Genomic DNA, 119,264 nt, shown 5'->3' with positions numbered 1-119,264 from the left:
TCAGCTATCTATTATTGTCTCAGCATCACTCAGATTTAAGGGAGCTGAGAAAAAAAACCCATCTCTTGATGGGAGGAACCAGAGATAGCATTGTAAAAAGATGAAGACTGCAGTCACTTTTATAGTCCAACTACAAAAACTTCACATTAAACAATCTAATATTAATGCTGCTTTCCCTCCATCCATAATCTGGATTATGTAAACATTAACAACTCACTTTATCATTATAAAATATGATTTCAAGAATGCTGTTAAAGACAAGGTGTGTTGAAATTAGACAGCAAACTGAGATTTTTAAGAGCATGAGTTGAAAAATATTGATTTAGTGACCTTAGAAAAAAATGATATAAAAGCTATCCTACCAATGTGAATCTACATAATTAAGTGGAAACTATATAGCTTACGTGGTTTTTAAATCTTTTGCTTACTATCTATGTATTAAAAGCTTACTTTAGGGATCCCTGGGTGGCGCAGCGGTTTGGTGCCTGCCTTTGGCCCAGGGCGCGATCCTGGAGACCCGGGATCGAATCCCACATCAGGCTCCCGGTGCATGGAGCCTGCTTCTCCCTCTGCCTGTGTCTCTGCCTCTCTCTCTCTCTCTCTCTGTGACTATCATAAAAAAAAAAAAAAAAAAAAAAAAAAAAAATTAAAAAAAAAAAGCCTACTTTATATATATTTGATGAATTACCAGAAATAATTTATTCAAAGAGCAACACCTATGAACCTTTAAAATGAACCATTTATTAAATCAGACTGTTATTCTTAACAGTTAATGTAAGTTACATGTATGCTTATGTCAGAGTATTTCACATGGAAATTTTTTAAACTCTTATAGGCAAGCAAAATCGTACCACACAATATATAAGTGGGAAGGGGGGTACTGCTAAACATTCAAATAAGGCAAGTATTTAAAAACAGTAAAACAATAATTAAAAAAAATTCAAGCATTCCTTTAAGAGAATTCAATACTACTAGCTAAATGTACTTTCTGAGTGTATTCATATAATCAAGGCAGTGTTTCTTCTTTTAAAACATCAGGAAATGGAATAAGGCTCATTAATAGATACAGCTGCCCTCAAGATTTCAATCTCAGTTGCTTTCTTTAAATTAAAATTCACAAAGTGCACAATTAAGATATATCAAAAAACTGAATCTGCTACTCTAACAACGGCTGTCCATGCTTAATACTTAGTGGTTTATTTGACCAAATTATCTTTTCAGGGAAAAAATAAAAAAGATAAGCCACTGTAAAACATTTAGTTTGAAATGTATGCTAATATTTTCTTAGAAATCAAAAATTATGGAGGAAAAGGGTTATTTATCATAAGGAAAAGAAAGCAAAACACTGGAATGACCAAACATTTTCAAAGAACAAGCACCACAAAGGACGTCTGCATTCAGTTTTGTAATATTTATCAATGCATTTTTCTTACTCCAACCAATCTACTTCATCAAATTCTGAATCATCTTCTGAATCACTATATTCCACAGCAATACGGCGAGACAGGATGGTGGCAACATCATTTTCAATGCGTTCGTGTTTAGCTTCCTGTTCACGCTGCTCTTCTACTTTGCGTAGCTGAATACCTGGTACAGAAAAGCCAAAGCATTCGTTGTAAATTGAAATACTCAATACTACATACTATTAATCTTTCTGGAATAAAATCAAATACATGTGAATAAAATCAAATACTAACAGGAAAGTGAAAAGCAAGATCTATTAAAAAGAATTTGAAGGGATCATATTTAGAATCATATTAATTTGGTCAATAAATTCTTTCATTATCTGTAATACTAGCTGGTCAAACTTGCCAGCTATCCCAGTGGATATCTACAGTCTATGCAGCCATGATGGTCTACTGTGCCTCCCTACTCAGCACCTCCCCTAAAAAGTTAACCAGTGGTCAAATAAACGTTGTTGAGTATATTTTCTATGGCTTTATTCTCCCCAGTATTTGAGGAAAAGGTACTATTATTTATTCTATACTGCTAGTTCCTGACTTATAGTAGGTGCTTTGGAAATGCTGGCTGAATACATGAATGAATATGAGAGGTCTTTCCTTTGTTACTAAAGGAGGAACTTTAATTCTACAAAGGTTATCTGGTAGGGCAAGTGTCACTGATATACCAAATGGACAGCCTTAACACTGAAGAAAATACCATTTTTAAAGGAGTTAATATATATATATTAAACATAATATAAAGGGATTTAACTAAATTTTCTGTAACTTGTCTTTGCTTTAATTTCTAATTTATTCAATAAACATTTTAAGAATTTCTAACTGAAGTATGAAAAAATAATTGAATGTGATATTTTCTGGAAAATGATTTAAAGTGAGTTGAACATAGACTTCTTTTCTAAAAACCATTTATGCAAAAACAGGATCAAATAAAATTTTGTAAGTGAGGAAACTGTTGTGTCAAATACTTAGAAAGTTTCTAATCTACCATAGCAATGCTTTTAAGGGCCAGGAGGAAATTACCTTTTCGTATTGCTTCCAGAAGTACACTCCTGGCATCACTGATTACAGGTAGAGTTGATGGATGACGCTTTGGCTCAGAAGCAGGTATAACTTGTGATGGAGGAGATGGAGGCATTAATGGAACATGGGGACCTGGGGCAGTAGATGGAGCTGGATGTAGCCCAGAGGGAGGATGAGTAAGAGCTGCAACTGTGACAGGTGAGGATGGTCGAATGCCAGGTGGAGGCAGAGGAGGCGGTGGTGGGGGTGGAGGCAGCCCCTGGACTTCACCTTGTGGGAGTGGATGAACTGGTACAGTCTCGCATACTGGGGCAGCTCTAGCTACTGGTGGAGAGGGCTGTACTAGAGGAGGTGCAATTGGAGGAGGAGCTGGGTGAAGAACTCCAGGGGCAATCTGAAGAGGAGCTGGAGGTGGTGGTACTGCTGGAGCTTGCAAAGCAGTGGCCGGAGGTGGAGGTGGGGGAGGGACGGGTGGGGGAGGAGTTGAAGTCATTGAAGCTCTTAATGAAGAAGTTGACAAGGCAGATGGAAGAGGTGGTGGAGGAGGTGGGGGGGTGGGGCTCACAAATACAGGTGTCCTGCCTGTAGCTGGTGACTGAGGGCGATTTTCTATCAAACCTGTAGCAGAACTGAAATGATAAAGAAGTCCTAACAAGTTATTAAAAGAGAAAAAAACCACATGAAATATATGACTACCAGTAATTATAAAAGGGTAGATGCATTAACATGTTCTTATAAAAATTAAAAATTCTTCAGTGTTTAGGATGAAAGGAATACACCAACAAGAAAATTAATAGGTGGTGCTTTCGTTTGTCACATTCTAAATGGTCTCATCTTTCCATGCACCTGTCATATACACTCAAACATTTTATGCTTACTTTGATATATAAAATGCTAATTTTATGCTGTGATAGGAGTCTTTATAATGACTCAACATTTATCATATTACGATATTTGTAGCAATACCTGTGGCCATTACAATGCTGCATTGATATTGAAGCTATTAAGACTCCTCATATGTCGTTTTCAGTTAGATCAATAACCACTAATTACAAACCACAAAAGGAAATTTATGGCTCTCTTTCTTCCTGAGGATGGAACATCAAATTGACTCAATGATAGAAGGTTGATTTTTTAACTGAAAATTATAAAGCTGATCTCTATCTACCTATTAGAAATTTTATAATCTGGGTAACAATGGACAAAATTAAACTTCAAAATTGCTTTACTGAAAGATTATGAGCAATTGCTTATTCTCTCTCAAATTTTCAGAGTATTCCCCATTACACCAAATTAACACATAGAATCACATTTTTGGTTCCCATTTCTTAGTCCCTTGGCACATTCCAAAAATTCTTAATTTTTATTAATATACTGTACATCATGTGCTTGATAATAAAGCTATAATAAAATGAAGCATACTTTAACTTTTAAAGTAAATTCTCATTTGCTAAATTTTCCCAAGAGAATGGGTCAGCTCTTAAGAGGCTGGCGAATTACGTCCCACAGGCCAAATTTGACCTGCTCTCCACTTTTATATATAAGGCTTTGTTGAAACATAGTCATTTATTTATATATAGTCTATGGCTGTTTTCATGCAACAATGGCAGAGTTGAGTAGCTGTTACAGAAACCATATGCCCACGATGCCTAAAATATTTACTAACCGGTCCTTTAAAAAAATAAAAAGGTTACCAACCTCTGAGAACAAATATCATGTGTCAGTCCCGACATACCTGATACAAGTGGGTATGGGTTTGGCATCTCCTGCTCCATGCATTGGTGGAGGTGGAGGAGGTTCATGTGGTCTCACTAAGACCCTTTCCTCAGCTCTAGTCAGAAGCTCACTCATCTGACTAAATGGCAAGGCAGATAGTGAGTAAGATCCATCCATATGGTCCACATATGTCTGAGGTCTAGAAAAAAACAAAACAAAACAAAAACAAAAAAACAGTATCAGTGTACTTTTCTTGAATTACTGGTAAAGTGTTCTACAGGAGATATTTAACATGTATCTTTTGAATGCCAATATTTTAACCACTACTGAGAAACTTCGGAAATTACATTCCTCTTGCTTTCAAAATAAAGAACACTGCTCACAATGCAAACTTTCCTTGCAGTTATTTATTTTATAATACTAATTCAATTCACAAGGATAAAAAGTATTATATATAGAATAGTATAAACAAGAAAAGTAATTTTCAGCAAATTGTGTTCAAAGTTATCAGCCCCTATTTCATTTTTTTCTTTAAAACAAGATACCAATGATAAAAAGCTGGAATATGGAAACTACAATTTTCTACCATTGGGATATCTATCTCTTTAAGCCTAAACGACTTCTGAATGTTTTGTATCAGTGAGAAGGGCCTCCATGATAACTAGCACCACAGAGATGGCTAACTACATTGTTTTGTCTTTTCAGTGTTTTCAAAGATGGTAGGCAGGGTACTCAGAAAATAATGGAGTTACAAAGCAACATGTGACTTAAGATCAAATATAAGCAAAACTTTAGATGCCTTGAGCATGTGAAGATTTACAAATATTTACTGACTGCAATGCATGCTGGGGACAAATGTACAAAAAGAAATAATGGCTGTCTTTGAACACAGGTTTGAATTGAGCACGTCCACTTATATGAGGGTTTTTTTTACGGCACATCACTGTAAATGTATTTTTTAAATGATTTTCTTAACATTTTTTCTATGGGTTACTTTATTATAAGAATACACCATATAATATACATGACATACAAAATATGTTACATGACTATTTATGTTCTCAGGCTTCTGGTCAACAGTAGGCTATTGGTAGTTAAGTTTTGGGGGAGTCAAAAGTTACATGTGGATTTGCAACTACACAGGGTGGCCCTAATCCCTGCATTGTTCAAGGATCAACTGTATTGTATTTACACTGGGTCAGGTAATATCGTAATACTTAATACTAGTAGAAAAAAATATTTATCTATAGATTTTTAAAAAATAAATCCTTTCAGTCTTTATTTTTCAGTAATGCATATAAATAATATCTTATATATAATTACTCCTAAAATTGGCCAAGATATTAGCCTAATAATTTACATGTATTATTCCAAAGAAAACTTTAAGCTTCCTCCATTTAAAAATCAATATTATAATATATATAATAACTATGCTCATTCAACTATATACAAATTCCTTCACAGAGAGATGCTCATATAATGTTTAGTTAGGGTAGCATGTTATTTAGATGGGGCTTATGGTTACTAAGAAAGGAAAAAGACCTATTCTATAGTTCTGCAAAAGGAGATGAGTAATTTTGTTTAAAAGTCCTGATGTAACTGAGGTGGGACATGTGACACAGAAAGGGAGTCAGGAGAAAGAAAAAGGAATAAAATATTACCCTTTCTCAGCTCTGATTTTATATGTAGTATATCAGTAATATCTCAAAAAAATTCTAGACCCCATTCCTCTATTACGAAATTCTAGCAGACTCTGCCTGAAGAGAGAACAAGGGGACTTCATAGGAAAGCTAAAACAATGCTGAAGATCATCAATTCCAACCACCTCTTTCTATAGATGACAAAACTAAAATCCAGGTATGAAAATGGCCTGCCCAAAATCAGAGTTTAAAAGGCTCACACTGGTCAGGGTTTCAAAAGTATTTCTATAGCTTAAAGCAGGGTCTGCTGGTTCAGGACCTAAGACTTAGAGGCTTGGATATTAGAAATAAATCCAGTATTTTATCATTAATTTTGTTAAAACACAAACAAAAGAAACGAAACCTTGTTTCAAAATGGGAGGCTGGGCCATTAGCAACTTCAATATGCTTATGTAAGAGATTAGCATCATCTTCAGCCAGCTCTGGACCTTGGGCCAGCTTCTGCCATTCTCTCCGCCTGTCATGAGGTGCTCTTGGCACTTTTTCTGGCTCATGAGGACGATCTAGATTTTTCTGCTGTAACAGATGTATTGAAAAAAAGCCAAATGCTGAAGTGCTAAGTTTTAAAAGAAGTTATAACAATCAAAATAAAATTAGAATATTAATACTGAAAAAGACAATGCCCTCATAATATAGTTAAAGTAACACAAGGACAGTTCATTTGCACATTCAGAGTTAAATCTTAGCTAGTTGGCTTGCAATCCCAATTTCTTGTCATTTTTCTTTAGCTTCTAATTTGAATTGTATGCCTAAATAATAAAATTTGAGGTCAGAAAATCCTTTCAGATGAAAAAAGATTCACCAACTCTGCTCCCATATCTATTAGTTTTTGCAATGAGTGATATTTCTATCACTAATGGCACTATCTCTCACCAAAACCCGAAAATTTATTAAGGATACATAATCTGGAAAGTGACCCATTAGCTAGCCAATACAATTATGCAATTAACCCATAATAACTGTGTCACTCAACAGAAAACAGGATATTCAAAAAATAAAACACAAAATAATTCTAATTGTGGGAGAAAGCATAGAGAGGTCTAGAGTCGGTATAACAAAGTCAAACGCCTACAGGGGCCAGGCAGACGGCATACATGAATGAAGAAAGTCAAGTCTAAGATGGGGATTGCAATGAATAAACAGGTATGTCCATCTAAGGCTTTCCAGCTCAGCATTTTAAAACCACTGTGTTTGTCGAACAAAGCACTGACTGCAAGCATAATCTGAGCTGCCAGTCACTAGTTTGTGAACACTGGCTAGAATGCCAGGATACTGTCTAGTGCAGAAAATAATAACATGAAGGCATTATAGGGAAAGGGAAGGAGGAGCGAGAGAAGTACAGGAGAAACAGAGGGATGATGAAAACAGAATTTACTTCCTTCATAATTCTGCCTAAATCCCAATTTTGCTTCCTCCTTCTTTACTTCTATTATCATCAACATGGAATAAAGAAGATCCAAGTGAATTTTATTACAAAGTAGAAAATGGCAACACAGCAGATAGATAACAGGAGTTTAGTGAGAATATAAAATAATCTTTCCATAACACTTAGGATATGATCTGTGTAAGAAAATGTTAGCTTAATCTACTTTGCTAATATCCACACAATATTCCTTCATCCCTTCTTATCAGAGTGCCCTTTTCTTCCTTGGTCCATTTCACTACTATTTGTTCTGAAATATTTATTGTAAGCTTTGTTTCAAGTGTTTACCAACCCTGTCCTCTGGCTAAAGCAGATGCTGTTTTGTTCTACCTAAAGCCTCCACGCATACCTCTGTAATGGCACTTATCATACCATATTATAATAATCTGACTGCTCATCTGTTTCTCCATTAGACTGTGATCTTCCTGTATGGTTATAAAGATTTCAGTATAAAACTGTCAAAGCAGAAGCGTAATAAAGTTCCATGTATGCAACAAAACACAAATACACGAAAACTAACTTCAATTTTTTCAATCTCTTGTAATACCTTCTGTTTCCTCTTTTCCTTCCTTTTATCCTCTGTATCTTGCAACATTTTTTCTTTCCATAGATCAAAGAAATATGAAGGATTGGTATAAAACTTCAAACCTTCTTTGCCATCATCTCTGAAATATAAATTATCAAAACATATATCAGTAAGACTTAGGCAATCAGAATAATTTTACTAAAATGTTTTTTCTCTTATATCAATGAAATACAGCATATGTTAAAATATTGGCAAAGTAAATTAGAATGCTTCATCAATAAAATATTTGTCATGAATCAGACAAAAAAACTAAGGAAAATGGAAAACCAGGTTTTTTCAGAGTTACTAATCTGAAGAACAGCTGCGACAATTTTCATCCCTAACTTGTGCTGAACACCAACTTTTCTAGAAGTCATCTGGGAAATTCCAATAGTTAAAAAAGGTTCTGCCAAAGATAAAAGCCTGAAAAGACATCATCATTTAGAATAAAGAAATTATACAGAGTTTCTGCCCATACTCTAATTTACTTATTATTTCACCAAACCCCAAAAATATCCTTTAAAACTCATTCTAGTAGTAAGTTATTTTTATTCAATGACTTGCATACTGACAAAAGTTTCAAATAAATATCTGAATACCATTTCATTCCAGATATGTGTTATGTATCTTAAATTATCCACCTAACAAATCATGTGAAAGTATCCTGAAAGAAAGCCTGAGGAATTCCAGATTTTATTTTAAATGATAAAAAATATTTTAAAAATAGATACTGCACATTCATCTTGTAGAATCTTAATGCATATAGATCAAGAGTAGGCATGAGCAAGCAAAAATGGTATTTATTTTGTTAGTGGGGTGGAATTTTGAGCTCTTTTTTATTTTCATCTGACCAGCTATTACATTAAAAAGACAGTAACTCCTTGTCCCTTCATATTAATAAGTTTGCCACTGGCTTTGATTAATAATACTTCTCAAAACAACTCCCTTGAATAAGTCTTGTCTTTTGTATGCCAGAACCTTGGGAATGCACCTAGTGAATAAAGCAAGTTTTCTAAAGGTGATGAATAAGGAGGGTTCTCTGTGTTGGTAAAAAGCCCACTGACATAAAGAATGTTTGTGGATTTGGCATTTAAAGGTAGACTGCTACTTATTTGGACTGAAAGTCAACAGTAAATAGCCAGCCTTCATGTTTATTAGCCCACTGACCTATAAGGGGTGAGTATATTGAGAGGTGGAGGCTGTTCACAAACATCATATGTCTCCTGTAATGGAATAGGCAAAGTCTTGCGGTCAAAAAGCTGCTGATCTTGAATTGTAGAACTTCGGAAAGCTTTCCTCATTGTTATATCTTGCAAAGACACTAAAACAAAAATAAAAAATGTACTTTATTTATTTTACTAAGTGAATTTAATATAAAGGCAAATTCACATACTGTATTTAAGCATCAGCACAGCTCAGGAAGTTGTGACTATAGTGGCTTATGAATCAGGCACCACATTTTAAATGCTCTATTATTATATTCCAATATCATTCTAACCAGAAACGTTTGAAGGCATCTTTCATTTTTTAGGCTCAAAGGCTCTAATTGCATACCTAAAGCATATCTACATTTCTCATCAAATATCTTTTTCCTATTTGCCATCCCCAGCCCCCACCAACCCACATTTTCTTCTTCCTTTTTTTAATAATCTTTTTTTCCCATTTCCCTTTATTACTTTTATTTAGCTTATAACAATAACACTGAAGGAATTACTTAGTCCTCAGTGGCAGTCTGGACTAAACATACTGTTGGCCTCTATGATATATCTACACTATAAATATTATACATATGCTTCAAACTTAAAACAAACTTTAACCATAAAGAAAATATTATCAAGTACTAGGAAATCTATATCATCTTCTATTTCACTTACCTTTTATCTTAGACTGTAAGGATCTCTAGTTAGCTATAAGCTCTTGAAGATTGACACTGTCTTGTACATTAGTATCTCTAGCAACTAGCAGAGTTCCATCGCATACATGATAATCTACAATAACTTCATTTACTCATTTTCTCTTGGACTATGCAGCATGTTTAAGTAAGAAATGTACTAAATTAGTAAATTCTTAACTCTTAGAATGACTTTCTGATATTAAAAAAGTAGGTGATTTCTTACATATTTAATATGGCTTTCTATATGCAGATAAATGCTTTATACTATAGCAAGGCCAGTACTAATCACTTCTTAAATTATTCTTCTCCCTAAAATAGTATTTCTAGCATCTTCATAAGTAAAATTCACTCAGCATGAATATTTGGATCTATGGAATAGGTGGAGCAATGTGGCTCTGTAATGGCCACACCATGACTGTCTTCTCAGCAATTCTACTGCTGCATGATTTTCAACACGCTCAAAAACACCAAATAAAATTCAGAGAAGGAAAAAAAATTTTTTTTCATTATCACTAAAGAATAATAATAATAATAATATCACTAAATAATAATATTTAATGAGTACAGACTATATGTGCTAGATGTTTTCACTAATTTTTATTTTACTTAATCTTTGCTACAACTCAATGAGAATAAAAATTATTATTCCATTTTAAACATAAGAAAACCAAGGCTAGGAAACATTATATAATTGGCCCAAGCCAAAATAGTTAATAAGCTAAAGAGCCAGAACAGAAAACCCAGATCTGCCTGCCTCTGCCTCTGAGACTGATCCTTTAGCCATAACACCACACACTGTTCTCTGGCTCCTGTCAAATGGGTCTTCTGTTTTCTATAATCAAAATGGATCAATTTTTGCCACTCTCCCATCTCATTTATTTACCATAAGTATATAACCAAGATAGAACCTAGTGTTTAACCTCCCAAAACTTTCTTAGTTAAGGATGTAAAGAATATATAGAAGTAATAAGCACTTAAAAAAATATTTATTTGAGAGAGAGAGGGAGAGAGAGAGTTGAGGGGTGGGGGGACAGAGTGAGAAGGAGAGAGAAACTCTAAGCAGTCTGTGCACTGAGGGTGGAGCCAAAAGCTGAGCTCAATCTTACAACCCTGAGACCATGACCTGAGTGGAAACCAAGAGTCAGATGCTTAATGGACTGTGACAACCAGGTGCTCCATTAATAAGCACTTTTCCATCTTCAACTGCTCTCATTCATCATTTGTCTTATTAACATTTTCTAAATTATATTGGTATTTCTCACCATTACTTAAATTATTTAATTAGTAATTTAGAAAACATAGGGTACCTGGGTGGCTTTGGCTCAGGGCATGACCCCAGAGTATTGAGTCCTGCATAGGGCTCCCTGCGGGGAGCCTGCTTTTTCCCTCTGCCTGTGTCTCTGCCTCTCTCTCTCTCTCTCTTTGTCTCTCAGGAATAAATAAATAAAAATCTTTAATTAAAAAAATAGTAATTTAGAAAACAAAAATACTGATATTATACTTTGTAATTTAGTATTCTATTCATAATGTTATTTTACATGAACTCTGAGTTTAAAAATCTAGTTTAAATAATTTTGAAAATTTATTCAACATCCCCAAAATGATATCAAATTAAGCACTTCAGCTTTTATTTTATTTTTTTCACTTCAGCTTTTAGATTTTGAATTCTTCTCCAATGCTCCCCATAATTTTAAAGGAAACTATAAACAATTTTGATAGTTACTGGCACATTTTTTTAAAACACTTAAACATATTAAGTTATTTAACTGGTATGTGTATTTTTATTCCCAATTTTAACTGGAGTGCTAAGATATTTGTTAAAATTTAACAGCATTTTGGGGCAGCCCCGGTGGTGCAGCAGTTTAGTGCCGCCTGCAGCCCAGGGCGTAATCCTGGAGACCCAGGATTGAGTCCCATGTCAGGCTCCCTGCTTGGAGCCTGCTTCTCCCTCTGCCTGTATCTCTGCCTCTCTCTGTGTCTCTCATGAATAAATAAATAAAATCTTAAAAAAAAATTTAACAGCATTTTGAAACCGTTGATTTTTATTTGTTACATATAGGAACTACCTCTGTAGTTTTGTTATTAGATGGCATATATTTATAACTTAAGTGTTTAACTTTAAAAAGTTTGGAGGTAAATTATATATTTGAAAGTATGGTCATAAAATATTTTTCCACCAGTAGCAATTATTTCAAGAATTTCATGAAGTATGATTAATATACATGTACATTCTTCAAAAGATATCACTAAGAAAAACCACCCAGAGAATGGGAGAAAATATTTGTAAATCGTGTATTTGATAAGAGGCTTGGACCAAGCATATATACAGAATTCTTAAAACTCAAGAAAAAAAAATATTTCAATTTAAAAATGGTAAAACAACCACCAGAGAAGATACACATCTGATAAGTCACTTAAACAGCGATTTTATTTATTTATTTATTTATTTTTAATTTTTATTTTATTTATTTATGATAGGCACACAGTGAGAGAGAGAGAGAGGCAGAGACATAGGCAGAGGGAGAAGCAGGCTCCATACATCGGGAGCCTGACGTGGGATTCGATCCCGAGTCTCCAGGATTGCGCCCTGGGCCAAAGGCAGGCACAAACAGCGATTTTAAATTCTAGCTCTACCACTTCCTGCTGGATCACTTGTCTCTAAATGGTTACAAGCCGTGAGAAAATGCTCAACATCATTAGTCATGGGGGAAATGCAAATACATTCCACAACATGAACCAATAATGAAAACATTAGGCTAAATGAAATCAGTCAATCACTAATGGCCACATCTGCATGATTCCATTCATAAGAAATGTCTAGAATAGGTAAATCTATAGGGGCTGAAAGTAGATTAGTGATTGCTTGAGGCTGGGGGAAAGGGAAAATAGAGTGACTGCTAATAGATATATGGATGGTTTTTTTTGGGCGACGAAATGTTCTAAAATTGATTATGCTGATAGTTGTGTAACTCTGTGAATATACTAAAAACCACTGAGCTGTACACTAACTTTAGACAGGTTAAATGTAGGGCAATGAAATATATCTCATTAATGCTGTTCAAGAAGAAAAAGTATTGTTTTGAATTTTTCACATCCAGATCTGAGTTTATATCTTTGGAAGCATAGAAATTTAACACGGTACTTGTCTACTTATATTTAGGTTTTAAATTAGGTTACATCAAAAGAAGTTGGTTCAATCATGAAGCTATCTATTATTACACTCTATTTTTTGCTTTTTCCAGTGATAGCTTCTATTATTTTCATTCAAGTTTAGGTCTATCATATAACTTGCACTTATACTAAAAATGTTATTCAGCAAGAAAATATTCTGAAGAAAAGGTTATAAGAGACATACATTAAATAATTCTCTAGGGAAAATATAGAAATTATGTTCTGAATAGTTCCATTTCTTTTTTTGTAAGGGAAATAACCACCAAAAAAAAAAAAAAAAACCAAGAGGAATTTGAGACACAAGAGTTCTCAGTGAATTCTATCAAAGTATAAAATGTTGTTTTACAACTAAAGTTTTTACCATTATTTCAGACTGTAACATATTGTTTTACACCTGATATCCCTGGTTTAATACTCAGTATAGAATACTTTTGTCCTACATACAGGCAATTTGGTTTTTTTGAGAAATGGTTATTTAAAGTGAGGAATAACATTAAAATAATTAGAGTTTAGTAATTTAACAATATGTACACGCAAAAGAATATTAAAAGGAATTGTAACAGAATAAAACCTAAAAATTTCAAGTGATTTTCAAACAATTTTTATTTCTGGGACAAAACTATACAAATAAATTATAAAGAAGAAAAGAAAAAAGAATAGAGAAAAAGTCTAGCTAAAAATGTTTTTATGTCATAGGTACCTGAGTGGCTAGGTTGGTTAAGTGTCTAACTCTTGATTTCAGCTCAGGTCATGATTTCAGAGGCATGAGATTGAGCTCTGTATGAGCTCTCTACCCTCCACACTTTGTTGGTGGAGGGTGGAGTCTGCTTGAGATTCTCTCTCTCTCTCTCTCTCTGTCCCTCCCCCCCCTCCTGTGCTCTCATAAATAAATAAATAAATAAATAAAATCTTAAAATCTTTTTTATGTCAAAAAATTAAAAGCTATTTAAAAAGCTATTTAATAGACAAAAAGAAGCAAAAGGAAAGAGAATAGAAAAGCCAGGAGAGTCCTACTACTATTTATAGATAATTCACTGATTCATTACAACACAAAGATCAAAGGCCATGAGTAAAAAAACACCCCTAATAAAATCTGAGTTTAATACTGTTTTTCAATATATTGCTCATCTCACCAAACCTAAAATACATGTGAAAGAAAATATGAATAAAACTTACATTCTTCTTCTTTAGGGTCAAGTTGTGTAACACTAACAGATAAACGGTCCACACGTTCTTGTAATGAGTTAACTCTGAAGGAAAAACTATGTGCTTCATTAAACAATTCTCCAAATATATCTTCAGCATATTTACCTAGGCAAAAATGAAACATATACCATAAATTTAATGTAATCAGAGATAAATATCAAACAATTTAACATTTTAAAAGTGCTGCCCTGATGAATCTGGCATTTGTTTGGAACAAGTTTATGCTTTTTAAACACTGAAGTAACCAAATTGAGACAGGGAGGGAAAACAACATAAACCCTGGGAAATCTGGTTTTAAATACTACCACTTCCTGCTAGGTGACTTGTGCCTAAAATGAAAATACTACATCTGCCCGGTTGTTGAGGTTAGAGACCATTATGATGTAAAAATACATACAAATAATACCTCTTTTAAATTATCATTCATAAATGAGCCCTACTCTAGAACTGATTTTCAGGCAGAACCTAAGAGTCTTCACAAGCCCAAAAGAAGACCCAGTCTCAGATATGCCCAAAACGTGGACTCTGAAAATTTAGGAGATATTTTATATTTTCTTATTCTATTTTCTTAAAAAAAATCATAAATCTAAAATCACTGTATTTTCTCTAGTCATATAAATTTCTACTACTGAAAAGAATAAGTGAAAATAACCCTATCCTAAAAGGAGAAAAAAACAGAAATGTCTACCTAGTAAGTAAGCCAGGGAGAAATTTAGGCAACATACAACAAAAACGTCATTCAAGTGTATTTAGAACATATAAAATAAGACATACTTGCAATATAAAGGTGAGTCAATTACTATGTGTACCTTTGAGTAAAAAAGAAAAAAATTAATGGCCTTCCTAAATTGAGACATTTCAGACCCAAGAATACTGTGTATGTTAAATGTAGCTCAATAAGTTTAACCCTAAATGAACTCTATTGAGACAGTGCCTAAGTCAGAAATATGTTAAATGAATTCATTAATCTCACTAGTTTATATTTGAATAATATTGCATTTTTTCAAAATGTTTCAATATATTAACAGTTAAATCAAAAAGCATTGAATGAGGGCTTGCCCTGTGCCAAGCCAGTGTATGACCTTATGACAGCACCAAAAAGCAAAACATAAAATTACTTTCCTAGAAGATCCTATAATATTTAAGAAAAAAATCAGAACTTTAAAGTCTCTGTAATAAAGAACTTTAAGGCCCACAAAAATATAATAAAAATATTTTGTATATATTCACTTACTTACATGTATCTTTAAACCAAATTGACTGAAAATGTCTTATGTGTCAGACACTGTACCAGACCCTGGATATATAAAATGATGGAAGAAGGTCTCTGCCATTGATGAGTTTTGAACAGAGGGGAAACAGACATCTAAACAAATATGAAAAGCAATTTAATAAGTAAGTCCAAATCTTTATTCTATTCACTTTGAGGCCTTGATATCAATTTCCTCACCTGTAAAATAGGGACAAAAATGTCTGCTTCAAAAAGAATTTATAAGAAAAGGTGACACACTGAGCAAAGAACCTGGCCGCATACAGGGCAGGAGGTCAGCAACAGGCATCTCTTACTATAATACAAGGTAAGAGCCACAAAACACAGAGAAAAAACTTTTGGGTTTGGGATGGTGTCTGAGACACTTCCAGAGACACAGTTTCTCTGGCAGATAAAGAGAGCACCCTAAGTCCCAAGTGTAAGAAAAGGCAGGTAAAAGTTATTCATTTATCCAACAAATGTTAGGGATACAAATGCTAGGAATACAGAGATAGAAGAGACAATTTCATCCTTAAAAGAGCTTAGTTTAGTACCGGGATCCTTAATTTATAATCTGTAAACCAACAGAAATTATACACAGGGTTTTAAAAATGTGCTTTTACATTTTTCTGAAGAAAGGGCCCACAGTTTTTCAAAAGATTTTTTTTAAAAAAGAGTCTATGCTCCCCCCACTACAGGTTTAAGTACTAAAGTACTTCAGTGGATAAAATAAACATCCCATCTGTTCTCTTTGCATAGCCCTTCTTACTTTCCAAATCTACCTCCTCTTCCTCTTCGAGGTAAAAGACATAAAGTTTGCAATGTAGAATTGATTTGGCATGTATCTGAATTTGAACTAACCTTAGAAGTTATTACACTTCTTACCCTTCAAGAACCTACTTGGTCTCTTTACTATCTTATCATCTATGATGTTAAAAATCTAAATCAAAATCCTCTCAACTAACATCCTATGTCTTCCAAAATCATTGTCTGCCATATTTATCCAATATCATCTGTCCCTTTAATCCCCCTTATATATTTATTTTTGCCTCTATTCATTTGCCTATTCTTCATACAAGCTACAAATGCCTGCCTTCCCCTTTCCTCTCCATTTTCCAAATTCTTTTGTTTCTTAAAGGACTGATTCAATTCGCATTTCGTGCGGCAAGCCTCCTGGAATGACTTCACCTTATTTTTATCTCTTTTTTTCTCAGTTCCTGTAATCTAAAACTCAGGATTTTAATTATATACATGCTCACAATGGTCAGAATGATTTCAGTATTAATCATATTTGACTCTTTCAATTCAAATGGGGTATATGCTCTTTTCAAAAAAGAACCATGTAGCTTTATCACACAGCAAAGTATTCAGTGTTATCTGTCCACTGTCTATGTTTCTAATTAGTCTTATCAGGCCAATCTATTTATCCTCCTTCCTACCTTGCTATCTATCTGTCAAATTTAGGTGCTATCAGCTTATCTTGGTAGCATAAACTGACTGTTTAACAGAAGGATGGCCCTGGGAAGAGACAAAGGTAAAAGATCCCTCAGGTAATTAGAGTCTCAATGGTCGTTAAATAAGACAACAATAAAATGGATAAGAATTTTGGTAAAACAGAAGCAATTTATAGAAAGTGAATTCTATGTTTTCAGTTACTACTATAAGACAGAATTGTGCTCTACTAGGAAAAACATTCTTGTGAGGAAGAAGACAGGAGGATGTCATGCCAAGCCTTGCCAAGCCTTGCAATTTACCTTTATTTCTGTGTTCTCTTAACACTTTTGGTACTAGCAACAGTACCAAAGTCAACATCTCAATTACCTGAAACCATTTTGGATAGCCAAGTTTACAAAGTAATTCAGAGATTATTTAATACATTAATTATTTTAACTACTTTGGGTGAAAACTTAAGTAGAAATACAAAATTAAACAGAATTTAACCTTTTCTTGAGGACTCAGTGATGAGTTGATTATGAAATCAAAATGTTCTAAGCTAGAAAGCAGACCTGAAATGTGTAAGAATATCTGCTTTTACATGAAATGGCCTCTTTCTGGTTTTTATCTTGCTTCTTCCCTTACGTCACTTCTTCCTTTGCTGTAAACTACTTCTTTTGACTGGCTTAGGCAATACCTGCTTCTATTTTTATCTCCCCTATACCTCTCCTCTTTTAATGTTCTGAAGCATAAATGTTTGGAAATCAGATCATCAATCCTGTATGAAATATCAAAGTAAAAGTAAACAGACTCTGAGAGAGGATCAATTGGCTATTTTATGTACATAGTTTTTAAAAGTGCATGGGTTTGTTTATTTTGGCTAGCTAGGGGCCTTTTAAATTTAATTCCAGATTCCCAACTAGGTCAGTGGGAAAGCTGCCAGAGAGTTTAATTCCAGGGCAGTAAACTATTGTTACACCTTGCTACAATATTTTATGGGCTTTCTTTTGTTTTTGAATTTCTACAAACTGCTTAGAAAATACCTACAATAGTCTCAGATTCTAAATCTGAAGCATCTAAGATCGAATTTAGTTATATTTTTACAAGTTATTTCTATTTTCAGAGTTTGGCTATATAACAATGACCATGTGCTTGCTGACAGATGTTGCTTATATGGATTATATCAGACTTGAACATTACTTAAGTTTCCATCTTTAGGTTATATAAAAAATGGGTTAGTACAGCAAATTAACACTCTTAATCATTGTTATTAGTTCTAAATTCTACATTGAGAATATACCTAAAACAATATGCCTGTATCAGATCCAAAATTCACTTTAAGAAATCTTTTAACTAAGTTCATTGTCACATCTATGCTCTTAATACGTATTTTAATGTTAACCGATGTACTCATGTACATGTGGTAATACAAATCTGATATGAAGTCACATTAGATTTAATTAGGGCTAGGTCACAAAAAAGGTCAGCAATGTCTTTAAAAATATGGTTAAACATACATCAATATGATATCTAGGACTCTTCTTTTGACTTCTCTCAAAAGTATATTCTATATTGACTTTTCCAAGAGAGAAACAGGTAAATAATAAAATATATGTTAGTGATTCACTGCCAGTAATTAACCTGAAAAAATCTTTTATTTTTAAAACTATTTCAGAGGTAATGTAGAAATTTAGTGCTCTAACCAAGAGCATTCAAAAGTAATTTTTATATTTCTCTAGCTACATACGTGTATATGCCCAAATGCTCTCACTTGAAACAAATTTGATTAACAACCTCTCTTTATCTTGTGCTAAGTACTCAATCACAAAAAGAAAGAACAAAAGTTAAAAGGAAAAGCAAAGCGTTGGTCTTGCTTATCAGGACAATCTATGTGGGTAGGTATGGCTAAGAAATATCTAGGATCCCTCAGAGAATATGTCTAAGGCCAAGAACATCTTGTTTTTCCTTTAAAATGAAATATAAATATCTTATTAAAAAGCTAAGGCAAAAAAAAATAAAAAAAAAAAGCTAAGGCATCAATTCAAAAGACAGATTGGATATAATTTACTTAATGCCTTAACTTAGCAGTTCTGTTCTGCAATCTTATAATGGGAACACATTGCTTGTCTCCTTCCCTACCTGCTCATTACAACGGCCTCTATTATTTGGACTGCTTGCCTCTTGTCTGTGAGGCCAGGTTCACTGGCTACTTTCACAGCAGGCTGCATGTCAGACTCCTAATGTCCTTTAGACAACTACTTGACTAACCTAATCCTGAGTAGTGACTACTCCACACCTTTTCATTTTAGATATTTGATAATATATAAGTATTTCTTTAGGCTAATAAAATATATGTAAAGAGAGATACTAGTGAATAATTGAAGCCTCTAAAAAACTAACAGTGATAATAAGCAAGCAAAAGTTCTACCCTAGCACTATCCTTCATAGATCAAATCATATTTTAAAAACAATTTCAGTAATTCTTATCATGTGATCCTGTTCCTAAAATTGTCCTTATTTCTCTTTCCCAGAAGAAACATGCAGAGAAGAAATGACTCAAAAACTCATTAATTTTATTTAAAATAGCCACCCTTTTCAAGATATCTTTGTATTCTTCTCACCAAACGTCTCCCCAAATTAATCATAAGAACATCTTCTTAATACTCTAAAGCATAACATTCTGGTTTGCAAGAAATATTTTCATTGATATAAATAAAAATACTTACTTAGGCTACTTAGTTGTCTAATTATATTTGCCAAGGAAATATTGGTTACACATTCTAGTTCATTCTTAATGCCTCTAGGCAGTGCTGTGTGGCACAAGTGCCTAGGATCAATGTTTCTTTTCACTAATGGCATCTTGAGATCAACCTCTGTGCCAGTTCACCTGTAGGAAATCAAACAATAAATTAACATCATTCAACTGTACCCAGAATAGAGTAAGACCTCATCTTTCACATTTAACAATAAAATATTTGCTAGTATAAAGACAATGAAAATGGAGTTACTGACTAAATGAATCAAAACTTACTTACTAGCCACCTTTCATCTTCAATTATTAGAATAACTTATATAAAAATTGGAAAAAAACTTTTGAAAAAAAAACTTTCAAAGTCAGTTGCTTCATAATGAATTCATAAATCACAATTATTCTCCTAAAACCACAGTTTTTACTTACTACAACTAGGTTGTTTTTGTTTTAGAGAAACGGTGTGAAAGGTCTTCTCTAAGGAAGCACATAAGAGAATTAAAGAAGCTGGAAGAGCAGTATCAAATTTCCACTTCCACGTAAAATATATCAGGTGTTCAATGGCTCAGAGATCAAATAGTACAAATAGCCCTACATCTTTAATCTCATCAACATGGGCCCTATCTTTAATTGATCAAACAGTTCAACCTTCTTCCAATTACAGGCAGTCCTTACTTCCCAGGGCACAGATTTCAGCTATCATAGATTTAGTTCAATAACACCAGTCTCCAAAAACATGGTTGCAATTTCACCTACCATACTATATTAACTACAACTGCATAAATACAAACTTCCTTGCTAGCATGTCAGTCTACAAAGTACTATGTTTATAAGAGATGTATATCATAATCAGTGACTGATCACTTCCTTCCAAAGTTAGTTGGTGACTGGTCATTCAATTCACCTGTCTATAAAGATGTCAAAGCATGTAGCTGGGTTACCTTCTTGCCTCCTAAACCTACCTGAAATTTTACAAAACAAATAACTAAAAGGCGGCATTGGCTGACAAAGGTGAAAGTACAGCAAATAAATGAAAAATGATAAAGCTGGAAGTGAAAGTGAATTCAAATGTAAATGGAGTAATAGAAGAAATAGCTAATTGTGGAAATGTTGCATTATCACTGTTTGAGAGATTTTAGATCCATAGTCGAAAGAATTAAGTGAAGGTAAACTTAATGACATAAATGAGGAAAGTGGTTGTGACAAAAAGGAAGATGTCCCTGAGAAAGTGATGCCAGCAAAAACTTCACATTAAAGAAACTCTTGCAGATATTTCCTGACATTGAAAATGCAAAAATAAAATGTTGGCAGCTGATCCAAATGGACAATTTGCCAAGGCACAGAAAAGATGCTCACTCTGGCTAGATCTACTATTCTAATTTATACAAGGAGATAGCAAAGCACTGTTCAAGCTACTCTTGATAAGTTTTTTACAAAGAAATAAAACATTTTAATTCTAATTGTTTTTAATGTTTTATAATACATGGTATTAAATGTATTTTTATATAGTTTTACTATTTTTTTCATTTCCTTATATACATTCATAACCCACATAAAAGTTTTAATATCTTGACAAAATTTTTTAAAGACCATAGAACAATTGTGATTTTTCCCAATGATTAAAATCATTATGTAGGTTTTAGTTTGTATGACCATTTTTTTGGCCCCACACTACCATGAAAAGTGAGGACTACCTCTACTCAACCAATGCCAAATAATGGTTATGAAGGAAGTTGTTTCAAAACATTACCCTAATCTCAAAAAAGGATGGACAAATTTTGTTGTGATTAAAATAGTGCCAAAGTGTTTGGTAGAGAAAAGTTCTCTTCCTCATCCTTTTACTTCAATATTAGATTCTTTTTTGTACCTTTCTGTCTTACTCCTTGGCGATTTTAATGGTCATTTATCTAACTCAACTATCGAAATCTTGGTGGCAAAAGTAAAATAAAGCCTAACAACTTTGTTTCCTACATCCTGAGAAAACAGCCTAATTCCTGTTTTAGAGAGTTTACAATACTATTTTTAATGTAGGAACCTTTGTCATATTGGGAAAGGGTAAAAAAAAAAAAATCCTAAATGCTAAAAGATATAATTTAGCTAGCAAGCAAAACTAAAATCAAATTCACTTGAGGTTTTTTTAAATACTGCATATGATACATTTTTCTCTTTGAAAACAATAAAAAAATACTACATAGAATTGAACCAATAACATAAATTTTAACATCTTTTAATCCATCATTGACTAACTTGCCTATTTAAGGGTGAAAACCTTTTATTTAATAAAAAAGCTAAAGTATATTGTGCTAAAACATAAAATAATTCTAAAAATTGTTAATCTGTTTTCTTAGGTCATAACTAAACATCATAGCAAACAAAAATTTCCCAACTATTACATAATCCATGTGATTATAAAAGTAATTGTTTGGGATACCTGGGTGGCTCAGCAGTTGAGTGTCTGCCTTTGGCTCAGGGCGTGATCCCAGAGTCTTGGGATCGAGTCCCACATCACGTTTCCTGCATGGAGCCTGTTTCTGCCTATGTCTCCACCTCTCTCCCGCTCTCTCTCTCCCTCTGTGTCTCTCATGAACAAATAAAATCTTTTAAAAAAAGGGAAAAAAAGTAATTGTTTGCTAAAACCATTCCTACACTTCTTCATTTATTTTCCTGGGTTCCTAGCAAATAAACTGCCAATTATTGATGGGAACATCAAGAGATTGAGAGAATGAAAACTAAAGTCTACATCCTCTAAAGATTTTTAAATTATTTAAGATAAAATAATTCAGCTAAAATTTTAATAAACCTGTTCTTAATTCAAAGAACATTTTATGGGTTTAATTTTAAATACTGATATGAATATTAAAATTAAAATATAAAATTAGCTCCAATACTGCTAAAGGGATCATGGTTTTGTTTTTGTTTTTGTTTTTTTGTTTTTTTTTTTTTTTAAAGATTCCATTCAGCTATTTATTTGAGAAAGAGAGAATGTGTGAGCAGGGGAGGGGAGCAGAGAATGCGCGCAGGGGGAAGAGCAGAGGGAAAGGGGAGGAGCAGGGGGAGGAGCACTGAGTGCAGAGCCCAGTGTGGGGCTCAATCTCAGGACCCTGAGATCATGACCTGAGCCAAAATCAAGTCAGATCTTAACCACCTGAGCCAGCCAAGCACGCCAGGAATCATGTTTATTAAACTAGCCTATTAAAAACCCTCTTACAGAAGAATAAGGAAAATGAAACTAAAATCTGAGCATAGCAAGATGTTTGACAATTCTTTGTTAAAATTCTATTTTGGTGACTATTATTAATATCAATATGTTCTCTAAGTTATTTTAAGAATGCTTCTGTTGACCCAAATTGAGACTATATATCTGTCTAAAAGTATAAAGCAATGATGTAGGTATTAAAAATAACCCAAGATCAGGTATCACAGTGATCTCAGAGCACTGGAAATCAGAAAAATACATTATCTGAATTCTCATTTTCAGAACTCAAAAATGGTTTGCAAACTTTAAGATGTTTAAAGGATTCCTCCAATTATCAACTGCAAGAAAAATAAGAGTTGCTTTTAAAAAAAAAACCTCCATGAGATAATTATAGTTAATAATTGCCTTTGGATTATATAAAGAACGTAAGAATTAAGAGTATTCTATTATGTCACTGATGACAAGTGATTAATTCCTTATCCTCATACATCAATGAAACAACTAATCTATGATCATTTAAGGGTGTTTCTGTATTTATAAAATAATAATATTAAATAAGGCAAATTTTATGTTAAATTATAGAAATACAATTTTCAATTTTCCTAACACTATTTAAACTAAAGGATTATACTGGAATACCTAAGAGAACGGGTTAGAATAAAATAACTATTCTAATTAAAACAAATATCAGTATTTTGAATACTTTAAGAATTTTTAAGAAAGCCAGTGATTTTTAAGAAACATCCTACTTCTTAAGATTAGAAGCTACTTAATTATGTATAACCTAAGTAATTTGAGCACAGGAATGTTTAAATGGAGATATGTTCTTCATGGAAATAGTTTTCCCAATAAGCTTCTATGCAAGTGACAAAATGCTTTATAATTCTGACACAAGGGATTAAAATAATAAAAAGCATTTTTGAAATAAGAATGAACAAAATAAGAGCTCACATTAACAAATATATTGAATCTAATTAAAATATTTCAATTATGTAAAACCACAGGTCTTTAAATAAAGTGCTATAATTTAAAATATATAAAAAAAGGATGTTTAAAATGTATCAAGAACAGAATTTTTATAACTTACCTTCTCCCCAAATCTATAATGTATATATCCCAAACTGTTTTCATATTATAAGTAAACTGAAATAGAAAGTAATTGAACTTACTGGTGAAACAATATAAATTTATATTAAACAACAGTGGAAATATATAAAAACAATTCTCCTTTGGGTTATAAGGTAAACTTATTAATCTCATTAATCATAAATCTCTAAAATTCTACAAAGATATGGCAATTCCAAATTAGACACTCCTAGGATTAAAGAACTACCAGTCATGCTAAACATCTCTTTATTTGATTGCTTTGAGATGTTCTGGCCTTATTAAAGAATTTGCCCTAAAAACAGTGCTACCTTATACCAAAAATAAATAGGTAGATAATTATATCTTTCGTCTCGAGTCACAATAACAAAGTATTAAATTTTGATAGGCTAAGCTGAAAAGAAATGAAGAAATAAGCATGGCAAAAATACAAATCTACATTATGAAAAATTCAATTTCTCCAATGTTTAACTGTAAAACATTTTCATGTGTATTAAAACTCAAAGTGGATGGTGACCACTGACAAAGGCAACAGTCACACTATTCTATGGAACTGTACATTCATTATGGGGCCAATTTCTTTCTCTTTTTTTGAAATTTGCCACTCAAAAGAGCACTTAAAAGACCTCCTTAAGTATCTTAACAGTGAAGTGACATATAGTACAGGAAAAACTGTGTTTGTACATTAAAAATTTAATAACATTGCTTTTTGAAAGAGAAAAAATATTTCAGATCCCTGATACTTATTTTGAATATAATGTTACTTAGCAGTATACATATATAAAATCAGATGTAAAATCCTTATGCTTATAACTCCTTATACAACTATAAAGCCAGAATTAAAATTTTTTTATTTATTTATGTATTTTTTAAGGATGAGACAGAGAGAACATGAGTGGGGGGACAGAAGAGGGAGAGAGAATCCTCCAGCTGACTCCCTGATGAGCTTGGAGACAATTGTAAGGCTCAATCCCAGGACTCTGAGATCCTGACCCGAGATGAAATCCTGAGCTGGCCATTCAACTGCCTGAAGCACCCAGGCACCCCGAAAGCCAAAATAGAAAAGTCCATAAAATTCCAAATAACAGTAATAGATATGACGAAAATCACTTTGCTTTAACTCAATCATTGCTGGCTATATAAATCCTGTACTGACTGCTCCAAAAATCTGCTTTATTTTATTCATGACTATCCTGCTATATAAAGTCTTTCCTTTATTTGAACTGCTGTGAAATTTTATTTGTTACCTGACACCCTTAGGCTTTACTATGTTCAAATACAACATTTAGGTACAAATATGTCCCTGTAATACCATTAGACTGAAACAATTAAAGTTGTACTAGTTGGCACCAAAGTTATGCTAAACACAATCATAAACAGAGATACTAAAATTACTTCCCAGGACTCATTATAAGGTAGACATTTAAATGATTCAAAATATGCTTTCACTAAGTCCTTTTAAAGTAAAGAATTTTTAAAATAAAACAAATGAATAAACAAACAAAAAGATTCAGACCAAGATTGCCTAAGGGAAGAGGAATGGAGAGTAAAATGGGTAAAAGGGAGTGGGAGATACAAACTTTTAATTATGGAATGAATAAGTCATGGAAATAAAAGGTACAGCATTGGGAATATAGTCAATAATACTGTAATAGTGTTGTATAGTGACAGATGGTAACTACACTTTGTGGTGAGGTTAGCACAATGTATTGAGATACTGAATCACTATGTTGTACACCTGAAACTAACATAACTCTCTGTCAACTATACTCAAAACAGTTTTAAAAATTCACATAAGAAAACTCACAAACATTCAAAAATACGTCCAGGCTGAGACCCATTCTAGGCCAAGCTGAAGACATCATTCAAAGAGGTGCAATGAGTTGTTCAAGAGGCAGGGTTAGGAACAGAACCTATTTGTATACATGGATGTTGTATCAAACTCTATTTGCTTCTTTCACTTTAAGATGAATTTATACAATGTACACTTTCAAAAACCATTCGGGGACTGAGCAAAATTTCATGTAAGAGGAGAAACAAAATGATTCTTTCACAAACCGAAACAGATGAACACATATTTTTAAAAAGTAGAAAGTACATCACTTATATATATATCTTAGATGATAACAAGCCCACCAATGGACTCCTTCTGTACCTGACATGCCAAAATATGGGAAATTTTAACCCCTTCCCACTATCTTTCTTTCATGTTCTTTCTTCGTTTATCTCCACATACATATTTCCAAATATTGACTATCTCTTTCTGGATAGCCCCATGAATAAAACCTCAAAATAACAAGCCCCAAACTAAAGTCATTATTTTTCCCCAGCAAAAACCTAGCTCTTTCTTTTATTAGTTAATAGCTCCATCAAAGTATAACCTAGTTATTTTGACTCCTTTCAATCTTATCAAATCCAATCTGTATAAGAATATCTCTTCAATTCCTAGCAGATGATCTGCTGATATCAAACTGCTGACATTTTCCTTAAAATTTTTGAAAATCTTCCAGAATTTTTGTGTATATATTTATATTTCCACATACTCACAAACACATAGGCTTTCAAATACCCTTATTATACTCTGTAAGGTATATCATAATTTATCTGACATTCTCCTAATTGTGGACATTTTGGTTACTTCCAAATTTTCATTATAATAAATCATACTTGATAAACTTACATTATATAAATATTTATATAAGTTCCTGGTTATTTTCTTAGAGTATGAAAAATTGAAGATCCTTTTTTTTAGATTATTTCTTTGACAGAGAGAGTGAGCGCAAGTAGGGAGAGCAGCAGGCAGAGGGAGGGAGAGGGAGAGAAGTAAGCTCCCCTCAGAGCAAGGAGTAAGATGCAGGGCTCCATCCCAGGACCTTGGGAATAATGACCTGAGCTGAAGACAGAAGCTTAACTGACTGAGACATTCAGGTGCCCCAAAATTCAGGACTCTTAAATATTTATTTCCAAATTGCTTCCAATAAAATCATTCCATTTTCACTTTTACCACACATGAGAATACTTTAATACTTTCTCAGTTCTGTTATTTAGGGTGTATGAGACAAAAATGAAAACACAACATGCCAAAACTTAAGGGATGCAGCAAAAGCAGTTCTAAGAGAGAGCCTGATAGTGATAAATGACTACATTAAGAAAAAAGGGAAGATTTCAAATAACCTTAATTTATATTCCAAGGAGAGGAGGAGGAGGAGCAGCAGCAGCCCTGGAGCCCACCTGTTGTCCTGCATCCTCCGCAGGCTGGCTCCTGGCACATAGGCTCAGGCTCTGGGGCTCTTGGGGAATGGAGCTAGGGACACTTCCATGGGACTGAAGCCTGAGTGGCAGTGGCATTGATGAGCAGTCCCAGGGGGCCCAATGACATGCAACACAGACAACAGCCCAGCCGTCTTCACTGCCCGACGGCCTTGCCTGAGGATATACATAGCCATGACCAGACATTTCCTTGCAACTCAATCAAATTTCTTAAAGAACAAAAAAATGTACATTTTTTCCTTTTATTAAACAGGTGTGCTCTTTAAAAAAATAAAAGAAAGAAAATCTGAGATTAAAAAAAAAATTTATATTCCAAGGAATTAAAGAAAGAACAAGTTAAGCCCAAAGTTAGGAGAAGGAAGAAAATAATAAAGTTTAGAGCAGAAATAAATGAAATAGACAACAGAAAAAAAAAAAACAATGAAATTAGGAGCTGATTTTTGAAAAGATAAAGAAAACTGACAAACCTTTAGCTAGACTAACCATGAAAGAAAAGATGCAAATACACAAGAACATAACTGAAAGAGGAGACATCACAATTGACACCAGAAGTACAAAGGTTCACAGGCAGCTATTATGAACAATTATACAGCAACAAATTAGGTAACCTAGAAAAAAAATGGATAAATTCCTAGAAATATTACCTACAAATATTCCTATAAATTATCATGACATTATTATGAAGACACAGAAAATACAAACAAAACAATAACAAGTTAAGGGTATCAAATCAGTAATCAAAAAGCCCAGAACCAGATGGTTTCACTGGTGATTTCTACCAAATATTTAAAGAAGATTTAAAGCCAATCTTTCTCAAACTCTTCCTAAAATACTGAAGAGTAAAGAATATTCCCAAACTTATTTTATGAGGCCAGCATTAACCCTGACCAAATCCAGACAGAGACTACAAGAAAACTACAGGCTAAATCCTAATGAATACAGATGCAAAAATTCTCAGAAGACTCCAAACCACATTCAACAGCACTTTAAAAGGATCATACACTATTGATTAAACAGGATTTATCCTTGAGATGAATGGATGATTAAACATACGTAAATCAGTACATGTGATACACTACATCATAAAATGAAGGATAAACAACATCTCAATAACATCTCAATAGATGCAGAAAAACCATGTGACAAAATTCAACATGCTTCCACATCAAAAAATTAGATATAAAAGAAACATACCTCAACATATTAAAGGCTATATGTGACAAGATCACAGTAATTGTAACACTCAATAGTGAAAAGCTAAAAGCTTTCCTCTAAGATCAGGAACAACACAAGGGTGCCCACTCTTACCACTTTTCTTCAACGTAGTACTAGAAGTCCTAGCCAAAGCAATTAGGCAAAAAACAAAGAAAAGAAAAAGTATCTAAATTGGAAAGGAAGAAGTAAAACTATATCTATATAAAGATGATTACTGTAACTAGAAAACCCTAAAGACTACTCAATGTTAGAACTAATAAATTCAGTAAAGTTGGAGAATACAAAATATACAAAAAGATCAGCTGTGTTTCTATACAGAAACAACAAGCCATCTGAGAAAGAAATAAAGGGAACAACCTTATTTACAGCATCAAAAACAATAAAATTGTTAGGAATAAATTTAAGGAGGTGAAAGATCTGTACTATGAAAACCATAAGACACTGAAAAACTAAAGAAGACACAAATAAATGGAAACTACAGATTCAATGCAACCCATATCAAAATTCTAATGGTATTTTCACAGAAATACAAAAAGCAACCCCAAATTTGTATGAAGCCACAACGACCCCAGCAGAGCCAAAGAAATCTTGAGGAAGAACAAAGATGGAAACATCACACTTACTGATTTAAAAAATTTTTTTTTAAATTTTTATTTATTTATGATAGTCACACAGAGAGAGAGAGAGAGGCAGAGACACAGGCAGAGGGAGAAGCAGGCTCCATGCACCGGGAGCCCGATGTGGGATTCGATCCCGGGTCTCCAGGATCGCGCCCTGGGCCAAAGGGAGGCGCTAAACCGCTGCGCCACCCAGGGATCCCCACACTTACTGATTTTAAATACGAGAAAGCTGTAATAATTAAAACAGTACTGTATTGGCATAGAAATAAACACACAGGTCAATGGAACAGAAGTGAGAAACAAGAAATAAACTAATGGATACATGGTCAGTTAGTATTTGACAAGGGAGCCAAGAATCCTCAATAGGGAAAAAATAGTTCTTTCAATAAATTGTGCTGAGAAAATTGGATATTCACATGCAAAAGAATGAAAATGGACCCCTATTTTATACCACTCACAAAAATTAACTCAAAACCTATTAAAGATTTAAATGTAATAACCAAAGCCATAAAACTCTTACAAGAAAACAAAGTAAAAGAACTCCTTAACACTGGTCGTGGCAATGCTTTTATGAATATAACATCATATGCACAAACAAAAAAAAAGCAAAAACAAACAAATGTGACTACATCAAACTAAGATGCTTCTGCACAGAAAAAGAAAAAAATCAACAAAATGAAGAGACAACCTATGGAATGGAAAAAAATATTTGCAAATCACTTATCTGATAAGGGGTTACTATCCAAAATATATAAGGAATTTACACAACTCAATAGCAAAAGCCCCTAACAATCCAATTAAAAAACAGGCAGAGGAAAGAATAGACATTTTTCTATGGACAATGTACACATCGCCAACAGGTACATTAAAAGATGCTCAACATCACTAATCTTCAGCAAAATGCAGATCAAAACCATGCACACAACCTCATGCTTGTTTGAATGGCTATTATCAAAATACAAGAGATAAATACTAGTGAGGATGAGGAGAAAAGGGAAATCGTGTGCATTGTTGGTGAGATCATCAACTGGCAAAGTCACTATGAGAGCCAGTATGGAAGTTCCTCAAAAAAAAAAAAAAAAATTAAAAGTAGAATTACCATATGATCCAGCAATCTTACTTCTGGATATATACCCTCAAAAATGCAATCCCTATTTTGAAGAAATACCTACATCTCTATGTTAACTGCAGCATTATTCACAATAGTCAAGACATGGAAACAACCTAAGTGGTCATTGGGGGATGAATGGAAAAAGAAGTAGTGGTAAATATATATACGATGTAATTTTATTCAGCCATAAAAAAATGACATCTTGCCACTCACGACAACATAGATGAACTGAACTCTGAGGGAGTTAAGTAAAATAGTCAGAGAAAGACAAATACAGTATGGTCTCACTTATATGTGAAATCTAAAAAAGCTGAACTAAAAAAATTAAGGTGAGAAAACAAACAAACAAAAAAAACACTAAATCCACAGAAACCAGAGCACAATGGTGGTGGCTAGGGGCTGGGGGGGTTGGGAGAAATGGGGAAATATTTGTCAAAGGGTACAAACTTCCAGCTATAAGACAAATGATTTTGGGAATGTAATGGACAGTGTGGTGACTATAGTTGATAATATTGCTATACACTTAAAAATTGCTAAGAGAGTAGATCTTAAAATGTGCCCACAACAAAAAAGGTAATTATGTGTGTGACTGTGGTAATCACTTCACAATATACGTGTATCAAGTTATCAAGTTGTTATATGTTAATCACATCTCAAGAAAGTGTGTGTGGGGGGGTTCCTGTTACACAGTTAAGGGCACAATAAATATTACTACTATTATAATTTCTCACCAACTTAATTGTTAAGAGAATTGACAGTACTCTGATTCATTTTTAAAAAGATTTATTAGAGAGAGACAGAGTGAGTGTGGGGAGGGAGGGGCAAGGGAGAGGGAGAGAGAGAATCTCAAGCAGACTCTGCATTGAGTACAGAGCCCACACAGGGCTTGATCTCACAACCCTGAGATCATGACTTGAGTGGAAGCCAAGAATCAGAAGCTCAACTGACTAAGCCACCCAGGTGCCCCTGTTTGACTCCTTTTAAAGTGGGAAAAATGATACAAAAGCAAAATCAGAGAGTAAGAAGATACTGACCCACACCTTTCCCAAGTTTAATATATGTGGAATATATGAATATAGGTAGCACTCCCACACAAGAGGATACAGATGACACTAATTTTAGGGACTAGCCAGTTACCAGTTAAGGCAGGGAGACTGAAGGTTTAAATTTGGAAAAGAGAACAAAAATAATTATACACAGGGAAGTTTGCAAGTCACAGAAGCAGAAACTCTAGAAAACAGTGGAAGGATTTGGGGAAGATGGAGAAACGGTTAAATGAGGAACTGTTCAAAGCAGTATCAAGATGCTAGTTCAGAAGATAACAGAAAACAAAGGCAGCCTGTACTTCTGCCAGCTGACTCAGAAACAGTGAGATGAAACATAATGGAATTATTTCTAAGTCTTTCGAAAAGAATATGAGCATTCTCTTTGGTTTATGCTATGGTCCTAAAGGTGTCAAGAGATGATGCAGAAGTAAATACCCTTTCCAACTTTACCACATACTGTCCTACAGCTAATTACTGGAATCAGAAGAATAAATATCTCACTCTAACTTCCAGTTCAGTGGTTTCCTTCATTATAACATACTGACATTTTCTCCTACATTTCATTCCTGGATTTGCAACTAATTACCTGGAATAAATAATCACTTGAATATAGTTTTATTTTTCTTTGCTTGCATTTACTGTTTGATACAAAAAAAAGCTGATTTGCTATTTTCCTGCCTACTCACAGCCTCATGAGATCTTCACATAATTTTTTATCTTGGTATTTTCCTACACAGAAGAGTGTTTCGGCATTTTAAACCTGGGCATTTCAATGTGTACTTTGTCTTCCTGAACATTTTTAAAAATATAGGATAAAACTAGTACAACATTAGTTCTCAGTGTTAATAGTTTTTAATTCAGAAAACCCAGCTCTTTTTAAAGAATTTTATTATTAGAAGCCAAATAATTCATCTTCCATTTTGGTAGATGAGTAAATTTACCTGAAAAGTTAAGAAATTTGTCTAAGTTATTAACAAAATTAACAGCAGAGCTATGATCAGATTTTAGGTTTCCAGATTTTAAATCTACTGTCATGCTCTTAATCTGTTACTATTTTTTTTTAAGATTTTATTTATATATTCATGAGAGACACAGGGAGAAGGGCAGAGACTTAGGCAGAGGGAGAAGCAGGCTCCTTGTGAGGAGCTCTCTGCAGAACTTGATCCCAGGACGCTGGGGTCATGACCTGAGCAAAAGGCAGATGCTCAATCGCTGAGCCACCCAAGCATTTTTAAAATCCATTTTATATTCTTGAGAAATCAGTCTCCCAAATTTCACAATACCCTGAAAAATGTTCAGTGGTATTTTGAAGTTCCCTACTTCCCAGATGACTACCTCCCCTCCAACAAATACTTTTTATGTATGATGATCAAAATATAGGTGGTAGGGATCCCTGGGTGGCGCAGTGGTTTGGCGCCTGCCTTTGGCCCAGTGCGCGATCCTGGAGACCCAGGATCGAATCCCACGTCGGGCTCCCGGTGCATGGAGCCTGCTTCTCCCTCTGCCTGTGTCTCTGCCTCTCTCTCTCTCTGTGACTATCATAAATAAATAAAAATTTAAAAAAAAATATAGGTGGTAAAAGAGATATAAAAGTAGCAAAATACCTTACCACCCAAAAGCTTACAAGATAATGAAGAAGCAAAGACATGTGCCAAAAACTTAACTGAACATATGGATGGCTAAGGTTTAAAACTAGGATAAAACAAATTACTAGGTATGCAGAGAGAACGAAATCAAAACAAGCTAAAGAGGTTAAGGAAGACAATACTGGTAACAGACCTGTGCTATCTAATACACTGCTAGCCTCATGTAGCTAAATTAAAATTAAATAATTTAAAAATCAGTTCTTTAGTCACACTAGCCACATTTCAAGTACTCAAAAGCCACAATGTGGCTTGTGGTTGCCACATCTGACAATACAACTACAGAACATTATACCATTACTACAGAAAGTTCTAAGGGACAGCACTGATGCCCAAGATGAATAAAATCGCAAGAAGACATGTTAAATAGGCATACAGGAAGAAATATAAGAAAACTTGCTTAAAAGATACACAGAGGTAGAAAGGTAGAAATTAAAGATAAATGCAATCAAATTGAAGATTTTGAACTTTTTGATATTCAGCGAAGAGCAACGATTCTTCTTAGGAAGTAAAAGATCACAAACATTTGATTTTAGACAACTTTAAGGAAATTTTACTGTTTCCTCTGGACTAAAAGTGAAAGGATGAGGCAGTAAACTGCTGGATCATTCATATATGTGGTATATATTCACATACGTATGTAAAATTTTAGTAAGTATCACTGAACGGTTTTCCAAAGTACTTGAACCAATTTATACCCCCACCAGCAATTTATAATTCCAGCTGTTTGAATCCTTGCTAACACTTGGTATTATACACTAATGATTTAAGATTTTTTATTTTAGGAAAGGAGACAACACGTGCACACATGGGCAAGTTGGGGGAGAAAATCTTCAAGCAGACTCCCTGTTGAGTATGGAGCCTGACACCTAGCTCAACCCCACAACCCAAGAGATCATAACTTGAGCCAAAACCAAGAATCAGATGCTCAACCAAATGAGACACCCAGGCACCCCTATACATTAATAATTTGATGACCCAAGCAAGACTAATCACATTTTAAAGTTTCATTTAGTCTATCAAAAATTTTAATTTCTAATGTCTTTAGCCATTAAATAATTATAATAAAATATTAAATGTATTAATCTTGATTTCATCTTTTCTGGAAAGTAAATCGGTAGATAAAACCTCTTCCATGCTATAGAAACACTATAGATTTCTGTAATGTAAGATTTCTATAAACTCGAGAATTCTATAATTGGTCTAACAATAGGATTAACAAAATGCACAGCTACACTGAGTCATCTATTATATAAATTTAAGTAAAAAGTAGAGACTTTAAAATATTATATTTCTAAACATACATTAAGTTACAATATTGATCACCACTTTGAGTCAAGAACTTGTGAAACTTAAAAAATTATCTCTTTTCTATCATGTTCAATTCTTAGTTACATCCTCACTTTCCTGTTGTTTTCTTTCAGGACAGGTGAAAGAAAATACAAATATTATTAACATTTTAATTCATATATATATATATATATATATATATATATATATATATATATAGACACACACATATTTACTTCAAAGGAAAACGAAAAAAGGAAATCTTCAAAAACAGAGTGTGTTGCCCTGTTAAGAATGTCGAATGTGCATTCAAAGAATCGAAAAGCAGGCATTTTTACCAAAGGACAATGTCACTAGGACATCTGGGATTGTAATTATAAAACAAAGTTGGGAAACACAAAGGGGCTGGTGGAAGCCAGCAGGGAGAGGGGCCACTGGCAGGGACACAGAACAATGAGCAGGTGCTTTAGGAATAAGGCTCTGAGAAGTGAAGGACTCTGGCCCCAGGTCTGGGGTGGATGTCTGGCCAACCATTTGGGCTCCAAAGGGTAAGCACACACTCGGCAGGATTCAAGAAGAGGGCATCGCTCGGCCTCCAAACAAGTCTCTAGCTCACACTCCCAAAGGATATGCTTCCAACTTCCACAGCCTCCTCAGGATGATTTGCTTTCCGATGTGTAGTAATGGTGCAGGAAACCTAAGACAATGGTGCCTATGATGGGCAAAATCAGTACGACCAGCAACTTTTGCACGTGGCATCTCTCGAAGGGTCCTTGCTACCACTTTCAGGTTTAAGGTCATCCGGATGCACATCACCAAATATAGTACCGCTTTAGCATTTCTCTGGCATCAGAGGAGTGGCCTACATCTTCAAAGCTTTCACTCGCATCTGCACCAGCTTGTTCCAACAGGACCTCTTTCTCCTCCAGGATGCTCTTTAAGGAAATCGGTGACATCATGGACTCGCCCGTGGATCACCAGCTAGATCTCCTTCAGGGAATCGCACTTATCCACCTCCTCCAATCGGTAGTAGGTGATGGTGGTCTCAACCCCTTGCCTGTTCCCATCGCTGCTGCTGGCTGCCTCCGTTGCCATGGGGCTGGGGATTCCGCTCTTCGCTGCTGTTCTCCGCATTTCTGAGGGTAACTTCCTCCGGGGGGCCAACATTTTAATTCTATTCCCTGACATGGACATGGAAATGCTATGCTGAATCAAATCAGTGAGAATAATCAATCTACATTTTATTTTCAGGAGGAAATATATAAAGTTTACTGAGGCATGATATACTACATGTAATATAAGATGGCCCCCAAATTTCCTGCCCCTTGTGCTACTTCTATGATTATGCTACATTGCATGTTAAGAAAGATTTTAAAGATGTAATTAACTTAATATAGGGAGATTATATGTGTAGGTTTAATCTAATCACATGAGCCCTTTAAAAGCAGAGTATTTTCCAGCTGATAGCAGAAGAGGAAATCAGAGATACAAAGCATAAGAAATTCACCATGCCATGGCTGGCTTGAAGATGGAGGGGGCCACTTGAAAAGGACCTGAGTGTGGCCTCTAGGAGCTAAGAGTAACCTCTGGCTGACAACCAAGAATAGAACAGGAACCCAAATTCTGTAACTGCAGAAAATGGATTTTGACAACTTGAATGAGCTTATAAGCTGATTTTTCCCCAGAGCCTCCAGAAAGGAATGTAGCTCAGTTGACACCTTGATTTTGGCCTTGTGAGACCTTAAAGAGAAAAACAGACACGCCCATCCAGATTCCTGACCTACAAAACTGTTAGATAATTAATAGTTGTCTTAATCTGCTAAATTTGTGGCAATTCATTAAGCAGCAACAGAAAACACACTGCAAATACTTAAAGTGTACAGTCTGGTCAGTTTTAAAACCGTTTTAACACAGTTTAACACTGTGAATCACAAGTCACCCCTTAAATTTTCTGTGTCCTTTTGTGATCCCTCCCTCCACCCATACCCACAAACAACCAATGCCTTCCTTGCCTTCTGTCACTACAGATTTGTTTGCTTGTTGTAGAACTCTACAAAAATGGAATCATAAAGTATTTTTTTTACCTGTCTTTTTTTCTTTTGCCTGCCTTCTTTCTATTCAGCCTAACAATTTCGAGATTCATCAGTGTTGTTCCATGTATCAATAATTCATTTATTTTCTTGAATAGTATTTCATTGTATGGATACATCATATTCATCTGTTGGTGGACATTAGGATTATTTTCAGTTTAGAGTTATTACAAATAAACTTACTATAAGCATTTTGTACAAGTGGCAGTCTACAAACTGTTTGAATGATGATGAGTTGAGAGGCAGAGATTTAAGTCCCTTCTTTCTAAATTCTACTCCCCACCCCCAACATATTTTTCAATGTTTTGATTCTGTTGCCTATATGCCTAAAATAAAATACAGTATCATACAGATTACACTTAATACATTTTAATGCATTATTAGAAAGATGTCTGTGTTCCAGATTTCTCATTTACTATGATGAATGTTACTTTATGTTCTATGAACAGGCTATATAAGAGCAAGAACCATGGCACAGCCTTAACCTAACCGCAATGGAAGGATGCATTTTAGCAAGAACCTAGCCCATATGTGAAGTCCTCAATTAATATTTTTGCACTCATAAAGCAAATAAATAAAAGGGGTTCAAAACAAAACATGCAATGAGGGGGACTTGGTTACCTCCAACTGAACTTAATAAATCCAAAGTTTATTGTTAGGCAATTTTGAAAGAGTACAATTAAGTGATGAAATTCAGAATTCTGTCTGTCTCATAGACATCTCTGGTGATTATTGGGAACTTATGTCAGCATATTTAAGAAAACTAATTCAAAGTGTTTAAGAGAGTAAAAGTAATGTCAACATATCAAGAATGATTAGATATGAAGAAAAATATCTATTTTGGGGGACAGGTCCTAGAATATAGGGAGATAAATTCTACTTCACTTCCCCTATTCTTTCCATGATTATTCTTCTGTGTGAGTCCACTCTGACCTAATCATATTTTTGCTTTCCCACTGTACTGTATTCTTAAGACAAGCAAGAACTAACAAATTAAGATATGCCAGGTAGACAGCATATTTCTTCTTCAAAAGTCATAAAAGACAGAAGCACAGAAAATACTAACTCTGTGAAGCCAGCATTAATTACACTAAAACAAAAAGCAGAAAACAGCACTTCAAGAAAACTATAGACCAGTATCTCTCATGAACATAGATGCAAAAATCCTCAAGAAAATTAGCAAAGTGAATTCAACAATGTATAAAAAATTATACACCACAACCAAGAGGGATTCATTCCAGTTACAGAAGGCTGATTCAATATTAAAAATCAATTAATGAAACCCATCACCTCTATAGGCTAAAGAAGAAAAATCACAGGATTACATCAGTGGCTGCAGAGAAAATACTTGACAAAATCCAACATCCATTCATGATAAACTCAGCAAACTAAGAACAGAGGGTATCTTGCTCAACTTGACAAAGAACATCTACATAAAACCTAGAGCTCACATCACACCTAACGGTGAGAAACTAGAAGCTTTCCTGCCAAGATCAGGACAAAGGAAAAGATCTCCCCTCTGATCACACTTATTCTGAAAGTCTTAGCTAATGTAATTAAGAAAAGAAAAATTATACAAATTGAGAAGAAAGAAATAAAACTCTTTATTCAAGATGACATGACTGTCTATATAGAAAATACAGAAGAATCAACAAAAAACCTCCTGGAACTAGTAAGCAATTATAGCAAGGTTGCAGGATACAGGTTAATACATGAAACTCAAATTGTTTTTCTATGTACCAACAATAAGCAATTAAAATTTGAAATTAAAAGCATGCTGATATTAGCACCCCAAACCCCAAAATACTTAGGTACAAATCTAACAAAATACACACAAGATCTGTAGGAAGAAAACTACAAAATTCTGATAAGAAAAAAAAAAACTAAATAAACGGAGAGAATTTCATATTCATGGATAGGAAGACTCAATACTGTTATTTGCCAGTTCTTCCCAATTTCATCTATAGATTCAATGCAATCCTAATCAAAATCTTAGCACATTGGGCAGCCCGGGTGGCTTAGCGGTTCAGCGCCACCTTCAGCCCAGGACCTGATCCTGGAGACCTGGGATCAAGTCCCACGTCGGGCTCCTGCATGGAGCCTGCTTCTCTCTCTGCCTGTGTCTCTACCTCTCTCTCCTTCTGTGTATCTCATGAATAAATAAATAAATAATCCTTAAAAAAAAAAAAACTTAGCACATTATTTAATGGCTACTGACAAACTGATTATGAAGTTTACACAGAAAGGCAACAGAACCAGAATAGCCAATGCAATACTGAAGGAGAACAAAGGCAGAGGACCAATATATCTGACTTCAAAATTTACCATTTACCATAAAGCTACAGTAATCATGACAGTGTGGTATTGATGAAAGAACAAATAGATCAGTGGAACAGAGAACCCAGAAATAGACTCACATAAATATATGATCTTTGACAAAGAAGCAGAACCAATACAATAGAGCAAAGATAGTCTTTTCACTAAATGGTGCTGGAATAACTGAACATTCACATGCAAAAAAATAAATAAAATAAAAAGACTCTAGATATAGACCTTACACTCTTCACAAAAATTAACTCAAAACAGATCACAGACCTAAGCGTAAAATGCAAAACCATAAAACTCCTAGAAGTTAACAAAAATTTAGATGTCCATAAGTTTGGCAATAACTTTTTATATAGAACACCAGATTCATTAAGAAATAAGCTAGACTTTACAAAAATTAAAAACTGCTCTGTGAAAGATACTGTCAAGAGAATGAGAAGACAAGCCACAGACTGGGAGGAAATATTCACAAAAGACTGAAAAAGGACTGTTATCCAAAATATACAGAGAAGTCTTAAAATTCAACAGTAAGAAAAGTAACAATCTAGTTAAAAACTGGGCAAAAGACCTAAACAGTTTGCCAAAAAAAGATACGCAGATGGCAAATAAACATGTATAAAGATGCAAAACCTCCTAAGTCATTAGAGAACTACAAGTTAAAATGAGATATTACTCCATACCTATTAGAATGGCCAAAATCTGAAACAATGTCAAAATCCAAATGCTGACGAGAATGTGGAACAACAGGAAATCTCATTGTTGGGGAGGATGCACACTGGTACAGCTACTTTGGGTGACAGTCTGGCAGTTTCTCACAACACTAAACAAGCCCTTACCATATAATCTAGCCTCACAGCCAATGAGTTGAAACCTTATGTCCACCCAAAAACCTGCACATAAATGTTTATAGCAGCTTTATTCATAATTGCAAAACTTGGGAGCAACTAAGATGTCCTTCAGCAGGTGAGTGGGTTAACAGGGTATGGTATATCTAAACAATGAAATATTAGTGCTAAAAAGAAATGAGCTAACAAGCCAGGAAGATATGGAAAAATACTAAATTAATATTACTAAGAGAAAGAAGCCCATCAGAAAAGGCTACATACTGTACGATTCTAACTATATGATGTTCTGAAAAAGGAAAAACTATGGAGACGGTAAAAAAAATCAGTGGTTGTCAGGGCTTAGGGAAGAGGGAAAAGATGAATAGAGCACAGAGGATTGTTAGGGCATTCTGTAGGATACTGAAGTGGTGGATACATGCTATCATGCATTTGTCAAAATCTACAGAAATGTAACACCAAGAGTGAATCTTAAAGTAAATTATGGACTTTGAATGATAGTGTAGGTTCCCTGATTGTAACAAATGTACCACTGTGGTGCAGATGTTGAGATGTTGAGATGTTGGTAGTGGGAGAGGTTGTACATGTGTGTACTGAAGGTGAGTGTGGGAACTCTCTATACCTTGTCCTCAATTTTGCTATAAACCTAAAACAGCTCTAAAACATAAAGTCTATTTAAGTCATAAAAAATTTGAATGTATGTAATGCCAAGAACTGTTAAAAAAAGAACTTTCAAAATGGCCAAAATGGTAAATTTTGTTATGTATACTTTACCATCATTTTCAAAAAGTCTTAAGAGGGTTAGCAATATTAGGAACCAAGAAGATATTTTATTTAGATGTCTGTCTCATTTCCACCTCTTCTTACTCAGTTTTACCCAGTCTTAGCCCATCTGAGCTGCTGTAATACAAGACACTGGGTGGCTTATAAACAACAGAAATTTATTTCTCACAGTTCTGAAAGCTGGGAAGTCCAAGATTAAGGCAGATCAAAGCTGTCCAAGATCAAGATGTCTGATGAGAGCCCCCTTCCTACTCTATAGATGACTGTCTTCTTACCATGTCTTCACATGATGGAAGGAACTAGGGAGCTTTTATTTATTATTTTTTTTAATTAGCATTTAAGTCTCTCCTTTAAGGCATTTTTTTAAACTACTTCCTTCTGGCTTAGATCATCTATAGTATCGCTCATTCAAAGTGTGGTTCTAAAACCAGCATCAATAGCATTAGCATGACCTAGGAACTTGTAAGAACTACAGAATTTCAGTCCCACTCTGGAAGTTCTGATAGAATCTGCTTTTTAACAAGATCCTCAGGTAATTAGGATGCATGATAAAGTTTGCATAGAGTATTTTAGAAGACTTAGTACCCCTCTACTTCTTCTCATAGGTTTTTCACAGGGGGCATGTATTCTAGAAATAAAGAAATAAAGGGAGCAAGGTACAAAAGTCAAATGGATAGGCCAAGATCTTATCAAAGGAAAAGGAATAGAGATGCAGTAATGCAAAATTAGATTTAAGGGGCATATAGGTATGGCTGGAAAAAGAGAAACATTCCTGAGAGAAAATAGGTGGTCTACCAAGCCAAGCTGCTTATTTGGTCATTTTTGCAATCTACCACAGACCTCTACATACTGGGTATGGTGTTAAGATCTTTTAAGGAAATAAAACTCTTACTTTGTTTCAGGAACTTGTGCTAAATGCTATACATGTAGATATATATGTTTTTATGTATTTAGTCATTACATTAAGTCATTACAAAAAGTCCTTATGGGAGAGATAGACTATTCCTACTTTATATGAGTAAAGGGAATTTGAAGTTTAAGAAGCTAGTTACCAGCCCAAAATACTATTACTTATACACAGCTGAATCAAAATTGGAAATCAAGTTTTCTCGGTATTACCTAGTTCAATGTTTTTTTCCCACTATATCATCCTATGTTGTGTAGAAATTGATTACAAGATCCTAGGGGTCCTGTAACACACTCTTTGCTGGCACACCACTCTTTTCCACTGTAGGGTCTTTGTATGCACTGTTTCCCCTTAGCATTTCTGGCTCCTTTTCATTTTTCAAGCCTCAGAAAGGCCTTTCCTAATTCCTCTTAAATAGATCCCCTTGTTATCCCATTATAGTGTCCTATTTGTTTCCTTCATAGCATTTTTTTCAACTTATAAATATATATTTACTTGTTTTGTTATATCTTTCCTACTAGGCTATAAATTCCCTGAGAGTACAGACTATGTTTCATTCATTAGTGTCCCAATACTTAGGATACTGCTCCCTCCATAGTACGAGTTCAATAGGTATTTTAAAAATAAGAAAAGTTTACTTTCTGTATGGCATCATACTGGTTTATTGTCCAACAGCAGATAATAAAAGCAGAAGGGACAAAACTAAATTCACCACAGGGGATTAAAATGAAAAGGTCTCCAGGGTCAACACACAACTTGAAAATAAAATTTATTACCTAAAATAAGTAACTGTTACCACCACCTAAATTATTAATTGTCTGATAAATAAAACCTAGTTCCTATGTGACTGGAGTATCTAGGATTAGCATTTTGCTACTTAGAAACACAGGGATAATCATATCACTGCTAATGTGACTTCACAATAGGTTTTCCATTTTTTCCTATTTCACTATAAGAGCATCTACCAGGTTAAATACCAGGTAGCTGAAACACACAGAAATGAAATTTATATACTAATTCCCAAGCACAGCATAGTGTAGTTCCAAAAACAGGATTACACTGGTTTTTTTTTTTCAGAAAATATAATAAACTTTTTATTCAGAATGGCAATTAAATCTGAAAATATTTAGAAATGACTTTCTCAAGTGGGATTACACTGTTTTTGGCATAAAAGCAGTAACTGTGTTCAAACAGATTTTTAAATAATGGTTGTTTTCAGGTAGTTGAAAGGAGAGAATTTCTAAGATCAGTTAAAGAGAAATAACATGTCTGTATGGCATGTAAATTAGTTTAAGAACTAAATTTAAGTAGGTCACTAATTTTAAAAAACTATATCAAATAGTAGTTATCAAAGTATTCCAATTATATGCAGAAACAATAAATCTGTCTTTTTATTTTGTGAAATAACATTTACTGCTGGTTACATTATCAATGTTTCTTGAAGAAAATGTGGGAAATATTCACATACATAAAATCATCTCAAATCTCAGCAGCTAGAGAACAGTTAACATTTTATCCAACAAATTAACTATACTTCAGATTGACTACAGTATTATGTAGGTATACTTTTATTTTTTTTTATGTAGGTATACTCTTAAAGAGAATCTAATTCTCTATATATTCTGTCCCTATTCAATTATAGATTTTTGTTCATGCCATTGTCTCCTCAAAGAATGAACCCAATCTTAATCTACTCACTTTTAAGATTAAGAGCTATTTAGCATCTCTGAGCATCTGTTTTACCACAAAATTTCTGTGGGTTTTATAAGCTTCCAGTTATGGATGAATAAATCATGGGATTAGGAAATATAGTCAATGACATTGTAATAACATTGTATGATGACAGATGGTGGCTATGTTTGCAGTAAGCATAACATACAGAGTTGCTGAATCTCTATGTTGTTCATCTGAAACTAATGTAACATGGTGTGTCAATTCTACTTCAACTAAAATAATAATAATAATAATATTACACATTAACAGCATAGTACCTTAGGTGCTATCTAAATGATAGTCACTGTTACAGCTAAATGTCACCTCTTTGGTGAAACTTCCACAGATTATTTCATTCCTTATACTATTTGTATGTCACTTATATTATGGTACCGCGTCATGAGCCAATATATGTCTTACCTCCCTTACTAGGATCTGAGATGATCTGGGCAGTTCACAGGTACTTTTAGGGGGAGAGATATATAGTGTATATTTTTTTAGTGTACATAAAAACTTGAGTCAATTCATAATATTTTTTCAAGCTGTTACCTGTAAATCATTAAGCTGAGGACAAAGAGATGAGCAATAAATCTCAATTTCTACCCTCACATAGCTCATAATCTTGCAGTGGGGAAAGAGACATTAGTTAGTGTAAATGACTCTATATCTACAGACCCTTTTTTTTGAAACCCTTAGGGATGAATGTGTTTCAGAATTTAGAATTTCTCAAATTTTAGAAAGGTAATACAATATATATGCTCATATTAACCACTTAGCAAGGTCTAAGTCCCTACCGTATGATCAAACTTTATTATTTATATAGTAAAATGTATGCATATTTATATCAACTGGTATAAATGATGACTACAAATAGCCTCACATTAGTTCAAATAAGATTTTATCACAGTATGTTTCCAACTGCTGCTATAACAAATTACCACAAACTTAGTGGCTTACACAATACAAATTTATTATCTTACAATTCTGGAAATCAAACATCTCCCTAAGCCAAAGCCAAGATGTCTGCAGGGCTGGGTTCTTTCTAGAAAATCTGAGAGACTCTGTTCTTTGCCTTTTCCAATTTCTAAAGGCTGTCAGGGTTCCTTCGCTCCTGACCTTTCCTCTTCAGAATCAGTTATCACATTGACTTGTGCTTCTGCCATCCTATCTCCTTTCTCCTTCCCTGACTCTCTTTCCTTCATATAGACCCTTGTGATTATATTGAGCCTGTCTCAACAATCCAGGATCATCTCCCCATTTTAAGATCCTTAATTTAATCACCTCTGCAAAGTCTCTTTTGCCACGTAAGGCAACAAAGTCACAGGTTCCAGGGATTAGGACATGGACATCTTTGAGGGTCCAATATTCTGCACACCATAGCCACCAGAAGAGTTTTAAAAAAGTACTCTCAGCCTTCAGAGTCTTTTGGACTTCAGAATTACAGATAAGGAATTACTGATAATCCAAGGTAGCATAAGAGAAGTGATATAAGAAAACACAGGATAACTATAGAAACATAATGAATGGAGAGACCACAACCATTAAAAACTTCATGAAACAGATAGCATTTGATGAGAGCCTTCAAAGGTGCAAGGGACCATGACAGGTGAACACACGTAAACCTTACAAAAGGTAATTTTCAGACACAGTTGTTCCCAAAACTTTTCAGATATGCAAAGCAGCAACAACAAATTCAGCGACAGGAAACTTCCCTTGAAAAGTGCATGGTTTAGGGGTGCTGACTCCTGCACTGTTGAGAATCCACATGTAACTTTTGACTACCCCAAACTTACCGCTAATAGTCTATTACTGACCAGATAATATAGTCGATTAACATATATTATATATGTAATATATATTATATTTTTATAATAAAGTAAGCTAGAGAAAAATGTTTAAAAATTAGAAAATACATTTACAGTATTCTACTGTAAAAAAAATACATATGTAAGTGGACTTGTGCAGTTCAAACCTGTGTTGTCCAAGGGTCACTCATACAGTACATACTAGAAAGAGAATCGAAGTTTCACTGAATTATATTGACTAAAATTAAGAGTACTTAAAGAAAGTTGAAGGACAGATACAATGGGCTTTGTTGCTTGTCAGGATGAAGAGTTTGTCCTTAATCCTGGAGAAAGTGAGTAGTTGGGTAGAAATAGTTTGAACAGAGAAATGACATGATATGACTGGTGTTACACTAGAGAAAGATTAACATGGCAGGAGGATTGATTCAAATTGAAAAAGGAAGAGGAGCAGGCCAGTGACTAACGTAAAGAAGTCATAAGTATTTTAACTAAGGTGGCTGAGAAGTAGAATGATGTCAAGATGACAAAAGTTCTTAAGACATTTTCATCAACATGACTTTTAATAAAAGTAGCTATCAGTTATCGTGCTGCATGTGAGATACTATTTTAAATGTTTTCTATTGCACAGAAGAGTATGAGAAAGTTTAACTCCACTTTATAGACGAGAAGATTAAGGCATAAAAAGTGTAAGCAGTCCTACAGTGACTTAAGTAGCATGGCTAGGGTTTGAATCAGGTAGATTTGACCTCAAACTCTAAAGGAATATGAGCTCAAAATGACATACTGTTAATCTAAAAGCTTAAATTAATTTGTAAAAAGCTCACCATTCCACCTAAAAATAAACTATGACAAGTTAAAGATGAATACTATAAACTATAAAATAAACACTAAAATATCACAAGGAGTTATAACTATTATGCCAACAAAGGAGACAAAATGGGATTAGTACCAAAAAAAAATAATAATAATAACCCAAAACTACTCAATCTAAAAGATAACAGGGAGATAAATAGGATTGATGAATAGTCAAGACAGGAAGAAAACAAATAGCAAAATGGTAGATTTAAACCTTACCATATCAATAATCACATTAACCATAAATTATCTGAACATGCCAATAAAGAGGCAGGGACTGTGAGACTGGATTAAAAAAAGCAAGGCCCATCCATATGCTGCCTAAAAGAAATCTGTTTTTGTTTTTTGTTTTTTTTTTTTTAAAGAAATCTGCTTTAAATATGAAGATACATACAGGTTAAAAGTAAAACAATGGAAGAAGACATATCATGCTAACTCTAATGAATAAAAAAAGGGCAACTGTATTATTTTTCTTTTTAGGGCAACTGTATTAATATCAAACAAAAAGGCAAAGAATATTATTAGAGATAAAGAGTATCATTCATAATAATAAAAATTAATTCACCAAAAACACAAGAATCTAAAATGTTTATGCAACTTCTAATAAATAGTTTTGGGGGTGCTTTGGTGGCTCAGTCCATTCAGTAAGCATCTGACTTGGTTCGGTGCTGGTGATGGTCTCAGTCGTGGTCTTAGGAAGGTGGGATCAAGCCCCACATCCCACTCTGCACTCAGCATGGAGTCTGCTGGTCTCTCTCTGCTCGCTCTCTCTCAAGTAAATAAAATCTTTAAAAAATAATAAAAATAAAAAGCTTTAAAGTAAAGCAAAAACAGAACTTTAAGAAAAAATAGAAAGTGCACAGCTATAGTCAGAATTTTCAACATCTCTTTCAATAATTGATAGGGCAAGTAGACAGAAAATAAGAACACAGAGGCTGAAGAACACCATCAACCAACTTGATCTAACTGAATTTTTTTTTGTATTTTTAATTTATTTATCTGAGAGAGTGCACACAAGAAAAAGAGCACAAGCAGGTGGGAGGGGTGGAGGGGTAGAGGGAGAGGGAGAAGCAGACTCCCCAGTGAGCAGGGAGCTCAAGGCAGCTCTATTCTAGGACTCCAGGATCATGACCTGAGCAGAAGGCAGATGTTTAACCAACTAAGCAACCCAGGTACCCTCAACCTCATTAAGTTTTATAGAATGTTCTATTTAAAAACAGCAGAGACATATTTTTTTAAGTGTACAAGTAACATTTACTAAGAAAGACCATATTCTGTGCTATAAATGCATAAGCATAATTTTTAAGGATTCAAGTCCTACAAAGTGTGTTTTCTAACCAGTCTAATTAGAAATCAGGATACCTGGAAAATAGAAAAATATCTGGAAACTAGAAAACATATTTCTAAATAATCCCAAGTCAAAGAAGAATTAAAAGAAAAATTACAAGTTATTTTGAACTAACTGAAAATGGAAACAATGCATCATAATGTGAAGTTAGGAGCTAAAGCAGTGTATAGAGGGGAATTTATAGCATTAAAATGTCTATAAAGTCTCAAATGAATGGCCTCAACTACATTCATCTCAAGAAACTAGAAAAAAACAGAAAATTAACCTAAAAGTAAGCAAAGAGAGGAAATAATAAAGAATAGAAATCAATGGAACAGAAACAAAAATAATGGAGGGAAAAAAAATGAAACCACAAGCTGGTTCCTTGAGAACATCAATAAAACTGATAAACCATTAGCCAGAATGATCAGGGAAGGAAAAACAAAGATACAAATTGCCAATATCCAGAATGAGTAACAGACAATAAAGAATAGTCAGGGAGGGGCACCTGACTGGCTCAGTTGGAAGAACATGCAACTCTTGATCTCAGGGTCATGAGTTCAAGCTCCACACTGGGTGTAGAGATTACTTAAATAAATAAAGAGACAATTAATAAAAAGAATAGGGAATATTATAAGCAACTTATCCTAATAAATTCAACATCTTCAGTGAAATGAACAAATTCCTTGAAAGACATAACTACTAAAGCTCATTCAAGAAGAAAAAAATAATTTATATAGTCCACTGAAAATGGAAAATACTAGTGAAGGATTTATACTACTGGACTTCTATACTTATTATAAAAATAATCCCACATATATATGGTCGATTAATTTTTCACATTAAAAAAAAAACCTTGTTCTTTACATCACACCAAATAAAAATGGGTCATAGAACCTAAATGTAGAATATAAAGTGATAATTCTTAGAAAAAAACAAAATCTTTGTGACCTTGGGTTAAGTAAAGATTTCTCACATAAAATACCAAAAGTACAATTCATAAAATGAAAAACTAGTAAACTGGAATCCATTAAAATCAAGAACTTCTGCTCTTTGAAAGATATTGTTAAGAGAACAAAAAAAACAATCCATGGGTTAAGAGAAAATATTTGCAAATCACCCATCTGATGAAGTACATTTATCTAGAATAAAAAATTTGGCAAATCCAATTAGAAAACAAAACAAAAAAGAAAAACAATACATAAATAGCCAAAGACTTGAACAGATACTTTACAAAAGAAAATAGACAAATGGCATATGAAAAGATGATCAAGATCATTAGCCATCAGGGAAATACAAATTTAAGCCATAATGAGATACAACCTATTCAAATGGCTAAAATCACAATGGTAATGATAAAGGGCAACCGAACTCATACATTGCTTTTACAAATATAAAATGGCATTAACTGGGGAGCTTGGGTGGCTCAGTTGGTTAAGCCTCTGACTCTGGCTGGCTCAGGTCATGATCCCAGGGTCCTGAGATCAGCTGGCATCAGGCTCTGTGCTCAGCAGGAAGTCTGCTGCTCCCTCTCTCTGCCCCTCTCCCCAACTGATGCTTGTTCTCTCTCTCAAATAAATAAATAAAATCTTAAAAAAAAATAAAAGAAATATTAAATGGCACAATCACTTTGAAAAACACTTTAGAACTTTCTTATAAACAAATGTCTACTATATGGCTCAGCCATTCATTCCACTTCTATGTATTTACTCAGGAAAAATGAAAGCATATGTCCAAACAATGACTTTTACATGGTCACAGCAGCTGTATTTGTAATAGCCAAAACCTGAAAACCCAAATGTCCATCAACAGATGAATGAATAACAAATTGTTATCTACTGGAAGAGTGTTCATATACAATAAAATAACATTCAAAATAAAATAAAATAAAATAAAATAACATTCAGTAATAAAATGAACTAATTATGGATGAAACAACATGAGTCAATTTTAAAATCATTATGCGGAATGAAAGGAGCCAAACAAAGAGTATATACTATATAATACCATTCACATAAAGTTCTAGAAAGTACAAACTAATCTATAGTGACAAAAGATTAGTGGTTGCCTAGGGTGGAAGTTGGGGTTGGTGGGGTTGGTAAGGTTGGTGGAAGAGGTAGGGAGAGGGAGGACAGAAATATAAAGGAAGACTAGGAAATCTGGGGGGATTCATTATCTTGTCATGATGGTTTCAAGAAAGCATCCATAAGTCGAAACTTATCCAGTTGTGTAATTTATTGCAGGTCAATTATATTTCAATAAAGCTATCAAAATCCATTTAATGAAACAGCATTCGTTAACTATTCCAATATAGTCAATACTCATAAAGCGCTTTTCTACTACCTTTAAACAAAAAATGGACTATTTAAACTTAATTGTAATATTAGACATCATCTTCAATATGAGAGGATATGGTTTTTCAAAAAATTTTCTTGAAATATGCTAGAAGATACTCAAAGACTAATGATTTAAAACACAGTGCAAATTCAGACAGGTTCAGGTAGATCAGTGAGCTTTACCATCCTCTCTGTTCACATACAACAGTCCTATTGGCTTGAAAATAAATACAGTAATCACCATGGAAAACTGGTTAAGTGTGCAACTTTAACAATTCCCATCCCATCACTAAAAATAATCCACAATTATAAAACAGAAGACGAGTTGGTTTATTAGAAATTTGTAATTTGCCAATGTCAAAGTCATATAGTTTTCCATAGAAACCACTTTGCATGCTGGCAAAGTTCCAGACCATTCCCAAATCCTATTTAAGCGGTAGAGATTAATTATCCTCTCCTTCTTCTGCATCACTGTTTTTCCCTCTACTGGATCACTGCCATCAGCAGAAGAGACATGCTATAATTTCACCCTTCTTAAAAAAAAAAAAAAAATCAAAAACAAAAACAAACCTCTCTTGGTCCCACTTCTCCTTCCAGCAACTCTAACTCTCCTCCCCATTTCTCTGCGCTCCTTTATGGCAATATTTCTTGAATGAGTTCTCAGATTCTCTCCTCCAATTTTTACTTAAATTTGTCCCATGCAGGTTTTCATTCCCAGCACGGTACCAAGCCCTCCCACCATGGTCAGTTATCTACTCCACCCAGAAAAGCTAATTCTCAGTCCTCTTCTCACTCAACCTCTTAACTACATCCGACACTCCTTGAAAACATGTTTTTAATCTGGCTTTCAGGAGATCTCAAGTTCCTAGCTTTTCTCCTACTAACTTCTCATCTTCTGTACATCTAAATCTTAGAGTACTTCAGGCAGTACTTAGTCCTGGACCTTTTTTCTTGTTTTTTTTTTTTTTTTTTTTTTTTTAAGATTTTATTTATTCATGATAGTCACACAGAGAGACAGAGAGAGAGGCAGAGACACAGGCAGAGGGAGAAGCAGGCTCCATGCAGGGAGCTTGACGTGGGATCCTGGGGTCTCCAGGATCGGCCCCGGGCCAAAGGCAGGCGCCAAACCACTGCGCCACCCAGGGATCCCTTTATTCTTGTTTTTATTTACACTTATCCCATTAGTAATTTCAGATTAAATTTTCTTAAAGTGAGATACATCTATATTTAATTTGTATTTATATGCTTTACTGTCATCATCAAATAGAACCAATTATAGGTAATTCTACCATTATTTGGGGATGCAGTTGCAGATGAAAAACAGATTCAAATAGAAACAAAAAAACTAAGTAAAATAAGTGACTTAATTTTCAATAAATCTTCACCATCTTTCTTTAGTTTAACTTCAATACGACAGATAGAGGGAGTTACTTTAAAATTTAAAATAAAGTCGGGGATCCCTGGGTGGCTCAGCGGTTTGGCGCCTGCCTTTGGCCCACAGCGCAATCCTGGAGTCCCAGGATTGAGTCCCACGTCGGGCTCCTGGCATGGAGCCTGCTTCTCTCTCCTCCTGTGTCTCTGCCTCTGCCTCTCTCTCTCTCTCTCTATGTCTATCATAAGTAAATAAATATTTTTAAAAAATCGTTAAAAAATTTTTTAAATAAAGTCAAATTAATCAGTACCAAAACAAATACTTAGTATTTAGTCTAGTCATTTATTACATTAGAAACATTTAAATACCGCATTAAATATTTCATTAAAAAGTCAATCGTGGCCTTATCTATAGTCGTAGTCCTGTGGGCCTATAACATAACAGTAACATCCTATATTAATATAGACTTGTTTCAAAAGCCCTTTTACAACAATCATCTCATTTTACCCTACAAAAGACTCCACAAGGATATTACAATAAATACTATTCTAACCAGCAGTTCTTGCTCCTAACATGACCTCTCACATAACAGTAAGACTTTTAATGAGTGAATTTAATGAATTTAAAATTACTTGGAGAATCATAAATCCATCCCCACTACAAGGAATATATATTAAAATTCATGTTCAACTGATGACAGGTCATTAATGTCATCTTTCTGTATTTAGTATAACATTACAAAAAAGAAATTTACATTTTCTTTTTAATGCTAATTAATGAAACTAAATCCTTTATAGACCAATCGGTAGAGACACATGCTTAATTTCATTTATTTCCATGACTAGACTGACAATGAAAATGATGATTTTTATGTTACTAACACTGATCTATTAGATATTAGGTACATGGATGTTGGCTGCCTCTATCACAATGAAATAAGATATATTTTTGCAAGCAAGAATACATTTATAATTGAGCACTCACTAGTAGTCCATGACTCCTTTCCTCCCTCCAAGATTTCCACCTCAGATGATGTGGCATGTATTGCTGGCCAGCCCCAAATCATGTGTTAGGAGCATGTAGATTAGAGCAAGGCTTTTCAAAGTGTACCCCACTTCTCTTGAGGGCTCCACTGTCAGTACTTCCAAACCTGAGGATTGAGTTAGCACGTTCCCTTCTACTAAATACATGAAGTGTCTACGTACAGATTCTTTTTTTTTTTTTTTAAAGGTTTTTTTTTTTAAATTTATTTATGATAGTCACACAGAGAGAGAGAGGCAGAGACACAGGCAGAGGGAGAAGCAGGCTCCATGCACCGGGAGCCCGACGTGGGATTCAATCCTGGGTCTCCAGGATCGCGCCCTGGGCCAAAGACAGGCGCTAAACCACTGCGCCACCCAGGGATCCCCGTACAGATTCTTATACAGTTCTACCTCAAAGACCTCCATTTCTGAAATGTTTCTTTCTGATTTAAATATTCTATCTTACCCCTTCAATTCATCATAAAATTTGTGTCCTTCTAGAGTCCTTGCAATCCTTTCATTCTCCTCTATTTTCAAAACCATCAACATCCTTTTGGCTTTGCTTCCCCTCCTACTTCACTACCATTTCAGACTCCTTTTCAAAGGAAAAGGACCCCAGACCACAAGATCTTACCTCCTGTGGTCCCAAAAGAACAGTGCTATCAGAATACAACATAGTATATCCTTTTTGACCATACCTTCAGCATTCCTCTTCTGGTTCTCCTTTTAATTCTTAACCTTGAAAATATTAAGTCTTAGTCAACAGTTTTGTTATACCTCACTCTTTCTCTTCTCCATAAATCCATCTATTTTTAAATCTTGAACTATCACCTCAAAATTACTTCTACAAACAACCCCAACATCCCTGTAAATATTTAACCCTGAGCTATCAGTCTGCCAGACAACACAAGCATTTAACCCAAATTCAATACATCCAAGATTAAATTCATTTTCCATGACTCCCCAAAAAGAAAGTTTACTCATTCTTTGGACTTTTCTATTTCCAGTAACAGCAGCACATTATACTTAGAACTTGAGAACACCTTTAAATTAAAGCAAAGTACTGAACTCCTTACTAATCAGTTTGCTGATCTTTTGATTGTGTGTGAATTACCAGCAAAATAACTGCAAGCTCATCAAAGGAATATGATATAGTCATTTTCATTTAATTCCTTTGATGACACACTAATTTGGTACACTATTTTTACTCTGTGCATGGCTTGAACTCTGGAACCAATCTCCAACATATACCTCCAGTTTTGCTGCCTAACAAATAAGTAAAAATAATTCCATTTTCCCCTTACATCTAGAGAAAGCTTGAGTCATGAATAAGCATTAGGAGGACAATTCAATTTTGGCTAGTATTGAAAGATTCTGCCTCAATCTATGCTTAAAGTTTAGTTTGTATCTCATAAAAATTAGCTTAGTTTGTACCTTTTTGTAGGATGGTTGTGAAGATTGTATCACATATGCTTAGTACAGGGCCAACCATATAACAATGGCTCAAAAAATGGTACTGTTTAGTATATTATTACTGGTGTCACTATTAAGTCAGAAGCAGTACGGCCAAAGGGCGAAGCCATTCTGTTTCTTCAGATGACTGTTTACAGCACACATCTGTTACAGGGTTATTTTAAATCAATCTATGTCCTAAATTTTCTAGAGCAATTCTTTCTTTCTTTTTTTTTTTTTTTTTTATTCATGAGAGACAGAGGGTGGGGGGGCAGAGACAGAGGCAGAGGGAGAAGCAGGCTCCATGCAGGGAGCCCAATGTGGGACTTGACCCCTGGACTCCTTGATTATGCCCTGGGCCGAAGGCAGGCAGGTGCCAAACCACTGAGCCACCTAGGGATCCCCTCTAGAGCAATTCTAATGTAGATTACTGTATTATAATGGTCCTTTAAACCTTTCAACGTTCCAAAAGTTCCAACATTTTATCATCTAAACTTCATCTTTCAGCCTGCCTTTCAACCCAGAAGTTAGCATAAAAATTCTTAGATGGTGTGATGGTAATCATACTTTTGGTTCCCATGTTATACAACAAAATCAAAACCGTAGGTTTTGAGGTATACTTAAAATGTATACCTTAAGTAAATACCTAGAGATTCTACATAAAGAGGAAGGCCCAGTCTGTGCTTAAATTTTTGTATTCTTCTTTTAAAAACTATTATATCTCACTTTACTTCATTCAGGTCTCTGCTCCCCTCATTTTAACAACCCTATTTATTTAACATAGTGGCTCCTCCTATACTTTCTATATCTATGCCCTGCTTTATTTTTCTTCACTGCACTTATTGCCATCTATCATTTTGTTGCATTGCTATTTGCTTATTCCCTATCTTCCCCCACAAGAATTTAAGCCACATATGAGCAAGGATTTTGTTCTCTACTGGAATACTCAACACTTAGCAGAACATGGCACTTAACAACTGCTCAATAAATATTAATTAATTAATTAATTAATGGAGAGGCCAAGACCTTCCTATGATGTATAATCTCATTTGGTTTCCTAGAATGTAGTATATCAGAAGCCAACAATTTAGAAGGGGAAGCAGCTAGAAGTAGGCATGTAATATTGATAGAAATACTAAGAAAGTTCAGGGGTGCCTGGGTGGCTCAGGTCATGATTTCAGAGTCCTGGATTGAGCCCCACTTGGAGCCCTGTATGGAGCCCTGTGCTCAGCGGGGAGTCTGCTTCTCCCTCTTCCTCTGGCCTCCTCCCATTCATGCTCTTCCTCTGTATCTCAAATAAATAAAATCTTAAAAAAAAAAATTAAAGTATCAAACACAATAATATAGGCCAGCAAGGTAGGATAAGTTATTATATGGATAAATAATCCTATGTTCCCTAATAACCAACATCTTTGAATTACAACAAACTACAATTAACAGTAAGTTTTCATAATGAGTTAATTAATCAGTTTAACCCAAAAGCACCTATACATATAAGGCTTCAGTAGATGACAGGGGTATCATTGTCATTAAGAAAAAGCTATATCACAATCCATATACTTTTTTTAAGGAAACAGAGAACTGTATAATACTTTCAGGACTATTCCTGTATAAAGTATTTAAAATACAAATTTTGGGGATCCCTGGGTGGCGCAGCAGATTGGCGCCTGCCTTTGGCCCAGGGCGCGATCCTGGAGACCCGGGATCGAATCCCATGTCAGGCTCCCGGAGCATGGAGCCTGCTTCTCCCTCTGCCTGTGTGTCTGCCTCTCTCTCTCTCTCTGTGTGACTATCATAAATAAATAAAAATTAAAAATATGTATATTTAAAAAAAAATAATAAAATAAAATAAAATACAAATTTTACTTTTAAAGAGAGAAGCTATAATTTTTGGAAAAGACATGTAAATGGAATATCTCAATTCTCAGTGTAGATATAGACATTACCACATTTTACAAGTTTAAAAATTAACCAACAAAAAATTAACCAAATTTTTTTAAATTTCAATTTTGACCTATAAATAATCAGATTTGCACATAAGATTTTATTTCATTTTTATTTTTTAAAGATTTGAGAGGGAGAGAGAGCGAGCCAGTGTGTACAGTGGTAGGGGGAGAGGGCAGAGGGAGTAGAAGTAGACTCTCTGCTGAGCAGGGAGACCAAATTGGGGCTTCATCCCATGACCCTGAGATCATGACCTGAGACAAAGGCAGACATCTAACCAAATGAGCCACCCAGGTGCCCCGAGTATATAAGACTTTTAAAATAGATTAGTATATCCCATTAGTTAGCACAATTTTGTCAATACTGGTAAAGTTACACTTAAGCCAGTATGCACTTCTCTCTTTAAACCATAAGCCATAAAAATAACTGAAAACCTTGACAATGGTCTTTCTCTATTGCAAAATTTAAAGCACAGTAAGTCAGAGATTCTCAAACATTAATGTATATGCCAGTCACCCAGGGATCTTGTTAAACTGACTCAGTATTTCCAATTCAGCAGGTAAGGGGTATGCCTAATATTCTGCACTTCTAACAAGTTCTCATATGATGCTGATGCTACTGGTCCATGGATCACTTTTGAGTGTCAAGTCACTAAAAAACTGTTACCTCAAAAATTACTAAGTTGTTTGGAGAATAATATTGAAGTAAGTGAAATATCTAAATTCTATCTGATTATCAAGAGTTTTAGGAATATACTGAATGCCTGCCCAGTTGCAGAACTAATTAAAAACAGCTTTGCTTATTTTTCTCAGTCTTTATCTTCATAAAACCTAATGTATTCTAACCTGAGTTGAACGATATTCCCTATCAACATATTATTTCATCAATTTAGTCTTTAAGTTTTAAGGTGTACTTGTTACTTAGCTATCTTCCTCAGAATCAACTCTGCCCCCTTTCTCAGAATTATCAATAAATCATAATATCTTCTTTCAAAACATTGTCCTAGGCAGCCTAGTCTCACGCTAGTCTTGATCTTGGGGTTGTAAATCTGAGCCCCAAGTTGAGTGTAGAGATTACTTAAAAATAAAGTCTTAAAAAAAAAAACTGACTTAGGATTATAGACTATTTCCCCACTTCCCACACCTTACCACCATATCAACAGGGCCTCTACACAATAATAAGATTATAACTAAGAATAAAAAAAACTACAAGGTTCAGACTATTTAAAAAGGTATTTCTAGGGAAACCAGAAGACAGGAAGGGAAACAAAAACAAGAACACTAGAGGAAATCGAAATCTCTGATACCTACAGCAACATCAAACAATAAACACAGCCTGATTCCCAGTTAGGGAAATATAAAACCTCATACAAAAGACTTACCTTCTTCAGTTTCTATTATTTATCCTGCATATCATGTGTGGCTCTCAACAAAAAACTATAAGGCATGCTAAAAGAAATAAAAGCATTTTCAGCAATGACAAAGCAGCAGAACCAAATCTGGATACAGCGGATTTGAAACGATCAAACTGGAAATTTACAATAACTATGATTACCATGGCAAGGGCTCTAATAGAAAAAAGTGAACAACATAAACAAATGGAATATAAACAGAGAGAGGGAAATTCTATGAACCCATCAAAAAGAAACATTAGAAATAAAAAAAAAACTGTAACAGAAATGAAGAATGCCTTTGACAGGATAACTGTAAGCTGGACACAGCTAAGGAAAGAATCAATGAGCTCAAAGAAGTATCAATAGAAACTTCCCCAACTAAAATGCAAAGAGAAAAGAGAATTAAAAAAAGACTATTCAAAAACTATGGACAATTAAAGAAAGTGCAACAGATATGTAAGAAATACTAGAAAAGAAAAAAAAAAAGAGTAGAGGAAATGTTTGAAGTAATAATACCTGAGAATTTTCCAAAATTAATGACAGAAGCCAAACCATAAATCCATGAAGCTCAGAAAATATCAAGCAAAGACAAATACCAAAATATCTATACCTAAGTACATACAAACTGCAGAAAAAAATAAAAACAAAGAGAAAAACATTGAAAGGAATCAGGAAAGAACGAAACAAAACAAAACACTTTACCTATAGAGGAACAACGATAAAAATTATGTTGGACTTCTCATCCATAACCATTCAAACAAGACAGTGGAATGAAATATTTCAAGTGTTGAAAAAAAAAAAACACCAACATAAAATTTTGTCATTAGAGAAATTATCTTCCAAAAATGAAAAGAAATAAAGACTTTCTCAGCCAAATAAAAACTGAGAGAATTTGTCACCAGTAGACCAGCCTTGCAAGAAAAAGTTCTCTAGAGAAAAGGAAAATGACATAGCTTAGAAACTACAATCTACATAAATAAAGAACTACAGAGAATGAATAAATGAAGGGGAGACAAAATCTTCATTTTTTAAATTCCTGAATCTAACATAATTGTTTGTTTAAAGTGCTAATAGCCACAAAGTTCCAGGTGATTCTAGCATATGGATATGTAAAATGTATGGCAGCAATGTTATAAGGGATGGAAGAGAGAAACTGGGAATTCTCCATATAAAAAAACCTCAACAGCTGTGAACTGGCAATGTGTTATTTATATTAAGCAGCATACTCTAGGACCACCACTAAAAAACATTTTAAAAGTAAGTGTAATTGAAAAAAAAAAAAAGTAAGTATAATTGGTACTCTAAGAGCGGAGAGAAAATGGAACCATATAAAATGCACAATTAAAACCAGAGAAGGCTGAGAAAGAGGGAAAAAAAGAAACAAAGAATAACTGTAAAGAATATAAAAGTTACAAATATGATAGCTGTTAATCCAACTATATCAATAACCTTAAGTGTGAATGATTCAAATATACCAATTAGAAGAGAATTTCAGAGTGGATTAAAAAAACCCAACTCTGTGTTATCTACAAGATACTACTGTAAATATAAAGATACAGACAGATGAAAAGTAAAGGGATAGAGACATGCTAACACTAATCAAAAGAAAGAGGGAGTAGCTATATTAATTTTAGAGAAAGCAGACTTCTGAGCTGGGGAATTTTTCAGTGATAAAGAATGGCATTCATAATATAAAGGGGTAAATTCTTCAAGAAGACATAACAATCCTTAATGTATATACACCCAGCAACAGAGCACCAAAATATGTGAAACAAAAATCTGATAGAACTCTAACGAGAAATAGATGAATTCACTATTATAAAGATTTCAACACCCCTCTATAAGTAACTGACATATCCAACAGGCAGAAAATTAGTAAGGACAGGGCTGAACAGAACAACACCATCAATCAACTGGATCTAATTGACATTTATATAGTACTTCACCCAACAACAGCAGAAACCACATTCTTCTCAAGTTCATATAGACCATTCACCAAGAGAGATCACACTTTGGACCATAAAACATACCCTCCAAAATTTAAAAGAATAGACATCATACAATGTATGCTTTCAGACCACAACAGAATTAAAATAGAGAGCAACAGCAGAAAGACAGCTAGAAAATCCCAAAATATCTGGAGATTAAACACCACACTTCCAAATAACACATGGGTCAAAGAAGTCTCAAGAGAAATTTTAAAATATTTTGAAATAAGTGAAAATGAAAATACCACTTATCAAAATGTGTCGAATCCATCAAAAGTTGTACTCAGAGGGAAATTGATAGCACTGAATGCATACAGAAGGAAAGAAGAAAGATCTAAAATCAATAATCTCAGGTTCCATCGTTTTCTTAAAAAAAGATTTTATTTATTTATTCATGAGCAATACACAGAGAGAGGCAGAGGGAAAAGCAGGCTCCTCGCTGGGAGACCTGGGAGACCGATGTGGGACTCAATAAGAGGACCAAGACCACGCCCTGAGCCAAAGGCAGACGTTCAACCCCTAAGCCACCCCAGCATCCCTCTCAGGTTCCATCTTAGAAACTATAGAAAGAATAGCATATAAACCTAAAAGCAAGCAGAAAAATCAACAAAATTGAAAACAAAAAATCAACAAAGAAAGCAAATGAAACCACAAGATTCTTTGAAAATATCAACAAAATTGGTAAGTTTCTAGCCATATATTATGATATGTCATCACACAAGGCATTTACTTTGGTTTTTAGAGTAAATAAGTGCTAGTGTTCATCCTCAACTAAAATATAAAATGCTTCTCCTGTTCCTTTTTTCCTTAACCTTTCCACAATGTTCCAACATCATTTCTAGCACATTACAAAATTTATCCTTCCTCAAAAAAATATATACACATTTAAGAAAACAGAGTGTTATTAAAGAGTGGAAAACAAACAAACAAAAAAACTTACTTTTGTAGCATAATGTGAAAAAAATGACAGACTTCATACTTTTGGTAGAAAAATCAAGTAAGTTAATCTATGCCCTGACATGCAAGCTTTTTCTTTTTCTCTTCAAATGAGTTAAGTCAGTATAGAAACATTAATTTATTAGAGTAGACCTGAGTAACTGTTACTTAAGAGAAAAAAATGGCAAAAAGCCGTACCATTGCAAACATACCCAAAATAAAGCATTGCTGTCATCATCACCTAACAGGTATCAACTACACCCAACCTCTGCCTCCCTCAGAATTCCATTAGAACCAGTAGTTTAAAGAGTGGTATTTAACCCAATCTCAGGACCATGGACAAAGACAGGTGAACACAGCCAAGACTGTGTATCAGCTTCTCGTTCTTTCTTCCAAATGCCCCTGTTTATCTAGTTCACATGACAAGAAACAATACCAGTTTCTGGGTTTGAAGATCTTACAGTTTCAGCCACTAGAGCAAAAACAAAGCAGTCAAACCTCTGGGCACTTAGGATTCAGGAAAAGCTCTTAAGTGTCTTCCCGGCTTAGTGCAGAAGTATAGAACTGCACCAACAAACACCAGACTTGGGCAGAATTGTGACTGAATCTCCCAGAGCGATCTTTTTAAAAGACAGATCTGGTCCACTTGTTAACCTGATTAAAACCCTACAAGGCTTTCCCCAATACACTGAAAATAAAATCCACAACCCTAGTTGAAACAAGACTTACGTGGACCTTACATATCTGGCCCATTTACCTTTACAATCTTATCACATTAGGCCACAATCCCCCTTGCTCGCTATATAGTTGAGTTTTATTTACTTTGCCCTTTTCTTAGTTCTTAGTTGAACCTACCAAGCTCTCTCCCACCTCAAGACTGCTTAACGCACGTACCCCTTGCATTCTCCTTTTTTACATAGCTAACTTCCACTAATATTTCCTCGAAGAACCTTCCCTGACTCCCAAGGTAAATTAGGTTCCCTATTTTTTCCTTTACAGCATTCACCGCAATTCCTGATTACAGATACGTGTATTTATTCAGTAACTGTCTCTCTTACTATACTGTGAATCCAAGAGAATTGAGACCTCTGTTTTGCTCTCCATTGTAGACTTCTGGCACCCAGCTGGCCTTCGATAATTATGTGCTAATAATTGGTTTAGCATAGGATGAGTGGTAACTACCACTAGACTGACCAATTACAGATGAGGGGAAGGGTAGCAGGCTAGCAGAATTACTGTTATCAAGTTCCACAGTAACTTACTGAGGAAAAGGAAGAGAAAGTGATTCTCAGAGAAGCTGTGCTTCTGCTGAGCAGAATAAACTTGTTTATTTCAGTTACTTCTCTTCTTCCATTAAATTCTAATAGGACTATGATACCAATTTAATAAAATGATATAATGGTAGCTATAGAGTGATTTGTATATATAGCAAGCATGTGTTATTTTTTATCATTAAGAAAAACACGTTACCTATTGTTTTTGAATATTATTAACCTCCAGATAAGTTAATTAAAATACTCCAATGTGTATGACCAACATAGCTGCATTTCATGACCCTTTTTCTCAGAGCATCCTGATCTTTCCACCTAAGAAAATTACTTACCTGCTCTTCTGTACTAACTGTATTCACTATCCATTTAACTTATACAACAAGTTTTGGAAACACAAAAATGAAGCAAAACAAAACAATCAACCAAAACAACAATAAAAACTGTCTCTGTTCTCAAGGAATCCATGAACTCACTCTTTCATTCTGCCTCCAACCCTCCTGCCATGCCCAAAGTTCCAGAGCACTCAATGTAAGACTGCCAGATTTAACAAATAAAAATGCAGGATATCCCATACGTATGTGACAACCCTATTCCCAAGCCATATTCCATCGCTTTACTTTCATAAACCCACTCCAAAACTTTAGTTCCAATATTTTCCTTATAAAAAAAATTTCTCTGGAGATTCACTGGATATGATTTTTCTACAAAGAATAAATAAAATCTAACTTGACTTTATTCAAAAGCTGTCAGTAAAAAACTTAAAAGAAGAGACCAAAGCAAATCATCTTAATTTTGTTTCTTGGTGGTACTAGGAGTTAAAAAACAAAAAATAAAAATAAAAGCAGATGCAATGACAAACATTACAAAGAACTCCTTTAAAAACCCTAAAAATTCTTGCTTCCAAGAGTAAGCATGTGAGAAAAAGATTAAGACTATAATCTTTTCAGAGGTAGTTTCAGAGGAGAGAAATTCTCTGAGAGGAGGTACATAAGCAGTAACATTAGAAAGGAAAAATGAACTATCAGAAAAAAATGCCTTTGAGGGGCGCCTGGGTGGTTCAATGGGTTAATAAGCATTTGCCTTCAGCTCAGGTCATGATCCCAGTGTCCTGGAATCGAGCCTTGCATTGGGCTCCGGGCTCAACTGAGAGCCTATCTCTATGTATATGTAAATTAATTTTTTTTTTAAAAAGAAATGTCTTTGAATTTTACTTATAACTGAAAGGAAACTCAGAGATTATCTACTTCAACCTTCTCATTTTACAATTGAGAAAACCAAAGACCCTGAAAAGTGAAAAGTAAAATGACTTGTCAAACATCACACAGAAGACCCTAGCTCCAATTTCTCTCATTCTCTCACCTCTTGCCCCATATAATGTAAGGAACACTGAACTGAGGAAGATCCTCCACTTCATATCCAGTGGGTGTTAGAGAACAATTCCTAATAATGTCATATCTAACACAAGAGAAGTGTATTCCTGGCATTTCAAGGAAAATTCTGAATGGATTTTCCCAAAGAAAAATTGTTGTACATAGTGTAAGTATTTCCAATATATTTATCCTAATTACTATTAATACAGTTGGTATTATAAATCTTGTAATTTAGGTACATTATGGGTTAAATTTGGTGGGCTGTCTGCAAATCTAACCACCAAGCATATTGTTTTCGAGAAAGTTCCAAGTTCTAAACCATTTTACAAGTTTTAAAATACAGATCTCATGCTAAATTAGGAACCAGCAATACACAAAGACTCAATATTATAAACTGAATGTGATAAATTAAAAATACAAGATTCTTCATTTTATAAAAAGCTTTACCTCAGGTGTCATTTATTTCTAAAATTTGGTAGTCAGGCACATTTAGCACAGGATATATCTTATATACATCTTTTTAATATTATTTCATTGGAAAGCTGATATAAGTAAAAAAGAATCAAAAACATTTTTAAACTTATCTAATTTAGGAAAAACAACAAAACAACTTTAATGCATATTTTTAATGAAGTGACCTAAAAGAAGTAAAATTAATAATTTTATAAATGAAAGGTTGACAACCCACATTGTAGTATATAGGTATTTTGTACTCTTTCAAAAAATGCACAGGTAAGGAATTCTATCTGAACAGGTAAATAAAGTTCAAAAAACCTCTAAAACATTTTCTCTTTTCTCCTGAGATAAAGCTATGTTTCATGAATTACAGTGTGTTTGACAAATCTGTTTTTAAAATTTTATATTTAGTCTATTAAATCAATGGGTATTCTCCACCCATTCATTTTATTTGTCTAACAACAACAACAACAACAACAACAACAACAAAAATAAGCCCCTACTATTTGCTAAACACTATGCTAGCAACTTTGGATTTATGACAATAAGACTCAGGTTAGTTCCTGTCCTCAAAGAGCTTAGAAAAATCTTTAACTGTATTTTTTTTAATAGTAAATTTATTTTTTATTGGTGTTCAATTTGCCAACATACAGAATAACACCCAGTGCTCATCCCGTCAAGTGCCCCCCTCAGTGCCCGCCACCCAGTCACCCCCACCCCCTTTAACTGTATTTACCCAAGTGATAATGACAGCTGAATTTAAAGTTGGTCATTTGAGAAAACATTAAAAATCTAATTAAATTCATTTTCAAAAACAGAAACTACACAATGGTAATTCTAAAGACATTTGTATAAACTTATCTATATGAGGCTTCCCCACAAAGTAACCAAAAATATGGCTTTGATAAAAAGCCCTAATATCTTAACAGTAGCTTTTGCTATGAAAATTAACTGAGTTAATAATACTCCAGTAAGGAAATCAAAAGCTACTATTACCATCTCTGTGATACTGAAAACCAAACACTTGGAAATAGATACCTTAAACTATTCTGAAAATGAAGCAAAATGTATAATTAAATATAGTATGATACAATATTAATACACTGCATCTGAATATGTGATTATTTACAAACTTGAATAATAAAACTTCATATCATACCTTACAAATGACCACAACTATGTATTTCGGGCCATGTCACCTGCAAATATTTCAATTTCTGTTTTTTTTTTTTTAACTTAATTCAAGATTGTACTTGTTTATTACCAAGTCATATAACTTTTTTTCATCAATATAAACTACATCTATAGTTATAACTATAAATAGATATCAACTATAATGCCCATTAAATTTGCAATTAATAGAAACTCTTGATGAGAAACCTTTTTCAATATAGAGCCATGATTTCCCAAGCAAAATTCAATGTAAATCAGCCATTCTAAAATGCCACGGAATATCCTAATGACATCCTTGTACTTAACTCTGAAATATTTTCATCATCCATCAGTTAAATACCTAAATTTTCCTTAAAAGCATTATGAAAACATCTATATTGAATTTATGCGTACTACTCAGTGACATAAATGAGTATTTTCTCCATTTACACATAAGGAAACTAAGGCACAGAGGTGTCCATTTTGTAAATTGCAAGGTCATTTCCTAACCAATCACCTGATACTACGCTATCAAGTTATATTATATGTGCGCCACTTCCAAATGCCATAAAACAATTACTGTATCTTAAAACAACTGCCTCTGCGATGCCTATGTGCAATTCTGTTTTATCCAGAGGGTTATGGCAACAAGCTTAAACAAGAGAAGCTGGAAGGGGAGGCTTACCAAAAGAACAAACAAAAAACAAACAAACAAAAAAAAAACCCACTTATTTTTGATAGTGAATCATTTAAGGAAGAAGAGGTAGACAGTTTTTACCATCATAATCAAGTAACCAACAGTTGTTCCTTCCATTTTCAGAAATATATTCCATCTTTCAGGTAGATCGTGCAAAACTGGAGCCTGCCCATCCTTGGAGAGAGAAGTTAGAAAAAAAAAAAAAAGAGAGAGAAAGAGAGAGAGAGAGAGAGAGAGAGAATATCCTAACAGCAAGTCATGTTAAATACATGATATTGCAAAGAACTGAATTTAAAAAAAATAAAATAAAATTAGAGGAATTAGCGAATGCTCATTATTGGCAGTTGAAAAACCCCCCACCTGAAATATGAAAGGCTTCCTTTCATTCAACTGAAGGCTAGGATCAGCAATAAAATATTCTATTACTGAAAAACAACCAGACACCAAAACTTCTCTCATTCAAGACTCCAGAAGACTGTAGATCATAGTCCTTTCTTCCAACACTCGCCGTAAAATAAAAAATACTTTGCTAACAGAAAGCCAAACGCCTTGGGGGGGGGGGGCCGAAACCGCCCCTGGGAGCAGAGGCAAGACGGCGTTTCTAATTATGCGATAGTACTACCACCCCTTAGATGAAAGTTGCCCCCCGCGCACACTGAAGGTGGGCACAGGAGACGGGGCTGATGACCGACGCATCAACTACCGCGCGAGACACAGGACTTAACGGGTCCGCGGATCCACCACCGGAGAAGACATCGAATTGTGAGCCGAGGCTCCCCTCCTGCGGAAACGGGGGGGAGGGGGGGGGTGGGCGACGGGGTGAGACCGGGTCCTATTCGAGCGTCTCGCTAGCCGGGGGTTAGCTACATCAGTTGACCGGCTGGATCAATCGGAGCCAGGCTGTGAGGGTTCGGGCCGCGATGGGATGCGCGGATGCGCCTTCCTTCGCGTGCTCCTTCCCCGCGCATCCCGCGGCGAGCGCCTGCCGGCGGCGTCGGAGCGCACCGAAGCTAGGGGGCACGCTTTGGCAAGGGGAAATCAGAAACGGGAAGGAAAAGGTGCGATGGATGGATGCTGCGGAGTTGAATGATGATCCGGGCGGCACAATGGGCGAGTCGGGCCGACGTCGGGGCCGAGGGGGCGGGCGGCCCCGGGGCGTCGCCTTACCTTTCCGGCCGTGACAGACAGACGCGCGGCGCCCACACGCAAACGCACCGGCCGGCTTCGCGGAGCCTCCCGCACGTCGCGCGAGCCGGGGCTCCCCGCCCCCGCCCCCACCCCCGGGGCCGCAGGGGGTGCCCGGCGGCCCAGGTGACACCTGCAGGGCCCCCACCTCGGGCGGCCGCCGTCTCCCTCGGCGTCTCCCTCAGCCCCCGGCGCGGCTGGCGGGTGGGCGGCCGGAGGGGGGGCGGGGGCGGCGCGCCCATCCCCGTCACCTTTACCGGGCGGGAGCGCCACACACACGCCTCCGTGCGTTCCGGCCGGTGAGGAGTTGTTCCTCCCGCGGCAGCGCCCGCCCCCGAAACACGATTCCTGAGAGACTCGCGCTCACCGTGAAATCATGGGGGGCGGGGGGGCTTCTGCCTTACCCCGTCTTCATGCTTCGGTGCCCCCTCGGCCGCCGCGACTCCACCTCAGAGCCTCCGGGAGCGACGGGCTCCGCAGCGGAACGGGCTCCGGGCTCCCGGGAACGCCGCCGCGCCGCCGGACCCACCGTGTGCTCGACGCGCGAGCGAACAACGCCGCGAGCCGCCGCCGCCGCCGCCGCCGCCCCCCACCCGCCCCCTCCCCGCGCGCGACGCTCCACAACCGGGCGCGGCGATCCGCGCCTGCAGCGGGGGGGGCCGGGGGGGGCGACCGCGGGGCCTCGCCACCTAATCTCCCGTCCCTCCCATCAGGACCTATTCTCCACCCCTCAAGGTCCTCCAACTCAAGGTCCTCACTGTCCTCTTCAGCTCCCAGCGCCCAGGTGCCGCCGCGGTGGAGAACTCGGCCTCCGCCCCCTCAGCCGGCGCAGGGCAGGAAGACGGCTTCCCCCCCCATTTCCTGAGGCTCTATGGTATTGCCCGATCCTCAATTTGGGGGAAGGGGATGGAGAGAACAGCGCTCGGCCGGGGAGTGAGGGAAGATGAGAGCCAATTGAATGAACCCTCCGTCCGGGGGCGGGGCCGCGGGGGGCCCGCCCACTCGGCCCCGCCCCGCCCCTCCCCCCGAACTACACTTCCCATCGCGCCTCTGCCAACTTCCCGCCGCGCTGCCCGCCGGGAGTGTAGGACCTGGCTGCCTCGAGGCACTTCGGGACTCGTAGTCTTTCGTCTGGCCTCGTAGGTCCTGGAAGTTTATAGGGACTGCATAATTTTTCTCTTAATTTCCCTAGATAAGCGCCTCCGTATTCTCAGCCCTCTTATGCGTCTTCGAATACCACGTTGTGTACATCTTAAAGTGCCGTAAGTGGATTGTTAGCGAAGGAAGTAAAATAACGTGTGTGTGTGTGTGTATAATCCGTCAGGTCATCTGTCAGGACCTGGAAGCCGCTTCTTCCGCCCGGGCCTGGTCTCCGCAGAGGGTCTGTCGCCGTCATGTCGGCTGCGATTGCAGCTCTGGCTGCGTCCTACGGCTCGGGCTCAGGGTCCGAATCGGACTCGGACAGTGAGGGCGGGCGGTGTTGCCTGCCAGCCGCCGACTCGCTCATGCACCTGACGAAGTCGGCTTCGACCAAGCCCTCCCTGGCAGTGGCGGTGGACTCGGCTCCGGAGGTGGCAGTTAAGGTGAGCTCCTGGGCCCCTGAGGCGGTGCGTGCGGGACTCGCCCGCTTCTGCCGCGGGCACCGTCAGGCCCCGCGTTGCCTCCTCCGCGGGGCTGAGGTAGAAGTCGCCCACGCTCGGATCCCTGCTCTTCCTCCTGCCGGCGTCGTCCTCGGGGGGAAGCCGGGGCTCGGAAGTTGCCCTCAGCTCTCCGGCTGCTCCCGGCTTTCGCCTCCCGCCACCGAGCAAGGGGTGACGGGTGACGGGTGAGGGGTGAGGGGGGGGGGCGTGAACGTCGAATTTATTGTGACCAGGACGTGGCCTGGGTGCAGCAGGTGTGAATCGGAACTTCCCAAACTAGCCTCGCGCTGAGGTGCGTGGTGGCGCGGCTTTGTTGCCGAAGTCGGAGCTGGATTCTGGCCGCAGCTGCGCCACTTCTGTGAGCTTGGGCCAGTCCTGCAAACCTCCGCTGTCCCGTCACCCGGCCGGCGGGGCTGCGTTTGAAAGTGCGTTCTCTCTCCGAGAGCGTCGTGTAAAAATTGAGTGGAGTGATAACGATTGTAGCGTCTGATGAAAGTGCAGTGAATGTCGGTTTACCCCCTTGTGATTATAGGTATGTGTGTAGGTACGTCTATGTACATATTTTTTAAAGATTTTATTTATTTATTCATGTTATACATAGAGAGAGAGAGAGAGAGGCAGAGACACAGGCAGAGGGAGAAGCAGGCTCCATGCGGGGAGCCCGACGTGGGACTCGATCCCGGGTCTCCAGGGTCACGCCCTGGGCCAAGGCAGGCACTGAACCGCTGAGCCACCCAGGGATCCCCTATGTGTATTTTTGTACTCAGATGTATAGTAACACAGCGAGGAAAGGCCGTGCTGGGTCCCAGGTGGGGAAAGTGATGGAGAAACCGGGCTGTACGAGTTCACTTAATTGTTTGCTGGAGACATGTTATTTGCCAGGGACTCTTCCAGGGGCTGAAGACACAGAGGCCAGTGAGCCAGGCACCTTTGCCATCTCGATGCATAGTGGAAGAGGCAGCCTTTAACACTTGAGCAAATAAAGTGATTACAGATTGGATTGAGCCCCCTGAAGGAAAAATAATAATAATAAAAAATGATTAAAAAAAATAAAAGAGTTCTGTGAGAGGGAATAAGGTTAGGAGCGTGGCTTCCGTAGATGGGCCGGGGAAAAGTGTCTTCCAGAGAAGGCAGCTTTGAGGAGAAGGAGGAGAAGCCAGACATGTGCAAGGTAAGGCAAGAGTTTCCAGAGGAGACAGCAGAGCCTTGACATGTCCAAAGAGCCTAGTGTGTCTGAAGATCTGAGGAAGGGCTGGTGTGTCTAGAACCAGAGGAGAGCATCCACCAGCTGGTACAGGCCCAGGAGAGCTAAGTGGGGGTAACCGGAAGCTCAACATGTGGTGATGGGAGGCAGCCTACAAGAATGACTTTGGACTTCAGATGTTTCCTATAGAATCGTCTTATATGACATTAAACCATTTTGGATTTGTTTAAAAAAAAAAAAAATAGAATCGTCACCTCGACGTGTCACATACCTGAAACTAGTATGACATTGTATGCTGATTAGACTTCAATTAAAAAAAAAACAACAAAAAAAAGATGTTCCCAAGTCTACTGTTATAACTTTTGAGACTTTTGCAAGTTTTTATGAATATTGCTTTTTTCATTTATAGAATGGTAGGAAAGAATGCTTAGGATCCTCCTATCTTTATGACAAAGTCCCCAAACTTGTGTCACTCTAGCCACGTCCGAAAGCCGTCATTCTTTTCACAGCTTGGCTTTTTTGGAGCTCTCCCTTCATCTCATTGTCTCCTCAACCAAGCACAACCTAGCTCCAGCCTCTTAGGAAGCTACTTCCTCTTCCTAAGAAATGGTGAGAACTTGTCAGGTTTTGCCATCTGACTTGAATATTTGCCTCAAGTGACACTATTCTTGGAACTTTCTCTCCCTGTGGCTTCTGTAGGGCCATCGTCAGTCGTCCCATACCCTGTTCTTCTGTGTTCCCATGTGTGTTTCCTGGGACTCTGCCCTTAGTCCACCCCCTACCCCCTTCACCTCTCCCGCTGTCTCAGGCCTTCAGCTTCAGTCTGTGCTTCCGATGCCTCCTCACAGGTGAACCCTCTGAAGTGGTACACAGAACCTCTGGAATCCAGACCGTCAGGATTCAAATACTGCTCTGGCACTCACCCAAACGGTGACCTCGCATGAGTTACCTAAGTGTTCTGTCCCAAAGGCTTCTCCCCTCTGGAAAGTGGGGATGACACTAGGACCCATCTCATGGACAGACCTATTGTAAAGCACATTAAGCACTCATAACACTGTCAGACACACCATCCTTATTATTCCCCACTCTAAACTCCTTGCTGGCTCCAGAACTATTAAACTTCTCTCTCCAGATGGTTCTCAGGCACCTGCAATCCAATGTACTGAAAAATCTATACCCCCCCCCCCAAAACAATCCACCTCACTTATTTTTCCCATTTTGGTTAATGATCCACAACTCACTTATTTGTCCAAGCCAAAATAGAAGGGTCTTCCTTTTCCTCCTGCCTCAACCTTGAAGCTAGTCTTTCAGCTGGTTCTAACATTTCTGCTTCGTTAATTTCTCTCAAATTAATTTCTTCCTCTGCATTTCCACTGATACAAGCTTACTTCTTGTCTTCATTACTTCTCCCAGGAGTCATTCTTGTCTTTCTCTCTCAACCCCTGATTCTGGGTAGTGGGTCCTCTCATTGTGACACAATGGTATTTGTCAAATACTTTATTTCAGATTCTCATTTCTCTGCAATACCATTATAATAACCTTCTAACTGATCTTTCTACTCCTTTCTTGTTTCCTAGTTCCATCCATATAGCATTCCTCCCTTCACAGTGTAATCTTTCTAAATTCCAGCATCCTACCACTTCGCTGCCCAAAGGCACTGTGTTACTACTGGATAATTTCTCAGATCCTTATGTAACATGAGGCCTGCTGAATGCTCTACAAAGCCCCAAAAGCCTTATTTTCCTTTTTTGCTCTCAAGATTTTTGGCCATACTTGTCTCTCTGCCTGGAAATCCCTTTCCTCATGCTTCATGCTACTCCCTGCCCCAAATTCTACTGTCCTTCCATCTCACTGCACACACTTCCTCCTCTGTCCAGGCACCCTCCTTTGTGCCTCCGTTATAGCCCTCACTGCATTGACTTGCTGTGACTTATTAACTTTTTCTTTACCCTGAAATATTGTGAGACCCTGGAGACCAGAGATGGTTGTGTCTATTTTCATGTCTCCTATGCCTAGTATACAAGATGGAGGGAAAGGTATTTGGTGAAAGAATGAATGAAAGAGTAAATGCAAAAGAAAGTATTGAAAAAGCAGATACATTAAGAATTAAGAATACATTGGGTGGGGGCGAGGGAATGTCTCTAGAACTCATTTTGTTCAGTCACCTCAAGTTTTAAGTAAGGTAATACAGGAAGAGAAGCTGCATAAGGTCCCTTAGAAGCAGAGCACAGAGCTGAGGCTAAAGCGCTCCCCCAACCCCCCTCGCCACCTAGATAATTCTGTGATAAGAGAGTTAGGGATGTTAATTATCGCTACTTTGTTTATATGCAAATAAAACAAACAAAACCTTACACGTAGTAAAGGTGATGATAGAGAAATGACAAAGGGAGATGTAAAGCATGCAGATACGTTCATCTGTATTTGACTAATTGTATTGTAACAGACGGCAAGCATTTTAACAAGAGTATAAACTTAGGCAGTGTTTTTTAACCTATTTCCCTGAACACTAATGAGATTGAACATCTTTTCATATATGTCATTGGTGATTTGATTTTTTTTTTTTTTCTATTTGAAGTGACTATTGGGTGGTTTTCTTTCGGATTCATAGGAGATCTTTGTATATTTTAGATGATATCCTTTGTCAGTTACATGTGCTGTAACTGTTAACTATTTAACATAGTTAAATCAGCTGCAAATATGATAGTATTTTTTTCTTTCTTTGAGTCTGTATTTCTTTCATTTCTTTTCTTGCCATGCTTGCTAAGTTTTCCAGAAAGATCAAAAGTAAGAATATGGAAAGAGAATACATTTGGCAAATACTAAGCAAAAAAAAGTGGCACTGGTTGTATTAAGATTCATAGAGTAGACTTCGTAATGATAGAAGGGCTCAATTCAGAAAGTGGTATGGCAGTTTTAAATTCATATGCACCTAATAATCTAAGCTGAAGATATTTAAGTAAAAGTTGATAGAACAACAATGAAAGATTGACAAATCTACCATCACAGCTGGAGATTTTAATATACCTCTCAAAAATTGGTAGAACAAGCAAAAAATACCAATAATGAAATGGTAAATTTGAACAACAAAATTAACAAACTGTGTAAAGAACTTACACTCAAGGCAGTATGTTGTTTTCAAGCACTAATAAAACATTTTTAAAAGCTGACCATATACTAGGCCGGGAACTGGTAAACTTCAGTAAAAGGCCAAATAGTAAAGACTGTAGGCCTTGCTGGCCATATACAGTGTTTGTCATATTTTCTTTTTTAAGCAAGCCTTTAAAATAAATACCATTTTTAGCTTATTGGTACAAAAACAGACCGTAGGCTAGATTTTGCCTACAAATTAGTTTGCCAATGCCTACACTAGGCCATAAAATAAGTTTCAATAAACTTTAAATCATATTACCGCATCCTCTAACCACAGTGCATTAAAAAAATAACTAATAAAATTACTGTATTTGAAAATTATGAAATTGTACCTCTCAATAACCATGGGCCAAAATAAAAAATAATGATAATGGAAAAATATTTTGAACTGAACAATAAGGAAAATAATACCAGAACATGTGAGGTGCAGCCATAGCAAAAAATTCTTTTTAAGTGTAGTCTTAAATACAAGTAATGGAAAAGAAGGCAGACAGAAAGTTAGTATGCTAGGCATCCATGCTTTTAGATTGATTTTTTTTAATCATTCCATTCTTTTCCTGTACTCATTTGTAAATTATGCACTCAGTTTTTGCTCTTTGAGTGGTTAACTGTAGAAATTAAAATATCTGAGTTAATTAGCACCTTTGCCTCTTACTGAACAGTGCAAAAATCTTAGAACACTTCAATTTTATTGACATTTCCCTACCCCTACTTTAGCTATTATTGTCTCTTATTTTTATATATATATTTAAACTTAAGAAGATGTCAGTGCACTAAGCTGATTCTTGCCTCTCATATGCAGGAGGTTGCTTTCTTTCTCCCTACTCTGCATACTTCCATGTCCTCTTGTGAAGGTTAACTGGTGGCAACTGCTCGCAGTTTTAGTTTGTCTTTTTTTTTTTTAAGATTTATTTATGTATTTGAGAGAAAGAGTGCCTATGTGGGCGGTGGGGGTAGGGAGGTGCAAAGGGAAAGAATCTCCAGCATACTCCCCAGTGAGCACAGAGCCCCACATAAGCCTGGATCCCATGACCCTGAGAATGTGACCTGAGCAGAAATCAAGAGTTGGCTGCTCAACTGACCAAGCCACGCAGGTGCCCCCTTAGTTGGTTTCTTATATGTTTTTATTTAACCGTCTTTTTTAAAGGATCTTTTCACCAGATTTAGTTTACTTAGCTGGCACTTCTTTTCTCTCAGCATATTTAAAATATTCTATTTTCTGATTTTCAGTGTCACTGATAGCTCTTTGCTTTTTTCTTCAAACTGCTTTTAAGACCCTTACCCTGTGCCCCCTTTTATTTGGAGTGTAGTTTGTGTATTCATTATGGGGTACCCAGATGTGGATTTCTTTTTGTTTCTCCTGCTCAGAATTTGCGGAGTGTCTTTAATTGGGAATTGATTGGTTTGGAGAGTGGATCTTCAGTGTTTCTGGGAAGTTTTTTTCCTATCTCTTCACGTATTATTTTAGTCCTGTTCTCACTTCTCTTTTGCTAGAACTCCAGATACTTGTGTTCACTGATGTATGACAACAATTGTTTTCTGGTTAAAAATGTATTTTAATGCAACACTGTCAAATTTGGCAAAAGCCCACTGGGTTGCAAGAGTTGCTTGTTAATTGATGTTAAAATTTAACATCAATTTTGAAAGCAGACCTGGCTTTCTCTCATTTTAGTCCGGGACTGTGTTACTTTTCCCCAGTGTGGTCCCTGCTTTAACATAGCCGACTTGAGTAAAATGAAAATTCTGCCTCTAATTTTGAGCATTTTAAAAAATTTCTTCTTTTTGGGCAATCTTTCTCCTACTTAATGAACTTCAAATAGATCACATTTGTTAAGGGCCAAACTCAAAGGATATCTTTATGTGAACTTCTATTCTCTTATCTCATCCATGTAACCTTCCATCTTAGAAAGTCTAGACATTTCTACTTTCTGGGGAAAAAAAAACTATAAATTGGTAAATAGTTCATAATAATGATTAATAGTTGTTTTCTGCTTTACAGTTTACAAAGTGCTTTCCCATCTATTTTCTTATTTGTACAAGGTAAAAAATGTGAAAAGGACTCCAAAGTAAATATTATTTCATTTTATTCTTGAATTACTTTGAATCAACAGAAGATAACCTGTTCAAACTTATGTGACCCATAGGACACCCTGCACTCACTACACTTTAATTTTTATGGATAATTAAAACTGAATAGAAGTCTTCTGTAATTCTGTGGTAATTTCAATTACATGCTTAATTATTATTGAACTCCATGGGTATTAAAACAAGGTTGTGGTATTGTCCAAGATTTTCTAATTAAATTTATAATTAAAAACTCTTCATTTTCTGGAGGATTGTTGGATCTGTTCTATAATTTTAGCAGGAGCTAGAGACTGGGACCTATTTATATTTTTTATTAGCTGTCACTATTGTGTATATAAGAGTAATTCTTTTTATATTGTACTTTGCTTTAAAACTTTGTATCTCATGATACTCTATTCAAAATAATTCAAATTTAAAATACCTGTAATCAGAAAGATCTGGTAAAACATATTATAAAGGGATTCTAGCAACTGTATTCTATGAAATCCACTGGGGAGGTAGGAAAGGCTAACAAGGCTAAGCCTTGTTATTTTAAGCAGTGTATACTGGAATTAAATATTGAGAAACACGTTTAATTTAGTTTTCATGCAGTGGAAGTCATTTGTATGTGACCTTTTAATTTTATGGTACTGAATTTTGCTATTCAACATTAGATGCTATCTCTTATCAATGAAGATTTTAGTGTGCATTCTAGGGTTATAAACAGTTCACCCTTGAACAAGGATGGATTAGGGATACCAACCCCTCCCCTCCACTGTGCAGTTGAAAATCCAAGTGTCACTTTTGACTACCCGAAAACCTAACTGCTAATAGCCTACTGGTGACGATGGAAGCCTTACTGATAACATAGTCAATTAAAAAATACTCCATCGGGATCCCTGGGTGGCGCAGCGGTTTGGCGCCTGCCTTTGGCCCAGGGCGCAATCCTGGAGACCGGGATCGAATCCCACGTCAGGCTCCCAGTGCATGGAGCCTGCTTCTCCCTCTGCCTATGTCTCTGCCTCTCTCTCTCTCTCTCTCTCTCTCTCTCTGTATGACTACATAAATAAATAATAAAAAAAATTTTTTTAAATAAAAAATAAAAAAAATACTCCATCATGTGTATTTTATAACGTATTCTTACAATAAAGGAAGCTAGAGAAAAGAAAATATTAAGAAAATCATAAGAGAAAATACATTTACACTACTGTACCATATTTATTGAAAAAAAATCTGCATCTAAATTCAAACCTGTGGTTAGTCAAGGGTCACCTGTATATGTAACATATTTTAGATGATCCAGCATCTGAGTCCCCTCCCTAAGGGTACTTCTTAATGTGAGGAGCAGCCCTTGCTGCCCCCAACCTTAGAGGCCAAAAGCCCAGATTCTTGTTCTCTCACCTCCCTTTCAGCTAAGGCTCAGGACCATACCTTAGGCTGAGCTGACAAACTCATTCACCTAAATTCTAACCTAAAGTTAATCCACAGGGGCACCTGGGTGCCTCAGTCGGTTAAGCATCTGCCTTCGGCTCAGGCCTGGGATGAGCCCCACATCAGGCTCTCTGCTCAGCTGAGAGCCTGCATCTCCTACTCCCTGTCCCTCTGCAGCTCCCCCCGGCTCATGTCCTCACTCTCACTCTCTGTCAAATAAAAAAAATCTTTAAAATAAATAAAGTTAATCCACGAAGAAGCAAGGAAGGAGAATATGTGAAGTGGCAGTGGTGACCAACATCTAGTTTCTCGGGCCAGTAGTCTCAACAGCAGCGTCCAGTGGCAGCAACAGTGGTTGAATAATGATTTCAGTAATGTCGAAGTCTTGTCCTCAGTGGACTGGTTCTATGATATGATTGATTTTCAAATGTGATTCCATCTGTATACTCACCCTTATTTATGCCTATTTCCCCCAACTGATTCTCTACCCTTCTTGACAACTCTTTAAGAGAAAGGATTCCATACTTGAAAGGACTCAATAGTGTTTAATTGGTCTGTGAGGATCTCAGCTCCTTGCAGCTAAGAGACCCTGACTGATAATCTGCTGGTGATTTTTTTGTTTGCTGCTAATTGGCTGTCTTTAACATTGTTCCTTGTGGTTACTTGAAATTTTTTCTCTTCTCATTTATTCTATTAGCATCTTGCGGTAAGTGACTTAATTTTGCTAGTACTTATTTCATAGAAGTGTTAATAGGAATTATATGAGAGAAGGTGAGACAACGCTAAAGTCATTAAACACTTTTTTTTTTCATAGCACTTACCCTATTTTAGCAAACTATATAATTCACTTATTTTTTTTTTAAGATTTTATTCATTTATTCATGAAAGACATAGAGACAGAGACAGGCAGAGGGAGAAGCAGGCTCCATGCAGGGAGCTGGATGTGGGACTCGATCCCAGGTCTCCGGGATCACACCCTGGGCTGAAGGCAGTGCTAAACCCCTGAGCCACCTGGGCTGCCCTATAATTCACTTATTATATTGCTTATTGTCTGTCTCTCCCACTAGAATATAAGCTCTATAAGGACAGGGAGCTTTGTCTGTTTCTATGGACCTAGAACAATGCCTGGCACATTGTAGACACCCAATCAATATTTGTTGAATGTATAAATGAATTTTAAGTTACCATACTTGCTTTGTGAAGAGGCCTGTGCCCCCAACTGCACAAGAAAATAAGATCAGTTATGAGTTCTAACATCTCCCACCGGCTCCAAACAACTGACACCATCACCTATCCTTGTCGGTCCTCTCCGTTTCATGTCAAAGAGGGCTCTCCTCTTCTCAGAAGATAGTTTTCCAACTGTGTCCTGGCCTCTTTCCTTCCCCACCTCTTCCAGGGTAACCATGCCATTGATTTTCCCCTCATTCTTTTTCCTATGTTTCTCCCTACTCACGCTTATCCTATAGCTTAATAAATGATTAAATCTTGGGTTAGTCTTTTCTTAAGGAGGGAAAAATTAATTTAATTTTACCTCGAAAATCCTTCAATATAGCACCCCATCTCTTGTTTTCTTTATTGCCGAATGTCTTGAGAGAGTAATAATTATTGCTATCTTCTTTTTCTGAATCCTTAGTTATACCCTTGCCTCCTAGGACTGCTTTTCTATCATCTATGCCACTACCAAAATTGCTCTGGCAAAGTTTTTTTGTGACAGTATTGCCAGATTTAATGATCTTTAGTCAACCTTCATCCTCTTTAATTTCTCAGTTTTGACTTTTTCTTCTTCAATTTAACAAATACTTATTGAACATGCACTGAATACCCTGCATTCTTTAGGCAGTAAGGTTATAATGTTAGTAAAAGTCATGTGCAACAAATAATATAAAATCACAGTTGCTATAAAGAATTACGTAAAACGTTCCTTAGGACTATAGAAAAGCAGTTCTCCTGAGCCAAGAGAAGGGAAGGTACAAGAGAAAATTATAAGATGGCATATTATCAGATAATAAAGGGAAATGCATAAAGAACAAAGACAGTAACATGGCTAACACACAGCAAGGATGAAAGTGCTTGATATTTTTAAAAATGAGTAATTTGTCTAATGAGGCAAAATGGGAGTGTATTACCAGATAAGGAGGTATTCTAATAGATGAGGCAAGATATGATGAAATCTGTACTAGGATAATAGGGACAAAGATGTGGAGAAAGACAGAAGTAGGGATGCCGGAGAAATGTTTCAGAGATAGAATCAATAAGACTTGGTGCTGTGTTTGTTAGTGAGTAAAAGTGGAATCATGGGATGAGACATAGCAAAGTGTTTAATGCTCTTGGAACATCCATATAATGTAGTTCAGTAGGCACTTAGATATGTGAGTCCAGAGGCCAGGAGTATGGTCATGGTAAAAATTTGTGGTGGAGATTGAAGTCATGAGAAAGAGAAGATAAGGTAAAGATAGGACCATTTTGAAACCAGAGAGGATGGAAGTTTAAGGGAATCATACTTGAGGAACCCTGTCTTTGAGAAGCAGAGAAATTAAGTTACCTGCTTTGGGTGAGGGTCACTTTAAAAGTGGTAAAAATTTTGGAACAGTAATTGTGTGCCTATAGTATTATTTTTTTCTTGTTATTTTCTAGTTTTTAGTCATTAGTTGTGCTAAATTTACCAAATCTTTATTTGCCAGTAGCATTGCTGCTTCTGCAACATCACAGTCAACTTCGTGATATCTCACCTTTTAAAGGAATTTTTTGATGTTACTTTGAATATTGTTTTGTATTGTGTTGACAAATGTATCTTAGTCAGCAAAAGGCCAACAGAATAAAGATAGTGATATGATAGGGATAATTCTACGGGTCGAGGATACATTTGTACATGTGAAATCTGACCTGTGTAGCTTATACTTTAGTAAGGGGTGATAGACAATAAATACCTGTGTCAGATGATGATAAATATAATGGAGAAAAATAAAGTAAGGTAAGAGGAAAGTAGAAAAATTGAGCAGAAACCTGACAAAAGAGAACAATCACATGGATATCTAGGGAAAGAACATTCCAGGAAAAGAGAATAGTATGTGCAGAGACCCCGAGGCAGAATTGGCCTTTGATGAATTCTAGGAATAGCAAGTGAGCCCGTGAGGCTGGAGCTGATGAGCACCAGCGCAGGACTGATGAAGACAGAAGTTCGTGGGGACAGGTTTGGGGAGGGGAGGGCAGATCATCCGGAGATCTCAGAAGGGGAGGATTATTCTCAACCAGTTAGATTCAGACATCCTCATTTTGTAATAGCAATTCTGTCATTCTGTGTTACTGAAATATAATTCATAGATGATCTGTAACTTCCTTAAAAACTTTCAAAATATAGTTTGAGTGCCCTAATTAAAGGTAAAGTACCTATAGCCTGTTTCACGTGTAAATTAAACATGTACGAATAACATGTTTTTAATATGTAAGTTCTCAGGCAGGACAATACAGGAAGATAAAAATGCCCTGTATTACCTGAGGGTTTAGAGTAGGAATAAAAAAAATCTAATATTTTTTTAAAATCGCACTGCTTTCTGCATGGAATGAGGCTGCAGGTGGAGAAGTGTAGAAGCAGGGAGCCCATTTAAGAGGCTATTACAGTAATCCAGGTGTGAATTGGTAAACTGGACTGTGAGATAACTGTGAAAGAGAACTTGAGAAGTGGTTGAATTCTAGATGTATATAGAAGGTAGAGGATTTGCTGATTGGAATGGAGATGCAGTGTGAAAGAAAGAGGAATCAGGGACGCCTGGGTGACCCAGTGGTTGAGCATCTGCCTTCAGCTCAGGGTGTGATCTGAGGGTCTGGGGATCAAGTCCTGCATCAGGCTACCCACAGGGAGCCTGCTTCTCTGCGTCTCTGCCTCTCTCTCTCTCTCTCTCTCTCTCTCTCTCTCTTTCTCTCTCTCTGTGTTTCTCATGAATAAATAGATAAAATCTTAAAAAAAAAAAAAAAAGAGGAATCAAGAATAACTCAGGGAGTTTCTACCTGAGCAAATGTAAATCTGGAAGAAGTCATTGGGGAAGAGGAGACCAGAAGTTCTCTTTGGGATATATCAAGTTTAAGAGATCTGTTAGGCATCCTGGGAGAAAAGATAAGGAGTTAAGGGTTAGATACACAAGTCTTTAGAGTTCAGAGGAGAGGTCAGGCTAGAGTGTGGTGTGATTACACAAAGTAGAGATCACCAGGAATTCTCCAGTGGACATGAGATTTTTTTATGTTCATTAAACTGGGGATGAATTTTGAAAGATTGAAATATTGGCATAGAGTGTAAGATTTTAGGGCCCTGCCATTTCTGTAGCCCTAAACCATGTGCTGTCTTGGTATATGTCTAATAAGTCTTGCTGAATAAAGGAGTTGTTCTGAATTTGGAACCACAGGTTAAGTCTTTTGAATTCATAAGAAAGAAGACTTGGGCTCCTAATTTAAAGCTTTGAGTAGCTTATTAGCTTATTTAGAAATTTTTAATTTGTTCAGATGGGATAAAGTCAGTATTTTGAAAGGAAAAAAAATTGTTATGCATTCTAACCTTTATACTTACACACATTACTTTTATTAGTCTTTGAGTATTAGAATTGTTAATTATATGACACTAGCATAATAATCATAAAATTGGTATTACTTGTCGGATCTTTAATGTTCATTTGGTTTTCTTTTAGGAAGATTTGGAGACTGGAGTGCACCTTGACCCTGCTGTCAAAGAGGTTCAGTATAATCCTACCTATGAGACCATGTTTGCTCCTGAGGTGAGAAAACATCATGTTTAAGATTCTGTCTTTTGCTAAAACGTTTGAATTATACATAGGTAGATAAACAGTTGGTGAGTTTTTCAGTTTTTTCTCACAAGAGTGTACTATTGAAACTTCCAAAAAATAGGTCCTATTATATGTCAGTTATATCTCAATTTTTAAATAAATGGAAAAGAAAATGTACTTTTAAAAATCCACTAATGTTTATCTACCAATGTACAACATCTGATAGAATGGAACTACGTCTTTTGAAAAAGGAAATTTTTAAATATCTGATTCTTAGATGTGAATGCAGTTAACATCTTCCTCAGTATTGTTAAGGGAGTATTATAAATTAACCATAAAGGAGAAAGAATTTGTTTTATTAGCATCATCAGTGCATAGTACATTATGAAACATCTGGTTACAAATGCTCCTGTGTGAAATGCTAGGAAGAACTGCCATGCTAACATGTTCATTGCTCAGTAGTAGTCACAGTATATATTGCCTGCCCTGGGTGAGACATCTTATGATAGTGATGGGGATGGTGGTGGTGGTGATGATGAGGATGATGATAAACGGTGATGGAAACATAAAGAAGATGAGGAAGGAAAAAAGGCAAAGAAAACCAGTCAAAATTGTCCATTTAGGAAGCTTTTGTAGAAAAAAAATAAATTCCTAGATATTTTGTTTTTAAAAAGGGAAAGAATGCTTGGTTGAGAAAAATGGAAATGCCAAAAAATGGTCATTATAAAATAAAATAAGCCTTCAGTAGGAGGATCTTTAAGAAATACTTTAAAAATGGGGGTGAGGAGGCATATTTTATTGCAACTGTATGGGAAGATAAGTACTTTTTAATTTTTTGGTTTTTAGCATGTAGTCATTGTCTTTTTTTTTTTTTTTTTTTTTTTGATAAAGCAGAGTCATAAAGCTGTTTTATATAATTTGCCTGCTCAGGTTTCTGTAATCACTTAAAATGTGGCAGTTGAAATATGTAGCACAGCTGATGATGTCAGTGGTATTATCTAGATAGTGCTATAGCAGTTCTCTGGGTGTACAGTAAGCAAAAATCTCATTCTCATATTCTTGAGACTGCAGCACATTTTAAATTTTATTTTATTTTTCTTAAATCCTTCTAGCCTATTGAACCTGTAGACTGTTTTATATCCCTTGGCACCATTTTAGCTGGCACAGAATGGTTATATGTTACATATGTGCTTCATGATTTTTTAAATGAAAACTACTTCAATAAAACAGGACCACTAAATTCAGAAAATGAGAAAATTTGGAAGTAGTGTAGTATGTGACATTCTTATGTCAGTGTATATTATATGAAGTCTGTTTCTCCAATTTTTAGATCTTGTACATAACTAATATATTGCTATGGTTACAGTTTTCGATATTTAAAAGATGATGATTGTTTCGGTGATATGGATGGGGCATTAGGCCTATCATTCTCTTTGTGAAATTACCAGTCTTTTTAGTGTTCTGGGTTTTTTTTTTTTTTTTTTTTTTTTTCATGTTAGGAAACCTCATATTTAAAATACAAATTTATGTTAGGAACACTGATGTTGTCACCAAATTAAGAAAAGAGACATGAGACTGGAAACTGAAGAAAATATTTTTCCTGGTTGCCAAATGAATGATCTGTTACATAATAGAGTATTGCCTTTGAATTTTATGACTAGGATCTATACAATTTGACAAAGTATGGAAAGGTGTCACCAGGAACTTTGATGAAATTCAAGTTCCCATATTTTGAGAATCCATTATTAGAAACACGATACAGTCCTTCTCCTCAACCTACTGTTCACCAGAGATGATCGGCTCAGTGTTATTTTTAAAAAGACAGAGACTAAACTGTTTCCTATGCCTACAGTGCTATTCAAGTTAAAGGAGAGATTGTATCTGGTTGTAAAGATAAGAAAAAGTTGTGTGGAGGAAGAAGTATTTAAAATAAGCAATAAAGTCCAGGTTAAGAACCTGAGATTTGGGGTTAAATACAGTACTTATTAGCTCCAGTGTAACCTTGGATTACCTTAGTTTTCCAACATAAATAAAATGAAGATAATTTCTCCTTTACTGAGTTATATGGATACGTGCCCTAATGTATGATGTGCTTAGGAAACTCTCTGGCACAGAGTAAGCATTTAATAACTAGCAGCCCCTTATTGTTATTTATGTTACTATTATTGGCATTAATGTTAGGAAGGTTTTTATGAGGAAAGATTCCAGGCAGGAGAGAAAAGCATTAGCTAAATCATTAAAGATCCAAAGAACAGGAATACTCTGGTTGTTGTCTGCAGGGGAAAATAGGGAGGTAGGACTAGAATGGTAGTTTGTATAGTGTTGCACAGGGATCTAGGGGCCAAAGTAAGCAGTTTGTTCTTGATTTAATAAATGATGAATAGATTTTTAAGGTACTTATTATAAAGAGTGGCATGATTAAAGCTGAATTTGTAGGAAGGTTAACTTGATAAGGGTTTGCATGATGGAAAAGAACAGGGATAGAAACTAATGAAATAAAACTATCATTTATTACTGCATACCAGGCACCATACTGAGGGGTTTATATATTTGTGTACTTTATCTCCATTAGTCTTCACAGTAACCCTGTGAATTAAGTACTCTAATCCCTATTTTATAGCGAGAAAACCAAGTCTCGGGTTATACTCCAGCAAGTAACATATTTGGAAATGTCAGTTCACATCACTTCTAAGGATTCTTCTGTGGCTAGAAGACGGGTTTGCAGACCATGATGGAGTTCCCATGTTACACCCCTCTACGCCTTTGACTTTGCTAGTTCAGTAAATGAATTGACTATATTTTAAAATATGTTTTTCCCTCTCAGCCAAGGAGTTTTCCTAAATGGTCTAACCTAGTATCCAGATAAGTTTCCTCAAATTATAGCTAGAACTTGAAGAGATAATAGCCATGGTTTTAGTCCACTGATTTTCTTCATTTCACTCAATCTTTTTTGGATCTACTTAGAGAAAAATGTATTTGTTAGCTTTTCTAGACTTCATGTAAAACCCATAAGCCTTAGGGAGATTTTCAGATTTAAAATAATAGCACTTTTAGGAATAGAAAAAAATGTCAAAGTTAAAAGGAAAAAAAAACAACCCTATTTTCTGTTAAAAATCTGGCCATAAATCTGCTGTAAAAATTGATGTTGGAATGAACTTTAGAAATCACGTAGTTGAGTTCTTTTATTTTATAGAAGAGGAAACTGAGGTCTAAGGTCCTAGAACCCACCCTAATAAAACATCCTTATATTAGTCGTATTTAAACTGTGCTTGTTACGAGATTAAGACATTCTGCCAATAGCATTGAATGGTGGTGATCTTTTCCAAATTTGTGAAAAATAAATTATTCAGTAGTTTCTTCTCACCTCAAAGTCTGTTTATAAGTGTTTAAACATTGATGACCACAGAAAACATCAATGAAAAACTCACCAGCAATCAAAGTATAATATGATTATTAGCTCAGTAACTCGAGGGGATGCATTCAGTATGTAAACTTACAATTATTTCCTTTTGTCAGCTTTTACTTTAATGTAAGTTTTCTTAATTACTGTGATGTTATGTTTTACTACTACAACATTGACCCTCAGGTACTCTATCTTCTGAAGACCTTTGGGAATCCCTGCCTTACAACACACAGATTTCTTAGATTTATCTACCAGCGTCTTAACAAATTAAAAATGCTTTTCTGGGGGCCCCTGAATGGCTCAGTTGGTTGAGCCTTGGACTCTTGGTTTAGACTCAATTCCTGATCTCAGGGGTGGTGGGAACTGCCTGCCTGAGGCTCCCTGCTTCTCGTGGGGGAGGTCTGTTTGGGATTCTCTCCCTCTGCCACTCCCCCAACACATGCACACAGACTCTGTCTCTCAAACATAAGTAAATCTTTAAAAAAAAGCTTTTCTCCTACTGTATAAATAAATCAGTACTTCACTCAGGTGAAAGATGTAAGCACACTTGGGAACATCCTGAGATACAGTGATCTGAATTATTCATTAACACTTAAATGTGTGTTAAAAAAAAAAAACCACTTAAATGTGTGTATTTCATATGGTAGATTAAGATTACAATTGACTGTGGTGTTCTTCAGTAAGGTTTTAGCCAAAAACTGTTAAATACCCATGCCTAATTAATTTGAATATGTATTTAAAAAATTCCTTGAATGCAAATTTATTCTTCAACTTAATTACCAGAGGTTAAAAAGAATATTTAGAAGTCAGTTTTGTGTGTTTTTTATATGCTTTGTTTTTTTTTTTTAGAAATTTAGCCAGCCGGGCACACCTATGCTTTGTTTTGTTTTTTAATGGTTAACCCAGAATTAAAAGAAGTGCATATTCACAGAGACCAGGAATCTGGGACACATAATTTTTAAGTAATTGGGAAGAGGAGAGTTCTGCTGAATAACATCTGGTCCCTTTCTTTGTTGGCATTTATTTAATGTCTCTGAGGTCAGTTCCAATAGCTGCTGGTAACCAGGCAGTTAAGGTGAGCCAGAAGTAGATAGATCCTCCCGCAACCCAGCTTCCTATATCATTAGAAGGATTTTTTGTTGTCTCAGCTTAAATATCTATAAAATATAGCACATTTAAGTTTTTAGACTCCTTTGAATAGTACCTATATAAGATATACTTAGCTATAATATGTGGACCTGTATTGATATAGAGATCAGAGTTCCTTAACACTGAGATTTTTTCTTTAAAAGGTGGAGCTGATTTGATATGTGTGGCTGATAGAAGAATTGTTCTTTTTTTGTAAAATCTTAATAAAATAAGACTATGGAAATTGTATTTTCCTTTTTCAAATTGGAAATGTTATAATTAACTTAGAGATTTTTATCATTTTAGATTTTTTCACCCCACAAATATCAGATACTACTTTGCAGACGATAGCTGACTATATTAGGTAGAACATCGAAGAAACTTTTTAATCACTTTATTATCCTTAATTTTATGGATATTCCTTGTCTTTGTAATAAATTTCATGACTGAAGTTACTGTAACTTCAAGCATTCAACAGTCTAAATTTTTTTTCTCCCCTACATTTCCACCCATTAGAAAGGAGGAGCTATTTGGGGCTGTGAAATCTTGGTACTATCCTTTATTATAATACAGAATAAATAGTAATAAAAGTTTTGTATATAAATCAGATATTTTTAAATTGGATGATTTTAAATGTAGAAATGGAAGCTGTCAATATAAAAGAATATTGTAATAGTTTATTTTCTTCTGAGCAGAAAAAAACCGTAAGGCAAGTGTAACATGTAATTTCATATTGTTATGCATAGTATAATGTTGATATCTAGAAAAGGCAGCATTCTGCTTAAGAGAAGATCAATAACTTATATTTATGGCTCTGGAAGTGTATCATAGGAAAGGTGGTTTCAAATGGTAGTGACTTAAAATGTTCTAACATCCAAATACTTCATTATGGTAATTAACCTTCCAGAGTTCAAATAAAAATATCTTGTCTAATTCCAATATTTCTAAGGTGGGGAGTTCATTTTATTCTTTATTTAAAAAGAAAATACAGAGTTGGATTTTCCATTACCATTAAATAAATATCATTAAATTAATAGTATTTGACATTATCTGGTACTTTTTTTACCCAATTTTTTTAAAAGTTAGTATGATTATACATTTAAGGAATATTATGATGCAGTAGAATCCTAGACTAGGGTTTGTTCTAACCTCGTTCTACCAATTAAGAATAAAACTTGACTTTAGGGCAAATAAAATACATCATCTTTGGCTTTTTTCCTTCATTTCTAACATGAGAAGACTATTTCTCGAACTTTCTAGGACTTTTGTATAGATCAAATTAAATAATTTGAAAACCATTATGAAAACTCAAAGCATTATAAACAGGAAGATAATAATGTACTATTTTGTCTAAGACTTTCATAGTGTGACTTTTTAGAGCAGAGAAATTTTATTTTCATTTATAATGACTTTTCTAGGGACTTCTTCAAGCATTTTACATTTATTGTCTGTTTCCTATTCTCTGCTCCCAGTGGGGTTCTCATTAATCTTTCCTTCATTAGTGCTTTCTATATGCCAGGCATTATGGTAAGTATTGAGGATTTTAAATCTCTACCTTTGAGGAACTCATAACCTAGTGGAGAAGAAACATGTATTTTTAAAATTACATCATGGTGCCACCATTGACTGATAGAAAAGTCATCAAAAAATCCCTCAAATCAAATCATGGTTTAGACAAAAATATAGTAACTTTCAGTTACCAAGAGCTCACTGTCAAATAGAAATCCTGCTATGATTTGAAATGTAGTAGCCAATAACCACAGTGACTTTTGAAGTCTTGAAGTGTGGCTAGTGTGAACAAGGAACTGAATATTTTATTTTTTAATTAATTTCAATTTAAATAGCCACACATAGACTTAAGTGAGCTGGATTCCTCTTCTTCTGTCCTAGGGCTTACAAACAATGTTAATCAGCATTGCCCAGCTGCAGTGAACTATGTGTGGTGAGCATATTCCCATTTAGGTTACTCAGCCTCTAATGATTTAGAGTTGAAAACATTGTACGATAATTCTAGTAATTCTAGCTTTGTATACTCAGAATTTAAGTTTTTTTTTTTTCTTATAACATTGCAGTTTGGACCAGAAAATCCCTTTAGGACACAGCAAATGGCTGCCCCTAGAAATATGCTTTCTGGGTATGCTGAACCAGCTCATATCAATGATTTTATGTTTGAACAGCAAAGAAGAACTTTTGCCACATACGGTAAGGTGATAAGATTTACAGTTTCCAGTTTGACACATTTTTATGTGGATAATCTGTTATATCTTCTTGCTTTTTAAATCTATTAATCTAGATTTCTTTTTTAAAAGGTAGTGCATTTTCTTAAACACATTTATAGTTATACGAATGGGAAGATGAACTAATATTTTTAGCTATCCTTCTAAAGTTGCTGTGATTTCTGAGTATTAGAAATATTCTGTGATCTTAAAAACAGAATATTCTCTGTTGTGCTTGATAATGAACACTCGTTATCGAATGTCCATTCTATGCAGATTGCTGTTGAAGTTGGTAAATGACTGGATAGTGTTAAGAGATTACTTTTAATTCCAATATTACATAACAGTAATAGTAGTATAATATAGTAGTATACAACATGGTAGTAGTATAACATACAGCATTATATTAGTTTCAGGTGTACAATATAGCGATTCAACAATTCTATACAGTACTCAGTGCTCATCACAATGAGTGTGCTCTTAGTCCCCATCACCTGTTTCCCCCATCCGCTGTTTCCCCCAGCCCCACCCCCACCTCCCTTCTGGTAACCATCAGTTTGTTCTCTATAGTTAAGAGGCTGTTTTTTACTTTGTCTCTTTTTTCCTTTGTTAATTTCTTTTATTTCTTAAATTCCACATATGAGTGAAATTATACGGTATTTGTCTTTCTCTGACCAATCTGTTTCACTTAACATTATACCCCCTAGATCTATCCATGCTGTTGCACATGGCAAAATTTCATTCTCTTTTATGGTGGAGCAATATTCCATTGTATAAGTATTACATCTTTATCTATTCACCTATCAAATGACACTTGGGCTGCTTCCATAATTTGGCTGTTGTAAATAATGCTACAATAAACATAGGATTACATGTATCTTTTTGAATTATAATTTTCACATTCTTTGGGTAAATAATAGTAGAATTACTGGATCATATAGTAATTCTATTTTTAATTTTTTGAGAAACCTCTGTGCTGTTTTCCATGGTGGCTACACCAGTTTTGTATTCCCAGTGCACAAGGGTTCCTTCCCCCCACCCCCACCCCTTCATCCTTGCCAACACCTGTTATTTCTTGTGTTTTTGATTTTAGCCATTCTGACAAGTGTGACATGATACTCATTGTGGTTTTGATTTGCATTTCCCTGATGATGAGTGATGGTAAGCATGTTTTTGTGTGTCGGCCATCTGGATATCTTCTTTGGAAAAATGTCTATTCATGTCTTTTGCCCATTTTTCATTGGATTATTTGGTTTTTTGGCACATTCTTTTTATCTTGTTATTTACTGATTCACTTTATTCTGTTTCTCAGATCTTATCTCTGAAATGTTTTCTGTTGTTCACTACAGGACATCAGGAAATAGAACGGCCACAGACTCATTGTATAAAATAAGTATATTCCTATCAGTGGTAGAATTTAAGAAAGTTAACATGCATACAAGATTGGGAATTTCCTTTAAAAGAAGATGATCTTTGTAATGTCCTTCTTGATATAGTTCCTGGTCACTGATAATCAGATTTGCTAATATTTGGTGGTGCCTTTCTTCTCTCTTTCTATAATCTCATCTGTGTCTTTTTGCCTTTTGTAGTTGTGATTTTCTGTATACATAGTTCCTTGTGCTAATGTTTCTTTCCCAGAATGGTAATTGAAAAAGAAAACTTAGAGTTTTACAACAGATTTAATAATCACATCTTTAGAAATCAATAAGTTGTCTTTTTTTTTCTTTAGTTTCCTTTGCAGTCAGAATCTGCCTCTTTCTTGTATTTCTTATAGAATTTTTCTGAACAAATTTTCCTGTCCTATCTGCCATTAACTTCCATCATTAGAAGATAGGATCTAAAAAAGGTTAAGAAAATAATGTCATATGAAATATATGTATTCATGATGTGTTTTAGTAGCAGTTATAAACAAATTTTAAACCTTCAGTATAATCCCACTAGACTAAAATATCTACTCCTAGCATTGATCTTTATTCCTTCAAGTTACTCTATACTGTAATTGTTCTATACTGAAAAATTTGCATCTCACCTTTTTATTCAGTGTTCTATCATAAGCATTTTCCATTGTTCATTTATAATCTGTCCTTTTTAAGAATTATCTAGTATCCATCGATTGGCTATACCATAATTTACATAATTATTCTAATGTTGGAAAGTTATTTTTCTCTAATTTTTAGGGAATGATGTAAACTGACTCATTGTAAATTAGTTAAGAGTTTAATACACATAGTCTTAGTTATTTATCACAATATATTCTTGGAAACTGGTTGTAAAGACTGTCATATATTAGATCATATATCACCATGACAAGGTTATAATTAACAGTGTGCCAGAAGCTAAGACTGTATACCTCTGAAATCACCTAGAAGGGTTGGATACTTCCAGTCCAAAAAAATGGTTATCAGTGCATTGTACCCATTACTTGTGTAAGGGATCCCACGTAAATATAAAGTATATATTCACATAAAAATCAACTTTATTGCATCATGAGTTTATTATATTCTAGCCTTTAATGAGACGGGCTTTTAAAGACTTTGCTTATTTATTTAGACTTTAGAAAGGACTTAAGCAATAATATAGATAGCTACAACTACTTTAAAACAAAACAGAAAAGAAAAAGTCCAATTAAGTTTATCTGATACCTATTTTGCTTTTTAAATTATCCTATAGGAAAAGTTAGCATTTAAAACTACGACTTGGTTTCAAAACTAGGCCTGTTTTTTTTAAATAGCTGGTGTTTTTTGCCTTTCTCTTTAGGAGATAGTGGACTAAGACACAGATTGAACTATTTAATCAGTTAAAGACATAAAAGATTAGCTAAAACTATCCAAGAGGTTGTGCTCTAACCTGTTAGCACAGGTTAGACTAGTCACTCCCTTGGTGGGTGGTTTCAGTGTGTTTGGGTTCAGATTCTACACAGTAATACAATTTCTTCCAGTTAAAAGTTCTTGGCTTGCACAAATTACACAGTGGCCAGAGGGCAACTGACCAGTCTATTCATTTTTCAAAATCCCATTGTAGACCTGATAGATGTACTGAGAGACTTCAGGAGCTCTACACTTCAGTGACAGCTTATAATTTGGGTTTCCTGGCTGCCTGTGTAGCTCAGCCAAAATCCAAATGCCATTAATGAGCTTCAGGGATTGGTACATCATGTCCTGCCCTTCCACATTCCTCTTGGCAATAGTATAAACGTTGTTTTGTAATTTGTTGGAAACAGTGTCAGCATTTAAATGGCATTTCTTAATCTGAAACTGAAGTTCATTTTCATAGGGAATATCCTTCCATGTTGCAAGGAAGACCTGGTGTTCCATTTTGCCATCTTCTACCAAAAAAAGCACATTGAGTTGGATGAGGCAGCTGAAGTAGAAGACATCAATATTATTTTTACAGCCACCTGCAGTTTATTCAGAGGTTCCATCTTCATGACTGGGGCCCAAGGTGTTGAGAGGCAGGGAGACACCAATGCTCTAGTTTGGCATCAGTGGTTTATGGATAGCTAGAGGAGTGCTGGGGATAACACCAAAGCTGTTCTTGTGAAACAGGATTGCACAGTTTGTCATGTGCTGCAGAGCTTTGTTGGATAAGTTCATTTCCATATAGATGTGCCCTTGGCGGTGAGTAAATGTTCCAGAAGTCTCCAAGCCTTTAACTTTTACTATAGGCAACCAGACAGCCTTAGGAGCTACACATCCACCTGGTGCCATGCCTATCCCCAAGGAGAGTTCAGACAGCTCATTCAGACCACCCTTGACCACAGCAGGAATAGGTGAAGGAGCAAAGGTTGCAGGAGCAAAGGTTGCAGGCACTGATGAGGGGATGAAGAATTGTCCCACCAGACTATCCAGTCCTCCTCCTAAGAGATCCACAGCTCCCATCTGCATGGAGGACACCTGTGGCAAATTAACTAGGGGACCAAAGTCAAGATTTAAGATTAAGACCTCTTAGTAGGTCACCTTGGGAGGCGATAACCTGAGGCTGTTCCAGGTTGGTGGCAGCGGTGGTGCTCCCATGGTGTATTGGCACGTGTTTGTGATGGATTCCATGACTGCCTTCCACTAAAGCCTTGTGAGGTCAGAGAACCAGTGTGGCAGGTTAGCTCACCCAGCAGAGTAGGCTCAAAAAGATCTGTCTCCTCAGACATCAGTGGCTTCTCAGACTACTCCTTTGGGTATGACAGGGTCCATTGAGAGAAGGCACCAATAAATATAGCCCCGGTCTCAAAGGTCAGGAGTATCCAAATCTTTTATTGCCAAACTCAAGACTTGCTCTACCAGCTCCTGTATTTCTCTGGTTTCTCAAGAAACAGCTTCACTATGGAAGTAAGCAGAGTGAGCTGCTTTCATCACGAAACCCTCCAGGAAGTTCTCCCATAACTCCTCTGCATTGTCAGTTCTCTCAAAATATTCTCCCACAATCCAAATCATAACTGCTCAAGTGTCTGGTTCATCCAGTGAGTCTAAGTTCTCACACAGAGTGGCAATGATACTTTCATACTTGTTGGAGTATTTGTGAAAGATGTCCCTGATGGCAGTAACCTCTTGGACCACACAATTTACTTTGGTCTAGGATGAGATCAAGCACGTACTTACACAACACTCTGCAGATTGCTCCACGTTGATAGCACACCATCCAACGGCCCACACAGCTTTGCGAACAAAGTCAACATCCACCCCTGTGGCGTATTCCTTTAAATCTGCCAGAACCTGAGCAGTGTTGCTTGGAATGCCAAATGAATCATGATGTCCAACTTCTCTAGTTTATGATGGATAGATCATTGTACTTCACAAAGAAGACTTAGATGTCCTGCTTCAAGATTTCAGGCCTTTTCTAGAAAGTTACATTGATACTCCTCAGGGCGATGTACTGTACTTCTGGCTCCCCGGACAGCAAAGTGACAAGTGGAGGGGCCAGCTTCTTCAGCAGCATATTGTAGTAGTCCCAAGTCCTTAAGTAATAACTCTAGGAACTTCATTAGGACTTTTACTGCTGAAATCACCGCTGCTGAGTTGGCATGAGATAGCCAGTGAGTTACACACTCACAGATGCAGTGAGCCTTCCAGTCATCTTTAGAGTTGTAATTAGACAGGCAGTCTGAAATGAAAGTCTGGCCCCTTCAGTGTACTTATTCAGGGCTGTCAGCAGCTTATTAATGTTCTGTGGGTTCAGATCAAATAGGTTGCTGCTTGGATGAGATTCACTGATTTCAGATAATATTGCTAGAGTATTAGCCACCACCATTGGGTTTGAATCTGCTATGAGATCCCAAAGAGAATCCAGAAATCCCTGATCTTCCACCTCTTGGGCATCGATACCATGGAGTTTTGTCACACAGACTGCTGCTGTTTTCCGAACATAGGGATCTTCATCCTTCAAGCACTTGCAGAGGGGTTCACAGAGATGTTCTGTAATCCTGTCTACCTAGATCCACCCCCATTGTCCTGACTGCCAAGGCCCAAATTAGAGGACTGGGATCTTCACAGTCCTTCACAAAGCTGTTGACAGCCATGATGGCCATGTCTGGCTGACTCATGGCATAGTTCCTCAAATAGAGAAACACAAGCTTCTTTAATTCCAGATTGTCAGTTTACATCTTGAAAGAGAGAGCTAACATCCTTTCCCCACAGTCATGGCAGCACTCACTTTTCTTCACAGCCTCCTGCTTCTTTTCTTTCCTTTCATTGTTGAGTTCAGCCTTCAATTCAAAGATTTCTCCTTTTTTTTTTTTTTTTTTGATTGTGAAGTACTTGGAGTCAGTCATGGTTTTGGATCTTTAATATGCACCAGAGGCAAGGGAGGGGGTGGCAGCAGCAGCCAGAGAACACAGCCCAAGTGGTGTTGTAATAGTTTCCTATACATTACTGAATATAAATCTTTTTAAAGGTCTTGTTATATATTATCAAATTGCTTCCCAAAAGAATTCTCCCAACTTCCATTGCCACCACATGTGCAAGTCCTGTTTCTCTTTACCTGAGATCTATTTGATTGTTTTTCCTTTATGTGGTAATAAAAATATTATTCTTTTTAATTTGTTTCCTTTGGACTACTAGTGAGGTTGAAGATTTTCCACATATTTGTGACCATTCTTTTGCAGATTGTTCTTCTTATTTATACGTTGGGATATTAGTATCAATAATCTTAAGGATCTAATAATAAAGCTGGTATTATTAGAGACTTTAGGAAACAAACTGAGGTTTGCTGGGGTGGAGAGGTGGATGGGGGATGGGGTAACTGGGTGATGGGCATTAGGAAAGGCATTTGATTGAATAAGCACTGGATGTTCTATGCAACTGATGAATCATTCAATTCTACCTCTGAAACTAATAATACACTATATGTTAATTAAACTGAATTTAAATAAAAAATTTTAAAAAGCCATTTCAAATAAGACTACAAAGGAAGAAAGTAGACATTAACTGTATTAAAAATATAAAAAGGAAAATAAACTTTAGAAAGATGGATGGGAATATCTCAGAACTAAAATGCAAACAAAAATGCAGACATAGTCACTTACTTGAGACATAGGATAATAGGAAAGTAATTGGACTAAAATTCTATAGTCTTATCTATCTTGCACTGTCACTGGCTGACTGTAGTAGGGCATATAGCTAAATATTTAACTTCTCTTATTTATAAAGGGAAAATATTATTGTCCCTTAATTACCTGTGGGAGGCAGTAGTAGTAATGGTGATAATGGCAGTAAGGATTTATTTTACCATAGATGATGTAGAAAAGCAAGAAAGTGTAAATTCTTGTCCTCAGAAACAAGACTATGGCCAAATGAGTTGAGGATTGGTACTTACATAGGATATCACAGGAAGGACCAGGGATCTCCCTCCAAATATATACAGTGTCATTTGAATAGACATAAGTCTCTGTCAAGACAGAATTACATTCTAGATAAGTTTATATGATTGAGATGGGGATTTTTAACATCAGATATGTTTATCTAAATTTTATATAAGCCTTATAAAATCCCATTTAAAAATCTTTTAGAGAACACTGTTCTGTACATCAAAGAGACAAAAGATAAAATAACTCCTGGGATTTGAACCTGTGATTTCAGAGATTTTACTCCAAAGCTGCTTTTCTGCCATCAAGCTCTCTCTGGCTAAGAACATATTTTAATACTGAAAAAACCACATGCAATTGAGTTAACAGCCAGGTGGTTGGTCCTCTTCTACCATCTCATGAGGATAAATTGAACACCTGTATCTTTAGCCTGTTTGAAAAGTATGAGGACAAATCTTTTTCTGTTCCCCAAAAAAGTTCTCTTTAATCTTTAGTTGAAAAATTAAAGTGTCAACTTTACATAGACTGTAAACTGATTAATTACCTAGCTCTCTTTTGTAAATATGCTGATTACTAAAACTAATTTTACTAAACAAATACATGTTATAGCACCCCCCACTTAAGGAAAAATTGATTTGAGTTAATATAGATAGATTTTCTTAAGTCCTCCAAGACCATTGAAGAGGATGCCTGGGTGGTGGCTCAGCAGTTTAGCGTCTGGGTCCCCGGGCGTGATCCTGGAGTCCCAGGATTGAGTCCCACATTGGGCTCCCTGCATGGAGCCTGCTTCTCCCTCTGCGTGTGTCTCTCTGCCTCTCTCTCTGCGTCTCTCATGAATAAATAAATAAAATCTTAAAAAAAAAAAAAAAAGACCATTGAAGACTGCATTTAAATGGATAGTAGCTACATACTTTCATCACTTTTTAAAGGAGTGTATTCACATGCCAGTAGATTGCTTACTTTTCTTATGAAGGAAACACATACAATGATTTATCAAGTAGAAATGTGTTATTTTAAAATTGAGAGGGGGGATCCCTGGGTGGCGCAACGGTTTGGTGCCTGCCTTTGGTCCAGGGCGCGATCCTGGAGACCCGGGATCGAATCCCACGTCAGGCTCCTGGTGCATGGAACCTGCTTCTCCCTCTGCCTGTGTCTCTGCCTCTCTCTCTCTCTGTGTGACTATCATAAATAAATAAAAATTTATAAAAAAATAAAATAAAAATAAAATAAAATTGAGAGGGAAGGGACACCTGGGTGGCTCAGGGGTTGAACATCTGCCTTGGGCTCAGGTGGTGACCCCAGGGTCCTGGGATCAAGTACCACATCAGGCTCCCTGCATGGAGCCTGCTTCTCCCTCTTCCTGTGTCTCTGCCCCTCTCTCTCTCTCTCTCATGAATAAATATATAAAATCTTTTTTAAAAAATAAAATAAAATTGAGAGGGAAGACTGTCTTTACAGAGAATAACATTTTCAAAGTAACAGCTAAGTTTTATATAATTCTTCTTACCCTATTTTTAAATTATTTAATAGTTTCTTCTGTAATTTGATAGGCTAAAGCCATGTGTTATCTATTACCAAAAACAAAAAGGAAATTGTTTCTAAACTTTCAAATGTGTGATATACATGTATTTGTAAGATCTTAGAAATTTTGGACTAAAGTTTGATACCTTGACCAGAAAAACTGTTAATGTAATGTCAGTGTGCTAGATTCATCCTATAAGATACTTCTTACTCACCTGAAGTCCTTCATGATCAGCCCAGAGATTTGGGTTAATTGTTGTAAATATGAATATAGCTCAGGAAAGAAATAGTGGTCCTAAGTTAAAGAGACCATTTCAACATCTGGAAGGAAAATGTGAGGTGAGTGTATTTATATAGTAATGAAAATGAATTATAAATGGCCAAAATGGAGTCAGTAATATGTGCTTTTTCCTTTCAGGTTATGCATTAGACCCTTCATTAGATAATCATCAAGTGTCTACTAAATATATTGGTTCTGTAGAAGAAGCTGAAAAAAATCAAGGTAATTTATTCAAATTTATTTGAAATATTTCATAAAGCATATGTAAATATACACATACACTTGTAATTATTGTCTTTCAAACTGACTTGAGATAGTAGAAGAAACTAGTATTTTATTAAGTCGATTTTATTTTTAAGTTGAGACAAATCAGTAAGAAATTTTAGAGCAATATAGTTTAGAACTAGTATAGTTTAGCGCTTGGTTTTACCACTTCTGAGACATTCAACCTTGTAGAGAAGATGTTGATACTTATTATTCTGGGTTGTTATGAGTACTTGACACAGTGCTACCATGGAGAAGTCACTCCATAAATTATAATTAATGTATAGCAAACGTTTGCAGTTTATTCCTCAACACTAATGTCAAGCTACATTTTTACTGAACAGGACAAGTTTTATTATATATTATCTATGGTGATTGTCTTAGGGTTGCTTTGAAGGCTAAGTTTGAGTATGTTTTGGGATATATGTTTGTGCTCACATTCATTTTGTACTTATAAGACAAAGCATCATACTGTAAATGCTGACTTGTCACAAAGCTCATCATCTGTATCTTTCCCATAAAATATGCTCATTAGAAAAAGAATATGCTGCTATATATTAGTAGCTACAGACCCTACATTATCCAGCTACCTTTGGTGTATGAGCTGCATTATTGTTAAAGAGAATCTTGACAAGCTTTTGTTGTGGCACACAACCTAAACAGCACTGATATGAATTAATATAGGTGAGCTTTTTTCTTTAAGTTAAACCTCTACAAGCCATATCTTATGTGATTAGATTCTCCGCTAACAGTTAAATTGTGACTATGACTCCCCTAAACCTTTCTTTTTCCAATTTAATGACTACACACAGCTTGCTACCTCCTACAGATCAAATAAGAATCTCAACCAGAAACATCCTCTTTCCTCTTTTCTTTTTAATATAAGATTTATGGTATTGAGGTCTAAGTTTAGATTTAGATCACATAGAAGAATACCAGATTCTTGTTAAACCTTGTTTAATTTATATTGTTAAATAACAAGTGAATCAGAGTTGTTAATTACTTAATCTAATTTAATCTGATTCCATTTTTAAATGATAAATTTTAATTTATTCTTGCTTTCAAAAGTAGCTTTATCAGGCAGGGCGCGTAGGTGGCTCAGTTGGTTGAGAATCCAACTCTTGATTTCGGCTCAGGTTATGATCTCAAGGTCATGAGATCAAGCCCTGTGTCCAGTTCTATGCTGAGCATGGACCTGTTCGAGATTCTCTCTCTCCCCCTCTTTCTGCCCTTCTCCACCACATGTACATTCTCTTTCTTAAAAAACAAAGAGTAGGGATCCCTGGGTGGCGCAGTGGTTTGGCGCCTGCCTTTGGCCCGGGGCGCGATCCTGGAGACCCGGGATCGAATCCCACGTCGGGCTCCCTGCGTGGAGCCTGCTTCTCCCTCTGCCTGTGTCTCTGCCTCTCTCTCTCTCTCTCTCTCTCTCTGTGACTATCATGAATAAATAAAGTCTTTAAAAAAAAAAACAAAAGAAAAAACAAAGAGTAGCTTTATCATTATTTAGCAATATTAAGTTGCTGGATTCCTTTCAAAAAGTGGTAAAATCCACTGATATAGGTCCATGATTCATTAAAAGGATTGTGTACCTTGTAGGATTACATGCCAGGTCTTTTCTTTATATATTAGGAATTAACAAAATATTGCAGTAGTAGAAAGCTGCTCTTCACAGAAGGTTGAGTCTCTTTTTGTATAGCATGAGTTGGTCTACCTGGCAGATTCATGTAGATTTTATATTTTGTTCTTTAATAAATCTTTGGTTACTTGAATAATCAATTTTCTCTAACCATATAAAATAAAAATGATATATATGCTACTGTTTCTTTAGAAAATACATATATTTGTGATATCTATTTTTTTTAATGTAGGTTTAACTGTGTTTGAAACGGGTCAGAAAAAGATAGAAAAGAGGAAAAAGTTCAAAGAAAATGATGCATCTAATATTGATGGTTTCCTGGGACCATGGGCAAAATATGTGGATGAAAAAGATGTAGCCAAGCCCTCAGAAGTAAGCTTTGATGTTTTTCATTGCCAGTTTAGGTAGTTGCTGTGTTTGTGAAGGATATTTATATTAATAAACAAGATTTTCCTTTGTTATTATAGATAAGATTTATTATTACCCCACCTTCCACTACTCCTCCCATAAAAGTGGTGTCACAAATCTGTAGTTATTGCTTATATCCTTATGATTTAGTAAAAGCTCTTTATTAGAGAACAACATTGTATAGAAAAATTGAGTTTCCTTTCTGATACTAGATTTTCTAACCACTTTGTCTTTTTGTGTGCATAATTAGCATAATACATTAAATTTATTTCTAGGTGTTCCAAAAGGATGGGTTTTGTATAAAATGAGCTTAAAAGTATTAACTACTACCCATTTTGTGTTAAATGTCTTTTTTGTAATCTGTCAGGGTTGAGACTGTTATCCCGGGAGACATACTTACAGCTATCGCTTCACCAAAAATTGGACCTCATTATAAAGTATTTATAACCAGCTCTGGGCACAGTAGAGTTCTAAAACATCCATTTTAAAGTTCACTCCTTAATTTCCTTAGGAAGAACAAAAAGAATTAGATGAAATCACAGCAAAGAGGCAGAAAAAAGGCAAACAGGAAGAAGAGAAACCTGGGGAGGAGAAGACAATCTTACATGGTAATATATTTCTTAGACCTTTTCATTTTTATGATAAACTTTCAGGTATTTTTTCTGTTCCCTGTTCATACAGTATCAATTGCCCTTACTAATCAGCTGCTATCCTTCACTCTAGTAAGAATAATTGTATTTGACTATTTGTATCTCAAAGAAATTACAGCAGACTCTTCCATATTCTAATAAAGGAGAGAAAATAACATGATTAATGATTGCTGCAAGTGATTCTTTGAAGTGCTAGTGAATTTTTTAAAATAGTAGATAAAGAAATCTGAATTGTCCGCAATCTATTCTTTCCTATGAAGAGACTCTTGCCCCAGTCATTTTAACCTTTTGTTTTTAACTCTAGTCAAATAATCTCCAGATATCCTCATAATTCATAACTATTACTAAATGATACTTTAAAAGAAAGCTTTGTTTTTCATGTAAATAGGTTGGAGATTTAAGATTCTTATGCTAATTTTGATATGTGGAAGGAAATGCATATTCAGGAAATCTATTCCAAAATAAATTACAACTATTCTAGAATGTATCTGGTTCATTAATAATTTGTTATATTTGGAAAATTATGTAGTGATTATCAAACTGTAAAGAATAATTTAGTACCAATGTATTGATTATTCTAATGTTAGATCACACATCAAATATTCAGGTGTGATGAGGCCATATTTGGTTTCTTAAACTCCAGTTTTCTCTCCAATGATGCTATTTAATACTGTGGTGCTTGCAACCATAATAAAAATAACAGCCAACATCTGTTGAGGCCTTACTCTGTACTGGGCATGCTACTGAATGCTTTATATATACTATGTCATATAAGTTCCACAAGTGACTTCACTGAACAATTTGTGTTGAAAGTGGAAAAGAGAATGGAAAAGGAACCTGGAAGAACATAAAAGAGGAAGACAGAGTAAAAGGATGGTTGATATTTTTGTTTTAACTTCTTTCTTTCCTGTTTTGCTTCTGGGTCTTTGCTAGTAACTCAGAAGTCCCAAGTATTTTCTTTTCTTCCCTCGCTGTAATTACACTGCAGTGAAGTCTTTTTTATATACCATTAAAATGTGTAACTAAGTAAAAGAGTATAGATCTTATTTAAAGGTCTGATATTCACTGCGTAGGTCTGATATTCACTGCGTATTTAGAAATTCCAAAAATACTACCTCTAAGTGTAAATAATAGCAGTGATTTCAAGCAGTGATTTCAAGATTTCATTAGCTGACTCTTGGTCTTAACTTTATCAGAGTATTACCACCTAAACCTTAATAAGGAACAATATCCCTATGAATAAAGTGTTACCATTTAAGGATATAGATTTTATGACTGCAGCTTGAATTTGTTCACTGTTTTCTTTTGTCTTCTTGTTCTAGTTAAAGAAATGTACGACTACCAAGGTAGATCCTATCTTCACATACCTCAGGATGTTGGTGTTAATCTGCGGTCCACTGTGCCACCTGAGAAGTGTTACCTTCCCAAAAAACAAATTCATGTGTGGTCTGGACATACAAAGGTAAGCAGATTGCTCATACGGATCAACCATGACAACATTTATAATTTGGTGTCCTACTCCCTTATGGTAGCCCAGGCCTTCCAACAGAAATCGCTGCCACAATCTGCTTTTTCTGGGGTACCACATCAGTGAACGGTGGGTTGGTAGTACCACTAAAACCTCATTAATTTTGCCTTAGCTCTTGGAATTATCATGCTGAAGAGAAGATTAGATGGTTTCTGATTTGTAAACTGTGGTAATATTTAAACTAGTGGAGAAACAAGATACTTGATACTTCTGATGTGGATATTTCTTGTCATCTGCACTGTTCCAACTGATAATTCCCAGCTCTTAAGCAAAGAACAAAAAAACTAAGTAAAAGAAGAGGAGAGAGAGCATTAGCAGCTTGATTGACTAAGAATTCCCTTGGGTGAGAAAGTCAATATTAAAGGTTAAAAAACAAATCTTCGAAAGCTTAGTGTCAATAAGAGCTGCTCTTAGAATACTAACAAAGGTTATTCTGCGGCGTGATTTTTGGAATGAAGAAAAATAGTAAATTAGATTGCTTAAAATTTTAGCTGATAGAATGTTTCTATCTGATAGAATGTTTCTAATTAATAACTGTAATACCTTTTTATAGGGTGTCAGTGCTGTCAGATTGTTTCCCCTCTCTGGCCATTTATTGCTGTCTTGTTCCATGGACTGTAAAATTAAGGTGAGTTTTCAATGGCAGAGTAGGAGTGCTGCAGACTTTGGTAAAGTCTGTTTGGTTTATTATAAATAAATTTGGGTTTGTTAGGCAGTTAGAGGCTAATTATTTTCTCTTAGGCCCCATGAATGTAGCCATTTATGAACTGCTTCCAAACATGTTGATTCATATATGGCTCTGTGGTCCAATTGGCTAGGCTCTTTTGTAAGCTTAGATAACTATTAGAAGGTAATCAATCACTTTGGCTTCAGATACATAAATATTTAACCACTAATAATGCACTTTTATTGAGGTTTTTGGATATGTAACTGAGTTCATTTGTTCCTCAAAGTCATACGAATACCACTAACAATAGAAATCCCATTTTAGAAAGTAGACAATGTAACTCTTCCTTTTTCTTTTAAATGCAAGTAGATACCAAGTAGCAGAAATCTGCCCCGCCTCTTCTCTCAGTTTTTATAGTCCTGGGAAGCTCACCTTAAGCTAAGTTTCAGCAATAGAATATGTAGGGAAAAAAACTCAGTTGCCAATGCATGTCAGCTTGAACATGGGGAAACCCTTTTTTCAAAATCTTAAATCTGAAAGCATAGTTATCTTTTTGTGTGTCTTTTGTGTCTAGATTGTTAATGATGGTCAAGAAATATCAACTCTGTAGTACTCTTGAGGCTTGGAAAGTCAAATCATTAAAATTTTACTCTTTGTAAACAATTCATGGATATTAAAAATATATGAAGGTAGCTTTTCTTGATGAGAGCCATCATTTTAGGCATTTGTCTCTACTCAGTAGCTTAAAATCACAGGCCAACAGTTTGGAGCAAAAACCCTTGTTTCATTTAACTTTGACTTCATACAAACTATTGTTCATTGAGATTAATGTCTGTTTGACCAATTAAAAAAGCATAGAGTTCTGTTTCGTTCACATCTGTAAACATTTATCAGGTACCTATTATGTGCAAGGGGCTGAGACTAAAAACTTATCAAGGCCCTGTCCCTGCCCTCAAGGTAATCATTTCATTGTGATGTAAATGATGGTTATAGAGTCAGGTAAAGGAAGCATAGTTCAGCAGGTAACTGAGTAAAGCTGTGGTGGGGGAGGGGAGTGTAGTTAGTGAGAGCCTTTCTGAGATGATTGAATACAATGAATAGGCATGGCATGTGCTGAACACTGCAGTTTATGGCTGCTGGAGTCTCAGATCTGAGAGATACAGAATAGTAACAGTCATAGGCAAAGGATCAGGTGTTGGAGATCCTTGCCTGGTATGCTGTGGGAACTGAGTCTTTATCCTATTGGCACCGGGTGGTCAGGAAGTGCTATTTTAGAACACTAGCAACATTATCAAGGATTGGATTTGAGCCAGGCAAGAATAAAGGTAGTTTTGAAGCTATTGTATTAATTCACTCTAGGTGTAATGAGAATTATTAACCTATTACATTTTAGTCTAGATCATCATTTTCATTTAGCTTCTATAATATTTTGTTACTTTAGAAAATTTAAAAAAAATCTGTACCAAAATGTCATAAACATGGCAGTTTTAATAACATTTAGTTCTTCCGAAAGAAGCTTGTGATATGACATAATTAGAAACTTTTATCATAGAAAATACATCAAATGTAGAAATGAATAAGAAGAAAGTGAAAATCACTTGTATTAGCTCCGTCTAAGTTCTCTTGATATTTTGGTGTATCTTTCAGTATCAGATTTCAAATTTGTGTGTGTGTATATAGTCCAAATGGTGCAACACAGCCTAGCAGCACCAAGCAACATGTCCATCAATGTATAATGCCTTTGGTTAAATCCCCAGTACACTCAGATATGCACACACATAGCTGGCATATGGTTACTGTTATTGATTGTCATTTTATCAAAGTCTTGTATTAAATTTAATATTTCTATGTGGTTTTTTTTCCCCCAGCTGTGGGAGGTTTATGGAGACAGACGCTGTCTGCGAACATTTATTGGTAATACTTTTCTCTCTATATATAAATCTATAAATCTGTTTGGAAAGACTTTTTAACAAGATAACATCATTGACAGTAATAATACTATGCTGATGATGAAGGAAAGTCTTCCAAGACTCAAGCTGAGTCTTAAGAGGGAGTAAGTCCTCTCACATAGACAAGAAAGGGAACCGGGAAGAGAGAATAGCAAAAGCACAAGTGTTTTGAGGCAGCCAGGTATATTTCAGAATTGCCAGGGTATGGGATATGGTGAGAGATGAAACAGATGAAAAGAGGAAACAGCAGGATGGATACCCAGGGGCAGAGCATGGAGGACTTTATGCACCATTAATAAGGAGTGTCGAATCTATCCAGAGGGCCTTGGAAAGCCAGCCCTTTAAGTAAATAGCTCTTGTAGGAAATTAACTTGATCATATTTGAAGTTTACAGAGATCACAATGGCAGTATGGAAGATACTCTGGTGGAGCAGGCCTGCAGGCAGGGAAATGAATGACAAGGTTATTTCATCAGTCTGGATTAGAGATGATGAGAGCCTGGATGAAAGCAGCAGATAGAGAGGAAAGGAACCGTCAAGAGTTAAAATTGGCAGGACTTAGTCACTGGACATGAGTGATAAGACTGAAGCAGAGATCTAGGGTGACCCCCACCTGGCTGGCTGAATGGTGGTGCCACCTGCCAAGAGAGGGAACATAAGAGGATGATGAGGTGTCACTTATTAAATTGGAGCTGCCTTTGGGATATTGAGATGAAAATGTCCAGTAAGCAACCAGCCAGATGTTGAGCTTTGAAAAGAAGTTAAGAATTGGCAGCTAAAGCATATAAAAGGATAAGATTGAACTAACTCCTTGAAGGAGAAAACAAGGCCAAAAAGAGAACACCTTTGTGGCAAACTAGCCCTTTCAGTAGAGAATAGTTTACTGGCTCTGTGAGATTTCATGGGAAGGCTGGTTACGTTTCCAATTTTAACTGTACATCACTGAAACACTGTGTGAATTGTAGTGGCTCTGTTTTTAGATTCAAGTGGGAGTCCGTTCTGCACTGCTTTGTTATGATTTTAGGGCCTCGCTGAACAAATAAATACTGCACAAGGTGCCCTAGCAGCCTACAGGAAGACTCTCAGCAGCAGACAGGGGAACCAAATGCCTCCTGTATATGTAGTGGACTTGGTCCCCATCTGTCTCCCCAGCACTGGCAGGCAGTTTTTCAGTGGAAAACTGAAAATGACCAGCTTTGGAAGATGGGACTCTTGCTGTAGAATAAATGTCTAATTACTGTGGCACATAGCCTAATTAGAGTGCATTGGTGATGGTGTTCCAGGGCTGCTGTGTGTGGTTGCTGATTTGTACAGTGCATATTTTGCACAATTGTATTTGTCAGTCTTGGTCATGATGGGGTGGTGAAAAATAGGAAATTTTCTGCTTTCATTTAGCCATGTTTTATTTGTCCCTATAACTTTCCAAAGAGTTGATCGGTCTGGCAGACTGGTTTCTAAGCAAAGTACCTTAAAATTAGTTGCCAAAAAGCTATCTTAAAACAAAATTGAAGGTAATACTTGTTTCAAAAAGGTTTAGTCTCTGAGATTCTGAATTCACTTCTCTGAAACTTGGTAATATCATTGCAGAAATCCGCAGTTATTGAAGAAAGGTTATGATTCCATGAACTTTAGAGTTAGGTCGGTTTGTTTCACTTAGTGAGTAATCTGGAGAACGAACCTCCCAAATGTCACTAGACCCTTCTCTTTCATTGGCAATAATTGGTCTGTTATGTTTCCTAAAATCCTTGGCTGCTTAGTCATCAATTATGTATATTACATATTGAAAGATTTGTATGACAAACTTAAAAAAAAAAAATGTTAGATCTTTTCTCTTGGTTCTTACCTAAATGTTATGCATCAGAAACACCCAGCTTTCTTGAAGAGGGAATAAAAAAACCACCTACTTTCCCAAGCCCACACCTAACATAATTGTGAGTCATTAAGTCAGGGAATAGGATTCCAAAAATTTTGACTCACAGTGTGGCTTGAATATGCTATTTCTCTTATAGTGTTTGTGTTTTAAGAGAAGCTACTTTACCTTACCTCCATTTCTATTGTCCCTGCCTTAGGTCACAGCAAAGCTGTTAGGGACATCTGCTTTAATACTGCAGGAACACAGTTCCTTAGCGCAGCTTATGACAGATACCTTAAGCTCTGGGACACTGAGACAGGTAAGAGCTCACTTACACTAATGCCAATATGTATCTATCTTATAACTTAGCATTTATAAATTAAACAACATGAGTGGTCTTCTGTGGCAAAACGGTGCCTTTCTATAACTGCTGATTCTCATATTACCGACTATCAGCTAATACCATAAACGTTTGTAGAGTTCAAACTCAGCTTTATAAGTAGCTCCTTTACTATGAAATTTTGTTTCCATCAAATACAACTTATAAAGCAAACATCCTGATAGACAAGCAAATTTGAAATCTTCCATAGACCATTTAATTGATCTTTCTGTTCCCCTCCACCACCAAGCACACTGCATGGCACATAATAGAAGCACAATAAATGTCAAGTGAACAAAATTAAATTTAATTGCCCACATTGATTGAAATCTTTCCAGACCCATGGGTCAGTTGGTTTATATATTCACCAACCATAATTGTATCAGTACATTGTGGCTAGTATGATTTCATATAACTAGAGAACCATCTTTTATCTTACTAAGTTTTAAGGGTAAAGATAATAGCTAATATTTATTGAACACTTAACTGTTTGCCAGGCATTGTGCTATGTACTTATATCCAGCATCGCATTTAGTTCTTAAAATATCCCTATTATTATTATTATTATTATTATTATTATTATTATTGATGAAGAAACTGAAGCTTAAAGGGGAGCTTTTCCAGAGCCACATAGCTAGTAAGTGGCTGAATAAACCAAGGTCTCCCTAATACTAGAGCCCATACTCTTAGCGCACAGTGGTTCTCAGCTCTGGCTACACATCAGAATTACTTTATCTATTCTGCTAACTGATGATACAGATTTACTTTTGAAAAAAATATTTTTAGGGATCCCTGGGTGGCGCAGCGGTTTGGCGCCTGCCTTTGGCCCAGGGCGCGATCCTGGAGACCCGGGATCGAATCCCACGTCAGGCTCCCGGTGCATGGAGCCTGCTTCTTCCTCCGCCTGTGTCTCTGCCTCTCTCTCTCTCTCTGTGACTATCATAAATAAATAAAAATTAAAAAAAAAAAATTTTTAAACATAAAGAATCTATGACAAGGAACAACATCATTCATAATCGAGAACAAGCAGACTGCCCTTCCCCAAAATATATTAGCTGGATGATCTCTAGATTCTAATCCCAGGGTTGTCTTGTAAGTGGTCAAATTTATTTATTTTTTTTTTTTTTGGTCAAATTTATTTTACCTACTTTAACTTGAATCTTTGGTTTTAGGACAGTGTATATCAAGATTTACAAACCGCAAAGTGCCCTATTGTGTCAAATTTAATCCTGATGAAGATAAGCAAAATCTCTTTGTAGCTGGTATGTCTGATAAAAAGATTGTGCAGGTGAGTCTTTTTACAGTAGTTTTAGTAAGATTCCTATAGTTAATGTTGTATTAGGGGATGGAGTAATACTAACTTGTTTAATGTTTGCTATTTTTAGGGACTGCTAATGGTCTATTTGTAGTAGAAAACAGTCATTACAAACATGTTAGATATCTTTTTTTCACTTTCCATAGTTTTTATCTATATTTTCATATCTACTCCACTTCTGTCTTTACCTTTTCTCTCGTGTGATATACAGTGGGACATCCGAAGTGGAGAAATTGTTCAGGAGTATGACCGGCATTTGGGAGCTGTCAACACCATTGTTTTTGTTGATGAAAATAGGAGATTTGTGAGCACATCTGATGATAAGAGCCTAAGAGTTTGGGAATGGTAAGTTTCTGTCAGTAGAAGATCTGATTTATATAATTATAGCAAGCAATTTAAAAATCTGTAGCCAAAGAAAAGCCTGATAATATGCAACCATTTGAATATTTTCACAGCTATGATCTCTGGCTTGCCAACCAAACTATTTTAAATATTTAAGTACCAAGAATATGGAAATAAAAATTTGAGATATGTTACGTCTCATAGTCTTTGGGCAGTCTATCTAAAAGTTTTATGTTTTGAGTCATTTTTCTTGCAGTGGTGAAAAGTTTATATTGTGTTGCCTTAGGTACTTTGTCTTTGCAAAATGATGAGATGTAGGGCCTACAAATCTGTAGACTACATTATATGTGGTTAAGACTGAGCATTAGATCCTGGCCTCAGAGTCAACCCCCAAAAAATATTTAAAAATCTCATAAGTTTTTAAATGTTTACCTTATGATTATTCAATACTGAAAATTGCCCCATGTCATCACCCATTGTGTCCTGCCACTCAAAACACATAATGTAGAAAACAAATGTTTTATTTGTAGAATATATTGGTGAATTTTGCTTTCCTCAAGAGAGAAAAAAAAACTTCTCTGAAGTCAAGAAGTACTAAAGCTAGTTTCACTAAGTATCATAGATCATGTTTTATAATTTATTTACAAAGAAATGTATGATAATCTTTTTGTTCAAATGAATGTTTGGAGGGAGCCCAGCTTATTTTTATAGTCCATTAGGAAGCACAGCTCTGCCCTGGATATAGCCTTGCAGTGACTAGAAAGTGGGACTTCCCAGTCCAGAAATTGTTCTGCTTTAAGAATTGGAAAGCCAGTAGTTTGCTCCTGAAATTAAGTCTCTCTGATGAGCTGAGCATGTCCCTAACCATTGTCAGGGAAATTTGGGTAATTGAAGGTTGCATGTAATTTAACAGTAGTTTCTCCCATGCTCACCACCAGTACACCCCTTCTGATTGCCCACATTCATGGAGAGCCAACCATATATTATACATAAAAGTATGATTTGAGACTCTGTTATAACTAAGATCTTTCTTACTTCAGAAATGATGTACATCTCTGCATGATGTTACATGCAGAGAATCTAATATAGACATCAAGTTTTGTATGAGCAGCCTTAGATTACTTGCACCATACTCTGAAGAATAAACATACACATGTACTTGTTTTGTTTACATACATTAGCAGTTTGATTATACTTAAATTTTCAGATGTTTCCATCTTCAGATGATATTTCAGCTCCATTTTCAAATGTGGAGTGGTATAAAAGAAATTGGTAAATATTTAAATGATGCACCAATTACAGGGGCTCTCAGAACACTTGTGTGTGCTTTCTAAATTAGAGCATTGGTCAGCAAAAGATTTTGATTAAATTAAGGGGCAGTGTCAGCATGTTTCTTGTTTTCCCTTCTCAGAGCTTAAGAAATGCTCCTAGGAGTCATAATAGTGTTTCATTCTAAATTATAACATCCCTTAGACCTCTCATTTGCTATTAGAGCCTTCCTCACTAGTCCTTACGTGAGGATAGGTCCCTTGTCCGTGATCCCATACAACACTTTGCTTCCCACAGTGTTTAAGTGCTTTCCTATTTGTTCTATGTCAGCTATGGTCATAGCCAAGTCCCTAGCACCAGCACAGTGCCCGGCACATTGGATGCGCTGCATACCTAAGGAAGATGTTATTGTCATAATTATTAATGATGCTATATCTGTTGAGCCCTTTGTGTGCGTCGAGCATGCTCAGCCTTTTATGTGAACTCTCTGATTTAATATGCAAAGTGGTCTTACGAGATAGATGTAATTTGTTATCCCTGTTTTATAGAAGAGGAAACTAATATAGGTTAAGTAAGTTACCCAAGATTCCATGAAATATGAAAAGCCAGAATTCAAGCTTGTATTAAGCTGATTCCAAAAAAAAAAAAAGCTTAGGATTTTTTCCCCCAGCTTTATTGAGGTATAATTGGCAAATAAAATTGTAATATATTTAAAGTGAATAACATAATTGTTAGATATATACATTCTGAAAGGATTCTTAGCCCGTCTACTGCTTTGGATGTTTACCTCTTTTGTTTGTTTGGTAAGAACAATTAGCTTCTACTCTCTCAGGAAATTGCAGTTATATAGTACAGTATTGTAACTGTAGTCACCATGTCATACATTAGATCCTGAGACTTTATTCATCATACAAATAAAAGTTTGTACTCTTTTACCAGCCTCATGTAGTTCCCTACCCCAACCCGAGTCCTTGGCAGCACCAATCTACTCTATTTCTAGAAGTTTGACCTTTTTTTTTGAGGAGTGTACATATAAGTGATAATATCACTATTATCACACATATATAGCATGCACTATATATACACACTGCAGTATAGGTCTTTCTCTGTCTAGCTTATTTCACTTAGCATGATGCCATCCAGGTTCATCCATGTTGAAATGGCAGCTTTCCCTTTGCCCATTTTTTAACTGGGTTACTAGGATTTTTGATAATAGTTGTATGAGTTCCTTATCTATTTTGGATATTGACCCCTTATCATAGATGCAGTTTGCAAATACTTTCTGCCATTCCTTAGGTTGCCTTCACATTTTGACTTACTTTCCTTTTTACTTTGAGGTAGTCCTACTGTTTATTTTTGTTTTTGTTCCCTTGCTTAAGGTGTCTAATCCAGAAAATACTTGCAAACACCCACGTCCAGGAGCTTATCTCCTGTGTTTTCTTTCAAGAGTTTCAGGTTTTATGTTCAAGTCTTCGATCCATTTTGAATTGATTTCTGTGTATGGTATAAGTTAGGGGTCCAATTTCATTCTTTTGCATGTGAATATCAAGTTTTTCCAACACCATTTATTAAAGAGACTAGCATCCTTTCTCCAGTGTATATTCCTGGCTCCTTTGTTGAAAATTTATTGATTATATATACATGGGTTTATTTCTGGGCCCTCTGTTCTGCTCCATTTGATCTGTGTATCTGTTTTTGTGCCAGTACCATACTCTTTTGATTACTAAAACTTTTATTTAACTATAGTTGAAATCAGGAAACTTGATGTCTCCACCTTTTTTCTTTCTCAGGATTGCTTTAGAGTCTTTTGGTGTTCCATACAAATTTAAGAATTGTTCTAATTCTGTCAAAAATGCCATTGGAATTTTGGTAGATACCAACTGGATCTGTAGATTGCTTTGGTTATTTTGGACATTTTAACTATTAATTCAGTATACAGATCTTTCACCTTGGTTAAACTTACTCCTAAGTATTTTCTTGTGTTCTTGATGCTATTATAAATAGGACTGTTTTCTTAAATTTCTCTTTCCAATAGTTCATTTTAAGCATCTAGAAATGCAGCTGATTTTTGAATATTGAATTTGTATCCTGCAACTCTATTAAATGATTTATTAGTTCTAACAGGTTTTTTTGTGAAGTCATGAGGGTTTTCTGTATATAATTTTATGTCATTTGCAAACAGAGATAGTTTTACTTCTTTTTTTATTTGGACACCTTTCTCTTCTGGCCTGATTGCTCTGGCTAGGACTCTCAATACTGTGTTGAATAAAAGTGATTAAAGCAGAGACCCTTCCTGATCTTAGGAAAGAGTTTTCAGTTGTTTAGTTAGTCGGATGTTAGTTGTGGGCTTGTCACACATGGCTGTGTTCCCTATATATCCAGTTGATTGAAACTTTTTACCATGAAAAGATGTTGAATATTGTCATTTTTTTTTTGCATTTATTGAGATTATGATTTTTATCCTTCCTTTTTGTATTGCATTGATTTGCATGTGTTGAACTATCCTTGCACCCCAAAATAAATCCCACTTGATCATGGTACATGATTCCGCTAATGTACTGTTGAATTCAGTTCACTAAATTTTATTGAGTATTTTTGCATCTATATTCATCAGGGATGTTGGCCTGTAATTTTCTTTTCTTGTAGCGTCCTTGTCTGGCTTTGGTATCAGGATAATTAATATTGGTCTTATAAAAAGAGTTTGGAAGTGTTCCCTTTTCTATTTTTTGGAAGAATTTGAAAAGGATTAATATTAATTCTTCTTTAAATGTTTGGTGTGTAACCAGTGAAGCCATCTGATTCTGGACTTTTTTGTTGTTGTTGGGAGGTTTTTGAGGACTGTTTCAATCTCTTTAGTCATTACTGATATGTTCAGATTTTCTATTTCTTCATGATTCTGTCTTGGTAAGTTGCATGTTTCTAGGAATTTATTCATTCTAGATTTTCTAATTGGTTGATATATAATTGTTCGTAGTAGTTTCTTGTGATCCTTAGTGTTTCTGTATTATCAGTTGTAATGTCTCTTTCATTTCCGTTTTTGAGTTTTTCTCTTTTTTTCTTAGTTCAGCTAAATATTTGTCAATTTTATTTTATTTTATTTATTTTATTTTATTTTTTTTTTTCAGAAAACCAGCTCTTAGTTTCATTGATCTTTTTCTATTATCTCTTTAGTCTCTTTCGTGTGTTTCCTCTCTGGTCTTTGTATTTTCTTTCTTCTGCCAACTCGGATCTTAGATTGTTCTTCTTTTCCTAATTCCTCAAAGTGTAAAGTTAAGTGTTTATTTGAGATTCTTCTTTAATATAGGTATTTATCCATATAAACTTAGCTCTGGCTTTTGCTGCGTCCCATAAGTTTTGGTATATTGTGTTTCTATTTTCATTTGTCTCAACATACTTTTTTATTTCCCTTTTGTTTCCATCTTTAACCCTTGTTTTGTTTAGTAGCACATTGTTAATCTCCACATACTTGTATGTTTTCCACTTTTCTCATAATTGGCTTCCAATTTCATACCTTTGTGGTAAGAAAAGATGCTTAATATGATTTCAGTCTTCTTAAATATACTAAGATTGTTTTGTGGCATAATATATCACCTATCCTGGAGAATATTTCATGTGCACTTGAGAGGAATGTGTATTCTGCTGCCATTTTTGGTGGAATGTTCTGTATGTCAATTAGGATCATCTGGTCTAATGCATCATTTAAGTGCAATATTTCCTTATTGATTTTTCTGTCTGTATGACCTATCTGTTATTGACAATGGGGTACTGAAGTCCCCTGCTATTATTGTATTGCTTGCTATCTATTTCTCCTTTCAGATCTGTGAACATTTGCTTTATATATTTAGGTGCTCTGATGTTGGATATATAAATACTTATATTTGTCATATCTTCTTGATGAGTTGACTCCTTTATCATTATATAATGACCTTCTTTGTCTCTTATTGCAGTTTTTGGCTGAAAGTCTATTTTGTTTGATACAAATATAGCACCTACCCCTGCTTTCTTTTAGTTTCCATTTTCATGGAAGGTATTTTCCATCCTTTCACTCTCAGTCTGTATGTGTCCTTACAACGGAAGTGAGTCTCTTATACACAGTATATAGTTGGGTCTTGTTTTTGTTTTTGTTTTTGTTTTTGTTCATTCAGCTAACTTGTGTCTTTTGTAAATTTAGTCCATTTATGTTTAGAGTAATTATTGAGAGGTCTAGACTTCCTGGTGTCCTTTTGTTAGTCATTTTCTGGTTGTTTATAGTCCCTTTGCTCCTTTCTCTCTTCCTTAGTGATTTGATGATTTTCTTTGGTGTAGTATGCTTTGATTTCTCTTTATCTTTTGTGTACAGGCTTTTTGCTTTGTGGATACTATGAGGCTTCTATAAAACATCCAGAGCTTGAATTCTTAATCATATGGCTGGATAGTTAGATGAACGACGCGTCTGGTGGGAAGAGAAAATAACTTGCTTCCAGTTTGATTAATCAGAAGGAAACGTGAGGATCAGTCTTGCTACAAAGACAGGAAGCAAAACCACCTCAGGATCCCTAGAGCTATCCTTGACCACATACAACCATCCCTGACAGCAATTACTAGTGTTTACTGGCAACTTGCTTGGGAAAGAAAGGGAGGCCCTGACCACCTCAAAGTGAGAACTGACTCCAGCAGTAGGAAAAGTTTTATTTACTAGAGCCTTCAGACAGGTGGTGTTCGCCAAACTTTTAGATCCTATGCCTGCTAAGAGTAGCACATGATACAAGAAAAACTAAAGGAAACTTGGTTTTCTTAAACAATACTAGATTATTAAGACTAGCAGACAGTTTTAAAGGAGAGTAAGAGATTATAATTAGATATTGAACAGCCTATGGTATGCTAATTGGCTAAATTCATGAGATGTTATAGACATGTTTTCTCCCATAGGTATGTATTTATTGTGTTAAAATGTTTTTAGAAGAAAATTTGAGAGGTTGATCCTACTGTGTATCTTTTACCTTTAAAATGTCATAGATAAAAAAATAAAATAAAATGTCATGGATTTTTATTAAGGTTTATTCAGTGATTTCATTCCCAAACTGAAGATTATTTGTAAGATAGAAGTTACTAGCTTATAGTGAATTACAGTTTCAATTAGAAAAGAGTGTTGTTAATTAAATATAACTATGCCTAGCAGACATTTTTACTAGCAACAACAATGTTCAACAGTGTTCAGACCCATTTCTTGTTCTAGAGATCATTGTACAGAGTCCTTGAAATAAGGGATCTGTGTACATTCTTTTTGTTTAATTTTCGGAAATCATTGATTGATCTGAACCTAGACTATGGTTAGTTTAGAAATGCTCTTATGTTTTAATCTATGTTATTGATTATTATTGGCTAATAATTTTCTATGAGGAGGGGAAAACAGTTGAACCTTTTTCGGACTGAGCTTCTTTTCAGTATGTTTAGGTCATTTTGAATGTCACTTCTTATTGGTACCTTAGAGGTGTAAATGGTTGGAGATGTGATAAATGATATTGTTCTTCAGGTTACACCTAAAAATATTTTCTTCTAACCAGGACCCTACTAGAAGTTTTTTCTAATCATTTGCTGCTTCTGGATGGTTAGGTAGATGGGTAGAGAAGATCCTTACTTAAAGGCAGATTATTATTATTATAGTTATTGTTATTATTCTCTAATTAATCAAAGTTTTAGAACTTGAACCATAGTTAGAAACTGATACTGCTGCTTTGTATTCTGTTATTCATCAGATTACATTTTCCACATATTTGCTCCTGTTAAAAAACATTTCTGGCCACTTATGAAAAGCCACAAGACCAAAATCCTTCAGAATTACTAAAGAATTTTTTATCATGGAGAATATTAAAAGCAAAAAGGCATTTGGTACTTTTCATGGTTCTAGATTTAGGTGACTAGTTTTGGACTTTCATTGTCTTTGTTTTATCCTTTGTATCACTCACCTAAGAATTTCTTTCATGCACTTTTCTCCTGCACCATACACATTTAGAATAACAGAAGATGTCCAGATACCAAGCATTTACTCCCCCTTACCCATCCAGAAATCTCATTATCTCTGGATGGGCTCCGCCTGCTTGCAGATCCCTGTACAGCTTCGCCTACTATCCCTTTGTATTACTGAAGGCTCTTTAACACTCTCACCTGCTTGCAGAGTACCAAGTTAAGGCTGACTGGCAGGTAAAATAAGAATACCTCCCTGTAGGCTTGCCTCAAACATTTTGCTGCTGCCTACCATGGTACATTTTTAGATGAGTTCATTGTCAGAGAACTTCAGTCACAGACTTTTTTTTTTTTAACATAAAGGCCAAAGTTTAAGTCAAATAGAGCTGAAAAACTAAATCAGTAACACTGTTATAATTATCATGGAAAGGCACTTGTGAAGTACAGATTTGTAATAAGCAACAGGATGCCATTTTGTGATTTTCCTTCCCTCCCAGGAAGTTTCATGAACGGTTTCTTAAATATATCAAGAATATCTCTTTAGTTTCCAAGTTAATTCTTCTAAAGATACTTTTTTAAAATTACTTATTCTGATAAACTGTTTTTAAATTTTAGGGATATCCCTGTGGATTTTAAGTATATAGCAGAGCCCAGTATGCACTCGATGCCTGCAGTGACTTTGTCTCCAAATGGTGAGTAGGCAAATGTGGTTTTAAATGAGCCTCTAAAAACATTTAAAAATAAAAATAAATGAGCTTTTAAGGCAAAGTGTGATTTCTGTACTCAAAAGAACTTTGGCCATTTCTTCCTAGGGGAAGTCTGTCACAGTGCCATACTTGTATAAGGAAACGTTTTTAATATTAGAAATAGTCACTGGTTTTCATCTGTGAGTCACCTCACCCATTCTCTTGTCTTTATAAATAATACTAATAATAATAGGGGCGCCTGGGTGGCTTAGATGGTTGAGCCTCTGCCTTTGGCTCAGGTCATGATCCCAGGGTCCTGGGATCAAGTCCTACATCGAGCTCCCTCCTCCCTCTCCCTCTGCCCCTCCCTCTGCTTATGTTCTCTCTTGGTATCTCTGTATCTCAAATGAATAAATAAAATCTTTAAAAATGATAATAATAAACAACAGTGAATTACACTAACATTGACTGAGCATATAAGGATTTCCATATGAGGGAGGATCAGGTTTTTTAAATAATTTTCCTTTCAGCAGAATCATGTTCAATCATTTAATGATTTATCCTGAGCTTTTTTTCTTTCAGAAGATAGAAGATTTTGACCCAGTTCCCCATAATAAGAATACTTTAGCAATTTACTATCAAAGATTTTCTCCGACAAAATAAAAAAGATAAATCCAATACTGTTTTCTATTCAGTAGTGCATTGCCTTTTAAGTACAAAGTAATCTCTACTGCAGATGTAAATATACTGACAGTATGCTGATATAATTATAGCTCTATCTGAGGGTGCTAAAGTAGAGGATCTGATGTTTGGGCAACACTGTCATCAAAGCCACTGTTAACTCACATAGCACATAGCTCCTGTGAGTGTAGAGCAAGGAAGAGGAGGCAAGAAATAGTTTGCTCTTCCATCGAGGCATCTGCCACAGGTAAACAGTGATCTTATGAGAAGAGCAACCTAACGGGGCCCTCTTTTGATAATCACCATATTGTACACTGTCACATTGTCTCTCCTATATCTACATTTTATGTAGTTTATTTTTATACTGCCCATTACAAATATTGTGCCCATCCTGAACAAGGCTATTTACCCACTCAGACTGAATTTTATTAAGAGTATTCCCTTAAAAAAAAAAAAAAGAGTATTCCCTTAGTTATTGATGGCTGCAAATGCATCAGATGCAAGAAGATAACTGTAGTTTAGGCACTAGAGACTTTGGTGTATCTTGGGTAGATAAAAGCAGTTTGGCCTTTCGGTAACAGTTCCTATAATTTTTTTTTATCATACCTCTTTTTTATATAGTTTTATTTAATAATCTTAGGTTCTCTCACTTAGAGTTAATCTTTCCTTTTCCATAATTAGCATAGAGAAGTCTCTTTTGTCTGTACTTACTCCAAATTAGTTTCATTTCATAAAATTTTACTTTAGTTCTGTTAATGCTAAACTCAGAATTTCTGTATATCCTTATTTAAACAGAAAAAAGCTTTTATATGAGGAATGCTCAGTGATACGGGATTATATGAGCAAAATCCATTACTTTATATATAAATCCCTCTTATCAGTGACAAATTTGTAACACTTTACAGATGGTATGGTAAATTCATTTTCATATTATTATAAAGTAGTTGAAAACAAAAGAATATTAATGTCTGAACATTTTTAAAATAAAAAAAATCTCTTTAGAATTTCCAGTCTTGCTCTAAAATGTCTCATTTATTGAATTTACAGGGAAATGGCTAGCATGCCAATCAATGGACAACCAAATCTTAATTTTTGGAGCACAGAACAGATTTAGATTGAATAAGAAAAAAATTTTTAAGGGCCATATGGTAGCAGGTTATGCTTGTCAGGTGGACTTTTCACCAGACATGAGGTAAGTTTCGGTCCTCTCGTGTATTCTCATATTCAAATATGATGACATAAACTACTGTTATACAAATAACAACACTTTAAAAATCACTGTCACTTGATAAACTGCATGATAATCGTGCAGATTGTAACAATGTGTGATGGAAAGGCAAAAACAAGTTATGAGAACTGCATTTGGCCTTAAGTCCTTTAGTGGGTCTCTTTATCTTGCTTAGTCCTATTCCTATCTATAGGGGCTATGCCTTATTTCCTCTCTGCTTTTTTCACAAGGCTAGGAGGACTGTAATCACTGTATGGTTGTGATTAAACACTGACAGAATTAATTCCATGTTGCCACGTTGACATTAACAACTTCACTGCACTTTTCTGTGGTGAAACCTCAAATTCAGCTCTTGCCTATTTCTAGGCCACACTGGATTTGTGAAGGCCAGGTCCAGTCTTTTTATGAGTGAAACTCTGCATTCATTTCCCCCATTCTTAAATATATAGGTAGAAGTAATCCAGAAATCTCTATAACCTTGTATGTTTAGGTTGGGAATTGTATCTTAGACTCCTACCTCTGAGTCAGTCATAGACATTTTCAAAAGATGTTAAAGCCAAAAAATAATTATGAAGGTGGTCAAGTCTAAGGTAAGAACGAGTGTCCCTGGCTCTGTGTGAAACCGACTCCCCCGCAGTATTTCTATCTCAAGAGTAATTTGATGTTGCTTTTATTATGGCCCCTGGGTTTCCCAGTCTTCCAAGTTAATACATTTTTACTCACAGATAGGTAGCTCAATGGGGAGAGGTTTCTTGGTAGAAGTTTAAAATAAAGACTGCTTTATGCTCTACCTTGTTATTCTCGCTGAGTACTGTATATTCACACTGACTTTTTTTTTATGTTACTGTGAAAAGATAAACTCTGTTCCTTATCCACTTTGTAAGTTTAAGGTGTTTGAACAATTTGAATTTATTTTTCTTCCCATTCTAGCTACGTGATTTCAGGAGATGGAAATGGAAAATTGAACATCTGGGACTGGAAGACCACAAAACTCTACAGTCGATTTAAAGCTCATGATAAAGTGTGTATAGGTGCAGTGTGGCATCCTCATGAGACATCTAAAGTCATAACATGTGGTTGGGATGGTCTCATTAAATTGTGGGATTAATGAGATTAGTCCTTATCTAGGGTCTTTTTTGATCCATTATCCTATTTAACTATATTTAATTAATTATTAAATGTGTTGGATGACAACCTGATTTACAAATTATGATTTCCTTACATGGCCTTATGAAGTTGACCCATTGTTGAAAAATATATATATATATTTTTTTTGTAAATTTGACTTCTATAAATTCATTGGCAACTTCATTTCATTCTTTATAGATGTTATTTATACAGAGAATGACCATCGATTTTTCTCTTTGGGGAGTAGTCATTGTTGGCAGGCAGTTTGGGTTTACCCCCTTGACATACTGAAAGGATCTCTTTGGAGTTGAGGAAGAATCCCTGGTGGATTTGGGGTGTTAAAGGAGATAATATAACTAATGACAGATAATTCTGAAAGGCACCATATGTTTACCTCTTCCACACAAAGGGGAGCAAGGAGCAGGGATGATGTAATTGAATGTGAATCTGAAAGAAGGATAAAACCATCCACAATTATGGTTTCCATTATTTTTGGTGGGTCAAGTTCAAATCTTTTGGATTCAGGACTTCTACTATTTTTTATGACATACATTGTATGTTTACTTGTAAGCCAGCAATCTTCTCGGACTGCAGCATTCCTCTAATTAGTAAATAATGGGAAAATAAGCAGTCCAGAGTTTTTTCCTTGGCTTTCTTCCTGATCACTATAGACAGGAGTATATATAATCAGAGAATTATGTTATTTTTGAAGGTGAAACTCCAGAGAATTGAGTCAAGAGTTTGAATTTTATTTGTGTTTACTATCTGTACGGACCTGGCTACACCTCCAAAAATCAGGGTCTCCTAGGTCATTGATTCATGGATGTTACTACTGAAATACTCCTCATAGGAGATAGGGTATGAGGGCATCGTCCAAAATGTCAGCTTGTAATTTCTTTGAAGTTGTATGTTTTATCTGTAAAATTATTCTGATTTTGCTTGTGAAATATTCGACAGAACTTTAAGATTAGAAAAATTTTTAACTTCTTTCCAAATCTTTGAATAAAATTGACACTCCAGGAAGATGGCTATGGTTCCCCATTTTGAGAAGCAATAACTAGTTGGTTTAAAAAAAAAAAAAGTTTAAGAACTTCAGATGGTGAAATCAAGATGGCCTCTTGAATATAATAGCTAACAGCACTTTGGTTGACAAGCCATTTTTCCTGTTTTACTATAAATCTCTGTAAGGTATTTGTGCTTTGAAATACTTCAGTACCATGCTTAAAAACATTGGTTCATAGCTGCTCAGAGGGATGACTTGGAGACCAAAATCATGTTGAATGTCGATATCCTAAGGGCATTAGTTCTGAGTCCTGGGCTGTCAATAGCAATTCATGCTCCCTATACTTAGAACTTCGATTTTTAAAAATTAATTTTTAAAAAGCCCTGGTATAGATGACTTGGCACTATAGCCACATTAATAAATAAATTTCAAAGAAGAAAATAGAAAGAATAAAAATGGCCAGACATGTTATTTTGGGGCACACAGACACTCTAAGAAATAAGAATACACTGTCTGGCTGCTGCCTTTCTGTATCTGCCAGGGAGCATGGCTGTCACTTCCTGAAGAGGAAGGAAGTCACGTAAGACCTTGTCGTTAGTCCCTAACCACTGGTTTTAACAAATGTGAATGACTGAAATGTGATGGGACAGAAAGATTTAATCATACATTTAAACTATCTTGTTCAGCATCAGTATTGTGTATGTTACAGATCATAATTTCTAAATCTGGTTATTTTATTGTGTTTTTGACTTTCTAAACTAAGTGTATATAAAAGTTCTCTTTTTTAAAAAAAAAAAAAGATCATATTTTTCAATAAAGCATTTTTTTCTAGAAAGTGTTACCGAATTTTTCATTCTTAGTCTTAAGTCTTAACCGTTGAGACAACAAACCATTTGCAGAGTTTAAATGGGTTGTTTTTATTCTGTGGGGAGATATGATGCTTTAGAGGTGGGGATGGTGTATTAATACGACATATTAATGGGTTTGTTCTAGTTAAGTAACAAAAATACAGGACAGCACACTGAGAGCATACAGATTAACACATTCCGTATTTGTTTACTCAGTGGTGGCACTGAGTCATGACTGCACCCATTTCAGAGTACACAAATGAGTAGGGTTCTTTTCCAGCTTAAAAAAGTCTCAACATTGTGTTGTTACTGGAATTAAGTGGTTACCTTTTCCCAACTGCTACCTTTTTATTCCACCCAAGATAGATTTCCTTCCTAAAGCTTAGATTAAACGTGAGGCTTTACTGAAAGTTTTAATCAAATGAATATTTAAATATTGAAGCACAAGTTAGGAATATTTTGTCCTAAGGAGACAGTTTTAAGATAAGAAACAGGGAATAGCATCAAACAGGCATTTCTCTAAGGAAAAAAGTATAGAGTGATTCTTGACAATGCATTGTGAGGCTGGTTGATGTCCTTAG

The 119,264-nt window shown here is 35.7% G+C and overlaps 2 protein-coding genes and 2 pseudogenes across 7 annotated transcripts; 1 reads left to right on the top strand and 3 right to left on the bottom strand.

The window, feature by feature from the left end:
* Positions 1 to 721: 721 nt before the first annotated feature.
* WASF1 (WASP family member 1) lies at positions 722 to 66,240 on the bottom strand. 6 transcript variants are annotated; one of them, XM_041745983.1, is made up of 9 exons: positions 65,674 to 66,240; positions 19,568 to 19,728; positions 14,129 to 14,263; positions 9,055 to 9,208; positions 7,870 to 7,987; positions 6,243 to 6,415; positions 4,219 to 4,398; positions 2,484 to 3,112; positions 722 to 1,587 (listed from the first exon to the last, which is right to left on the bottom strand). In XM_041745983.1, exons 2-9 carry the CDS (start codon positions 19,698 to 19,700, stop codon positions 1,430 to 1,432), a joined length of 1,680 nt encoding a protein of 559 aa, XP_041601917.1. In that variant the 5' UTR covers positions 19,701 to 19,728; positions 65,674 to 66,240; the 3' UTR covers positions 722 to 1,429. The 6 variants fall into 6 exon arrangements, with proteins under 6 accessions (XP_041601917.1, XP_041602339.1, XP_041601992.1 ...); XM_041746405.1 differs by having other exon boundaries at positions 6,243 to 6,412; XM_041746058.1 differs by having other exon boundaries at positions 65,711 to 66,240.
* Positions 34,730 to 35,316, bottom strand: LOC121485746 (annotated as a pseudogene).
* Positions 66,241 to 66,660: 420 nt separating the features above from the next.
* CDC40 (cell division cycle 40) lies at positions 66,661 to 118,658 on the top strand. Its single transcript, XM_041766163.1, has 15 exons — positions 66,661 to 66,889; positions 79,472 to 79,558; positions 86,171 to 86,300; positions 95,047 to 95,130; positions 97,041 to 97,180; positions 97,728 to 97,824; positions 99,189 to 99,328; positions 99,948 to 100,022; positions 101,930 to 101,975; positions 104,079 to 104,180; positions 105,413 to 105,528; positions 105,767 to 105,900; positions 113,725 to 113,801; positions 115,524 to 115,668; positions 116,635 to 118,658. Exons 1-15 carry the CDS (start codon positions 66,701 to 66,703, stop codon positions 116,810 to 116,812), a joined length of 1,740 nt encoding a protein of 579 aa, XP_041622097.1. The 5' UTR covers positions 66,661 to 66,700; the 3' UTR covers positions 116,813 to 118,658.
* On the bottom strand, positions 87,453 to 92,476 carry LOC121497084 (annotated as a pseudogene).
* Positions 118,659 to 119,264: the final 606 nt, after the last annotated feature.

This window comes from Vulpes lagopus, chromosome 1 (assembly GCF_018345385.1).
Source record: "Vulpes lagopus strain Blue_001 chromosome 1, ASM1834538v1, whole genome shotgun sequence".
In the NCBI taxonomy this organism is placed as follows: domain Eukaryota; kingdom Metazoa; phylum Chordata; class Mammalia; order Carnivora; family Canidae; genus Vulpes; species Vulpes lagopus.
Note: the sequence above shows the minus strand (reverse complement) of the source record. Positions and strands in the feature narration are given on the sequence as shown.

Coding starts and splice junctions, on each gene's coding strand:
- WASF1 (XM_041745983.1), bottom strand. CDS start 19,700: ATGCCATTAGTGAAAAGAAACATTGATCCTAGGCACTTGTGCCACACA. Junction 7,988..9,054: donor AATATACTCACCCCTTATAG/GTCAGTGGGCTA, acceptor TTTATATTTCAG/AGATGATGGCAAAGAAGGTT. Junction 6,416..7,869: donor AGGAAAAGAGGAAACAGAAG/GTATTACAAGAG, acceptor CATCTGTTACAG/CAGAAAAATCTAGATCGTCC.
- CDC40 (XM_041766163.1), top strand. CDS start 66,701: ATGTCGGCTGCGATTGCAGCTCTGGCTGCGTCCTACGGCTCGGGCTCA. Junction 104,181..105,412: donor GCTCTGGGACACTGAGACAG/GTAAGAGCTCAC, acceptor CTTTGGTTTTAG/GACAGTGTATATCAAGATTT. Junction 105,529..105,766: donor CTGATAAAAAGATTGTGCAG/GTGAGTCTTTTT, acceptor TGTGATATACAG/TGGGACATCCGAAGTGGAGA.